Raw genomic sequence first — 144179 nt, 5'->3', positions numbered from 1 at the left:
TTGTCTTACATTTTAAATCCTCTGGCAGAAATGAAAGTATTGCAAATCTAGAAAGGAAATGGATATCTATTATGCACCTACATATTATTCATAATATTTCTCTTTTAATTTTAACATGAAGTGGATTTGCTTGTCTCTGATTCTTGATGGAAAAAATGAAATTCAGAGATAAACTTTGCAAGTTAGTAGTTAACAAGTAGTTAGCCAAGTTGTGAAACCAAGCCTGTCTTAAAACAAAGAATGTTCTTCAAATGTTTTTCTTGACTCACAGCCTGGGCAGGGTGGTCATCTATATCATAGAAACCTGGTCATTAGTGAGTCCTCTGTTTCATTTGATTAGATGTGGTCTAAGTCATGGCAGTTGGTTAAAGAGGAAAAACAAAAACAAAACAAAAACTAATAACGTACTATACGTTGGCTAATTGAACATAATTTAAAAAAAAAGATGACTTAAAGATAGAGATCATGATTTTGAGTCTTATTCTTCACGACTCCACAAGCTAATTGAGAGACGTTCAGCAATTCATTTAAACTCTGTTGTCAGAGTTTTATGTTACATGTGAAGTGTAATAATACTATCTGAAGGTAAAGAATGATAAGCCAAACATACCATGAACTCTAGAGTATCCATAAATATTTGTTAAAAATAATTACTAACTCAAATGGAAGAGTTACAGTGGAATATTAAAACATAAGCAATTGATTTAAATAAAAATAGAAAGGAGAAGGGCAAGAACAGAATATGTAAATAATTAAATATCATGATAGTAAAATTAACTATATTCATATAAATAATAATTATATAAAATGGAATGCATGCTCTTCTTAAAAATGGTGATTATTTTACTGGATTAAAAAAACAACATCCAACTATATGCTATTTACAAAAGATGCACATAAAATATAAAGTTGCAGACTTAAAAACTTGAAAAGTTATACTGTACAACCACTAATCATGAGAAAGCAAAAGTAGATCAATTTGATACTAGAGAAAGTTGATCTGAGAGAAAAGAATATGAACAGAGATAAATGATTTTATGACACTGAAGGTACCATTCATCAAGAAGTCATACAAATGTTAAATGTATATATTCTCATTAATGGAAAATCAAAATACAAGAAACAAAATAACTTCATGAATTATAGGCAGAAATAGCAAATCCATAATTATAATTAGAGATTTCAAGACTCTTCATCCAGTAATTGAAAGAAAAATAAGTGGAAAAATATTTACCAAGGATAAAAAGATCAAAACATACAATACTATTTCTGCCCTAACTCCTAAAAATACTATTTCTGCCCTAACTCCTATAAAAGAAGGTAATGCTTCCCAGTAAAAAGGTTGAGTTACATTTTTCCTGTATATACATTGAAATATATGTAACATTTTATTTTGCCATACTTAACAGTAAGCTCAGTCTTTATATGCCCTTAATGATTCAAAATATATTTTAAAAAAACACTTATGAATCTCATGTTTAGGTTACATTAAAAAATAATCTGTCTTAAAGTTATCCTTTTTATAAAATGCCTTTTATTCAGTGTGGAACATATGAAAAGCCTCTGATGAGTATATATATATATATATAATTTTTTGTGAAATTGACAAACTGAAGAACAATATATCAAGGCTCTATGGCCCAGATGTGTCTGCTGGATTAACTCAGCTCCTAGTATAGTACCTGATCCACACAAGTATTTTCTTTTTCTTTTTTTTTTAAATTTTATTTATTTATTTGAGAGAGAGAAATGACAAGTAGGCAGAGAGGCAGGCAGAGAGAGAGGGGGAAGCAGGCTCCCACTGAGCAGAGAGCCTGATGCGGGGCTCGATTCCAGAACCCTGAGATCATGACCTGAGCCGAAGGCAGAGGCTTAACCCACTGAGCCACCCAGGCGCCCCAGTATTTTAGTTTTCTATAAACAGTTTCAATGATTAGAAATTAGCACAATTGTTCCTTAAAGGTTTTAGTCAATAAACTAAGGGAAGAAGGAGTGAAAAAGATAGGTTGTCATGCCTCAATATGAAAAATAATTATTAGTATAGAATATAAGTTGAGTATTATTAAAGTTGAGTAAAGTAAGTTGAGAATTATTAAAAATAAAAGTTTCAAAGAGGTGGGATAAGGTGCAGGGATGAGATACAATTGTAACTCCACAAAGAACTGAAGAGAGATTTAAGAATTAAGAAGAAATGGATGCTTAATGTACTTATGCAGTGTTAGGTAAAGTTTATATAAACTTAGAGTAAGATTATAATGGAGGCCTGAAATTTCAAATGTGACCCCAAAGCTATAAGCTTTGAAGTATAACATTGAGTAATAAATAATTCATCAAAGTAAAGCATAAGTAAAATAGAAGGAAATGAACAATTTGGAAATTATTCACTTAGAAAGTAAATGTCAATATTTTCTTAAATAAAACTGAACTGTTAAATCAGTAAGATTAGTTCCCTGACAGAAAACTGAGTAAGAAACATAAACTGAGAAAAGAAGGATTATGTAAAAATATGAAAAACTCCTCAGTATCTGTGGAATCAAAACAATCCAAATTTAAATAGCAATGAGGTATTTTGATTTCTCAGATTATCAAGGATTAACGTGAATAACAATGTACATTTTGTTGAAGATGTGGGTGTCATTCTGTTCTAGTTACCATAACAAAAATGTCATAAAATGGGTGGTTTGTAAACAACAAATATTTATGTCTCACAGCTCTGGAATCTGGGAGGTTCCAGAGGGATGGCTACAGCAGATTCAGTGTGTGGTGACAGCCTGCTTAGTCACGGATGGCCACTCATTGTAACCTTGCCTAGTGCACATGGTGGGAGAGCTCTGTGGGATCTCTTATCTGAGAGCCCTAATACCATTCCTGAGAGCTCCACCCTCGTGATCTAGCCCCTCCCACAGGTCCCACCCCCGAATACAACCACATTGGGTATTAGGTTGCAACACATGAAGTGGGGTGGGCGGGAACACATTCAGTCCTTAGGAGTGGAAATTGAATACTGTCAAGCACTTACTTGTCATATGTTAGAAATGCAAATGTGGAAATACATGCCAATATTTATCTGCTTCCCAAAAGAAAGAGTGGCAAGGTACTGGAAAAAGAATATGATTTCCTTACAAAATCTACATAAACTTTGGCCCTGCAGTTTATCTTAAGGAAATTATCTGAGAAGTATGCACAGATTCAATTTTAAAATGAATTCACTAATCACAACCACTATGTTCTCTTTCATTTGTGGAATTCTATCTGCCCAGCAGTATTCTTGGTGCTGGTGTTACCTTGATAAAGATGTATGTAAAATAATATCTGTTGCTACATTATTTATAATATTGAAATAATGGGAGCAATCTAAATATTAACACAAGTACACTGATTATAATACATATAGGAATGTTATTCAACCACTAAATAATGATATATGTATGTACTTGAAAGAATAGAAAATTGTTCTATTTAATAAAATAAATGTATTTGAATATAAATGATGCAAATAGTGGGATTTCCTATTTTGTTAAAAATGTGCATTTATGGTGTATGTACAGAAAGTTACTTTCCATTTTTTTTCTCATCAGTCATTTTATTTATGAAATAATGACCAAGATTTGCTTACACAATTAAGAGAGACCTTTTCAAATAATGTAAAATGCAACTCTTGACTCACAGCATACTTGAATTTCTTATATTAGAATGGCTTTCAAAATGACTCATAATTTTGTTTTTAATTAAGGGGTTCAGATTCAGTCTCAAACTGAATTATAATTTTATTCTGAGAACATTGCACATATATTTTTGAAAGTCTATACCTGTGATTCTAATATACACTTCCAAATAAGGAACACATTGTAATGGATGTAGGCAAAAATACTGTTTACTACTGTCTACTGTTGGGCATTTTGGGACTCTTGTTCTCAAGGAGTTTACTTCTTAATGGAGGAATGGGGGACGACAGAGATAAATTTGCGTAAATCAGGACAGACACGATACAAGACAAAGTTAAATTTGTAGAAATTGTCTTCCAAGTGGAAGTTTTAGAAGACTTCATGGAAATCATGTGGTGGAAGCAATATAATGTTTTAATTGAAGGGGATGTGTCGTATGTGAAAAGCCTAAATGAGAAACAGTGGGGAAAATAGTGGGACCAAGCAATTCAGTTTACATGAAGCACAGGACTCATAACCGTGAAAGCTGAGATCAAAGCTTAGAAAAACTGTCTAGAGGAAAACATGGAGGCCTGGAATATCCAGTTTATTAATTCAAATTTCAGTCTATAGGCAGTGAAGGTTTTATTGACAATTTGGAAGGGAAAATTGACATGAAGTGAGATTGATTTTTTTTAATTATGAAAAGAGACCATTAAATAATTAGAGCAGAAAGAATTAAAGACACAAAACACTACTGGTTTTGGCCAGGCTTTTCATATGCAGTTCAAGAAGCATTCTGCCTTTCAGATCAGTCTATTAGCATTTAATTCTCCAGAACAGCCCACATCAGACATCCAAAAATATAATCAACCCCCTGATCTTTAGATAAAGATAAATTATAATGAAAAAAGCATTTAAATATCTGAATTAACTCTATTGGGTTTGAACATTTGTATTCACAGGGATTTCAGAATTTCCCTGTGTGTGACATAGAAGAGTGTGACAAGAAAATAGTGCCACACAATCAGTCTAGAACCAGGATTATGAGAGAGAACATCAACTCTGAGAATTTCAAGAAGAGATGAGCAAGTTTACATTTCAGCATTTAAAAACAATTCCAAAAAACATTAATTAATGTCAGAAATCCAGAGAAAGTAATAGTTTAAAATAATAGATGTGTGTGTATTTTTGTACAACCTGAGACTCAGAATCTAAACCGAAACAATGAAATGTATCCGAGTATTTAAGCCAGACTTGGTTTAAAAGCTCTTTCTTTCTAGCCTTTGTTTTATTATCAATAAAATAAAAATAAATGAGTTAATGTAAGTAAGAAACTTTGAACAATGCTCAGATTATGGTAATGTTCAGTAAGTGTTCAGTATATATCATTTTATAATGGGGTTCATACAAGCCACATTTGTTTCCAGAATGTTACCTGCAGGTATTTTATAAGAGCAATATAAAGTGGATAAGAGAATGACAAACACCACAATCTAATATAAGATACCACACATACAGACACACATACACACACACACTAAAGAGGCACAACAAATCCTATCAATTTCTACCCACCTTTTCCCAGATAGAGATAGTAATCTATAACAAGTGTATATATAACAATTTGATCATAAAATCATACTAATAATTTTTTTAAAGATTTTATATATTTATTTGACAGACAGAGATCACAAGTAGGCAGAGAGGCAGGCAGAGAGAGGGGAGGAAGCAGGCTCCCCGCTGAGCAGAGAGCCTGATGCGGAGCTTGATCCCAGGACCCTGGGATCAGGACCTGAGCCGAAGGCAGAGGCTTTAACCCACTGAGCCACCCAGGTGCCCCTTAATAAATGTTTTTATTTGTAAAAACTATTTCTTTCATTTTATAAGTATGTACTAATCAGAATCTCTGAGCGCTGTGTGTTTTCTCTTATTAGTGACCTAGAGAAACAGGAACTGATTCTCCTTCTAGTGGCTAAAAATAGAGTTGATTTCCCAAGAGATACACATTTCTAAATACAAATAACCGCAGAGACCTAATATAGTATTGGATATAAAATAAACAGTAAAAACTGTGAACAAAATAATATATACTCTGAGTTAAATAAGGGAAAAATCAGTGTCCTAAAGCAGTGCAAAAATGAGTCATGAAAAAGTTGAATTGTATTATGCATGTTTGAAAGATGGATCCAGTAGAACCCTGGCCCCTGGATTTTCCAACCTAAGCAGGAGATGCTCTGTAAAATTACAATAATCTCTGAAACTTAAAAAAACACACACTTTAAGACTTGTGGAACCTGATGAACCATATCTTAAGGTAAGTCATTATTTTACCAAACCACGTGGAAAATACTGGATTAAACAAAGGTACCACAGGGGTTTTAGCTTAAGGATTTTTCTTTCCATAGATCCTGAGCTATGTTTTTCCTGAACTGAAAGTCACATTGAGTTGTATTCAAAGTTTCTACACAAGAGACAAACGTTTTCACTTTTTTGATCAGTTCCTTAGAGCAAATGAGTATTCCTTCAACAGTTATTAAACTGGATTATAAAATGAAACTAATTTTTTAACTACAATCTGGATACCTGAAACTTAGTATCTCTACCCTCCTTCCCCCTTAACTCCCATTGAAAGAGTTGAAATATTTGGATTCTGTACATTTCATTATATTTGGAATCAGAATCAGGCACATCCTTTGCTTTTACCTCTCATGTAAATCACTTGAGTGTAATCAGATTTAGGTAGCCACACATGAGATGATTTCTTTTCCAGTCAAATTTTTTGCCACACTGATAGATGATGAACTTTATAACACTGGAAATAGTAATTCAAAGAAATGGGGATTTTGCAACACCATTCCAATGGTCTAATTTCAGTACCCGGTGTTTGGAGCAGGTGGGGTTGGGCTTGTAGGGTCACTTTTTGATAGTACAGAAGCTGAATATTTTTAATTCCTCATACAGTTGAACGGTGACAAAGGAAAAACTAAAGTGGGAGGGTAGAAAGTTGAGTTCATGAAGTATAAGACATCTCCCAACCCCAAATCTTCAGGAAAATTTAAGTTTACAAAATGTTCGCAGAGATACCATATCTGAAGTAAGGACTAGAGTGTCCCAAAGCAAGAAAGCTCTAGCTGCCATCTGCCTTAGGTAAGACTTTCAGTGCTGGGGATACACATGCAAAACATGAAGGCCTGAATGACTCAGTCTGGACAATTTCTCAATTTAGGTGAGCAGTTGTATTCTTTGAGCCCCAACTTGAGCCTTGACAACTCTAGTATCTTTCTATTTCTACTAGAAAACCATCTTTGGTTTGGTCCCAACTGTTTTTAAGGTGCTAAGGAGAGCCAGAGATGAATAAAAATGTCTAATTTTGAATAATAAAATCTGCCATGGAGTCATCAGTACATACTGGAAAGAAGACTAATCTGTATGTCAATTGTAGTTTCTAACTTGAAGGAATCCTTATTGACAAATTATGCAAGGGGAAAAGAGTAAGATTTAGATATTAAGAAAAAGGAAATAAAAATGCATGTGTAGCCAAAATACATATTTTTGCAGTGCAGGCCTAAGACAAAGTTGAGGCAAGGTATTGGTCATCAAGATATTTAGGTTGCTTTCTTCTTAACAGAATAGGGAACATGGGGTGCCTGGGTGGCTGAGCAGGTTAAGCCTCTGCCTTCCACTCAGGTCATGATCCCAGGATCCTGGAGGCTTCTTCTACCTCTCCCTCTCCTGCTTTGCCTGCTTGTGCCCTTTCTCTCTCTTTATTTTATTAAAATAAAATAAAAATTGGGAACATAAATGTGTGTGGGGGAGGGGATTAGGTTGTGGAGGAGGCAATACACTGAGTTTCCTTATGATGTTTTTGTTAGGCTCTGTCAGGAATTGAATGCTTATGTCTCCCTAAAATTTATAAGTCAAAACCCGACCCCTAAATGTGATGGTATTAGGAGGTGGGATCTTTGGCAGGTGATTAGAGTCCTATTACCTCGTGAGGGTGGAGCCCTAATGAGTGGCACTGATGCCTGCAGAAGAGGCTGCAGAGCCCGGCTCCCAGTCTCTTGTTCGTGAAGTCTTCAGAGGTAGGCCATCTGAAACCCGGAAGCTGAAGAGGGCTCTCACTGCAACTCTATGGTGTTGACACCCTAATTTTGGGCTCCTCATCCTCCAACACTGTGAGAAATAGTTACTATTGTTTTTAAACCCATTCAGTCTACGGTATTTTTGTTTTACAAACCTGAAGGGACTGAGGCCCTGTTTGGCTTTGACTTAGAGGTACTGTGGATTAGAAGTGAACATTGTATTGTCCCGTGTTTTAGCGGAAGCTCCATAGAGTGTCTGCATTAGCAATGCTAAATTAAGAAGGTTGAGAAAAATTACCAAATTCATTTTCTTTTAGAAATACCAGAGTTGTTGGGATCGTTCTTGCCGTAGGCTTTACCCAGGAATTTGGTGTTAGTATCTGTATATGCCAGCGCCAGGAGCTCAGCTGAGCTGGGAGAGAGCGAGCTCCGTGGCCAGGAGCAGGCAATTAAAGCAACAAACAAAAATGAAAGAGGCCTTTAATCGCTCACTGAAATGATATAAGCAAGAATCTACACCAGGAGGAATGGCCAACTTCTGGCATTTCATTTTCCTCCAAGAAAGGAAATACCCGTGGAGGGTTAGTTGGGTGATCCGTACACATGCGCAGGTCCGTTGAGGAGGTCCGGGACAAGAGGCTCAGGCAGTTTTATGGGCTCTGAAGTGCTAAACCCTGGGGTGGGGGTGAAAGAGTAAGGGTTGAAGGCACGGGGTTCTGAGTCAGAGCAATGAAAACTGTGCTCCAACTTTCCCTCCTCACCCCAAAATAGTAAGTCTTGGCAGAGGCATCTGAAGAAGCGCTCGGCCAAAGCCTTCAGATAGAGACCTAGCAATGAAAGGACCTGAGCTAAGAAAGTAAGCGTGTAAGGATCACGACCAGCCAGAGGGGCATGAGACCCTGGCTGCCACTGCCCTCCTCGGGGACAGCAAAGAGCTCCTTGTGTTGGAGTTTAGTGTGGGGAGGCAGCTGTCCTTCGAAGGCCTGCCAGATAAAGCCAGATAGAGCCGGTCTGAAAAATAGGGTGTAGGTTTTTAGCCAGGAGCTGAACACCTCAGCCTGTGTTTTTCATTTGAAAAATAAGGAGATTAATTGCAATTGCTTTTACCTATTTCATAAGAGTATTGAAAGATTTCTGGGCGATACTGCATATTCAGCTGTAAGATCAAATGATGAGTAAATATTACTGTTTATGGAAAGACATTCTTACGATGAAAGAGTCCCAAGAAAATGAAAAGCTGGTAAAAATACATTTGGTTTCATCAATAGATTAACATGACTCATTTTTTGGGTAAATTTTAGAAGAGTAGGAGTCCCCGAGAGAATAAAATGTAAATTGATCTGCAGTTACGTTAAAAGTCAAACGAATCCTGATGTAGTGAGTCCTATAAAAGTGAAAAAGATAATCAATAAAATAGAAAGCAACATACTAGAACTATTTTAACTTTTCAGTACCCACCCCGAAACCAGAGAAACATTTACTTGTTGGAGTAGTCTTCATTGAGACTGTGACTGTAAGATGGATTTATTTTCCGAGTATATAGAATTTGAAGTCTATAGAATTGAAAATAGTATGACAAGCTTTCAGCAAAACACAACAGATCGCAATTGCTGGTTTCATTCCTGTCTTCCTGGAAAGCTTAAAAAACAGATGAGAGGAAGCACACTGGTAAAAAGATAATCTAAATATAGTGTGTATATAGGTTTATGTATATAATTTTATTGATCTTCTAATACATAAGAGAAAGAATCCTTTCTTTGCATTTCCCTGCTATAACTACCTGATCATGTATTTACCTGGGGCTAAAGGCAAAGTCTTGGCAGATATATGTCTTAGCACATAGCTTAGGTTTGAAGCCAGTGAACAGAAAATCTGTTGAGGGGGCACCTGGGTGGCTCAGAGGGTTAAGTCTCTGCCTTCAGGTCATGGTCTCGGGAGCCCCACATCAGGCTCTCTGTTCAGCAGAGAGCTGCTTCTCTCTCTCTCTCTCTGCCTGACTCTCTGCCTACTTGTGCTCTCTCTGTATCAAATTAAAAAAAAAAATCTTAAAAAAAAAGAAAGAAAATCTGTTGAGAAAATTTTATACATATATAATATACACATATTTTTATATATATGTGTATATATATATATATATATTAGACTATATCAGACTATATCATGCTCAGAAAATAGACTGGACCTGACTCAACTATTTTACAGAGGAAATAATTTATCTAAAATTTCTGAGTAAAAGTTAAATGAACCCAGTTCCAAACAAAAGACAAATAGCCATTCCTTCCTGCCATAGCTTCATAAATGCCTCCTCCATTTTCTTAAATACTTAAATTGAATCTTACATATTATAATGTTAGATTTTACATTTTAATGAATATAGCATAATTTTAAGAAAAGGAAATAATAGTATAAAGAGTAATGTTTTGGGTCAAATGTAGAGGAAATAATAAAGCAGAAGAAAAGTAGTGTCATACTTTATTTGAGATAATTATTGTTTAGTTGAAAGTGAAAGAGAGGTTTTATGCTGTGGTAGCAAATGTGATAATATTTGGCAGGACTTTGTATTTTAGGAACAAATTCATTAAGTTCTGGAAGCCAAGATTATGTTACGTGTCCATGGGTAGAAACCAAATTTAATTTGTATTAAATGAATAAATTCCTAAGTTTACATGATATGATGGAACCACTGCTTATTAGAAATGGAGATTTAGAGGGGTGCCTGGGTGGCTCAGTTTGTTAAGCATCAGACTCTTGTTGTTGCCTCAGGTGGTGATCTCAGGGTCAGTCCCATGTCAGGCTCCCTGCTCAGCGGGGAGCCTGCTTCTCTCTTTGCCTGCTTCTCTCTTTGCCTGCTTCTCTGCCTGCCTGTACATGCTCTCTCTCAGACAAATAAATAAAAACCTTAAAAAAAGGTGTAATTGTTTAAAAAACATTTATTATAAATCTATTATGATATATAAGTGCTTTTTTTTTAAATTTAACTCAATCTTAACTCTTCTCTTGGTTACAAACAAATAAAAGTGCCTATTAGCATTGATATCTGGATACCTTTAAATATTATGCTCAGGGGATATTTACTACTTAAGCTAAATAAGAAAATATTCAGATGTCAACCCAACAGTGACAGGAGTACTACTAAGGGAGTTTCTATTAAACTTCTCTTTTCTTCACCAACTGATGATTTCTGCAGGCAGCATTTTTGTTATCTGTAGTGTGGTCCTGCAACTGATGATTAAAGTCCACTTTGGTTGCTGAATTTTGAAAATAATCAGGTAAAAATTGCTTTACTCTTTATTGTGGACCCTCAGGTCATTCCCTCTGTCAGTCTCTCAGTCCCTCTGAGTGTGTGTGTGTGGGGGGGTGGGGGGGTGGGTGTATACACAAATATGAAGATGAAATACAGACTAAGGGGTACCTGGGTGGCTCAGTGGGTTGAAGCCTCTGCCTTCGGTTCAAGACATGATCCCAGGGTCCTGGGATTGAGTCCCTTATCAGGCTCTCTGCTCAGCGGGGAACCTGCTTCTCCCCACCCCCTCCCCTCTCCCTGCCTGCCTCTTTGCCTACTTGTGATCTCTCTGTCAAATAAATAAATAAAATTAAAAAAAAAATACAGACTAATTTTTGTCACTCCACCCTCATGCCCATTGGTCCAGTCAAGACACCAAAAGGTACATGTAAGTACATATAAAGAGATACCCTACAGGAGGATACTGTGAATTAGCCAGATTAAAAACTAATATAACATTTTTATTGAATGTCATACATTTGACTCTATTAGGTTCAGGAATTTCTAGTATTTTATAAAGCAACAGAGCTCTCCAAAGTGTGTACGACTTAATACATATATGTTCTTGATTCATATCCCTTCTAAACTTTTCCTCTCTTAAATTGTCTCTGGTCCTTTTAAAAATCCATTTATTCTTTCAATAAATACTTATCTTCACCTACCTAGTACATGACATTCAGAATACAGGCATGGCCAGGCTGTGATTCCTATTCTTTAAGAATATTTATATTGTTTTTAACTCTACCACATAATGCCTTGGTCTCTTTCTTCTTAATCCTCCAAATTCATCTTGCTCTACTGAACACTTAAATATTTGCCCAATATTTCCCTTCTTTTTCTGTAGTATTTTCTTTTTATAAATATTATCTGTTCCTTTTCACTCATCTACCTGACTTTAATCATAACTTATAATGCTGATAGACAAGTGTGAAATATTTAACTCCAGGGTCAACATCCTGAATTCTAGATTGACTTATCCAGTCAAACCTTAAGTAAAATAACCATCTCTGGTCCCATACCCCTACAGAATTAACTACCTTTAACATTTCAATGTTAGAAGTATATAATTGTGGGGGCACCTGGGTGGCTCAGTGGGTTAAAGCCTCTGCCTTCAGTTCAGGTCATGATCCCAGGGTCCTGGAATCGAGCCCCACATCGGGCTCTCTGCTCAGTGGGGAGCCTGCTACCTCCTCTCTTTCTGCTTGCCTCTCTGCCTACTTGTGATCTCTCTCTGTCAAATAAATAAAATCTTAAAAAAAAAAAAAGAAGTATGTAATTGTGTGTGTGGTATGTGTAGGATGTGTTTACACTCAAAGAGAAATGGAAAATATATTTAAGATATATAGAAAATACATTGCATAAATGTCATTTTTAATAAGTTTTTTAATATAAATGTTATACTACTTGTGCAACAGGCTCATTTCACTTAATATTTTATGTTATACCCTGGGTGACAACCAAACCAGAACACTTTTGAGAAAATAAGAAAATGTAAAAGTCATTAATATTTTGTAATTTAAATATTTAGTGGCTCAAAATTATTTTATCAATGGGTCTATAAAGCAGCTTTATTCAAACTATATTTTCAAAAACATAAGTATTTTCTTAAACATTGAATAATTCTGGAGCAATATTAAAATGAGTGTGTACATTAATTTTCTGAACAAGCAAAAATCTCTAACCAGAGTATTCTTGATGCATTTTTATACAATTTAACCATTTCCTTCCATACATATTTTGAATACTATATCACTGATAGTTCAATGAAAAGTTATTTTTCTATTAAAATTTATGAAAAATGATTTAAAATATGATCTAATTACTACTATTTTTATTAAAATATAATAACCATACAGTGTTACATTAGATTCAGATGTGCAATATGAGTCAACATTTCTATACTTTTCTCAATCCTCATCAAGATAAGTGCATTCTTTTTTTTTTTTTTAAAGATTTTATTTATTTGACACACAGAGATCACAAGTAGGCAGAGTGGCAGGCAAAGAGAGAGTAAGGGAAGGAGCCCCGCTGAGCAGAGAGCCTGATGCGGGGCTCGATCCCAGGACCCTGGGATCATGACCTGAGCGGAAGGCAGAGGCTTTAACCCACTGAGCCACCCAGGTGCCCCAAGATAAATGTATTCTTAATCCCTTTTGTTTTTTTCACCCATCCCCTCTCCTGCCTCCCTTCTGGTCAACACCAGTTTTTTGCTCTGTATTTAAGGATCTGTTTTTTTGTTTCTCTTTTTTTCCCTCTTGTTTTGTTTCTTAAATTCTACATGTAGCAAATGGAAAGATTGCATTCTTTTTTATAGCCAAATAATATTCCATTGTCTATGGATGTATACAGGTGTGTGTATGTGCGTGTATACACTGCGTTTTCTTTATCCATTCATTTATGGATGGACACTTGTGTTGCTTCCATATCTTAGCTTGTAAAGCTGCAAAAGACACAAGAGGTACATATAACTTTTTGAATTTGTGTTTTTATATTCTTTGGGCAAATACCCAGTAGTGGGATTATTTGATTATTGGATATTTATAATTTTGATTTTCAAGGAAACTCCCTATTATTTTCCACACTGGCTGTACTAATTTGCATTTCCACCAACAGTGCATTAGAGTTTTCTTTTTCCTTTTTCCCCAGATCTCCACCATCACTTTTTATTCTCTTTATAAATTTAGCTATTCTGACAGGTGTAAGGTAATACCTCATTGTGACTGATTTTTTTTACATTTTCTTCTTTTTTTTTTAACGATTTTATTTATTTATTTGACAGACAGAGATCACAAGTAGGCAGAGAGGCAGGCAGAGAGAGAAGGGGAAGCAGGCTCCCCACTGAGCAGAGAGCCCAATGTGGGGCTTAATCCCAGGACCCTGGGATCACGACCTGAGCCGAAGGCAGAGGCTTTAACTCACTGAGCCACCCAGGCACCCCGATTTACATTTTCTTAATGGCTGGTGATGTTTAGCATCTTTGCATGTATCTGTTGCCCATATGTATATCTTAGAAAATTTCTATCCAGATCCTCTGCCAATTTTTTAATTGGATTATTCTTTGGTGTTGAGTTGTAGACATTCTTTATAGATTTTTGATATTAATCCCCTAAAGGATATATCATTTGCAAATTTCTTCTCCTATTCAGTAGGTTGCCTTTTTGTTGAGTATTTCCTTTCCTGTGCAAACCCATTTATTTTGATGTAGTCCCAGAAGTTTATTTTTGCTTTTGTTTCCCTTGCTTGAGGAGATATATCTAGAAAAATCTTTCTACAACTTCTGTTATAGAAATTACTGCTTATGTTGTCTTCTAGGAGTTTTACAGTTTCGGGTCTTATACTCAAGTCTTTAATCCTTTTGAGTTTATTTTTGTACATGGTGTAAGAAAGTGGTCCGGTTTCATTCTTTTGCATATCACATCACTGCACAGTTTTCCCAGCACCATTTATCGAACAGACTGTTTTTTCCCTACTATAAATTCTTGCCTCCTTTGTTGTAGATTAATTGACCATATAAATGTAGGTTTATTTCTGGGTTCTTTATTCTGTTTTATATATCTATGTGTTTATTTCTGTGCCAGTGTCATACTATTTTGATTAATACAGATTTGTATTATATCTTGAAATCTGGAATTTTAGTACCTCCAACTTTGTTCTTTTTTCTCAAGGTTGCTTTGGCTATTCAGAGTTCTATACAGATTTTAGTATTATTTGTTCTAGTTCTGTGAAAAATGCTGTTGGTATTTTGATAGAGATTGCATTAAATCTATAGTTTGCTTTGGGTAGCATGGACACTTTAACAATATTTGTTCTTCCAATCCCTGAGCATAAAATATCTTTGAATTTGTTTGTATCTTCAATTTTTCAACATTTCATCATTTTCAGAGTACAGGTCTTTTACCTCCTTCATTAAGTTTATTCCTGAGTAGTTTATTCTTTTTGGTGAAATTGTAAATGGGACGGATTCCTTAATTTCTCTTTCTGCTTCTTCATTATTAGTGTATCAAATGCAACAACTTTATGTGTATTGATATTGTATCCTACAACTTGACTGAATTCATTTGTTGGTTCTAGTAGTTTTTGGTGGAGTCTTAAGGGTTTGCTCCATATACATATCATCTGCAAACAGTGAAAGTTTTATTTCTTCCTTATGTATGTGGATGCCTGATACTTCTTTTTCTTGTCTGATTGTTGTGGCTAGATATTCTAGTACTATGTTGCATTACATTGGTGAGAGTGGACCTCCTTGTCTTGTTCCTGATCTTAAAGAAAAAGCTGTGTTTCTCACCACTGAGTATGATGTTAGCTGTGAACTTTTTTTCCACATAGCCTACATTATGTTGATGTATGTTCCCTCTAAATCTACTTTGTTGAGAGTTATCATGAATGAATGTTGTACTTTGTCAAGTGCTTTTCTACATCTATTGAGATTATATAATTTTTATTCTTGTTGACATGTATCACATTGATGGACTTGTAAATATTGACCCGGTCTTGCATCCCAAGAATAAATCCCACATGATTGTGGTAAATTATTTATTTCAATGTATCATTGAGTTTGGTTTACTAATATTCTATTGAGGATTATTGCATTTATGTTTATCAGAGATATTGACATGGAGTGGTTCTTTTTTTTTTTTTTTTTTAAATAGTGTCTTGGGTTTTGGCATCAGGATAATGCTGGCCCCATAGAATGAATGGAGGCTTTTATTCCTCTCATATTTTTTGGAATGGTTGAGAAAAACAAAAGACGAGTACCAGATACTTCACAGGTGACTTCTACCAAACATTTAATGAAGAGCTATTCCTATGATATAATTATTTTTATTCTTTGAAATGCCTATAATTTTTACATTGCTATTTTATGATTAATAAATTTGAAATTGCCAACATCTTTATTAAACTATTCTTTGCAGATTATATTATTTTTTACTAAGAAATTATTCTGTAGCTGTTGACATACCTCATATATTCAGAGCAAGTTTAGTTAAATACAAGGTTTTTTCATATATGTCTTTAACATACAGATGTGTAAATACATCAGCCCAACTATTTTCTTGGGTTTTGTCTTTTGCCACCTTTCTTCAACAAATTCTTTTATAGATAAAACTTGTCAAGTAAGTCCTATCAGCTTTGATTCCTTTAATATTTCACCAAATTTTGATGCTGTAAAACATAGGTCTTCTTAAATCATTCCATGGAAAATAAAAATTAAAAAAAAAATTAAGTTGCATGTTTTTGAGCAAGCTCTGTGTTCATCATCAACTTTTTTTTTTAAAAGATTTTATTTATTTATTTGACAGAGATCACAAGGCAGAGAGGCAGGCAGAGAGAGGTGGGGGAAAGCAGGCTCCCTGCTGAGCAGAGAGCCCAATGAGGGGCTGGATCCCAGGACCCTGAAATCATGACCTAAGCCGAAGACAGAGGCTTAACCCACTGAGCTACCCAGGTGCCCCTACCATCAACTTTCTTAAAATTAAAAAAAAAAAAAATTGAATGCATATTGTTCATTTAATATGCACAGTTTTGAGCTCTCTGATGATGAAAAGGTTTATTGCAAAATAAAGTAAAATTACAAAAACACTATAATAAATATTTGTGGATTACCACTGTGCAATAAGTGATGCAACCAATTGAGTGTTCATCTGTCTTCATTGCCTCTATGAGAGGACTGACTGCTCAGCTTTTAGTTCTTATACTTTCTCTTACACTTAAAAATTATATTTTGCTGTATTTCCCACCATATCAGCTTGTGGTCTGATGGCTTTCTGCATCTTCCTGATTTTAACCTTCAAGAAAACAAAGTGGGCTGATAAACACTATATCTGACAAAGGCAGTAACATCAAATATTTCTTCCACCACCATCTGAAAGCACACGAAACTGTAGCTATCTCCATCATCTTCTTGGCAAGCAATCTGTTTTTCAGTTCCATATACTTACCTGAAATATTGCTGGTCATTTAAATTATATTTGATCTCATGTTAAGGTAAAATGCTATTCACTGAACATATTTTTTTACACATTAGTAAATGAGACAATAGTGTAAGATGGAAGTATGGGGCAGAGATCTACCAAATCCATATTAGCTTATTTTCACACAGCTCTTAATGATATGTTAACAATGAAATATTTGGAAAAGATTCTACACTGGACAGGCTACCAAGACAATAGATATAAGGCAATAATATCTCAGGTAAGTTAAACTGAATGGTCAAACATCTTACATGGATATTTATTTCTCACAATTCCTATCAAGATCTACATCATGCTTCTAAAATATATTTCAGTATTTTATTGAATAGATGTATACAAGTTTTTTAAAACTATTTTATCATTGGTATTTAGAATCCAAACTTAAGCAATTAAAAGCAATGATTTTACATGTCTCCTTGCAAATATGTATTTGTGCATTGTGGGTTTTAATTGATATAGAAGCAATAAATGGCCCTCAAAAGTGGCTATGGGCCAGTTAATAGTATCAGCAGAGCATGAGAATCCTCTTTTCATCATTGATAATATCAAAGGTAATATTTCCAATATAATAATTAGGGAAGCTCATTATTAGGTATAATTAAGATATAAAATATTAGCTTAAGGTGTCAATACAGTTATTTCCTATTTGTATATATTGTGAAATGGTCAGCACAATAACTCTAGTTAACATTGATCACCATACACAGTTGTAAATTTTTTGTGTGTGTGATGAGAACTTCAACATTTAGTCTCTTAACAACTTTCGAGTATGCAGTACTATAATAACTATAGTCACAATGCCATAAATTACATCCCCATGACTTATTTTATAATTGGAAATATTTACCTTTTGACCGCATCCCCTCTACCTTGGGTGGTGAACCAATCTGTTCTTTATATCCATGAGCTTGGTTGTTGTATGTTTTTTTACTTAGCATTATACCATAAGGATCCACCACCTGTTGGGAAGGATTTCATTCTTTTTTGTGTGGTGGAATGATACTCCATTTTACCTATGTGCCACATTTTCTTTTATGTTCATCAGTTTTCAGTCAAAGTTTGTTCACATTTGTGGTGACACAGGCTATTGTAAACAATGATGTGGTGAACATGGGGATGCATATATCTTTTCAAATTAGTGTTTTTGTTTCCTTCAGATAAACACCCAGAAGTAGAATTTAGATCAAATGGTAGTTCTATTAATTTTCTCAGGGACTTCCATACTGTTCTCATAGTGGCTGCACCTATTCACATTCTCACCAACAGTGCACAATTGACCCCTTTTCTCCACATCCATGTCAACACTTGTGATTTCTGGTCTTCTTGAAAATAGCTATTCTAAGAGGTGTAAAGCGGTATCTTGTACTTTTGATTTGCATTTTCTTGATGACTAGTGATGTTGACATCTTTTCATGTACTTTTTGGCCATCTGTATATACTCTTTGAAAAGATAGCTATTCAATCCTCTGCTCATTTTAAAATCAGATTGTGTTGTATGGCTTCTGTTGCTGTTATTGAACTGTGTGAGTTCTTTATATATTTTGGACATTAACCCCTTATCTGATATGACTTGCAAATATTTTCTCCATTTAGTAAGTTGCCTTTTCATTTTGTTGATGGCTTCCTTTGGTGTGCACAAACTTTTTAATTTGATGTAGCCTAACTTGTTTGTTTTTGCTTTTGTTGCTTTAATGTCAGATCCAAATAGTCCTATCCAAGATTGGCCTCCAGAAGCTTACCATCTGTTTTTATCTAGGAGTTTTATGGCTTCAGGTCATACATTCAAGTCTTTGTTTTTAGTTAATTTTTGTGTATGATATAAGAAAGCAATCAGGTCTCATTCTGTTGTATGTGGCTCTCTAATTTTCTCAACACCACCATTTGTTGAAAAGACCGTTTTTCTGTCATTGCATATTCTTGGCTCTTCTGTTGTAATTAATTGACCATATATGTGTGGGTTTATTTCTGGATTCTCTATTCTGTTTTTTGTTTGTTTGTTTGTTTGTTTTATCTATGTGTATGTTTGTATGTCAGTACCACACTGTTTTGATTATTATTGCTTTGTAATATAGTTTGAAGTCTGGGATTGTGATGCCTCCAGGCTTGTTCTTTCTCAAGATTTATTTGGGCCTTCTGTATCTTTTATGATTTTAAACAAATTTTAAAAATATTTGTTCTATTTCTGTGAAAAATACCATTGGCATTTTGAGATTGCACTGAATCCGTAGATTGATTTGGGCAGTATGGACATTTTGACATTATTAACTCTTCCAACTGATGAGCATGAAACATCTTAGAGTTTTAGTGTACAAGTCTTTTATCTCTTTCTATGAATTCCTAGGTATTTTATTCTTTTTATATAATTATAAATACAATTGTTTTATTTCTGTTCCTGATAGTCCACTATTAGTAAAAAGAAATGCAACAGATTTTTATATATTGATTTTTGTATCCTGCAACCTTACTGAATCATTTGGTTCTAATTTTTTGTGGTTGGGGTTTTCTATATATAATGTCATAGGCAAACAGTGACAATTTTACTTATCCCTTACTGGTATGGATACCTTTTATTTTTCTTGCCTAATTTCTCTAGCTAGAACTTCCAGAACTATGTTAAGCTGAAGTGCTGAGAATGGACATTCTCGTCAGATTTTTGAATTTAGTGAAAAGCTAAGAGTTTTTCATACTGAGCATGAATTTACTATCGGCTTGACACATACGACCTTTATTATGTTGAGGAGTGCTCCCATTATACACACTTTGTTGAGAATTTTTAAAATCATAAATGGTTGTTGAATTTTGTCATATGCTTTTTTGCCTTTATTTAGTTGATCATATGGTATTTATCATTTTTTTTTAATCTGGTGTATCCCATTGATTAATTTGTGGATGTTCATCCATCCTTGCATCTCTGGATTAAATTGCACTTGATCATGAAGCACGATCCTTTTAAAGTACTGTTGAATTTGTTTTGCTAATATTTTGTTAACAGTTTTTGCATCTATCTTCATCAGGGAGATTGGCCTGTAATTTTCTTTTCTTGTGGAGTCATTGTTTTGGTATCAGAGTAATGTTGGCCTCTTAAAATGTATTTCCCCCTTGTTTATTTGTTTATTTAGACTTTGAGAAGGATTGGTATTAATTATTTTGAATGTTTCATAGAATTTATCAGTGAAGCCATCTGGTCCTGGGCTTTCTTGTTTGTTTGGGAAAGTTTTGATAACTGGTCAATGTTCTAACTAGTAATTTTTCTCTTCAGATTTGTTTATTTCTTCATGATTCAGTCTTGGTAGGTTACATGTTTTTAGGAGTTCCTGCTTTTTTTGTTTGTTTCAAATTTGTAGGGATATATTTGTTCTTAGTAGTCTCTTATGATACTTTGCATTTCTATGGCATTAGTTGTAACCTATTTTTTGTTTCGTATTTTGAGTTCTCTTTTTTTCTTTGTAAGTCTAAGTAAAGGTTTGTTAATTTTATCTTTTCAAATAATCAGCTCTTAATTTTGACCTTTTTCAGTCTCTATTTCATATATTTTCATTCTGATTTTTGTATTACTCTCCTTTTGCTAATGTTGGGTTTTGTTTGTTCTTGTTTTTCTAGTTCTTTATGGTATAAAACTTGATTGTTTATTTGAATTTGTTTTTGTTTCTGTTTTTTGAGGTAGGCATTTATCACTATGAACTTCCCTTTTAGAACTGCTTTTTCTTTTCTTTTCTTTTGATATATATATATATATATATATATACACACACACACACACACACACACACACATACACACACACATATATATATATTTTTGTTTGTTTGTTTGTTTGTTTGTTTTTGTTTTGATAGACAGAGATCACAAGTAGGCAGAGAGGCAGGCAGAGAGAGGGGGAAGCAGGATCCCCACAGAGCAGAGTCTGATGTTGGGCTAGATCCCAGGACCCAGGGATCATGACCTGAGCCGAAGGCAGAAGCTTTAACCCACTGAGCCACCCAGGAACTCCAGAACTGCTTTTTCTGCATAAGTTTTGGGATGTTGTATTTCTATTTTCATTTACCTCAAGCTATTTTTATTTCTTTTAATTTCCTCATTGACTCATTGGTTGTTCACTATCATGTTGTTTAATTTTTGTGAATTTTCCAGTCTTTTTCTTGTAATTGATTTCTAGTTTCATACCACAGGGGTCAGAAAAGATACTTGACATTATTTCTCTTTTCAAATTTATTAAGACATGTTTTGTGGACTAACATATGATCTGTCTTGCTGAATATTCCGTGTGCACTTGAGAAGAAAATACATACTGTAGTTTTTGGATGCAATATTCTGTATATGTCTATTAAGTTCATCTGGTCTAATGTATTTAGAACCTCTGTTTTCTTCTTGATATTTCTGTTTGGATGACCTTTCCATTTATGTAAATCTCTTAAGATAATTGTATTGTTATTTCTCTATTTAGGTCTTTTAATATTAAAATATTAGTGGAGGTCTTTTAAGTTAGGGGTGCCCAATGTGGAGAAGCTCCAGGTTTTAAGTTCCTTCTTGACTATGAGTCACTGCACTAGGGGTGGGTTTTATGGTAAGACTGTATCCCCCTCTTCTACTCAGATGTGGGCCTTCTCTCATTCTTCCAATGAGTAAGAGCAGTCAGCCAATTTTTAGTTTAGTTTTTTTTTTCTTTTTTTTCTCTAGATGAAATTATTCCATATGAAGCTGTAGATTCACTGCTTCATAGAAGAAGTAAATTCAGGATCTTTTATTGCCATCTTGAATTGAATTCTCTCTCTTTTCAGGTGCATTTCCCATTTCTTTTTAGTGAGTTTGAGCATGTTTTCTGTGTTTATAATTTTTGCATTGTGTATGCAGTGACCATTTTACTCTATTAAAATCTTTCTTCCTTGTATTCTTTATGGTCTTTTGATAGTAAAGGTGCCTTTGTGAACGAACTGCAGATTCTTAGACCTTCACACATCTTTATTCTCAGTCAGTGCACATGTATAACCTACTTTCATTTCTTTTTATGTAATTTCTTCTTCTTAAGTTCCAGTTAAATATTCAAATGTAGACTCTCATATTTCATTGGCAATTTTTCTTGTAACTTATACTCCCCTGTCTTATTCATTACCCAATCTGTCCTCTTTGAAGAAACCATCTCCTTGCTTGACTACCAGGGAATTCCCCATGAGTTGTCTGAACTCCACCCTTTGCTAAGCCGGGTCCAAATGAGCATTGGTTCTAACTGGTAATATGACAAGAGCCAGAGCATATATTAAACCAAAGGACACAGGTATTTTAAATTGGCTGTCAGGGAATACAGCAAAGGCCAAGATCAAAGACAAGGTAAATAAGAAAAAGCTTAGTTGATGAAGGTTGCTAGCTAGTAGTTGGTTGGTTAGCTTAGATAGATAGATATATGAATGAGAGGGAGACGGGGACTGGTGGGAGAGAAGCAGAGAGAGAGAGAGATTATTACATGAGATAGGACACAGATACTATCAGGAAAACAAAAAACAAAAAACAACAAAACAAACAAACAACAACAACAACAACAAAAAACCCTAGAGATTTGAGAAGACATTCAGTCAACTGTCAGTGGCTAGCAAAAATATTTTGAGCATGGGCTGGTTCAGAACTCGGGTACCTGATTAATACAAAATATTAGTCAGCCACCAAGGAAATGAATCGAATCCTGGTTTAAGTTATAAATTTGTTGGTAATATTTATGGATGTTTCTTACCAAGGACCATATCTAAAGTAAGAAAGCCATCTGCCAGTGATTAGTAATGGCTTAAAATAAAGAATATTTTACTACCCATTTATAAATATTTATCCTAACTTTAAGTTAAACGTAAAATAGAAGGTGATTTTTTAATAAATATTGAATAGCATTAGTGTTATTTGTGAATTCACACATTTATTGATCATTTTCTATGTTACATGTTCTATATTAACAACTGGAAAATATAACATTTAAAATTAATATAGACACTGATGGGAAAGAAAACATTGATTTAGAGTGAAAAAATACAGCATGATTTGAAGGAATGTAACCAAGATTCTACTGAAATCTGAGAAGTAGAGAAGGCTTCTTCTGTGGTGAGGTTTAAGCATGAGCTAAGAAATTAATTTCCTACATAGCCAAGTGAGAAGATAATGGGAAAGTTCTACTGTAGAAAGAAATGATTTGTGAAGTCCTAAGACAGGAAGTTTACTACCCATAAGAACAGATTGTAACTGAAAGTTCACTAACCCTAAGAACAGATTACAAATGTGGTGAGGAATAAGACTGGGCTTAGACCATCAGGGATTTACCAGCCACATTAAGAATTTTGGAATTTATCCCAAGAGAAAAGACAAGCCATTGAATGATTTTAAGCAGGAGAGTGGCATCATTAAATTTGCACTAAAAATTAGTGCACACATTGATTTTAAAGGACAAGAATAGGTTTTAGAGAATCAGTTAGGAGGTGGTTGCTATAGCCTAGGGGAGATCTAATGATATCTTATGATCACATTAGTTTATTTTTGTCTTCTAACATCATATTTTAAAAAGATTTTTTTATTCTCTTGTTTCATTCTTTTAGTTTGTCTCCTTTCAGGTACTTAATCTTTTAGATATTTACCTTAAGTAGACTTAAAATGAAAAGATAAGCTGTCAATCTTTAATTAATCTGCTTTAAGCCTCATGTTGCCCAAATTTGAATTTATGGAGAAAATTATTTAATTTCAACTCTGGTCTAGGAAAGTGAGTGACTTTGAAGGATACATTAAAATAAAATGAGGACCTTAATTAATGTATAAGCTACTGGTGAACGTCCGCCAGCAGTATGATTTGAAAAAGAATGATGACTCCATTTAACAATCAATCCAGTAACATAAATCTGAATTCAGTACCTAGAATGGGAAATAAGTAGTTAAGATATTTTAGACATAAAACAGATAAATGCCAGGGACATTACATTTATTTTTATGTTCCAGCTCATGTATAAAGTCAAAATTTCTATTTTAAAATCTATCTTTCCCTGCTAAATTCTATTTATTCAACTTTTTTCTTTACTCTGAAGGCATAGTTATTGTTACCTTTTATAAATTAATGACAAATGAATAAATGTGTCAGATACTTTCACAGGACTGTATAATTGATTATACACATAAGGCTGTCTGAGACCATGTGTTTCTTATTCTCAGTCTTTCAATATATGATTCTATCAGAATGTAGAAATGTGTTTAAATCTGTTTGTAAAGAAAGAAGACTTGGTTGTATTAATAAGAAATCTATTAAAGGGTACTAAATTCTTTCATTAACCTTTAGAATTTAAGTTTATAAATACATTTTTTAAAGACAATATAAAATTGATTTCCATTTTACTTTGGACTGGAATGTCTACTTTTTCACCATTCTTTGCTTACAGAAAGTTATATATCTAATAGCAAATAAAACAGTAAAACTCAAGTTTTAAATTAATTTTTAAACAATACTATTAGTCCTACATGTTTGTATAGTAAAATTTCATGAAGTCTTTCAAAAGAATTAGAGCAAATATAATGTGTTTTTCTTCAAGTTTTATTTTTGCACTGTGATTGCAGGACCAACCCTCACTCTTCCCCATCCTGGATTCTGATGTGTGACATTTCCTATATGACTATTTTCACATTTTTATAGTATTCTGGATTAGAAAATGGATTTTTTTCTAAAGTAGAGATGTACATTTTGTGCATTAATACTTAAAAGAGATTAGTTGACTTCACACTATGTGTCTAATGGTGTTACAGAAATAATTATAAAAGTGTTTTTTTTCCCCCCAATCTGTCAACCACATTTGGAAGGTAGAGGAACTATATAGATTAGTGTGTAGTCAAATCTCAGTTCAAAGGAATATCAGGTTTATTATATAGAAAAATAAAACCAGGGGTGCCTCAGTGGCTCAGTCAGTTAAGTGTCTGCTTTTGGCTCAGATCATGATCCTGGAGTCCCTGGATAGAGCCTCTCATCTGTATCCAGAGAGTCTGCTTCTCCCTCTCTTTCTGCCCCTCTCCTTGCTCATGCACACACAATGCTATCTCTCAAAAAAAAAAAAAAAAAAGTCATTGTAGTTCTAACAGTTTCAAAGAGAATGTTTGAATTGTTTTTATTTCAAGTTTTTATTTAAATTCTAATTAGTCAACATACAATGTAATACTGGTTTCAGGAGTAAACTTTAGTGATTCATCATTTGCATATAATACCCAGTGCTTACCATAAGTGCTCTCCCTCCCTAACACCCACCTCCCCTCTAGCAACCCACGTTTTGTTCTTTAGTTAAGAGTCTTATAATTCGCATCTCTCTCTCTCTCTCTCTCTCTCTCTCTTTCTCTCTGTTTTTTCCTGAACTGTTCTTTTAAAGATAAAGTAAATTCCTTCACTTGAAGGGGAATGAGTTGATTCCCTATAAACAGACCGATCTGTAAGCAGCAAGGTTGTAAAAATAATTTGAATGTGATGAATTTAGAGTATCATTTATAGCCTGGTATCACTGGAGCAGACCAGGTATTTAAAGTGATAATATGCAGTAGTTCGGTGTATCTTTTTAGCATTCAGTCAGAGAAACCAAACCACTAGGATTTGACCCTAATTTGGATAATGGTTAAACGGTCTCTATCAGGATACTCTTTCCATCTGGTGCTAGAACTAGCAGACATTTGAGAAGGGAAGATACAAAGGAACCAGAGAAAGCAAGGATAACCTGGACCCTGCAAGCCTGATTCTGAACCCATGAAGATGGATTGTAAACTGATCTTTCAATACCCCAATCCTCTGACTTAAATGAAAGAAAGCCTACCAATGATTTATGAAGGTGATAGATACAGGCAGAAGCTAAGTTCATAAGCTTACTTATTACTTTAAATTTTGATTATATCTAATAGTTGGCTCAGTGTCTACTTCATGTATATTAGACCAAGAACATCCTTTAATAATGCTGTAAACTAAAATTAGTTTCAAAAAAAAATCCTACTTGGTTTTGGCAAAATGAAATATAAATATTACTAAAAAGTTAATAAGCATGATTTTCAAGTGAATCAATACAAAGAATAAAAATGTGAGCCAACATCTGTATAGACAATTATGTACTAAACTAAAGGACATTGCAAGAAAATGAACCTTGTAATGTCTATATAAATATATTGTTGAGGGCCAACTCCTCAACCCAAAAAGATTACCAGAATAACCAAATGATCAAGTGAATCCATATTTATGGGATCTAGTGTAATAGAGACCAAAATAATCCAAATCTCAGTGGGAGAAAATCACTGGAGAGTACCAGCTGGGCTCATGTGGCTTAAAGTGGATCACTGAGGGTGTTAAAATAATTGATCAGTCAATGTTCATGAAAAAATAATTTAGCTTTGGTGGACTCATCAAAGATAAGGTCTTGAGATGAATTTCAATAACGAAATTTTTTGACGTCACACATATTATTGTGAACTATTTGTTTAGATGAATGAATAATTTAGATAAATTCATTTACAGAAGTTTCCTATAGCAAAAAGTGATTTATTGGTTTATACTATCTATTTGGTCAAGAATTTTCTGGAATTAAGAGATGTTATGTTGACACAGATGATCTCAATTTTCACCCCTGATATTTAAGTATGTGAATACATGGCTAAACATATAATTTATATATATTTATAATAAATTATATAATTTTTCAGGTTGTTTATATATCTCAGTATATTCCAGAATATTATATATTGTATAGTATTCATTGTATGCATATATATTATATAGTTGAATTTTTAGAGTTCTTTGTATATTCTCAATAAGTCCTTTATCAGATGTCTCTTGCAAGTAATTTCTGTAGTCACTGGCTTGTTTCTAGTTCTCTTGATGTTGTCTTTTGCAGAGCGGAAGTTTTAATAAAGTCCAATTTATCAACTATTTTTTCTCATAGATCATGCCCTTGGTGTTGTATCTAGAATTATCATCACCATATCCAAAGTCATCTGAGTTTTCTCCTAGGTTACCTCCTAGGAGTTTTATAGTTTTATATTTTACATTTAGGTCTGTGATCTGTCTTGATCTAACTTTTGTGAAGGGTAATAGGTCTTTGTCTTGATTCAACATTTTGCATGTGGGTGTCCAGTTCCAGAACCATTTGTTGGAAAGATAGTCTTTACTCCATTATATTGCCTTGGCTTCTTTGCCATAGATCAATTAACGGTATTTGTGTAGGCATATTTCTGGGCTCTTTGTTTTGTTCCATTGATCTATTTGTCTATTCTTTTGCTAATACCAAACTATCTTGATTACTATAGCTTTATAGTAAGTCTTGACATTAGTGTCAGTCCTTTAACTTTGTTCTTCAGTATTTTGTTGGCTATTCTGTGTCTTTTGCCTTTCCATATAAACTTTAGAATTTTTTTTTTTTTATTAACAGAAAATTACTTGACTGGATTTTGATTGGGATTATTTTGAATTTATACATAAAGTTGGGAAGAATAGACATCTTAACAATATTGAGTCTTCATATTTGTGAATATGAAATCTCTCCATTTATTTAGGACTTTGATTTTATTCATCATAGTTTTATAGAGTTCTTCATACAAAATATTATATATACTTTGTTAAATTTATACTTAAGTATTAATTTTGGGTCAAATAATTTTCAAAGCATTAAATTTTATAAGTCCTGAAATAAAATCTGGGGATTCATGAGGAAAATTTATGCCCTTGCCTTTTTTATCTTCTAGAGACTGCCTGCATTCCTTGGCTTTTTGGCCAACTCTTTTATCTCCAAATCTGGAATTATAACATATTCCAATTTCTATCTCTCTTTCTCAGTTTTTTTGTTTTGTTTTGTTTTGTTTTTGTTTCTATTTTTGACAGAGACACAGCAAGAGAGGGAACACAAGCAGGGGGGCAGTGAGAGAAGGAGAAGCAGGCTTCCCACCAAGCAAGGAGCCTGATGTGGGACTGATGACCTGAGCTGAAGGCAGCTGCTTAATGACTGAGACACCCAGGCACCTCTGTCTTTCTCAGCTCTCTTTCTTGCTCACTCTTGATTCTTACACTCTCATCTTCCTTATATAATCTCTATATAACATTGGATTATTATTGTTATTACTGGATAATCCATGATAATCTCTCTCTGTAATGATCTTTAACCTAATCACCTTTACAAAGACTTGTCATATTTAGGGCCATTGTTCAACAATATACTAAGTCTTCTAGTTTACTAATCATCTGCATTATCTAATGTTCTATTTATCCCATTCAATATATTTGTCATTGTATAAATTGTAGCTTACATCTCTAGAAATTGATTTCATGTATTTTTATATACTTTTGATGTATCTAGTTAACGTACTCTAGTTTCTTAAACATGAAATAGTCATAAATCATTTTATATCCTTGTCTACTAATTCTACTAATTTTAGCATCTATGCTATTTCTAGGCTTGTATCAATTTTTTTATCAGTAGAGTCTGTGTTTTGCTATTTCTTTTCATGCCTAATGATTTTTGAAAGAATGCCAGACATTGTGCATTTTACCTTGTTGTGTGATACATATATGTATGTCCCTATAATGAGCTTTACTATGGGATGCAGTTAATTTACGTATAAACAGCTTGATATTTTCAGGCCTTGATTTTAACATTTTTATGCAGGACCAGAGCAGCATTTACTACAGGACTAATTTTGCTACAATACTGAGTTAAATTCTGTTTAAATACTCTTCAGTGTTCCCTGTGAATTATGAGGTTTTCAGTCTGGCTAAGGGAAATAGGAACAATTCTCTCCTCTGTTTGAGCTTTGGATATTTTATTCTCCAAATCTTCCTGATAGTCTTTTTCTTGGCTTTAGGTTTCTTCACACAAACAGGTTGATCAGTCCCCAGCTGAAGTGGGAGAACTATCTTGAGGTCTCCGGAGTTCTCCCTTAATAGCTTTCTCTTTTCTGTTTTATCTGCTTTGTAAACTCCAGCTACTTTAGCCTTTCTTGACTTCCAGTTCCATCTTCAAATCAGGAGATTCAACAACTCTTATTTTGTCATCCCTGTCATCATGTTATAGTCTAGATACTCCTTCTAGGCAGTCATCTCTAACATTGTAGGTCTCTTCTCATTTGTTGCTATTGTTCAAATTACTGTCCTTTGTTGGTGGATAATATTAAAAACAATAAACTTGTTCTATATTTTCAAAGTGACTAATTTTTTCTCTTTTCAGATGGAAGGATAAATATTGCCAGCATTACTCCATCTTGGCTAGAAGTAGATTTTTTTTTTTTTTTTAAACAATGCCTTTGAATACCATAGCATCATAGACTGTTGGGAGCTGGAAAGGACCTTCCAGATGTTAACAGATCTGTATTCTAATGGCTCTATTTAAGTCATCAAGGGAACTTTTTCAAAGTCTATGTGTCTGAAACTTATCCAGTCTAAATTAAAATAACCTCTGAGTATAGGGGGAGGGATGAAAAGCTTTTCAGAATGTTTTTATTAGTGATTTGTTCCTCATTCCTGGTTAAACATCAAAATTTAGTCCAAATCCCTAATTTCAGAAAAAGAAAATTTGAGATGCTTGTCTAAAGATAAAATTACCTGTCATTAAAACCCAACACATCAGTTAGTGGCTAAGTAGAGAGTAGGAACCAGGCTGAAGTTCTTTTTTTTTTTTTTTTTAAATGAAAGTTTTTGTATATACCAATACTATTTTATAAAACATCCAATTATTTTTAATTTGCTCTTGTTGTTTTAGTCCTACTGAAGTCTGAAACTAGGGAGGTTTAAGAGAAATGAGGAAATATAAACAAAGAGATTAATATTTATCCCACATTTCTAGGGATATATATAATCCAAGCACACACACTCCAATTTCAGTGCCCTTTCTCCTAGAATTTCTCATTTCACATTAAGACAATTTATGGGGGGGGGGGAAACTAGGGATCAACAATGAATCCAAGCATTTTATCCATAATTCTTGACTGTGAAAGTGTACACGAGCTGAACTTTATGACCTATTCAGAGATGCCTTTATGACTAATTCATTTCCTTTCACTTATAAGGATTTCAGTGGCTATTTGTAGAGGACCAATTAATTTCCTAATTGAAAAACATTTTCATGTCTCTTTTTTCCTCCATATTTTCAGCTGCTTTTTTGGGGCGTTCTTCCTTATGAGATGCTAAACTTTAGTCCCTTTCTCTCAAGTTTATATACAGTGTTCAAGTGGTACTTCTAGAGTCCTTTCTTCTTCCTCACATCTTTGATTACTTACCATTGGACAAATTGCTAGCATGAGGTGAATTATGATTTCAGTTGTGAATATTGTTTGCATTTTCCAAAAGAAACATGCAATTTTGTTCTTTTGTGTATTTAAATGGTGACTCGGCATTTCCCAAGTAATTTTTTTCACCATAAAAACTGTCTTAATTCTAAACTGAAAACCAATTGGCACAGATAAAAGAACATTGCTAACAAAGAGCACATCCTCATACACAAAGAATTGCTTTCACCAAAAAAAAAAAAAAAAAAAGGCAAAAAACACTGAAAAAAGTCTACCTGAGTAACATTGTTAGGTTTTCTCATGAAAGTGTTTAAACATACTTCATCTGTATTATAAACCAACTTTTGTTAAATGAAGAGGCAGGAAAATGTGAACAAAGTTGGTATCTCTTTGTAAGTCAAGGAAACCTACAATAAAGTTGATTTATATAGTAATTAAAATAGATTTTTTAAAAAAGAAACATGTACCTTTAAGGCAAATTTCAAGCTTTTTCAAGAGCTCTAAGCCTTTTATTCTCCTGTAAAGATCTTAAATTTCCAGAGAACTGTAGGAGTGATTAATTTTATTATCCTAAGCAGAAATTCTTGTGAAAATTGCGGGTTTTTTTTTTGCTTGTTTTTGTTTTGTTTTTTGAGAGAGAGATAGGAGGGGCAGAAGGAGAGGGAGAGAGGGAACAAATCTCAAGTAGGCTCTATGCCCAGCCGACATAAGGCTTGATCTCATGACCCTGAGATCATGACCTGAGCTGAAATCAAGAGTTAGATGTTTAACCAAATGAGCCACCCAGGAGACCCTGAAAATTGCATTTAAAGTAAAACAAGATAGCTATTCTTTCACTAGCAAAGTCCACTTTTATTTCTTTAATGTTAATCAGCCTGAAAAAAGTAAATAAATATTTATGAAAGGAAAGCCTGATGTTTTCTCCAAAATAAAATTTAAATAAGAGAAACATATACTTCATAATCTAACAAATTTATTTAGATCAGAATTAACATCTACTTTTCAGTCATTAATATGAGTACTTTCTTGATATTTGCACTTTGAAATAATTGAGTATAGAGCACAAAATTTCTATAATATCTCACCCAGTTATACTTCTAGATTTCATGCATGGTATTTAAGCATGAGTTCAGGGAAGGGATATAAGTAAGCATTCCATATTCTAAAAAAAGTATGTGCTCTATAGTCAGAGGGGTGGAGATCTGATTCCATTTCTGGTATGTAGAAATTTAATGGCTGAGGTCATGAAATCTAGAGTCAGAAACACATAGGCTTATAATGCTGTTTTGTTATTTTGTGTTTTTATTAACATTAGTAGAAAAAAGTACAAGTAGATAAGTTTAACACAATTCCTAGAATATACAAATTTTTCAGCACATTAACCGCTTTTGGATTAGTTGTAGAATCACGTTAGCTATATGATCATGTGTATCAAGATGCTATGGGTTTGCATGAATAAGTATATTTTAATGAATAAGGGGTACAGTGCCTGTATTAGCAGATTTTGAGAACTCTTAATGGGATAATGTCTGATGCATAGTTTGTGGTTTTTCTACATGGGGGATAGCTCATATCTATTTAATTTGTGGCAATTCATAATTTTCAAAATCCATAATTTGGGGGACACCTAGGTAGCTTAGTCAGTTAAGTGTCCAACTCTTTTTTTTTTTTTTTAAGACGTGAGTCACGTTTGCAACTCTGCTCCTTCTCTACGTCTTTTTTTTTTTTTAATTTATTTATTTATTGGACAGACAGAGATCACAAGTAGGCAGAGAGGCAGGCAGAGAGAGAGGAGGAAGCAGGCTCCCCGCAGAGCAGAGAGCCCGATGTGGGGCTCGATCCCAGGACCCTGGGATCATAACCTGAGTCGAAGGCAGAGGCTTTAACCCACTGAGCCACCCAGGTGCCCCCCAACTCTTGATTTCAGCTCAGATCATGATCTCCGCTCAAGTCATCATCTCAGTGTCCTGAGATCCAGCCCTATGTGGGACTCCAGGCTCAGCAGGGAGTCTGCTTCTCTATCCCCTCTCTCTCTTTCCCTTTCTCTCTCACTTCCCCTCTCTCTCCCTCTGCCTCTTTCCCTGCTCATATAAACAAAAAGTAAATCTTTTTTACTATGTCTCGAATAAATAGTAAATCTTTCTTACTCTCTCTGTCTCAAATAGTAAATCTTTTTTAAAAAATCCATAATTTTCACAATCACAAGGTAAATAAAATGATAAAGGTATCTGAAAGTAATTAAGATAAAATGCTTTAACCTTAATGGTTAAAGCTGATATCTATTTACTCATATCTATATCCTCATATCTATATCTGTATATCTATCTAATCTTCATGCCAGTTAAGGACAATTTCACAGATTTATTTATGAAAGGTCCTTCCTTTCAAAGTAGTACAGACCATCAAATCTCGCATCTGCTGGCTCTGTGAATGGCATTCCGTTTCAGTTTGGTTACATAAAACAGGAGTCTTATAAGACTAAGACTTCTCAGAAAAACAAAATAAACAAAAGGAAAAAAATATAAGAATAGATACTATTTTCTATTTTATTAATACACATAATGATATTTTCATATTTATTTTATATATTTGTGGTACTTTTTTATTTAGATATAATTGACATATAACATTTTCAGGTTTCTATGATAATGATTCAATGTTTGTGTGTATTATTAAATGATTACCACAATAACTTGTTAATATCCATATATTACATTACAAACTTGCCATACATTACAAACTACTTCTTGTGACAAAAACTTAAGATGTACTCTTAGCAACTTTCAAATATAAAATACATATATGTGCGTATATGTACACACAGATACACAAATTTACATATATATACACATTTATGTGTATGTATGTATCTATATAGATAATGAATTGATGGACATTTAGTTTGTTGTTATATCTTGGCTTTTGTGACTAATGCTGAGATAAACATAAGAGTGCATATATTTCTTCAAACTCCTATTTTCATTTCCTTTGGGTGTATACCCAAAAGTGGAATTGCTAGATCATATAATCAATCTAATTTATATTTTGAAGGACCCCCATATGTTTTTCCATAGTGGTTATAGCAATTTACATTCCCACCAACAGTGTGTAAGTGTTTGCTTTTCATTACATTCTTGTCATCTCCTGTTGACACTTATCTTCTTGATGATTGCCATACTAACAGGTGTGAGGTGATGTTTCATTTTGGTTTTGATTTGTATTTCCCTGTTGAGTATCATTTCACTTGTCTGTTAGACATTTTTCCAAATAGGACATCAAGGTAACTCTTTAGTACTTCTGCAGTCTTAATCAGATTCATTATCTTTTGTTAAGTTGTATGAATTCTTTACATATTTTAGATTTTTCTTTATATATTTTAACCCGTTTCCCAATATACAGTTTGCAAAAATTTTCTCTCATTTCTCTCATAGGCTATATATATATATATATATATATATATTTTAATTTTGCTGTGAAGAAGCTTTTGAGTCTGGTATAGTCCCACTTACTCATTTTTGCTTTTGTTGATGTTTTAGTGTTATCCAAAATAACGCTACAAAGACCAATGTCGAGGCACTTCTTCCCTAGATTTTATTCTAGGAGTTTTGTGATATCAGTCTTAATGTTTAAGTGTTCAATCCATTTTGAGTTAATTTTTGGGAGTGTTGTGGGACAGTGGTCCAATTTCATTGTTCTGCATGTGTTTTTTCAGCTTGTCCCAGCACCATCAGTTGCAGAGGCTATACTTCCCTCTTCGGTGTCTTGGTTCTTTTGTCAAGTATCAGTTGACCATATATGCCAAAATTTTATCTGAGCTCTCTGTTTTGTTCCATGGGTTTATGCCCCTACCATATTATTCATGCCCCTACCATATTGTTTTTATTACCATGGTTTCATAGTATAGTCTGAAATTAGGCAAAATGGTAGTTTTGGCTTGTTTTGTTTTTGTTGCTTTTGTTGGTGTTTTTCAGGATTAGTTTGGCATATGTAAAATGCCGGAGTAAAAACAAAAACTGGCTGCATAGTGGATGTAGGTGTGGACTGAATGCCTGGGACTTGAGTGTGCCCATGGCCCAATAGGCAGATCTTCAACTGAGAGAGTTCCAGAAGCCCTCCTTGAGTGTACATCTTGTCTTCAGTTTTCTTCATCTCTCTTCTGCCCTTTCTGTTCCCTCTTCCCAGTTACGGAGGCCCCCTCTCAGAAAAAGAAATAGGTCCTTTCTGGCTGTAGCCCATATGACCTGAAATGCTTTTGCTCACTACTTTCACTGTGCACTTCCTTTGTTAGAGTGGTCACTACTGCTGCTCTAGCTCACAACTCCCTTGACACTATAGGCTCCTCTGTGGTCCAAGCTACCCACTTACAGATGTACAGATGGATGGATCTCTGCTGTCCTAGTGCACTGTGGAGAGGTACTTTTGTTCTGTTATGGATGTCCAATTGCTTGTAAATCAAAAGGGAAAGAAAGGAATGACTCACACTACTATCATGGTGATGTCACCAAGAGATTTATGATTTATAATTCAGTCTCTTTGGTAATAATTGGTATGTTTAGATTTTCTGTTTCATGATTCAATCTTGATAGTTTGTATGTCCAGGAATTCATTCGTTCTAGGTTGTCAAAATTTTTTGGCATATAACTGTTCATAATAGTCTCATGATCCTTTGTGTTTCTTTCATATCATTTATAAACTCCCATTTTTATTTTGAGGTTTCTTTTTCTTAAATCTAACTGATGGTGGTTTGCCAATTTGAAATTATAAACAAAAGAATCAGCTTTTAGTTTCATTTATCTTTTCATTTTTTCTTTTAGGTCTACCACTGTTTTCTGCATTTCTTTCCTCCCACTAATTTGGGGCTTTGTTATTTCTTTTTGTTATGTAAATGAAGACTTATAAAGACAAAATATACAACCCCTATTATGTTGCCCAGGAATAATGCCTAATTTTATAAAGTACTGTTTAGTGCTAAACTGTGTTGCAAGCCAGGCACATCCAGTAGTATCAACAGTTGTATAGTTGCCATTATTGTGAGTTAGAGATATTGAACAATTTATAAATATTCAGAATTAATAGGTGGCAGAACTGATTCTTAACAAGTTGACTACACAGCCACATTTAAAATCACTGTGCTGTATGCTCATTTGTTATTATTTTTATATAAACTGATTTATTTCTAAAAATTTATATCTTTTGTGATTTTTTTATAGTTAATCTGTTCTGCAATGATTTTAGTATATCATAGTTTTTGATGTTTTACTTTCAAATACATCTGTTAGGATTTGGTGATTTCATCCACTTTGGATGTTCTGTTTAAAATATTCTACAGATGCCTCCATTGCGGTCTGTCATTTAATGTTATAAAAGATATGCATGCATGTTTCTATTTTTTTTCTATTTTACTTAATTTCTTAGTTATTGTTTCCATACTTTTTCACGTTTCCTTTAACTTATTATTGTTTTGGGTTTTTGTTTGGTTGGTTGGTTGCCTGGTTTTGTGTTTTTGGCCAAATTGTCACTTTATGGATTCTTACTAGAAATAGACTATCACTTTCTGGAATTCTCAAATTCTCTTGGGAGAGAGAAATTTGCAATTCAATAAATATACAGCCTCCTTTGTTCAATAGTGTTGAGTGCCTAAATGTTGTAGCTGTAATTTAAGAGTATCTGATCTTAGATTATGGAGAAGCCTTGAACTTGTAAGGAGTGTAAGAAAATGATATCAACTTTTAGAATAAGTGAATATGTATAACTAAGTCCTAATTATGTCTCATAAATAAAAATATAGCCATTAGGACTTCAGTAAAATTTATTTGCTTAGTTCTTTAAATAACTGACATGGAACAGGAAAAATTTACAAAAAATATATATTAGTAACTTTTTATACTGTTGCCATTAAAAATGTCCCTTAAATTATGCTGAGTGAAATAAGTCTAGCAGAGAAAATCAATTATCATATGGTTTCACTTACTTGTGGAACATATGGAATAACATGAAGGACATTAGGAGAACAAAAGGAAAAGTGAAAGGGGAAGAAATAGGAGGGGGAGATGAACCATGAAGACTGTGGACTCCGGGAAACAAACTGAGGGTTTTAGAGGGGAAGGCTGTGGAGGGATAGGTGAGCCTGGTGTGGGTATTAAGGTATTAAGGAGGGCACATATTGCATGGAGAACTGGGTGTTATACATAAACAATGAATCTTGGAACACTGCATCAAAAACTAATGATGTATTGTATCATGACTAACATAATACCATTAAAAAAATTCTCTCAAAAAGTGCTTTCTGAATCCAAATGTTCCTTTCGATTTTTGATCAATTTAATCTTTTGAATATATGGAGGATAGTAGCTTATATTTATTCATTGATTCATTCAATAGATAATCACTGCCATCTTATTATAAGCCTACCATGGTACTAAATAATGGGAATGCAGCCATAACTAAAGCAAAGAAAGCACCTTGTCCTCATGGAGCTTATGTTCATTGTGTTTGATTATTTTTTTATGTGCCATAAATTACTTTAGGCAACTGGAATATATTAGAATCAGCTTGTATAGTGCCCATGAATTCTCTATGTATATTTATTCAATATTATTATCATCAAAATAAAACCATCTTTGAGTATGTCAGTATTCCATTTTGGTGTGCCTAAATTTTCTCTGAATTAAATGATGTGATCTCTAACAGAGTACTGATCAAGTTGTTTTACTATCTACAGATTAGTTCCTATCACATGTAAAACATAAGTACCCAATATAATATAAATCGTATTAGAAGGACACTTCTGTATTTTATAAGTATTCATTAGTCAATTGGTTAACTCCAGTTTCTCATGTTGTCATGTAAAAGCAAAAATAGATAAAATGTAAGTATCTGCAAATACATTTTAATAAGACTGTTATAGCTTTATTCGCTTATGTTAGCAGTGGATCCCAAAATTTAAATACATAGTGATCATTAATAAACCACAGTATACATTCAAATAATACAAATATCACTGCCTCAAACAATCAGATGAACTAATCTAAAAGTTACTATAATAAAAATAATTTACAATTATAGGGTGTATATACATATATATATAAAGATTTTATTTATTTATTTGACAGAGAAAGGCAGTGAGAGAGGGAACACAAGCAGGGGAAGTGGGAGAGGGAGAAGCCAGCTTCCCACTGAGCAGCTGAGCAGAGAGCCCGATGCAGGACTCGATCCCAGGACCCCGGGATCATGACCTGAGCTGAAGACAGACACTTAACTACATGAGCCACCCAGGTGCCCCTGTAGATATATTATTAAAAATTATTTAAGTGCCAAAAGAATTTTAAAAAGGCAAATAATATTAGAAATTCAACAAATTATTTTGAGATAAACGCATTTGTTTTTCTGAAATTATAACAATTTTTAGGACATAGCATTTTATAAAAATACCAAGAATCTTGTTGCCTTGTTTTAAAAAGAACATAAAATGAAACAGATTAATTAAACTTAGCCAAAGACACACAGTGCTAACAGAAACATTGTAAAACTACAGATAGACCAATTTTATTAATACTTCTTGATTCTGTAAAATGTCTGTATTCCTAAACAAAAAGTACCTCGTAGGAAGAAATTAATCATATTACAAAGTATAAACTTATTTGGAAAAATGTATCAATCACATCTAATTTTAAACATGTATAATTATATAAATAGAAATTTCTCTGATAAAAATGCTTCTGAAAAATAGGAAATCTTATTTAAATATAGGACAAATTAAAATTCATTTAAAGTCAGGAACACAGAAATGCCTACTACTACCATTTTTGGAAAATGTCTTTAAGAAACAAGTATAAGATTTTATTTTTCTAATTTTTAAATTTTTAGTTTCAGTATAGTTAACATACAATGTAATGAGTCAGCAGTTTTATACTTTTTTTTCATTTTATTTTATTTTATTTCTTTCCACTGTTCCAAAAATTCATTCTTTATGCACCACACCCACTGCTCCATGCAATACATGCCCTCCATAATACCTACCACCAGGCTCACTCAACACCCCAGCTCCTTCCCCTCCCAAACCCTCAGTTTGTTTTTCAGAGGCCACAGTCTCTCATGGTTTGTCTCCCCCTCTGATTTCCCCTAACTCACTTCTCCTCTCCATCTCCCAATGTCATCCGTGTTACACCTATGCTCCACAAGTAAGTTAAACCTTTTGATACTTGACACTCTCTGCTTGACTTATTTCACTCAGCACAATCTCTTCCAGTCCCGTCCATGTTGATGTAAAAGTTGGGAATTCATCCTTTCTGATGGGGGCATAATACTCCATTGTATATATGGACCATATCTTCTTTATCCATTCATCTGGTGAAGGGCATCTTGGTTCTTTCCACAGTTTGACGACTGTGGCCATTGCTTTTATGACCATTGGGGTACAGATGGCCCTTCTTTTCACTACATCTGTATCTTTGGGGTAAATACCCAGTAGTGCAATTGCAAGGTCATAGGGTAGCTCTATTTTTAATTTCTTAAGGAATCTCCACACTGTTTTCCAAAGTGGCTGCACCAACTTGCATTCCCACCAACAGCGTAAGAGGGTGTCCCCTTTCTCCACATCCTCTCCAACACTTGTTTATTGTCTTGTTAAGTTTGGCCAATCTAACTGGTGTAAGGTGGTATCTCAATGTAGTTTTGATTTGAATCTCCCTGATGGCTAATGATGATGAACATTAATTCATGTGCCCGTTAGCCATTTGTATGTCTTCTTTGGAGAAGTGTCTGTTCATGTCTTCTGCCCATTTTTTGACATGGTTATCTGTTTTATGCATGTTGACTTTGAGGAGTTCTTTTTAGATCTTGGATATCAGCTCTTTGTCTGTATTATCATTTGCAAATATCTTCTCCCATTCCGTGGGTTGCCTCTTTGTTTGGTTGACTGTTTCCTTTGCTGTGCAGAAGCTTTTGATCTTGAAAAAGTCCCAAAAGTTCTTTTTCACTTTTGTTTCCTTTGCCTTTGGAGACATATCATGAAAGAAGTTGCTGTGGCCGATGTCGAAGAAGTTACTGCCTTTGTCCTCCTCTAGGATTTTGATAGATTCCTGCCTCACAGTGAGGTCTTTTATCCATTTTGAGTTTATGTTTGTGTATAGTGTAAGAGAATGGTCAAGTTTCATTCTTCTAAACATAGCTGTCCAATTTTCCCAGATGATTTATGGAAGAGACTGCCTTTTTTCCAATGTATACTTTTTCCTGCTTTGTCAAAGAATATTTGACCATAGAGTTGAGGTTCCATATCTGGGCTCTCTACTCTGTTCCTCTGGTCTTTGTGTCTGCTTTTGTGCCAGTAACATGCTATCTTGTTGAACACAGCTTTGTAGTAAACTTGAAATCAGGCAACATGATGCCCCCAGTTTTGTTTTTCTTTTTTAACATTTCCTTAGCAATTCGGGGTCTCTTTTGGTTCCATACAAATTTTAGGATTGTTTGTTCCAGCTCTTTGAAAAATGCTGGTGGAATTTTGGTAGCAATGGCATTGAAAGTATAGATTGATCTAGGTAGCATAGACATTTTAACAATATTTATTCTTGATTCTTCTGATCTTGATTCTTCTGATCCATCAGCGTGGAATGGTATTCCATCTTTTTGTGTCTTCTTCAATTTCTTTCATGAGTGTTCTCTAGTTCCTTGAGTACAGATCCTTTGCCTCTTTGTTTAGGTTTATTCCCAGGTATCTTGTGGTTCTTGGTGCTATAGTAAATGGAATCAATTCTCTAATTTCCCTTTCTATATTTTCATCATTTTCGTATAAGAAAGCAACTGATTTCTGTACATTGATCTTGTATCCTGCCTCATTACTAAATTGCTGTATGAGTTCTAGTAGTTTGAGGGTGAATTCTTTTGGGTTTTCCATAGAAAGTATCATGTCATCTGTGAAGAGAGAGAGTTTGACTTCTTCATTCCCAATTTCAATACCTTTTATTTCTTTTTGTTGTCTGATTGCTGTTGCTAGGACTTCTAGTATTATGTTGAACAAGAGTGGCGAGAGTGAACATCCTTGTCATGTTCCTGGTCTCAAAGGGAAGGCTGTCAGCTTTTCCCCACTGAGGATGATATTCACTTTGGGTATTTCATAGAAAGTTTTTATGAAGTTGAGCAATGTTCCCTCTATCTCTATACATTGAATCGTTTTAATCAGGAATAGATGCTGTATTTTGTCAAATGCTTTTTCTGCATCAATTGAAAGGACCATGTGTTTCTTCTCTCTTCTCTTATTGATTTGTTCTATCACATTGATTGAACCACCCTTGCATCCCATGGAAAAATCCCACCTGGTCAAGGTGGATAATCATTTTAATATACCATTGGATCCTATTAGCTAGGATCTTGTTGAGAATCTTAGCATCCATATTCATCAGTAATATTGGTCTGAATTCTCCTTTTTAGTGGGGTCTTTGCCTGGTTTGGGGATCAGGATAATGCTGGGTTTATAAAAAGAGTCTGGAAGTTTTCCTTCTGTTTCTATTTTTTGAAAAAGCTTCAGGAGAATAGGTATTATTTCTTCTTTGAAATTTTAGTAGATTTCTCCAAGGAATCCATCAGTTCCTGGGCCCTTGTTTCTTGGGAGGTTTTTGATCACTGCTTGATTCTTGTTACTAGTTATTGGCCTATTCATGTTGTCAATTCCTTCCTGATTCAGTTTTGGAAGTTTATAGATTTCCAGGAATTCATGCATTTCATCTAGGTTGCTTAACTTATTGCCATATATCTCTTAATAATTTCTGATGATTATTTCTATTTCCTTGGTGTTAGTCGTGATCTCTCCCTTTTCATTCATAATTTTATTAATTTGGGTCCTCTCTCTTTTCTTGTGGATTAGTTTGGCCAGTGGTTTATTGATCTTATTGATTCTTTAAAAAAAAAAAGTTTCTAGTTTTGTTGATGTGTTCTACTTTGTCTCTAGTTTCTATCTCATTAATCTCTGCTCTAGCCATGATTATTTCCCTTCTTGTGTGTGGGGTTGGCTTAATTTGTTGTTGATTGTCTATAAGGTGTAAAGAGAGCTGATGTATTCTGGATTTTTCAATTTTTTTGAGGGAGGCTTGGATAGCTATATTTCCCCCTTAGGACTGCCTTTGCTGTAACCCATAGGTTTTGAACCAAAGGGTCTTCATTCTTATTGGTCTCCATGTATTGTTTAAGTTCTTTGATTTCCTGGTTGATCCAAACATTGTTAGGCAGGGTGGTCTTTAGCTTCCAAGTGTTTGAATTCCTTCCAAACTTTTTCTTGTGGTTGAGTTCCAGTTTCAAAGCATCATGTCCTGAGAATATGCAGGTAATAATCCCAATATTTTGGTATAGGTTGAACCCTGATATGTGACCTAGTATGTGGTCTATGCTGGAAAAAGTTCCATGTGCACTTGAGAAGAATGAGTGTTCTGTTGGTTTAGAGTGAAATGTTCTGTACATATTTATGAAGTCCATCTGGTCCAATGTGTCATTCAATGCTCTTGTTTCTTTATTGATTTTCTACTTGGGTGATCTGTCTATTACTGAGTGGCATGTTAAGATCCCTGTACTATTAATGTATTCATATCGATATGACTCTTTATCTTGATTAACAGTTGTCTTATGTAGTTGGCTGCTCCTGTATTGGGGGGTATAAATATTTATAATTGTTAGATCTTCTTGGTGGATAGACCCTTTAAGAATGATGTAGTGTCCTTCTTTATCTCTGACTACAGTCTTTAGTTTAAAATCTAATTTATATGATATGAGAATCACTACCCCGGCTTTCTTTTGGGGCCCATTGACATGAAAGATGCTTCTCCATCCCTTCACTCTCAGTCTGGATGTATCCTTAAGTTCAAAATGGATCTCTTGTAGACAACATATGGATGGTTCCTGTCATTTTATCAATATGCAATGCTGTGCTGTTTTATGCAATCTGTTACCCTGTGCCATTTTATGGAGCCTTTAGGCCGTTCACATTGAGAGTGATTATTGAAAGATACTTTTTTATTGACATCATATTGCCTGTGAAGTCCTTGTTTCTATAGATTGTCTCTGTAAATTTCTGTTCTATGACACTCTTGAGTTCTTCTTTTATAGAACCCCCCCTTAGTATTTCTTGTAGGGCCAGCTTGGTGGTCAAATACTTTTTTAAACCTTGCTGGTCTTGGAAGCTCTTTATCTTTACATCCATTTTAAATGTCAGCCTTGTTGGACAAAGTATTTTTGGCTGCATGTCCTTCTCATTTAGTGCCCAGGATATGTCTAGCCAGCCCTTTCTGGCTTGCCAGGTTCCTGTGGACACGTCTGACATTATTCTGATGGACCTTCCTCTGTATGTAAGTAATCTCTTTCTCCTAACTGCCCTCAGGAGCTCTTGTCTAAAATTATGATTCATCAGTCTCACAAACAAGTGTCTCGAGGTCTCTCTAGTTTCGTTGGTCTTAGGAGGTGATCTTTCTGCCTCTAGGACATGAGTGCTGGTTCCATTCCCCAGATTGGGAAAATTTTCATTGAGAATTTGTTCAACTCTATCTTCTAGTCTTCTTTCTTTCTCCTCCCCCTCAGGGATCTCAATAATTCTGATATTGGAACATTTTATGGTGTCATTTATTTCCCTAATTCAGTTTTCATGGCTTCTAAGCTGTTTCTTCCAGGCCTCCTTCTGATCCTTTTTCTCTATCAGTTTTTCCTCTAGAACACTAATTCTGTCTTCTGCCTCAGTTACCCTAGCTGTTAGACAATTTAGGTTAGATTGGATCTTATTGAAAGCAGCTTTAACTTTCTTTCTGGGCGACTTTGACTTCTGCCCTAATTGATTCCATGTTGTCATTAGTGGTTTTCTCCAACCTAGCCATTGCCTGGATAATTGTTACCCCAAATTCCCTTTCTGACATACCGCTTATATCCATATCCAATAGCTCTGATGGAGAGGGCACAGTCTCTGAATTTTTCTTCTGTTGGTTGTTCCTCCTCCTAGTCATTTTGGTGAGAGGTGGTTGAGGGGATGTGTAACTGAATATATCAACCATGATCCAGGCAAGGTGCACCCAGGGATGCTAATGATCAATCAGAAGTTACCTCCAAAAATACAGAAAAAAAAAAAAAAAAAAGAAGACCCAGGCAGAATGGGCCCCAAAGTTAAAATTTATAAGGTATATGAAGAAAAACGGACAAAGAAAAAGATATACAGACGTAAAAGAAAAAAATAAAAAACCCAACCAAAATGAGCCCCAAATATAAGATTTATATAATACCAGAACAGAAACAAATACACAGAAAGACTGACAGAAGAAAAAGATGGGAAGCGGTTATAAATCCTCAATGTGGTCTAGGTAGGTTATTTTGATTCTTCCTGGGTGTATCTTCATATCTTTGTTAAAGGACTCAACTTTCCAGAGATAAAGGGAGATTAAAACTGGTTTATATATAGAGGTAGTATTGATTAAGGAAAGAGGATTACCTTGAAGCTTATATCTATATGTGTATTTTTAAAAAATCAAAAAGCAAAAGAAAAACACAGGTATATGTTTGAAAAAAATTCAAGTTAAATTCAAGTTAAAAATTAAATTCAAGTTAAAATGTTATTAAGGAATTAGGTTATTATGGAAAAGGTTATTAAGGAAAAGGTTATTATGGAATAGTTGTAATTGTAAGTAGTAATTGTAATTGTAAGTACGTTGAAAGAATTAAACAGAACAAGAATACTGAGAATGAGTTAAAAATAAAAGTTGTATTTATGAAATATACAGGTTTTAGGGTAATACCCTAAATATTACTTAATTAATTAGCTTAATATATTGTTTTCCCCCTGATATTGGGGTTTTACATTTTTATGGAATCCCTGTGGTTGCTGTCCTCTCATTCTTCTGGTTGGCTTTCTGGGGAGGGGCCTGCCACATTGTTTTTCAGTCAGTCTTGCTTGGGTTGAGTCCTCCTGCCCCCTATCAAGGGGCTGGGCTCTGTGGAAACCGGTTTTTCAGGCTTTTCTGTGGAGGTTTTATTCATTGGCAGCTTTATGTGGCTTTTTGGAGGTTTAGAGGAAAGCAAACTGCACCCAGACCTCCATCTCAGAGAGAAGCTTCAGTCTGCTTGCCTCAGTGGTCCAGAACACACAGACTCCCCCTCTGCAAATCTGCTGAGCTGTGCAACCTCTAACAGGCAGAGCACATCACCAGCCACCATCTCAGGGGTCACCGAAGCTCTCACTTGTCTCTGCATCCTGAAGCTCTCACTTGTCTCTGCATCCCCATGCCAAAACCACGAGGGATATTAGTCCAGGGAGCCCACTTCTGGTGGTTGCCCTTGCTGGGACTGTGGACCTCAGGTTGCTAACTCAGGTGATCACACTGAAGCTGTGAGAGTCCAGACCCTCAGCCAGTCCTAGAGACCTCTAGCTAGCTCCAGGAAGGATCTTTCTCAGTGCTGATGGGGAGTAAGTCAGACCCCAGTTGTGCAGTGCGTAAAAGTTCTAGGGAGTACAGGCTGGCACCGTCATTAGACCCCCTCATGTAGGGGTGGGATGTGCCCCGCTGAGCTGTGATGCAAGCAGTGAAACCCTGGGGGCTCAGCCACACTTCTCTGGCACAGGTGGTCACCAGTGGTGGCTGTCCTGCTTCCATGGGCAGTAGGCCGGTGCCAGTGACCACCTGATTCTACCAGTTGCCCCTTAAGATCTTTTGCTTTTCTTTACTGCTTTTAACTAGACTCCAGGATAATGCTGTTCCCCAATCATAGGGCACTCTCATATTGGGGTATTCCTTTCCATAGTGTTGCTTCTGGTGGCTCCCTCTCCCTCCTGATTATCCTCCAATATCAGTCAGATCATTCCCACTCTGGTTTACCTCTTCACTGGAGACTTTTGCCCCCGTAGAGATCCAGAAGTGTATAATCCTACATCTCAGGCTGATTTCATGGGTGGTCAGAGTGTTCTGGTAGCTAATTAGCTCACTTTAGGCAACCAGTTGAAACAGGTTCTCCTACTTCTCTGCCATCTTGCCCTTCCCCCCCAAGTATAAGATGTTTTGCTGGTAGTTTAATTTTTACAATATAGTGGCTGAATATAAGATAAGCATAATTTTTTAAAATCACAATTATAAGAAAACTTAAAGAATATCCAACAATTAAGTTTATGAAAAATTTATCACCATTATGGGTCATACTTGAATCTTAATAGACAAAAAAATCTGGAAAAAAGGCAACTGTGCATTACATACACAAATGGTTATAAACAGTGTTGTAAAAGCAGGCCACAAACATGTAGCTTACAATTGTGAAATTTGATCAAAGCAAGCAAATAAGTGGATATATTTGTATAGATTTCTGTATAAATATAAATCAATAAACAGAATGATATAGTAATATGTTATAGAATACACAGCTGACCAAAATGTGTCATATTGTGGGTGGCAGGTGGTGATGAGGAATAGTTTTGCCTTTATTTTTATATTAGAATTTTTTACTTCTATTAACAAGAATGTTTTACTGTTATAATCTGAAAATTTGCAGATTTATTGAAGGCAAAATTATTTTAGATAATCTTGCTGAAACTATAAACAAATGCATTATAAAACATATTTAAAGTAATTTTGTAATGACCTTTCAAGGCATGCATCCTGATTATAATATATATAAATTTTTATCTATCTAGATAGATAGAGAGGCAGTGCTAAAGAGAATCCACAATTTCTTCTGAGCTCTCTTTGCCTTTTTTTTTTTTTTAAGATTTTATTTATTTATTTGACAGACAGAGGCAGAGAGGCAGGCAGAGAGAGAGGAGGAAGCAGGCTCCCTGATGAGCAGAGAGCCGGATGCGGGACTTGATCCCAGGACCCTGGGATCACAACCCGAGCAGAAGGCAGAGATTTTAACCCACTGAGCCACCCAGGTGCCCCTGAGCTCTCTTCTCCTTAGGGTGCTTTGTCATGAGGGGAAAGGAAATCTTGAAAGAATAAAGATTTGCTTTTATCTCAAACTGACGAGTGATACACATAGTGGGGAAAAGGAACAAACAGTTGCTAGTGATGAAAAAGCAAGAAATGAAGGACCCTTTTACCTATTTCCATTTTTTTTTAAGAATTATAATATTCTACATTTTGCAAGTTAGAGTAGAATAACTGAATAGATATTCTGAGAATAAGTACTACCAATAAGTTAAAATTTTATGATGTATCTGCACAGTAATAATACAAAATGTAATGTACTGTTCACCTGTTTCTATGTAATTAGTCATTTACTTTTTAAAATCTTGTAAGTTTCACATTATTGTTTCCAATACTTATTGCATACAATGAATAACACTAACAGTTACTGAGATTAAATGCTTGTTAAATGCATACATTTAAAAAATTACACAATTTGGATTTGAAATTAGCAAGTTTTGAGGCTCACAGACCTAATGTTTTGAGGTCTATTAATTGTGTTATTTTTTAAAAAGCTCAAAATTAAGCCCCGGTTTTAGAAAACAGAGTAGTTAAATTATTTTTAGGAAAGAAAACACTTGGACTATTGTTCAAATTAAAACATTTCCTCAATTACAAGCTTAATCATTATTTTGAGATCTCACAAGCTTAACAGAGTATAATCAATTCTGGAACATTTTCACCATTGGTACAGTATCCTACCCAATTTAGGCTCCTGATAATATAGGATATGTATATATAATATACAAAACAATTACTGCATCACTTGGAAAAATCACACAATTTTTATAATACATATTTCAAATAAGGTTAAAGTATCTAAAAATGTTAGTTTTCTAAATTTGTAATATGCCCAATAATTAAGAATGAACACAATTATAATAAATAGAAGTCACATCTTAAATTATATTTAATCCCATTTGTGTGTATATCTATATCCACTATCATGTTGTGGATGATTATTTGCTTGCTCTATTTAAATATGAATAATTTCTTTGGAAAACAAAGTTAGTTTGTCTTAAAAGTATCTAATTATTTCCTTCAAAATTATTGCCATACCGAGATGTATATAAAATATATTTTTTCCCAAACTAGAAAAATATGAGAGAATATAAAGGGATTCCAAAGAATGTATTTAATATTCTTCCCATGAATATAATTCTACTGATACTTTCACTTCTCTTTCTGTATGAATATATATGTTTGTATGTTTTTATATGTACATACATATTTATACATACTTGCATAAATACATATTCTTTATATTCATGTGTAATATTTATTATCATACTGTGAACTAATGGAAAATTATTTGGAGTACACAAATTACATAGGCCAGGTATACTCTTTTAAAAAATTGAAATCATTAATGAAAAAAATCAAATTTCAAATGTAATTTTTGCACTGGTGAGTAATTAATCTACAAAATTCACTGGAGCATTTGAGAGTAAAATCTGATATTGAACTGAATGAGAATCACATGAATAAAAAAAGACTCATACTTGCAAAATAGTGTCAGCTAGGTAATTTTACATGACTTCAAATTGGTTTTGTCATAAACTGTCAAATACTTCTGAATGAGTAAAGAAGGAATTCAGTGAAAACGTGACAAAATATGATTATTCCAGAATAAAATTCCATATTAACATTTTTCATAGAAAATTCTCAATTCTTATGTGTATATTTTAATCTTTTGTTGAAATGAGTTAGCAATTTGACTAAATCTTGTCTTTATCAGTTTACTGTCAGATTAATCAATTATTTTATTAATGTCTCAAAAATCAAGCCTTAAAATGCACATTTTGTGCTTTGCTTATGAGGAACCCTTAGGTTCCTTTAATACCTTTCAGTAATTTGTTGAATTTGCCTATTCTTTAATTATATAACATAACTTTGCTTTCTTTTTATGTTAATATTCTACATTTAAAAGATGGACGAGTTAACCAGAGTGAAGAAAAAAGTGTTTACTTCCTAGAGAACAGATTTTGATAAGAATTTATATGAGTTCTGATGTTTCTTCCCTTTTTATGTGTGTTTTTATATTCCCTTAATCATTTGACTTGGCAGGCCACTTGAAAAAATTAAAGCATGACCATCTTCCCTAATACCTAGGAATACAGTATGTGGCTTAGCGTTTTCTTCTCTTTTAAAGTGTCATTAAGCTTACAAGTTTTCTAGACCTAAAAGTCATAACATCCAAGAAAATTTCAACGTATTTTACATCTTCTTTAAGCGAATTAAATGACAAAACACAAGAATTCTCTCATAACAATAATAATAATAAAAAAAAAAGATGAAAACGCTGAAGCAAAAAAAGAGACTTGGAATATAGATCCAATTGGCTCTACATGTAAATGTAGAAGTTTGAGAGGAGAGAGTGTTAATGACAAAGTAAATAATGGAAGATATTTTTATAAGCTAGCAGATAATTGATTCTCTCTTGAAAAGTTTGAAGATAAAAAAATGTCTGCACATATTCTTGTAAAATTCTTGAATCCTAAGGATAAAAAGAATACCAGTATGACAAGATAAAAAAAATAAAAATAAAAATAAAAACACCTGAGACAGAAAGAAATGAGACTGTCATCTTAGTTCCTAAAGAAATACTAAAACATGGAGGGTAAAACAAGACAAATAATAGCTTATTAAAAACAAAAAGCGTTAAAACGCCAATGACAAGATTCAGCTAGGAAGAATAATTTGAATATGAAGTAGAAAATTAAAGATACAACCAGAAAAGTATAAAATTATATATGACAGAAATTATATTACTAAGCTAAATATAATATTATATAAATAATAGAAATGATAACTTGCTAGACTTGTGTTTATGGTTGGAGAATTAACTTTCATTCTGAAGTGGACCAATTTAACAGAAAACAAATAGGCATTATACAATTTTCCAATACACTTACCATTCTGTCTTATTTATCTGGGTATATTTGATGAAAAAAATCACTAAGTCAGTTGTGTAATGGCAGGGAGAAAGAAAAGTAACTAAATATTCCAAAAAGGTAGATATTTCATAGGTTGCATTCTCTGATCCAAATCTAATTAGAACCAAAATAATGATACATCTGATGAAATTAATATATATCCAGATAATATTTGTATACTGAAATGAAGATAATGTGAAACTTATTTAAAAAGCAATAAAAAGAATAATTCATCAAAGAAAAAAGTCCAGTAAAAACCAGATTCAAGGGGAAATATTTTTATATGCCTTTATCATTTGATGTTTTGTATAGAAAAAATTAAAAAATAAATAAACATAAACTAAAAATTGAAATTGATGATACAGGCAGCAAAGTCAAGGATGGTAAAATAGCCCTGGGTATATTTTGAGTAAGAAAGAATAAGATGAACAAAGTTATGAGTAATTATAAGAAAGAAATATCTTTAGAAGTACAGTTAAAAATAATGAAGAGATTACTACATATAATGCTATGGTAAATTACTGAAAGCCTATAGAAAACAGATAATTACTTAGAATTTTAAGAACCTTAAATTGACCCCCAAATAGCAGAGATTTCAACTAGCACAATTAGAAAACATGACGATTACTTAAAATCTTGCCTCGTAAAAAGAACCCAAACTAGAATGTTCCATCTGATTTTTAGAATATTTGAAAAAAACAATTTCCAGTTTACTTAGGTTAGTCAAGACAAAAGGAATATAACAATTCTTTGAATCATTCTAGTAAGCCGAAACAATTTTCATCATAAAAGTTTTAAAAAATAGTATAAAAATGACAATTTTTCTAATAGAAAAATATTTTCACATAAAACACTCAGATGATCTAGCAAAATAACAAGATCACAAGATGCTTGATAAAGCATGCTTTATTCATATTCTAGAAACCTAAATAATTAAAATTATCAGCATAATTCATTAAATCAATAAAATCAGATTTCTTTAGATAAAAGTTATACTTCATTCACAAATAAATGGAGAAAAAAGATTACTTTTCTTTATAATCTAGCAATAAGTGCCATTTAGTGGAGTTAGATAAAACATTACTTGCACCTTGGGGAAAATTGCAAAATAATTAAGAATAAATTAAATGTGAAACTGGAAAAAGAAAACTACAAAATCTTAGTAACATGAGAATATGATAATAGATATGCTGCCTTTGTAATAGGAAGATGTAATATCATAAAATCAGTTATCTCAAAATTGATGCAGTACTAATTTATAATTAGAATCCCAATGGAAATTTTTCATTTAAATCAAATAAACAACCTCAAATCTTATGAGGGGATAAAGTTGTCCCTTGCTTCTAAATTATGCGTATCATTTTCTACACTTACTTAGCTGAAGAATTGTCAGAGCAAGTATGAAAAATAGTGAAAGATGTGTCACAAAACATAATATAAAGATATTAGAAAGCCACCAGTAGTGTTATAAAAACTGATGAATCAATTCTTCAATCAATCTGATGAATCAATCAGAAATAAATCTCAATACAAATTAAATACTATCATTTAAAATGGAAAGGGTAAAATTCAATGAAGAAAAGAGATTATTTAATAATGGTGCTCAAATTAATAGCTATATATCTGAAAGGAAATAAAAAATGTTTCTATTTTTATCATATGCAAAAATATATTTCTGATGGTCTAAAAACATATATTTGAATAAGTAATTAATGTTTTGTCAGAAAATGTAGAAAAAGCAGAGGAGAAATTCTTAACCAAGACTAGTAACTTAGATACTCTGTGTGTGTGTGTGTGTGTGTGTGTGTGTGTGTGTGTGTGTGGTGTGTGGTGCCTTATAGTTTAGCATTAAATAGTATACTTTAGAGTGAGTTTAATTACAGTTTGATATAAAGTATAAGATACTGTATATAATACCAATATGCAGCCAATAGATTTTGAAAAATTTAGTAATGTGTAAAATAAAGTATTTATATCTATAATATGCAGTGAGCTTTTATAAAATCATAAGAAAATATCCAATATAAATATGTAAGTTAAAAAAGCAGGTGATTTTTTTTTAAAGATTAAGTCCAAGTAACAAATCATATTTAAAACTGCCCATATTGATAGTAGCCAGGGAAACACAACTCAAGTTAAGAAAAAAATCATTAAACTATAAGGGAAAAACAAACTCTTAGTATCTACTACAAGCTTGGAATATGAGCAAGTACTAGAGTCATAGATTGCTGGTAAAAGCAAACTGATAACTTCTCTATAGATTAAAACTTCCCATATATTTTAACCCATTAAGTCCACTCCTTGAAAATCTATACTGTAAGCATTTTTTTAAATTAGTAAGATATGTGTACAAGAATATTATTGTGTTTTCTATGGTGTCAGAAAACTAATCTGAGTGAATACCATAAAAAAGGTGGATGATATCATAGTCCTCCATACCATAATATGTTACAGAAAAAAGTAAATATCATTTTACCTGTTTAGCATGGTTTTCAGAGATATTGTGCTGTGAGAGGAAAACCAAAATGCAGAAAACAAATATGTATGCATGTCTTTAAAATTTTCTAATATGAATATGTGAACTTACAAATAGGAGTATTTATAAAAAGCTATCCACAACCAGAGATACAAGGCAGTGCCTAGTAGGATTCAGAAAAAGAAGCAAGGGAAAACTCTAAGAATAAAGCAAAACCAAACAATTGTCTAAAAATATGTCTTTCCATCTGGCCAGTTTGCTCAGTTGGTTAGAGCATGGTGCTTATAAAAATATGTATTTCTTATTACATACACATATGAACGCATGTGTACATATGTATATATGCATGATATCTATAACATTGTTCTTTGTTTAAATTAGGGAACTGTTCTTATATATCATGAAATTGTGAAATAGATACTGGAAAAAGGCAAAATTTTTAAAGTCTTTTAGTCTAGCTTTTTAAATTTAATTAAATCCAATATAGTTCTATATTTGGAAACATAATTTTATTTTGTCTTTATTCTGTCCTTTGTTATTATCAAAAACCTCTTCTTAGCTCATAAATCATATGCCCATGTTCTCTCAGGTTGGAAAGGTGATTTCAATTTCTATGCATTCATACATTTGTTTCTATCTCCATAATTCTAAAGATTTTTGCCTGTTGTTCATAAGTTCATACATAATTTTGTACACTCTGATGATTTTTCCAGAAAAGTACTGCCTAGGCTATGAAATAATTAGCTAATGTAAATGTGAATACTGTCCAATAGATGAGCATGGATACAATATCTTTATTGGAATTAAAAACCTTACTATAGGCATGTATAAATTTGTTTACAGTAAATAATGACTGCTTTACTGTGCTAGGAAAATTGTCAAAATTTAAAAAGTATCTGGATTCAACCCAGAGCCAATAATAATTTTATTTAATTTCTGATGATAAATATTTGAGTTGGATTATTAATTAGGTTATTGCATTTCCTTTCTCTTTACCTTTATGATTGATATGTTGGTTCCTTTATTAATTCATTCATTTACTGAAATTGACTTAAGTATTCTGAGATGCACCTTTATGGTCCTTCATTTTATGGATGTAATAACTTGGTGACCTTGAGCTGCTGTACTTGTGTGCAAGGTAAATTCAAGTTGTGCTTAGACAAATTCTGTAAAGCAAACTGAAAATTCTTTAAGGTATTTATAATGGATAACATGATGTAGCATAAATTATAGTTATATTTTATTGATTTTATTAAAATAGTTTAGACTCATGGATACTGTAATCCTTTTAGTTTTTTAAATTTTGATTCCCCTATAGTTAACATCCTGTGTTATGTTAGTTTCAGGTATACAATATAGTGATGCAACAATTCCATACATCACCAAGCACTCATCACAAGTGCACTTCTAAATCCCCATCACCTACTTGATCCATCCCCACCCCTAAATCCCCTCTGGTAACCATCAGTTTGTTCTCTACAGTTTTAGAGTCTGTTCATTGGTTTCTCTCTCTTTCTCTCTCTCTCTTTTTTCCCTTTGGTCGTTTCTTTATTTCCACATATGAGTGAAATCATATGGTGTTTGTCTTTTTCTGAACTGAACTCACTTAGCATTATACTCTCTAGCTCCATTCTTGCTATTGCAACTGGCAAGATTTTATTTTTTTATGGCTGAATATTATTCCATTGTATACCACCTCTTCTTTATCCATTCAGCTATTGCAGACTGCTTCCATAGTACAGCTATTGTAAATAATGCTGCTGTAAATATTGGGATACATATACCCCTTTGAATTAGTGTTTTTGTATTTTGGGAGTAATACCCAGTAGTGCCATTGCTGGGTCATAGGGTAGTTATATTTTTAACTTTTTGAGGAAACTCCATACTGTTTTCCAGAGTGGCTGCACCAGTGTGCGTTCCCCTCAACAGTGCCAGAGAGTTCCTTTTTCTCCACATCCTTGCCCAAACTTGTTTCTTGTGTTTATAATTTTAGCCATTCTAACAGGTGTGAGGGATACCTCATTGTAGTTTTGATTTGCATATCCCTGGTGAGAAGAGATTTTGAGCATCTTTTTATGTGTCTGTTAGCCATCTGTATGATGTCTTTGGTAAAACGCTCATGTCTTCTACCGACTTTTAGTTGAATTATTTTGGTTTTGGGTGCTGAGTTTTATAAGTCATACTAACCTTTATCAGGTATGTAGTTTGCAAATACCTTCTCCCATTCTCTAGGTTACCTTTTAGTTTTGACAATTAATTTCTTCACTGTGCAGAAGCTGCTGCAGTTTCTTTTCTTTTTTTCTTTCTTTCTGTCTTTCTTCTTCTTCTTCTTCTTCTTCTTCTTCTTCTTCTTCTTCTTCTTCTTCTTCTTCTTCTTCTTCTTCTTCTTCTTCTTCTTTTTTTAATATAGTCCAAATAGTTTATTTTGGGCTTTTATTTCCCTTGCCTCAGGAGACCTATCTAGAAAAATTTTGCAATGTCAGAGACATTACTGCTTGTGCTCTCTTCTAGGGTTTTTATTGTTGTATGTGTCATATTTATGTATTTAATTCATTTTGAATTTATTTTTGTGTATGGTTTAAGAAAGTGGTCTGGTATCATTCTTCTGCATATAGCTGATCAATTTTCCTAACACCATTTGTTGAAGAAACTGTCTTTTGCCCATTGTATATTTTACAACTTTGTAAAAGATAATTGACCCTATAATCATGGGTTTATTTTGGGGTTTTCTATTCTGTTTCATTGATTTATGTGTCTGTTTTTGTGCCAGTACCATACTGTTTTGATCAATACAACTTTGTAATGTATCTTGAGGTCTGGCTTTTAATATTTTTTTAAAAATCTAAATTACAGCTTGAAAATCATCTGAAAATATTGGGCCACTTAAATGAAGCAACCTATGCCCAGGTGGCTCAGTTGGTTAAGTTTTCAGACTCTTGGTCCTGGCTCAGGTCTTGATCTTGGTGTTGTAATTTCAGCCCCACACAGAGCTCTGCACACAGCACAGAGTCTGCTGGAGATCATCTCCCTCTTCCACCTCTGCCCCCGCTCTGCTCTTCCCCTATTCATGATTTACCTCTCTTTTTCTCTCTCTCTCTCAAAAATAAATAAAATCTTAAAAAAAAAGGAGAAGCAGCAAAATCTTTAATTGGAAAAAGTACAGGTATTTTTATACACATGGTGAAGTAGTCTCCCAAGATATTGGTCAGCTGTTAGCACATTGTTGATATCAACATGAATTTTAGTTTCCTCTCCCCCCGCCACCAGATAGAATTTGTAGGTATTTTAAAATTTGAGCTGAAGTCTGTAAGAATTTAGCTTCTTTAACACTTAATCTTAGGTTCAACTCTACATATATTTGAAGTGCGTATAACTTTATACATGTGGAATCTAATATAAATAGACATTTATATAAATTAGCCATAACTAATATTGATTAAAGGGAGAAAAAAAAGAGTTAGTCAGCTAAATGGAAATTGCTGTCTTTCTTCATTTTAGCAACATTCTAACTAGAGAATAAAATGACACACAAAAAAATTCTTTTTTTTTTACTACCATTCAGTGCAGACATCAAGACCTGAGATTGGTGATGGGTCCATTTATATTGATTTCTGATTTATATTGTTCGAACATACTTTAAATAGAGCAGACATCAGTATATGCATTAATAGTCAGGTAGAATGCTAATTCTTAATAACTCTCTGTGATGAGACCAGTCTCTCCTTGCCAGTTAAAATAGCTTTCCTTTTACCTGAGTCATTTAGTTCTAAAGAAGTGTGTGTAGGGGTGCCTGGGTGGCTCAGTGGGTTAAGCCTCTGCCTTCAGCTCAGGTCATGATCTCAGAGTCCTGGGATGGAGCCCTGCTTTGGAGTCCCGGTTCAGTGGGGAACCTGCTTCCCCCATCTCCAACTGCCTCTCTGCTTACTTGTGATCTCTCTCTCCCTCTGCCAAATAAATAAACAAAATCTTAAAAAAAAAAAAAATTTGTGTAGAAAAACTAACTTTGTCAGCTCCCAGGAACTAGGAATAACCTCTACATTTAAAAAAAATATATATATATCCCCTCTAACCCTAGAAGATGAGAGAGATAAAACACTGGTCTGTGAAGCATTGGATCACTGCTTTCCTCAAATTACGAATTTAGCAATGTTGGAAAGTGGAGGTAGGAAACTTGAAGCTCATTTACATACCTTTTTTCCACAAAGGGTCAGAAAATATCATTTGCTCATACTAGAAATTAGTGTTTGTTGGAAGGTTTAAATGTCTTCCTCTGCAGCCTCTATCAAGTCACTCCCATGTCACTGACACAAGGCTTTGGGTTTTCATTTTCTCAGATATGAAGGTTCAATGCTGTTAGGTTTCAAGAATTGATTCATGTTACCCAAAATGACAAGATTCTAGTTGACATGTTAAAAGGAAAATTCACAACCTGAAGAATGGATTCTCATATTTTCTATATTTTAAATACTAGTTATATTCCTTAGTATACTCCTTTCTCAGTATTTGGGTATTGGAAAATCACGTTTTTATCAGAATGTTGCTTAATGGGCAAGAAATTGAGAAAAAGATATAGTGGTTTTTTAAAATATTTTCCTGTGCTGAGGCACATTGGATGACCTCTGATTATTCTAAAAAATATATATATTAAGTACCTTATGTGTTTAACAGATTACATTACACTCCCTTATTCAAAGCTAGTTTATTATGGTGAGATAATGTTTTGTCTACCTACTAAAAAAAGCATTTTAAAATGCAACAGAGGCAGCTCAACCCTGAAAAGATTTATATACTGTTTATTGGCAAGTTTAATTTTCTCTGTTACACAACAGAGGAAGAAGGTGTGATCAGTTATTAAAAGTTTAAAGAGCTATATTTTCTTGGTTGATTCAAGTGAAGTGTGTAACTGTGACTCTAACACTATATGCATAATTCAAGTCATAAAAATGTTTAAAATATTACTCCTATTTGAATCTAAAGTGTTACATAAATGCATAGACTATCAGCTTGCTAATGAAAAGCATAGGCAAAAGCAAGTAGTGTAACATTTTTTTTAAATGTATAAACTCTTTACCATGTGCTTCATATGTGCTTTTACGTGCATTATAGCACTCCACTGTGCTTCAGACTTTTTCCTTCTTTTGTGCTTACAAAAATCCTGTTAGGTTTTTGAATAGGTAAAGACACTAAAGTTCAAAGAAATAAAATAACTACAGTTTTTGAAATTATTATCCATAAATACCCTTCTTCCCACATGCATATATACACATGAAGTGTCATTCACAAACATTACTGTTTCCCAATTGTTTTTTTTTATATTTATTTTTCTGATTTCTTTTCAGTGTTCCAGAATTCATTTTTTATGCACCACACCCAGTGCTCCATGCAAAACGTGCCCTCCATAATACCCACCATCAGGCTCACCCAACTTGCCACCCCCCACCCCTGCAAAACCCTCAGATTGTTTTTCAGAGTCCACAGTCTCTCATGGTTTGTCTCCACCTCCAGTTTTCCCCAACTCCCTTCTCCTCTCCATCTGCCCATGTCTTCTTTGTTATTTCTTATGCTCCACAAATAAGCAAAACCATAAAATAATTGACTCTCTCTGCTTGACTTATCTCACTCAACATAATCTCTTTCAGTCCCATCCATGTTGATACAAAAGTTGGGTATTCATCCTTTCTGATGGAAGGATAATTCTCCATAGTATATATGGACCACATCTTCCTTATCCATTTGTCCGTTGAAGGACATCTTGGTTCTTTCCACAGTTTGATGACTGTAGCCATTGCTGCTGTGAACATTGGGGTACAGATGGCCCTTATTTTCACTACATGTGTACCTTTGGGGTAAATACCCAGTAGTGCAATTGCAGGGTCATAGGGTAGCTCAATTTTTAATTTCTTAAGGAATCTTCACATTGCTTTCCAAAGTGGCTGCACCAACTTGCATTCCCACCAACAGCATAAGAGTGTTCCCCTTTCTCCACATCCTCTCCAACACTTGTTGTTTACCAATTTGACCAATCTAACTGGTGTAAGGTGGTATCTCAATGTGGTTTTGATTTGAATCTCCCTTATGGATAATGATGATGATCATTTTTTCATGTGTCTGTTAGCCATTTATACGTCTTCATTGTAGAAGTGTCTGTTCATGTCTTCTGCCCATTTTTTGACTTGACTATTTGTAGTGTGTGTGTGTTGAGTTTGAGGAGTTCTTTATAGATCCTGTATATCAGCCCTTTGTCTGTATTGTCATTTGCAAATATCTTCTTCCATTCCGTGGGTTGCCTCCTTGTTTGGTTGACTATTTCCTTTGCTCTGCAGAAGCTTTTGATCTTGATGAAGTCCTAAAAGTTCATTTTTGCTTTTGTTTCCTTTGCCTTTGGAGACATATCTTGAGAGAAGTTTCTATGGCCAATGTTGAAGAAGTTACTGCCTATGTTTTCCTCTAGGATTCTGATGAATTCCTGCCTTACATTGAGGTCTTTTATCTATTTCAAGTTTATCTTTGTGTATGGTGTAAGAGAATAGTCGAGTTTCATTCTTTTTTTTTTTTTAATTTTTTATTTCTTTTCAGTGTAACAGTATTCATTGTTTTTTCACCACACCCAGTGCTCCATGCAATCCATGCCCTCCCTAATACCCACCACCTGGTTCCCCCAACCTCCCACCCCCTGTCCCTTCAAAACCCTCAGGTTGTTTTTCAGAGTCCATAGTCTCTCATGGTTCACCTCCCCTTCCAATTTCCCTCAACTCCCTTCTCCTCTCCATCTACCCTTGTCCTCCATATTATTTGTTTTGCTCCACAAATAAGTGAAACCGTATGATACTTGACTCTCTCTGCTTGACTTATTTCACTCAGCATAACTCTTCCAGTCCCGTCCATGTTGCTACAAAAGTTGGATATTCGTCCTTTCTGATGGAGGCATAATACTCCATAGTGTATATGGACCACATCTTCCTTATCCATTCATCCGTTGAAGGGCATCTTGGTTTGTTCCACAGTTTGGCGACTGTGGCCATTGCTGCTCTAAACATTGGGGTACAGATGGCCCTTCTTTTCACTACATCTCTATCTTTGGGGTAAATACCCAGTAGTGCAATTGCAGGGTCATAGTGAAGCTCTATTTTTAATTTCTTGAGGAATCTCCACACTGCTCTCCAAAGTGGCTGCACCAACTTGCATTCCCACCAACAGTGTAAGAGGGTTCCCCTTTCTCCACATCCTCTCCACACATAGCTGTCCAATTTTCCCAGCACCATTTATTGAAGAGACTTTTTTCCACTGTATATTTTTTCTTGCCAATTGTTTTTGTAATTCATTTTTTAAATATTTCATTTACTTTGAGAGAGCAAGAGAGCAAGCGAGCATGAGTTGGGGGAGGGACAGAGGGTAAGAAGAAGCAGACCCGTGCTAAGCAGGGTCCTTGGACCCTGAAATCAATATCTCAAAGACAGATGTTTAACCAACTGAGCCACCCAGGCACCCTTGTTACTCATTTTTCACTAGGTGCACATATTTCTATCAAAGGACCTAATAATTTATAATTTGAGAATGTTTATAGTATGAGAATTATCACAATACTGTTTATAGTACATGTAATAGTATTTTTTTTTTAAGAGACTGTGCATTAGTAGATGGAGTGGGGAGAGGCAGAAGAAAAGAGAGAGAGAACCTTAAATAGGCTCCACACCAAGCACAGAACCAGATGTGGAGCTCAAGCTCATGACCCTGACATTATTGATTTGAGCTGAAATGAAGAGTTGGTTGCTTAACTGACTGAGGCACCCAGGTGCCCCAGTACTTACTTCTCTAATAGATTCTACTACCTCTCTTTAATAGGTTCCCAAAGATGTGAAGACTGAGTTAAAGGATGTGAACATATTTTTACCTTATAATGCCAACACTTTTTGAAAGTAGTAGAATAATCAATGTTGATGAAGACTTATTGAACTAAGTTTTCAAATGTGATTGATTTAGTAGGCAACAGGAGGCTATATCTCAGTTTGTTTACTTTTATGAGTGCATATTTTTGCTTATGTTACTGATTTTTAAAAATGAATGAGTTTATAAGAAATGCATTAAATATATTTCCTCAGTCATTGATACATTTTTGATACACTAAGGAGAAATTATGTATTATAATTATGTATAATTCTGTATAATAATTCTGTATAATAATTTTTCTCAGACTATTTATCTCTACAGAATTAAACAATATTGTTATTTTCCAATGTTTATAATCTATTCCTTAGATAAAAAGAATAGTGTGGCAAGGTGTTCAGCTAAATATTTTATTCAAAGTTCCTATTCTTCAAATATGCTTTTCTGAGTTTTCTCCGATATTATAGTTTGTTTATGCTTTTCTAAATTATACTCAAAAATAATGGATACCATTATTCTGCATGTATTTGTATTGTGTTTATTCATGTCTTAGTACTACATTTTTATTTTAGTTGAATTTAAATATATCTGATAGAAATACTCTAAAAGCAAGTTAATTTAAGTGTTGATTTATTTTCTTTTCTAGATGAGCTTTGGAATGATTTTGGAGAATCTTAAGATAAAATCTTCTAGGGTTTGGATTAAAATGGACTAACCCTAGCAGTTAGCCATCTCTGCATTATCCAGTTTTCAACCCAACAATATAATGTATCTCTCCATTTATTCAGATCTTTTTATATTACTTAATAAAATTTTATAGCATTCTTTATAGAGGTTATGCTTCTTGGTCCTATTCCTTGTTAAATATAGCCTGTGGTATTTTATAGTTCCTGTAGCCAAACTCTTTATTGTTTACTGTTGGGATCCTTCCTGGTAGATTGTTATATGTTATCACTGGAATCACCTTTCATTTGTCTTTGGGGCTGTTCCCCACCACACACACACACATTTAATGAGTCCTAATACTGACGAATCTTGAGATTTCTATTTTTAAAGGTCTGGAATTCTCAATTAAAAAAAATTTAAAGAGCAGTGGAATGTTTTGAGGAGACTATAAAGGAGAGATGGTATCAGCTATAGCTTAAAACTAAAACTTTCAAAGCTATTATAGCTTTGAGAATCTGTTCAGCAAATTTTCAGTGGTGTAACTCTTTCACTTGGAATGCTGTTCTATCCCATTTTAATTTATGAAACCTGACCCTTCAAACCACGCCTCAAGTAGCCTCTGCATTAAGTCTTCTCTGTTAACCCTTCCCAAGACCTCCTACACATCCTTAAATTCTCTCTGCTGAATTTATCCATATCTTTCATTTTAGGAATTTCTATGCATTTTCTCTTCTAGGTGGCAAAATACTAGATTATTCAATATATAAATGAATAGCTGAGGGAATATGTCAATAATGAGCAAGTTACCTACATAAAATGATCTCTGACCAAACTACAAATATTTTCTTAGACAGTGGATGCTATAGAGTAGCAAAGAAGAATGCTCGCTGGGACACGTGGGTGGTTTAGTTGGTTGAGCATCTGCCTTTGGCTCAGGTCATGATCTCAGGGCCCTGGGGTAGATCCCAGCACTGGGCTCCCTCCTCAGAGAGAAACTGCTTTTCTGCTGTTCCCTGCTCATGTTCTCTCTTGCTCTTTGTCTCTCAAATAAATAAATAAAATCTTTAAAAAAAAAATGCTTGCTATGGTGGAGGCTTCAGGTGAGCTCTATAAAACTTCCATTGAAGAAAATATTCAAGTTACACAAATTTAATAACTTACCAGTATGATCTATACCATACATATTTTTTTCTAAACAATTTACATATATGTATTTGCGTAACTCTATTTGGGGCTTTTTTTTTTATTGCAACCATTTTACAGGTTTGAGAACTGAAGGAAGAGGGTTTAAGTAACTTGCCTATGAGCACAGAGCTTCCAGAACAAAACAAAACAAAACAAAACAAAAAGATTAGAACCTAGATGGTTTAATTCCATAACTTGCTTTTAGACAACAACTTCTAATATATGGCTTTAGCACATCTTGTCAACAAAAAGTGATAGGTGTTTTCTTTTGTATAGCATCATCTATTATAATTGGTGTATTAAATATTATTTGGTTAACTCCTTTTCAAAAGCCTTTGATTGGTTCTTTGCTAATCTGTGATTGCTTTATTTGCAATAAATTGTATAGGCAGACTTGTTACTACTTTGAACAAAAAAAGATAAAAATATGAGGATTAAAGGATTACATGAAACTGCTTGCATTATATATATATATATTTTTTTAATTAACATATAATGTATTATTTGCTTCAAGGGTACAGGTGTGTGAATCATCAGTCTCACACAATTCACAGCATTTACCATAGTACATACCCTCCCAATGTCCATAACCCGGACACCCTATCCTTCCCCTAAACCCCAGCAGCCCTCAGTTTTTTTCCTAAGATTAAGAGTCTCATGGTTTGTCTTCCTCCCAATCCCATCTTGTTTCATTTATTCCCTCCTTTCCCCCCACGATCCTCCACCTGCCTCTCAATTCCTCATACTAGAGAGACATGATAGTTGTCTCTGATTGACTTATTTTACTTAGAATAATACTCTCTAGTTCCATCCATGGCCTTGAAAATGCCAAGATTTCAATTTTTTGATGGTTCCATAGTATTCCACTGTGTATATATACCATATCTTCTTTATCCATTCATCCGTTGATGGACATCAAGGTTCTTTCCATTGTTTGGCTATTGTGGACATTGCTGCTATAAACATTCAGGTGCACATGCCCCTTTAGATCACTACATTTTTATCTTTAGGGTAAATGCCCAGTAGTGCAATTTCTGGGTCATAGAGTGGCTCTATTTTCAACTTTTTGAGGAACCTCCATACTGTTTTCCAGAGTGGCTGCACCAGCTTGCATTCCCACCAACACTGTAGGAGGGTTCCCTTTTCTCTGCATCCTCGCCAACATCTATCATTTCCTGACTTAATTTTAGCCATTCTGACTGGTGTGAGTTGGTATCTAACTGTAGTTTTGATTTGTTTTTCTCTGACAGGTTATGTTAAACACTTTTTCATGTGTCTGTTGGCCACCTGGATGTCTTCTTTGCAGAAATGTCTGTTCACATCTTCTGCCCATTTCTTGATTGGATTACTTGTTCTTTGGGTGTTGAGTTTGAGAAGTTCTTTATAGATTTTGGATACTAGCCCTTTATCTAATAGGTCATTTGTGAATATCTTCCATTCTGTCAGTTGTCTTTTGGTTTTGTTGACTGTTTCCTTTGCTGTGAAAAAGCTTTTGATCTTGATGGAGTCCCAATAGTTCATTTTTGCCTTTGTTTCCCTTGCCTTTGGTGATATTTCTAGGAAGATGTTGCTGAGGCTGAGGTCGATGAAGTTGCTGCCTGTGTTCTTCTCAAGGATTTTGAGGATTCCTGTCTCATATTGAGGCCTTTCATCCATTTTGAGTCTATTTCATGTGTGTGGTATAAGGAAATGGTCCAGTTTCATTCTTCTGCATGTGGCTGTCCAATTTTCCCAACACCATTTGTTGAAGAGACTGTCTTTTTTTTTTTTTTTTTCCATTGGACATTCTTTCCTACTTTATCAAAGATTAGTTGACCATAGAGTTCAGGGTCCATTTCTGGGCCCTCCATTCTGTTCCATGGATCTATGTGTCTGTTTCTGTGCCAGTACCATACTGTCTTGATGATTACAGTTTTGTAATAGAGCTTGAAGTCTGGAATCGTGATGCCACCAAATTTGGTTTTCTTTTTCAACATTCTTTTGGATATTCAGGGTCTTTTCTGGTTCCAAATAAATTTTAGGATTATTTGTTCCATTTTTTTTTGAAAAAAAAATTGAAGTTATTTTGATAGGGATTGCACTAAATATGTAGATTGCTCTAGGTAGACATTTTCACAGTATTTTCTTCCAATCCATGAGCATGGAAAGTTTTCCTATTTCTTTGTGTCTTCCTCAATTTCTTTCATGAGTACTCTATAGTTTTCTGCGTACAGGTTCTTTCCCTCTTTGGTTGGGTTTGGTATCTTATGGTTTTGAGTGCAGTTATAAATGGGATCAACTCCTTAATTTCTCTTTCTTCTGTCTTGCTGTTGGTGTATAGAAATGTACCTGACTTCTGTGCATTGATTTTATATCCTGACACTTTAGTGAGTTCCTGTATGAGTTATAGCAGTTTTGGAGTGGAGTCTTTTGGATTTTCCACAAAAAGTATCATATCATCCGCAGAGTGATAGTTTGACTTCTTCTTTGCCTATTTGGATGTCTTTAATTTCTTTTTGTTGTCTTATTGATGAGGTTAGGAATTCTAGTATTATGTTGAATAGCTGTATTGATAGTGGACATCCCTGCCATGTTCCTGACCTGAGGGGAAAAGCTCTCAGTTTCTCCCCTTTGAGAATGATAGTTGCTTTGGGTTTTTCATAGATGGCTTTGATGATATTGAGGTATATACCCTCTACCCTTACACTTTGGAGAGTTTTGATCAATAAAGGATGCTTACTTTGTCAAATGCTTTTTCTGCATCTATTCAGAGTATCATATGGTTCTTGTTCTTTCTTTTATTAATATACTGTATCACATTGATTGATTTTCAGATGTTGAACCAACCTTGCAGACCAGGAATAAGTCCCACTTTGTTGTGAATGATCCTTTTAATGTACTGTTGGATCCTATTGGCTAGTATTTTGGTGAGAATTCTTCCATCTGTGTTCATCAAGGATATTGGTCTATAATTCTCCTTTTTGATGGGGTCTTTGTCTGGTTTTGGGATCAAGGCCATGCTGGCCTCAATAAATGGGTTGGAAACTTTTCTTCCATTTCTCCTTTTTTGGAACAATTTCAGGAGAATAGGTATTAATTCTTTTTTAAATGTTTGGTAGAATTCCCCTGGGAAGCCGTCTGGCCCTTGGCTCTTGTTTGTTGGGAGATTTTTGGTGACTGCTTCAATGTCCTTACTGGTTATAGGCCTGTTCATGTTCTCTGATTCTTCCTGGTTCAGTTTTGGTCATTTATATGTCTCTAGGAATGGATCCATTTCTTCCAGATTGTCAAACCTGCTTGTGTATATTATCTCATAATATGTTCTTATACTGGTTTGTATTTCTTCGGTGTTGGTTGTGATCTGTCCACTTTCATTCATGATTTTATTTATTTGGATCCTTTCTCTTTTCTTTTTGATAAGTCTGGCCAGGTGGTTATCAATCCTATTAATTGTTTTAAAGAGCCAGCTGCTAGTTTCATTGATTTGTTCTACTGTTCTTTTGGTTTCTATTTCATTGATTTCTGCTCATATCTTTATTATTTCTCTTCTCCGGCTTGGGTTAGGCTTTCTTTGCTGCTCTTTCTTGAGCTCCTCTAGGGGTAGGGGTAGGTTATGTACTTGAGACCTTTCTTGTTTCTTGAGAAAAGTTTGTATTGCTATATGCTGTCCTCTCAGGACCACCTTTGCAGTGTCCCAAAGATTTTGAGAGTTGTGTTTTCATTTTCATTTGTTTCCATGATTTTTTTTTTCAATTCTTCTTTAATTTCCTGGTTGACCCATTCATTCTTTAGTTGGATACTCTTTAGTCTCCATAGATTTGGGTTCTTTCCAAATTTCCTGTTGTGACTGAGTTCTTGCTTCAGAGCATTGTGGTCTGAAAGTAGTAAGGAAATGATCCCAATCTTTTGGTACTGGTTGAGACCTGATTTGTGACCCAGGATGTGATCTATACTGGGGAATGTTCCATGTGCACTAGAGAAGAATGTATATTCTGTTCCTTTGGGATGGAATGTTCCAAATATATCTGTGATGTCCAACTGGTCCAGTGTGTAATTTAAACCCTTTATTTCCTTGTTGATCTTTTGCTTAGATGATCTATCCATTTCAGTGAGGGGGGGTGTTAAAGCCCCCTACTATTATTGCATTATTGCCAATGTGTTTCTTTGATTTTGTTATTAATTGGTTTATAAAGTTGGCTGCTCTCATATTAGGGGCATAGATATTTAAAATTGTTAGATCTTCTTGTTCGACAGACCCTTTAAGTACGATATAGTGTCCTTCCTCATCTCTTATCATAGTCTTTGGCTTAAAATCTAATTTATCTGATATAAGGATTGCCACCCAGCTTTCTTTTGATGTCCAATGGCCTGGTAAATTATTTCCTACTCTCTCACTTTAAATCTGAAAGTGACTTTGCATCTAAAATGAGCTTCATGCAGACAGCAGATTGATAAGTCTTATTTTTATCCATTCGGATACTCTTTGTCTTTTGATTAGGGCATTTAGCCTATTTCCATTCAGGGTAACTATTAAAAGATATGAATTTAGTGCCATTGTATTGCCTGTAAGGTGACTGTTATTGTATATTGTCTCTGGTCCTTTCTGGCCTACTACTCTTAGTCTCTCTCTTTGCTTAGAGCACCCTTTTCAATATTTCCTGTAGTGCTGCTTTGGTGTTTACAAATTCTCTTAATTTTTGTTTGTACTGGAAGCTTTTTATTTTTCCTTCTATTTTCAATAACAACCTAGCTGGGTATAGTATTCTTGGCTGCATATTTTTTCTTGTTTATTGCTCTGAATATTTCATGCCAGTCCTTTCTGGTCTGCCAGATCTCTGTGGATATGTCTGCTGCTAATCTTTCTACCATTGTATGTTATAAGGCCTCTTGTCTTGAGCTGCTTTCAGGATTTTCTCTTTGTCAGTGAGACTTATAAGTTTTACTATTAGATGACGGGATGTGGACCTGTTTTTCTTGATTTTGAGGAGAATTCTCTGTGCCTCCCAGATTTTAATGCTTGTTTCCTTCGCCATGTTAGGGAAATTCTCTACCATAATTTATTACAATATACCTTCTGCCCCTCTCTCTTCTTCTTCTTGGATCCCAATTATTCTAACATTGTTTTGTCTTATGGTATACTTATCTCTTGGATTCTCCCCTCATAGTCCAGTAGTTGTCTTTTTCTCAGCTCCTTTATTCCCGATCATTTGGTCTTCTACATCGCTTCTACATCACTAATTCTCTCATCTCATTTATCGTAGCAGTAAGGGCCTCCTCTTTTTATTGTACCCCATTAATAGCTTTTTTTATTTTAAACTGGTTATATTTTAGTTCTTTTATTTCTCCAGAAATTGATTTTATTTCTCTAGAAAGGGTTTCTCTAGTATCTTCCATGCTTTCTTTGAGCCCACCTAGCACTTTGATAATTGTCATTCTGAACTCTAGTTCTGACATATTACTAATGTCCCTATAGATTAGAACTCTAGCCATCAATACTTTTTTGGGTTTTTTTTTTGGTTTTTTTTTTGGTGGTGAGTTTTTCCACCTTGTCATTTTATCCAGGTAAGAATACATGAATGAGAGAACAAAATACTAAAAGGGTAGCAATGACTCCAGAAAAATATACACTAACCAAATCAGAAGAGACCCGAAGTTGGAGGGAGAAGAAAGGAGGAAAAAAAGAAAGAAAAAAATGCATATATATATTAAACTGTGAATAGAATGTAGCCACCCATTTGATTTTGGGTGTATTTTTGTCTGTTGGAAGAAACTTTCTCCCAAAATTTTAAAGAAAAAAAAAAAACTATATATATATATATATATATATACACAAAAATAAAGGTAAACACAATGAAGGGATGGAATATGACTGTAAAGATGAAAGTTAAAAAGGATTATAAAAAAGTAATTAAGAAATTGGTTGAAAAAGAAAAAAGGAAATAATGTAATCAGGCTGGAGACTAGAACAAAGCCATGCAGTAGATTTAGGGTATATTTTGATCTATTAGAAGAAACCATATCCCAAAATTAAAAAAAAAAAGAAAATGTATATGTATACAAAAAATAAGTTTAAATACAATGAAAAGATAGAATATGACTATAACAATGAAAATTTTAAAAGATGTTGATAAGAAAGGATAGTTAAAAAACAGTAAAATAGGAAAGAGAACAATTTTTAAAAATAGAATAAGAATTTTTTTTTTTTAAATTTAACTTTGAAAGACAAAAGGATCATGGGAAGAACACAATGAATTCTATGTGTTGCTTTCTCCTAGCTCTGGAGTTATGCAGTTCTCATTGATAGATAAGCTTCGTCTTGGCTTGATGTTCTTGCTGATCTTCTGGGGGAGGGGCCTGTTGCAGTGATTCTCAAATGCTTTTGCCTGAGGCAGAATTGCACCACCCTTGCCAGGGACCATGCTCTGTAATCTGCTCAGTTTTTCTTTTGGTAGCTTTTGTTCCCTGAATGGTTTTTGTACAGCATTTTCAGTTGGGAATGAAAATGGTGGCCTTCTAATCTCTGCCCTAGTGTGCCTCAGAGAAAAGCAGTCAATCCCTCCCATCTCCCTGGTCTCTGGCTACACCCCGAGCTCACCCAACCTGTGGCCAAGCATTTCTCTCTCTGGTGCATGGCCCCATTTGGAGTCTCTAATCCCAGCAGATTCCTGCAGCACACTGCCGTGCTGCTCCTCCCAGAGGAGGAAGGAGGCGTTCTCCTGGATCTACCACTTATGGGGTCCTTGCCCAAAAAGCACTGGTCTGACAGTGCCTTGGATCATTGTTTAAGGTAACCCTGAGCTGAAAGTCTACTCCTTGACTCCGTTTCTGCAGTTGGTTTCCCCACTCTGATACCTGGAAACTCTGCCACAGTGAGACACCCTTGGTCTTTTTGTGACCCTGCAGTTCCTGAGGCCACACTGTCCCCGTAAGGGCTCCACCCTCCTCTGTAGTGACGTCCATCAGTGGCACAGACTTCTAAAATTTCTGATTTTGTTATCCACTGCTCTACCACTTTCCAGGAGCCAGCCCCTTCTCCCATGGTCTCTCTTCCCATATATCACCTTGGTTTCACTTCTCTGCATGTCCTACCTTCCAGAAAGTAACTGGTTTTCTGTTCCTAGAATTGCTGCTCTTCTTCTCTTTGATCTCCTCTTGAGTTTGTACATGTTCAGAATGGTTTGACAACTATCTAGCTGAACTCCTAGGACCTGATGTTATTTAGGTCTCCTATTCTTCCTGCATCTTGCTCCTGCTTGCATTATATCTTCACTGGAAAAGGCACTCAACCTGGATTAAAAGCTATTTCTTTTAAAGTCTAACTAAAATTTTAACACTTTTTTTTTCCCCTGGCTCTTTTGAACAAAGTATATTTTCAAGAATAATAAAATACTTTAACAAAATGCTGCGTATGCATTTTCTAGTTTCAAAATTATTTGCATTTTTTTTTCCAGTTGCTTAATGTGAGTAATCAATTACAATACCAGGTTTATATATCCTTAAATATTTCAATGTGTATGTCTTATTGCCCAGGCTATTGCCTAGGCTAAAACACTTTTGGTTGAGTGAAAGTTTAACTTGGATGACAAAGATCCTAGAGTTACTTGCATATGTAATTAATTGGGAGGTAAGACATAGCAAAATAGTTAAAGACTTAAAGTAGTTCAGTTATGCACATTTATACTTATAAAGCTTCTTTGATATCAAATAAACATAAGAACAAATTGAGTCCAAGAGAATAGTAGGTTATAGAACATCACACAAAAAATCATATGAATTAACAATTTGGTGAAGTATAAGGGAAGTAAATTATTTTTATAATTACATGTTCTTTATTATTAATTATGAACAAACTGTAATATAAAATACTAACACTCTGGGTGCCTGAGTGGCATAATCAGTTGAGCCTATGACTTGGTTTTGGCTAAAGTTATGATCTCAGGTTCATGAGATCTAGCCCAATGTCAGGCTCCTCACTCAGCATGGAATCTGCTTAAGACTCTTTCTCCCTCTGCCCCCCCATTCTGTGCACTCTCTCACACAAGCTAACTCACTCTAAAATAAAATACTAACACTCTTTAAGCCTATGTGGTTATTACAAAAGTTGTTACATGCAACATTTGTACAGAAAATATGGAAAAGGGAATCTTTATTTTTTGCTTTAAAAAGCTACTCATATTTGACTATATATACTAGAATAAATATTTACTAAGATATTTTAGTGTATTTTTGACTTTTGAAACTTCAAGATTATATCTGAAAAAAGTTCAAAAGGTTTAAAATAGTTTTCACTGCATTGATACAGACACTCTTTAATTTAGAATCTGTGTAGTTAGTTATTGGGACATATTCTTCAATGTATCATGTTTGGTAATATTAGAAAATTAGAAGTTTAAACTTCAATGTAAAAACTTTATCCTCAGTTCCAACATAGTTTTTGAAATGATTCAGCTCTGTAAATGTTTTACAAAAGGTTGGTCTCACCTTTTTACACATATGCCTAAAACTACAAAATATTTAGTGTAGTTCACTATAATGTGAATATGTTTTCAAACATTTTTTGTTGAAAGAATGTTTTTTTTTAAACTATAAAAGACAGTTCTGCAGTCCCTGTCAAAGTTGCCTGATTCTGTAGCCAAGCTCTTTTCTGGAAGCATAGATAGCAACATGTAGACACAGGTATTATAGCTATATGGTATTGGGTAATTTTGACCTTACACTTTTTTTAGTCTGTCTTCCAAATTATCCACAGTAAGTATAATTATATACACTATAACAAAAATCATTAGAAATTAATTTCTTAAATAATAGGCAAAGGGTGTCTATCTTTCATCTCAGTGATATAGGAAATTTTAAAAGATGACCACAAAGAGAACAAGGCTAGAAGCAAAAATTACCATGATTATCTACATGAAATAACTATGACAGGTAAGTAGCTAATGCCAGCCTGTGCTTTCTAACATGCAGAACCTCAAATTATAATACAATTATGTGTTTATTTTAATTATCTAACTTCAATAGTAAATATTGCTTAAAATGCTTACAAATGTACAGATTTACATACAAATATTGGTGCTGTAGTTTGCTTATTTGTGTGGAATTTATAATGTAAATTTTTATAATCCCTAGGTATCAGCTTTTAGAGGACGTAAGATACCTTCAAATGTTGTAATAATAATTAAATAAACTATTAGATATGATAGAAATACAAATAAAAATTAGGGAGTAGATAAAGCCTAGGATATTAGTGTTCAAAAAATTGCATATATATGTGTGTGTGTGTGTGTGTGTGTGTGTATAATTTTTTTTTTAATTTTATTTGTTTGTCAGAAAAAGAGAAAGCCAGTGCACAAGCAGGGAGAGGAGCAGGTAGAGCAAGAAGCATATTCTCCTGCTGAACAGGGAACCCGTGGGGCTCCATCCCAGGACCCTGGGGTCATGACCTGAGCCAAAGTTAGATGCTTAACTGACTGAGCCACCCAGGTGCCCCTGAAGTAATTTTTTATATTCTTTTGATAAGATATGAGTTATGAGTATATGAGACTGTACCAAATATATATGTTAGTAGAATTATGGCCTCCAACGTTGTTAAATAGTAATTCATAGGTTTTGGAAAATGTTTATTTTGTTTAGATGCAGTAGTTCTCAAGTATGATATCACTCTCTTAAAGGGCATTTGGGAAAGAATGGTAACATTTTGGTTCTATACTTCCAAGTATATGTAATAAGTGTGAGGGCAGGGTCAGGAACAGTAATATTTTTATAAAAAGAGGGGCATTCCTATATAATGAATAATCATCTCACACAAAATGCCAAAAACTTTCCTATGAGAAACACTAATATGCAGTGTGTGTGTGTGTGTATATACACATACACACACACATATATATATGATATATATATATATAATATATATACACGTGTGTGTGTGTGTGTATACACACACACACACACACACACACATACATTTAGGAGTGCTGTGTCAAGCAAATGACAGGAGTTAGAATAAAATATGAAATATCTCCATGGAGCTATAATACATGAGAAACTGTCAAGAAGAGAGAACAGGGAAGAATTGCAAGCTCTAAGTAGAGACAGTATGATGTGGAACTGCCTGGAAAGTGAAATGAAAGAAAGTTGTTTTAAAATGACTTGTTTTAAAATGCAACCTTTTCTTTTCTGTAATGAGGGAAAGTCAAATGACTCTGTAAACTGTAATACTTAACACATAGTAATTCCTTAATCATTGTGCATTAATGATAATAATGGTTATGGTTGAAATTGAAGGTAAATTTTAAAATCAACAAGGAAATGTGAATAATATAGTCTACCTTTAAATGTCATATGGAAAAGTCTTCTTAGACGTTTTTACAATAGGATTGTGCCTTGAAAAGGCTTTATTTAAGGAGTTGATGCATCCCTTGGGTTAATAGAATTTATCTAACTATTGAGATTGTTTGAAAAAGAAATTAGCCTTGCTTTATTTTACCTACACCAAGATTTTTATTAGCTTTAACAACTATGGAGAATAAGTAGAGCAAGAATACCAATGTAATTAATCAAGGACTTTTGGTTGGTTGGTTATCTTAGTTTTTTCTTTCCCCATACTTTCCTTATCTGCCCTTACTGCAGAGTCACTCATGGGTTCCCATTTTTCCCATCTCCCAGAGAACAACCTGATAATGATATTAAAACAAATCTCAGCTTGTTGGAAACATGATCTATTTTCCAAACTTCATGACGTTTTATTAGGAACAGCTTTAAAGTTTTGTAGAACTGGATACTTATATTTTATAAGTCAGTGTTCCTCAGCCACCAAACTTCTTTAACTACTGTGCAATGCTTGCTTTCCCAAATACTGGATAGCAGGTCAAGGCTGACTAAGTCTAATGACTTACCTCTTAGAAAACATCAGAAAATGATGATATCCTTTATAATCTTGAAGTTGAGAAATATATGCATAATCTTTTGAGAATGTTTTTTCTATCATAATCAAGCTGTGGAATGTTCAACTAGTTAGGGTAGTGCAGAAATAAAAGGTTATATGTAACATGTCTTTAACATACACAGGAAATGTTCATTTATCTATGGGGCTGGCATTCCATGGAAGATAGATTTACTAGTGAAAAAATTTAAGAGGGGCAATAAATAAAAAATATTTTTTTACTTGTCTTTTTGAGAAAAAAAAACAGGTATTAACAGCTCTTATTTTGGTATTAAAGGAGAAATATATTTTTAAAACTAATGTCGATTTTCTGGGCAAAATCTATTTCTAGGAAAAGAGCCTTGGTCTTTAAAGTGAAGGACTTAAACTTTGGGGTTGAAACATTTTTATTTTTTTAATCTTGAGCCCTAAAGACAGCATAATCTATTTAAAGTAAATGATATATCATAAAGTTAATGGCTTTTCTAGTGGGAAAACCTTCCAGTGTCCCTCTGATGTAGCAGTGGTCACAAGTAGAGTTTAGTGGGCTAAGGGTAAGCACATAATTCTAAAATTTTTCTACCATTTCTTCCCTAATTTTAGATTAAAATACTCTATATAGGAACAAAATTCCAAGTACTTGTTCTAATAGTGCCTATTTTTGCCTGGCACAGAACATACAATAATGTTCCATAGGCTGAAATCAAACTAGAAATCCTGTACTAATGAATAAAATTCTGTTGCCCTAATTTCTATAAAATTTATATATAGTCCCAGACATTTGGGGAGGTAAATTTTAACTAATGTTTTATTTCTCCTTTAATATAATCTTTACCTCAACTATAGTTATTTATTTAAAAGACATATTCATGGATAATATCAAACTATTGAGGCCTACCTGGACTTGTACTTTCTAAGCCCACACATTTGATCTACAGTAGTGAAAATCCAGTCTCAATATAGTTACAACTCACTGAAATAAAAATACAAGATCCAAATTTATAAAAGCACTAAAAATTTAAGCCATCTCCTTAGTTATGCAGTACATGCTAGTTTACACAGGAAATGCAACTCAATTTATTTCTCAGTTCTTTTTTTCAGGTTCATTATTAAGCATCCATCCATCTTTACCTTCTAAGTTTAAAGCAGATTGAGACAAAGACAGTTACCAATAAAATTAAGAGTTTTAGTATTGATGTATTAATAAATGAAGATTGAGTACTTAGCATGCTTAAATTGGTGGCCACAATATTTCAACCCAAATACATATGATCATTCTGTGAAGAGCGAGTTTGACTTTTTCTTTGCCAATTTGAATACATTTTATTTCTTTTTGTTGTCTGTTGCTAAGACTTCTAGTACTATGTTGAACAACAGTGGCAAGAGTGGGCATCCTTGTATCCTTATATACTGTATGTGGAAAACCCAAAAGTCTCCACCCCCAAATTACTAGAACTCATATAGCAATTCAGTAAGGTGGCAGGATATAAAATCAATGCACAGAAATCAGTTGCTTTCTTATACACTAACAATGAAACTTATACACTAACAATGAAACTGTAGAAAGAGAAATTAGAGAATCAATTCCATTTACAATTGCACCAAAAACCATAAGATACCTTGGAATAAACCTAACCAAAGGGGTAAAGGATCTGTACTCTAGGAACTACAAAACACTCATGAAAGAAACTGAAGAAGACACAAAAAGATTAAAAAAAACAAAAACAAAAACTCCATGCTCATGCATTGGGAGAATAAACATCATTAAAATGACTATGCTGCTGAAAGCAATCTATATTTTCAATGCCATCTTGATCAAAATACCAATAGCATTTTTCAAAATTCTGGAACAAACAATCCTAAAATTTGTATGGAACCAGAAAAGACCCTGAATTGCCAAGGAAATGTTGAAAAAGAAAAACAAAGCTGAGGATATCACTTTGCCTAATTTTAAGCTGTATTACAAAGCTGTGATCATCAAGACAGCATGGTACTCACACATAAACAGACACACAGACCAATGGAACAAAATAGCCCATATATGGACTTTCAACTCTATGATCAACTAATCTTGACAAAGCAGGAAAAAAATTTCAATGGATGAAAGACAGTCTCTTCAATAAATGGTTCTGGGAAAATTAGACAATGAAGAATGAAATTGGACCATTCTCTTATACAACACACAGAGAAAAGTCAACATGGATGAAATACCTCAATGTGAGATAGGAATCCATCAAAATCCTAGGGGAGAACATAGGCAGTAACCTCTTCGACATCAGCCACAAGTTCTTTCAAGACACATCTCCAAAGGCAAGGGAAATGAAAGTGAAAATGAACTTTTGGGACTTCATCAAAGGAAACAAACAAAAAAAAAAAAAAAAGAGAAAAAAGAGGCAACTCACAAAAATGGATAAGATATTTGCAAATGATACTACAGACAAAGGGCTGATACCCAAGATCTACAAAGAACTTCTCAAACTCAACACCCAAGAAAACCACATAATCAAGTCAAAAAATGGGCAGAAGACATGAGCAGACACTTCTCCAAAGAAGAAGTACAAATGGCTAACAGATACATGAAAAAGTTTTTGTCATCATTAGCCATCAGGGAAATTCAAATCAAAACCACACTGAGATACCTCCTTACACCAGTTAGAATGGCAAAAATCGACAAGGCAAAAAACAACAAATGTTGTAGAAGTTGTGGAGAAAGGGGAACCCTCTTACACTGTTGGTGAGAATGTAAATTGGTGCAGCCACTTTGGAAAACAGTGTGGAGTTTCCTCAAAAAGTTAAAAACAGAATGACCCTATTACCCAGCACTTACACTGCTGGGTATTTGCCCCAAAGATATACATGTAGTGGAAAGAAGGGCCATATACATCCCAATGTTCATAGCAGCAATGTATCCAATAGCCAAAATGTGGAAAGAGCAAGATGCCCTTCAACAGATGAATGGATAAAGAAGATGTGGTCCATATACACAATGGACTATTACTCAGCCATCAGAAAGGATGAACACTCATCTTTTGCATCAACACGGGGACTGGAAGAGATTATGCTAAGTGAAATAAGTCAAACAGAAAAAGTCAATTATATGGTTTCACTTATTTGTGGAACATAAGGAATAGCATAGAGGACATTAGGGGAAGGGAAAAATGAAGGGGGAGAAATCAGAGTGGGAAATGAACCATGAGAGACTGTGGACTCCAGGAAACAATCAGAGGGTTTTAGAAGGGAGGGGATTGGGGGGATGGGTGAGCCTGGTGATGGGTATTAAGCAGGACATTTTTGCATGGAGCACTGGGTGTTATATGCAAACAATGAATCATGGAACACTACATCAAAAACTAATGATGTATGCAAATATTGAATCATAGAACACTACCTCAGAAACCAATGATGTACTGTACGGTGACTAACATAACACATAAAAAATATATATATATATATATGATCACTCAAAACATCAAGCCCGTTATTTGCAAGGAGCAGAGTATACCACTGTTAATCTTCTGATGCAAAAGCACACTTGATCTCCTTATTTCTCTGGTAATGTGAAGAATATAAAGTGCCCACATTGAATGTCTAAGTGGAAAAGACCTATATTATGGTTATAAAGAAGACCTTAATCATGAAGTATTGAAAATGCTATTTAGGGCTACAGAATAAAATGTATTAATTCATCTAGATAATAGTAGGGCACAACTATGTACCAACTGCTCTTTTTCATGTTTGTTTTTTGTTTTTTGTTTTTTTTTTAATTAAGATGTAGCAGTAAACTGGGCAAAGATCCCTACACTCATTCAGTTTATATTCTAGTGACAGAAAGATATATATTGTATACATAAAATAGAAAGCTTGTGTATGCCAAGTGTCAAGGAGGAAAAAAATGAAGTTTTGTATGATGTTATGTGATATCTCCAAGGAGAGGTGAAATTACTGTCATCATGGCCATGGAAACTCTCACTGATAAAATGATCTTTGAGTGTAAGCATTTAAGATAGTGGGGGGAATAAGCACTATTGATATCTGGGAATAGCAAGTGTAAAGACTCCAGAGAAGTAGCTTGTATGTTGCCAGAAATTGGGAGGAAACAAGTATAGAAGGATAAAGTGTTAGTTCTGTTGTTTTAGGATCTACCTCCTTATTCACGTAGTGCCTTAGAGGATGACAGAAGAACTGATATTCTCTGAAAAAGAAAGAAAATGAATTGTAAGCAGGGAAATAACATGGCTTGACTTACTGCTATGTTAATAGACTAAAGAAGCATAAGGATGGATACATAGAGACATATTGGTAGCCTGAAACAGAGTGGTAGCAATAGAGATGTTAAGTAGAGATGTTGATACAGTCTTTATATAAGTCCAACAGCATTAACTGGAAGATATTTGTTTTTGAGAAAAAGGGAAGAGCAATGTATCTTTCTTTTTTATTTGAATGAGGGAGTAGCCATGGGGAAAAATGCAAAAAGAAAGAGTTGATTGAAGATTAATGGAAGGTAAAATAATCATTTTTTTTTTTCCTTTAGAAAAGTTTTAGAAGCTTACTAGACACTTATGAAAAGTTTTCAAGTAGTCAGTTGGGTATATAATTTTAGAGAGTCTAAGATGCCTTGTTTAGAAATACAAATTTAGGAATCATCAATAAAAAGATGCATGTAAGAACATGCTACTAGATGGCATCTTTTAGGGAATTAGAATAGATATCAAGATTGAAAGACCAAAAAACAAGTCTGGAGATACCCAGTGTTAATAGAATGTGCAAATAAAAGTGATTCCACAAAGTAGTCTGAGGAAAAGCAACCCAAAGAAATGATGCAAATTTGGAGTCCTGGAAGCCATGTGCAGAATGTTTTGATAAGAACATTATACTATATTCAAACAAGATAAAGATTGAAATTGACTGCTACATTCAACAAATGAAGACATTTGTTAAGAGCCATTTTGGGGTATGGTTGTGGTTGCAAAAGTTATTTAAGTAAGTTCAAAGAGAAAAAGGCAAGATAAATTTGAAGCATAATCAAAACAAGAGAAACTTCTTCCCATAACCCCAACTGCCGAGCTAAATATGTTATAAATAACAAGAAAGAACACTTCTGGAGGTTAAATAACTGTACACTGAAAACTACATCACTGATGAAAAAATAGATGATGATACAAAGAAATGGAAAGATATTCTGTGCACATGGACTAGAAGAATTAATATTGTAAAAATGTCCATATTACACAAAGCAATATACAGATTCAATGCAATCCCCACCAAAATTCACAGAAATAGAAGAAACAAGCCTAAAATTTGTGTGGAACCAGAGAAGATTCTGAAGAGCCAAACCAATATAAAAAAAGAACAAATCTGAAGGCATTATTCATTAATTTCAAACTATACTACAAAGCTATAGTAATAAACACCATATGGAACTAGTATATAAAAACAGATCAATGGAACAGAATAGAGATACCAGAAATAAACATGCATATATGTCAATATATGTCAACTACGACCAAAAAAGCCAAGGATATAGATGGGGGAAAGGTTGGTCTCTTCAATAAATGGTATGGAGAAAACAGTCACATACTAAAGAATGAAACTGGACTGCTTACACCATACACAAAAATTAATCCAAAATGAATTAAAGACTTGAATATAAGAACGGAAACCATAAAACTTTTAAAAGAAATCATGTCAAAAAATGGGCAGAAGACATGAACAGACACTTCTCCAAAGAAGACATACAAATGGCTAACACACATGAAAAAATATTCATCATCATTAGCTGTCAGGGAGATTCAAATCAAAACCACATTGAGATACCAACTTACACCAGTTAGAATGGCCAAAATTAACAAGACAATAAACAAAAAAGTGTTGGAGAGGATTAGAAAGGGGAACCCTCTTACACTGTTGGAGGGAATGCAAGTTGGTGTAGCCACTTTGGAAAACAGTGTGGAGATTCCTTAAGAAATTAAAAATAGAGCTATCCTATGACCCTGCAATTGCACTACTGGGTATTTACCCCAAAGGTACAGATGTAGTGAAAAGAAGGGCCTTCTGTACCCCAATGTTCATAGCAGCAAAGGCCACAGTCACCAAACTGTGGAAAGAGCCAAGATGCCTTTCAGCAGACAAATGGATAAAGAGGATATGGTCCATACACACAGTGGAATATTATGTCTCTATCAGAAAGGATGAATATCCAACTTTTGTATCAACATGGATGGGACTGGAGAAGATTATGCTGAGTGAAATAAGTCAAGCAGAGAGAGTCAATTATTATATGTTTTCACTTGCTTGTCAAGCATAAGGAATAAAATGGAGGACATTAGAAGAAGGAAAGGAAAATTGAATTGGAGGAAATCAGAGGGGGAGATGAGCCATGAGAGACTCTGGACTCTGAGAAACAAACTGAGGGTTTTGGAGGGGAAAGGGTGAGGGGTTAGGTGAGCCTGGAAAAAAAAATACAAAATAAAGGAGTATAAATTTGAGGGAATGTATATATTCTCAAGCAAATGAAGTTCTTCATTAGATGTGCTATGGAAGATGGAATCTTACAAAAGCTCTTAGTTTATGAGTTTGCTCATTATTCATATTTTGCAGTTTCCTTTTGCTTTTATAACCTAACTTTACCATATCAATTTTACAAAAACTAGCTAGATGGACACATTAACAAATTCAGCTGTTTACAATGGCTAATAACTTATGAAGTGGACAAGTATGAAAACTTTATGCAACTGACAGGATTCATAATGGGTTGTTATAGTCTTAACCAATTAAAAAATCTCTCTTGGTTTTTTGAATATCAACTAAATAGAATAAATAAGCAGTTGCAGAGAATAACACAAAATGATAGAATAGCAAACAGAAACAATAGAATCCATAAGAAAACAGAAGGCTTAAGTGTAAGTGTGCTATAGGGATTAATAGAATACAAAGAAGAAAAAAATATGGCTATAGTAATAAACAGTGAAAGAACTAGGTCATGAATAGAACAACCTGCTACTGATGGGGCATTAGACTGGCTTTCATATTCAAAAATCCTCCATAGTATGCCAAACACTATATAAAATTCAGGTTCATGAGAAGTCTAGCTTGAAGTTTCTTAAACATTTCTCTGCACAGTCATTCAGTGAATCCCCTTTAACACAGTAGGTAATTTGCTTTTTCTAATTCAATAGAATACAACTAAATATAAATTAAACTGTGGGCGAAAAGGGCAAACTAGATGATTAAGCAATTAACACAAGCAGAAACACAGATCATAAGTTAATACATGGAATCCAATCTTTTGTAAAAAAAGCAAATTTAAGCAAGCATGAGAGCATTTTAAAGTTTCAAATTAGCAAAGATGTGAAAATAATACAGTATTAAAGTTTAGTAGTGTGTGATTAGGTGGTCACCTTTATAATTTTGGGGGTTATAAATTATCAAAATAATCATTCCACATTTGGCCTAGAAATTCAAAAGACATGAATTGATACAAAGGGCTGCATACTCAAAGTCTTCATACACAGGTCAAAGAGTATGAATAGACTGTTAGGCATATGGAAATAGGAAATAGTGGAAATTTCATTAATGAATCCTGACTAAAGGGATTTAAATTTAATTATAATGATATTTTGGGAATGATGTCAGTGAATGGCAAAGTAAAGATCTCAAAAATTTTTGTCATCTGTAAAAACAGCAAGAACACTGGAAAGAAATTTGTTAGAGTCACCTTTTTAGGACTCTGGAAATTAACCAAAGACTTATCAGAATCTGAGGCTTATTTATTCAAGGAAAACTGCTGAACCTAATTTTCAAAAGGAAATTATATCATTGAAAGAAACAGGATATGATTTCCCATATATGGCAAAAAAAAAAAAAAAAAAAAAAAAAACCACAGAAAAAAAGAAAAGAAAAGAAAAGAAAGGAGTCAATATAAACTGTCCCTGATCATATCCCAAAGAACATATCCAAAGAACAGAAGGAAATAGCCTACAAACTTAAAGCAGATATGGGAGTAATACTTCACCAAATAGAGAATATTACAGAAAACAAAAACTACAAAACAGAACCAAAAGAAATTCTAAAGTTGAAAACTACAATAAATAAAATTTAAAATTTCATTTGACATCATAGTAGCAGTGCTACATAGGTAGAGGGAATAGTAAGCCAACCTGAAGTGTCAGTTGAGATTATTCAGTCTGTGGAAGTTTTTTTTTTTTTTTATGAAAATTAATAAAGTCCCAGAGTTCTATGAAAATTAAGTGTACCAATATGCTAGTACAATGGGAGTTCCAGAAGGAGAAGAAAGAAAGGGATGGACAAAAAAATACTTGAAAAAATTCTGAAAATTTACAAAATTTAGTGACAAATATTAATCTATACATCTATGATATTCAGTGACCTGTGATTAGGATACATTCAAAGAGATCCATAACTAGACGCTTTATAATCAAACATCAAAAGAGAGGACATAGAATCCTGAAAGCACGGAGAAATGACTCCTCCCATTCAGGAGCTCCTCAATAAGATTTACAACTGATTTCTCATCAGAAATTATGGAAACCAGAAACACTGAGATGACATATTCAAAATTTTGATAGAAAAAAACAAAACAAAACAAAACACCTGTTATCAAATTCTATGTTCAAATAAATATTTTTTTAAAAATGAGGGAGCAATTAAGACCCACCAAAACAAAAACTAAGAAAAATAGTCCCTAAATCTTCTATATAAGATATCATATAGGGGCTCCTTTTGGTTGAAACAAAAAGACACTAACAGTATCTCAAATTTGCTTAATAAAGAAACTAATAAAGGTAAATAAACAGGTAAATAAATGAGAGTGTAATTGATTTTTGTAACTGCTCTTTCTTCCTATCTGATTTCAAAGACATCTGCATAAAACTATAATCAGAGGGGCGCCTGGGTGGCTCAGTGGGTTAAGCCTCTGCCTTCGGCTCAGGTCATGATCTCAGGTCCTAGGATCGAGTCCCGCGTCTGGCTCTCTGCTCAGCGGAGAGCCGGCTTCCTCCTCTCTCTCTCTCTCTCTCTCTGCCTGCCTCTCTCTGCCTACTTGTGATCTCTTTGTCAAATAAATAAATAAAATCTTAAAAAAAAAACTATAATCAGAGATATGTTTATAGAAATATGGGGTATAAAGATGTAATATATGTTTATAGAAATATGGGGTATAAAGATGTAATATATATTAACATGAAAGTACAAAGGAAAGAAGAGGGAATGAAGCTGTATTGGAATAGATTTTTCTGTCCCATTGAAATTTAGTTGCTATTAATCTAAACTAGATTGTAATCTTTTTAAGCACTCACTGAGCATACACAAAATATATAGTAAAAGAAATGACAATTGTGTTAAATTGGTATACTAGAAAATATCAATTTATCAAAAAGGACAGTAATGGAGGAATAAAGAAATAGAAATATACATAAGATATATAAAAGTCAATAACAAAATGACAGACATAAATTCCACCTGTGTCCTGTGAATGGATTAAACAATGCAATTAAAAGACAGATTGGCACACCATTCCACAGCAGCAGAATACATACTCATTTTAAGTGCACTTGGAATGTTCACCAAAATAGACATTGTGAGTCCATAAAACAAATTTCAATACATTTAAAAGGGTATAAATTATACAAAATATGTTCTCTTGCCACCAGTGAATGAAGTTGGGAGAAAATTTAAGAAAGTCAAAATAATGTGAAATTTAAGCTATAATGTAACCAATGAATCAAAGAATAAATCACAAGGAAAATTAGAAAATAAGTGTAAATGAATGAAAACAAAAATGTATCAAAATTTATAAGATGCAGTTAAATTTATGGTTGCAGAAAAAATTATAATTGTAAACACATAAGACTGTTTTCAAATAATGTAGTTTCCACATAAAGAAACTAGAAAAATAAGTATTGGAACAGAAATAAATATATAGAACAGAAATAATACAGAATAGCAACAAAACCAGTCAGCTTTCAGAAATTTAAAACATCAACAAATTGCCAAGGCAAGCAAAGATGTGAGAAGACACATTTTCCGAAACTCACAAATCAAATAAAGGAGGTTATGGAAATAAAAAGTATTGTTAGAGATATGATGAACAATTTTATGCTAAAAATTTATTACTTAGATAAAATGGATAGATTCTTAGAGGCAAAAACTATAGAAATCAACTAAAAAAATAGAAAATCTGAACAGAACTACAGGAAATACAGAAGTTGAATTAATACAATAATTTCTGCCAAGAAAATCTCATGACTAGATTTCTTCTCTAGTGAATCCTACCAACTCTTTAAGAATAATAATAATCCTTCACAAATGTTTACAAAAAATAAAGAGAAGAAAACTCATAACATGGTATAAATATTACTGTTAACTAAAACCAGATAAAGATATTAGAAAGAAAACTACAGATTATCTCTTATGAATATAAACACAAAAATCCTCAAAATAATAAACCAAATTAAGTTATACATAAAGGGGTTATGCAACATGACTTACTAGGATTTATCTAAGTAATACTAGGGTAGTTAAACAAACAAAAATAATCATTGTACTATACATATTAATATACTAAAAGATAAAGCATTTAACAAAGTCTAACACTCGATGATTAAATGCACATGCACACACACACTCTCTCACTGAACTAGGAATATAAAGGAACATTCTCAACCTAATGGAGGTCATCTACAAAAAACAAACAACAGAGTCATAACGATAAAAGACTGTAAGCTTTCCCTCTATAATTTGAAACAAGCAAAGATATCTGCTATCACTACCGTACTCAAGATTGTGCTGAAGATTCTACCCAGGGCAACTGGGAAGGAAAAGAAAAAAAAAAAAAAAAGAAAAGTCATTCAGGTTGAAAAGGAAGAAGTAGAAATATGTCTTTTTGCAGATTACATGATATTATATATTGAAATTGTCAAGAAATTCACATAAATACACATAATTAGAACTAATGAATACTGCAAGTTTGAAAGATACAAGATATGAAAGTTAACTATATTCTGGAGCACCTGGATAGCTCAGTTGGTTAAGCGTCTGACTGTTGGTTTTGGCTAATGTCATGATCTTGGGATCCTGTGCTCAGTGGGGAGTTTTCTTGAGATTCTCTCCTCTCCCTCACCTTCTGCCCCTCTCCCTCACCCATGCGTGCTCTCTAATAAATAAGTAAATCTTTCTTTAAAAAAAGTTAATTGTATTTCTATACACTGGCTATGAATAACCCACTGAAAATAAAATTAGAATAATTTAATTTAAAATAACATCAAAACCAATAAATTACTTAGGAATATACTTATTAAAGAATAAGATTTCTATGCTGAAAATTACAAAAATTAGGCAAAAAATTAAGATCTAAGTAAGTGTAAAGATATCCCACGTGGGGCGCCTGGGTGGCTCAGTGGGTTAAAGCCTCTGCCTTCAGCTCCAGTCATGATCCCAGAGTCCTGGGATCGAGCCCTGCATCGGCCTCTCTGCTCAGCAGGGAGCCTGCTTCCTCCTCTCTCTCTGCCTGCTTCTCTGCCTACTTGTGATCTCCATCTGTCAAATAAATAAACAAAATCTTTAAAAAAAAATAAGGATATCCCATGTTCATGTTCATGGAGTTGCTATTGTCAAAAAGGTAATACTCCCAAACTGATCTATAGATTCATTGCCATCTCCATCAGAATTCCACTTTGTCTCTTTGTAAAAATTGGCAGGGTGATCCAGAAATTCATATGAAAATAATACAGAATAGCTAAAGAAACTTGAACAACCACATTTGAGGACTAATACTTCCTTATTTCAAAACACTACAAAGCCATAGTAATGAAAATTTTGTTCTCCTAGAATAAAGATAAACACATTATTCAATGAAATAGAATTGAGAATCTAGAAATGAAGCTGTATACATCTATGGCCAGTTGATTTTCAACAGAAGTGCTGAGATGATTCACTAAATCAAGTATACACACACACACACACACACACACACACATATAGATACAAATAAATATATATACATATATATTTTTTTAACAAATGGTATTGGGAGAACTGGCTTTTCAACTGTAATTTGGGTGCCTACTTTATACTATACACAAATTTTAATATTAATGAACAGCCTAAATCTAAGAGCTAAAATTATAAAACTCTTAGAAGAAAAAATAGTTGTAAATCTTTGTGACTTTGCATTAAGCAGTGATTTCTCAAACATGAGACAAAAAGCTCAAGCCAACAAAAGCTGATAAATATGATTTGCATTTCAAAGGACACTATCAAGGAAGTTTTTGAAAAGACATTCCACAAGATGGGACAAAATTTTGCAAATTATGTATTGGATGAGAGTTTGGTATCTAGAATACTTAAAGAATTCTTATAATTCAACAATTAAAAGACAACTTAATTTAAAATGCAGAATGTATTTTTTCCTTTACCCAAGAAAGATATACAAATGACCAAGGAGCAGATGAAAACATGCTAAACATCATCAGTTATTAAAGAAATGTAAGTCAAACCATAAAGAGATACCACTTCATCCCACTCTAATGGCTATAGTGATAATTTAAAAGAAACAATAATAAGTGCTAGCTAGAACATAAAGTGAATGGAAATCTCATACACTCCTTATTGAAATATGAAATGGACCAGCCACTTGGAAAACTTTTTGGCTTTTCCTCAAAAATTTTAAGCACAGAATTTATTTGATCCAACAATTCTGGTCTTATGTATATGTCCAAGGGATTTAAAACATGTCCGTTGAAAATAACTTCTGCAAAACTGTTTATAGCAGCATTATTCATAATATACAAAAGTGAAGATAACCTAAATGTCTATCAAATGACAAATGGGTAAATGAAATTTGATCTGTCTATACAGTGAGATATTGTTCATTACATAGCCATAAAAAGGAATTGAGTACCAAGACCTGCTATAACATGGATGAACATTAAAAAACATTATGCTTAAATGAAGGGAGACAGACAAAAAAATATGTCTATTAATCCTTAATAAAGAATAGATCCTTCATTGTGTATGGACTGAATAATGTCTTATGCAAAGAGAGGGGAGGATGATAAGTCTTTCTTTGAAGATTTTCCTTTCGATGCCCAAATATATGTCTCCCTTTTAAATGGTCATATGCTTCTATAATGGAGATTTGGCATGGACTGACACTGGGTAGATTCTTACTCTGTGTGCATTTAAAACAATGTTTATGGTGCACCCTCTATTTACAAGGCACTATGCAGTCCTTCAAGGAACTTATAGATTTTTGGGGATCCCAGAAAATATTGTATATAATGATATGTATATGATATATACAAATATTATCTATATATGAATGATATATGATACATTGATATATATGAATTAGTAAAATGTGTCAAGTGGCAAATAATACTTTCAGAAGAATATATATTACAGTAAGTTAAGAGTGGAGAGAAGCTGTTAGTTGAGATATTTAGTCAAGTAAAAGGCAGTGATAATGGGACAGAGAGCAATTTGAGTCAAGGGAGTAAGCAGTGACTATAGATGCAACACTGGGAAAAATACCTTATGTGTTATAAAAACACTGAGGATGAATGATGGGTCTTATGAAATGTTCTAGTGGGGAGAAAATTTTAGATAGATTGGCTCTACTTCTTGAACTTGGGGCTTCATTAATGATTAATATACATATACTCTTTATACACTCAGCATTTCTATTACAGCAGTGTTTCTCAAACCTGAATAATATGTGAACAACCAGTGTTGACTATTTTCTTATAATGTTACTTGAATATGCATAAATGCAACATTTAATGCTTCTAGCTTTTGAAGAATAGTGAATCAAATCAAGTGTATATATCAAATATGAGTAAAAATCTTAGCATTCAAATTAACAGCATTAATATGATGAATGACATTTGAAAATCACTGCTGCTGACATAACTGATAATAGGTATTTCATCATGAGCTCTCAATTCTGGAGGTTTCTATAGTTGTGTGACACAGTATACTTCAATTCTCCCATTTATTTTCTACACCTGAAATATAGTTTTCTGAACAGGACATCCTTTTTTTCCTTTACTGTGACTGAATGTATTACAAAGGTAGAATATTTAACTCAATGTTTTTATTATTAGTTCAGGAAAATTAAAGTAGCATGACTTAATGGCCACACAGACACATGTGATCATCGAGATTTTTTTTCGGTATTTATTAAAAGGTGATAATACAGATAATTCTGCTCCACTTAATTTTTTCTTCTGGTTTATTATATTAAAAGCCACAATTTTTAATCCTAGAGATCTTGCAGAATTTTACAAATGTGCATATGGACCTCCATTTTAATAAATAAAGCTTTATAGTTATATATTTTTAGATATATATTTAATCAGTTATTTGCACAAAATTGCTGAGAAGATTTAATATTTTCCTACCAAGGAAGATTCTAATCCTGTTCTAATTTTGGAAATAAGAAAAAATGAAAAGAGAAAAATTGATAAATTTAGTGCTAAGTATTTTGAGTTTTAAATATTAATAAAATATTAAAATGGAGATGTTCTATATATAGGAAATATAAGGAGCCAATTGCTGCAATGACCATATATTTTTCTTTGCCAGGTTTACTCTATTTCTAAGACATATGTGAATATCTTCATTTTAATATAACAGCCACATGTTATTCCAACATAATTCCCTATGCTTTTCTCATCTCCTTATAACAAACCCTAGAGAATCATTTATTTCCATTGATTCTACTCATCCTGTACTTGACTCTTCTCCACAAGCCTGAAATTTACATATAGTTTTGTCAATTTTCTTTTTTTCCTTCCCCAAAATTACTAAAATAAAATATTGGTGCTATAAAGAATTCCCAAAAGGTATAAGGGCAACAGATAAATGAAAGTACCATTCTAGAAACTACTAAAAATCTAAATTGACAGCCCTTAACTAGCATGCTGTAATGAAAATCACTTGCCCTAATTTACTTATACCCTTAGTTGTATTCCTGGTTTTGAGACTCGGCAAATTCTCACCATGAAAAGGTCATCACACTCAGCCCTTCCTTAATAAATTCTCCGTGGGGGCCTGAGGAGATCTTTAGCATAGACCAGTAAGATTCTGCTCTATTCTAATGGTTAGAAGCCCTGAAATAAATCTCACCCAGTAACCAGGGCACATTTAAATTCTGTACTATGTAGCACATTTTACAGTATTGAACTATGCTAAAATTCATGTAAAATGTAGTTTAGTGCCCACAAAATATGAAAAATCACATTCAACAACACATTAAAAGGATCATTCACCATGATGAGTATAATTATTCTAGAAATGCAACAAGGGTTCAATATCTGTAAATCAATATGATATATCACACTAAAAATGAAGAGGGGCACCTGGATGGCTCAGTTGGTTAAGCAACTGCCTTTGGCTCAGGTAATGATCCCAGAGTCCCAGGATCAAGTCCCGCATCAGGCTCCCAGCTCTACGGGAGTCTGCTTCTCCCCCTGACCTTCTCCTCTCTCATGCTCTCTCTCACTGTCTCTCTCTCAAATAAATAAATAAAATCTTTAAAAAAAAATTAAAAAAATAAAAATAAAGAATAAAAATCATATCATCTCAATATTGTAGAAAAAGCACCAGGCAAAATTCAACATCCATTCAACATCCTGATAAAAATTCTCAGTGAAGTGGGTTTAGAGGGAACATACCTCCACCTAATGAAGACCACATAGGAAAACCCATAGCAACATCATGTTCAGTGGTGAAAAACTGAGAGCTTTTCCTTTAGGACCAGGAACAAGATGAGAATGTCCACTCTCATCATTTTTATTCAACATAATACTGGAAGTCCTAGTCATAGCTGTAAGACAAAAAAGAAAGATAAATAGCATCTACATTGATAAGAAACTGTCACTATTTGTAGATGACATGCTACTATACATAAAAGTCCTAAAGACTCCACCAAAAAGCTATTACAAGTAATAAATGAATTTAGTAAAGTTATAGGTACAAAATTAATATACAGAAATGTGTTGTACTTCAATACATAAATAATGAAATATCAGAAATTAAGAAAATAATTCCATTTAGAATTATACCAAAAATAATAAAATACCTAGAAATAAACTTAACCAAGGAGGTAAAAGACCTGTACTCTGAAAAATAGAAAACACTGATGAAAGAAATTAATGATAACACAAACAGATGGAAAGATAGTCCATGCTCATGGGTTAGAAGAATTAAAGTAATTAAAAGCTTCATACTACCCATGCAATCTACAGATTCAGTGTCATCCCTATCAAAATACCAATAGCATTTTTCACAGAACTAAAATAATGTTAAAATTTATATGGGAATACAAAAGATCCAAAATAGCCTAAACAATATTGAGAAAGAAAACAAAACTAAAGGTATCACAATCTCAGATTTCAAGATACAAGAGCACCTGGGTGACTCAGTCGGTTGAGCAGTCAGTTTTTGATTTTGGCTCAGGTCATGTTTTCTGGGTTGTGAGATTAAGCCCCAAGTAGGACTTCATGCTCAGCAGGGAGTCTTAGACTCTCTCCCTCTCCCTCTGCCTCTCCTCTCTCTCTCTTCCCACCCTCTCAAATAAGTATTTTTTTTAAAAGATATACCACAAAGATATGGTAATCAAGCAGAATGGTACTGGCACAAAAAGACAAATAGATCAACAAAACAGAAGTAAACTCATGCTTACATGGTCAATTAATCTATAATTAAGGAGGCAAGATTATACAATGGGAAAAAGAAGGTCTCTTTAATAAATGATGCTAGGAAAACTGGACCAGTCTCTTATACATAAAAATAACTGAAAATGGATCAAAGATTTAAATATGAGAGCTGAAACCATAAAAGTCCTAGAATAAAACGTAAGTGGTATTCACTTTGACACTGAACTTAGCAACACTTTTTTCAGATATGTCTGAAGGGGCAAGGGAAACAAGAGTTAAAAATAAACTATTGGTACTATAACAAAATAAAAAGTTTTTTTTTTTATTTTAATAAAAAGCTTTTGCACAGCAAAGGAAACTATCAACAATACAAAAAGGCAACCTACTGAATAGAAGATTCAGTAGAATCTTGTAAATGATGTATTTGATAAGGAGTTAATTCCAAAATATGTGAAGAACTCATACAATTCAACATTATAAAATCTGACTTAAAAATAGAGGAGCTAAACAGACATTTTTTCAAAGAAGACATACAAATGGCCAACAGACAAGTAAAAAGATACTCAACATCTCTCCTAATCAGGTAAATATAAATCAAAGCCACAATGAGATATCCTCTTACACCAGTCAGAATGGCTTGTATCAAAAAGACAAGAAGCAAGTATTGGAGAGAATGTGAAGAAAAAGGACCCTTATGTACTGTTGGTGGAAACTGGTGTAACCACTATGGAAAACAGTATGGAGGTTCCTCAAAAAATTAAAAATAGAACTACCATAAAATCCAGTAATTCCGGTACTATGTATTTACCCGAAGCAAATAAAAACAAAAAAGATATATTTACCCTTTGTTTATTGCAGCATTATTTACAATAATCAAGATATAGAAGTAACTGAGTGTCCACTGAGAAATAAAAGGATCAGGAAGATGTGAATATATATATCTATATATACATATTCTATATATGTATATATGGAATATTACTCAGCCATAAGAAAGAAAAAAAGAAAAAAAAGTGTGACATTTACAACAACATGAGTTGACCTAGAGGTATTATGCTGAGTGAAATAAGCCAGTCAGAGAAAGACCAATACCATATGAATTCACTTAAATGTGGAATCTAAAATAGAAAACAAAACAAACAAACAAACAAAAAAACAAAACAAAAAGAAAAGCAGAACAAAGTCCCATAAATACAAAGAACTAGTGGTTGCTACAGGAGAGGGAGCTGGAGGGATGGGGATATGGGACAAAGGGGAGTAGGAGGTACAGGCTTCCAGATACAGAATAAAGAGTCAGAGATGAAAAGTACAGCACAGGGAATATAGTCAATGGTATCATAATAGCACTGTATTGTGACAGATGGTATCTACACTTGTGAACATGACATAATGTTAATTGTCAAGTCACTATGTTGTACACTTGAAACAAATGTAACATTGCGTAACAACTGTACTTCAATAAAAATGTGGAAAACTAAAAAAATTAATGTATCTATAATATCACTTCCAAATAAGAATATAAAGCAAGCACTCCAGAGCCTTTTTAAACAATTATTTTTTCCTGTGTTATCCATGTAATATAAATACATTGAGAGGAAATGCAGTTTTTTTTTTATTTTAATAAACATATAATGTATTTTTATCCCCAGGGGTACAGGTCTGTGAATCGTCAGGTTTACACATTTCACAGCACTCATCATAGCTCATACCCTCCCCAATGTCCATTTCCCCAATGTCCATTTCCTGTCCCCCCTCCCCCCGCAACCCTCAGTCTGTTTCTTGAGATTGAGTCTTTTATGGTTTATCTCCCTCCCAATCCCATCTTTTCATTCTTTCTTTTCCTACCTCCCCCCAACCCCCCCCCCGCCTTGCATCTCCACTTCCACATATCAAAGAGATCATATGATAGTTGTCTTTCTCCGATTGACTTATTTCACTAAGCATGATACCCTCTAGTTCCATCCACGTCGTCGCAAATGGCAAGATTTCATGTCTTTTGATGGCTGCATAGTATTCCATTGTGTATATATACCACTTCTTCTTTATCCATTCATCTGTTGATGGACATCCAGGCTCTTTCCACAGTTTGGCTATTGTGGACATTGCTGCTATAAACATTCGGATGCACGTGCCCCTTCGGAGCACCACATTTGTATCTTTAGGATATATACCCAGGAGTGCAATTGCTGGGTCGTAGGGTAGCTCTATTTTCAGTTTTTTGAGGAACCTCCACACTGTTTTCCAGAGTGGTTGCACCAGCTTGCATTCCCACCAGCAGTGTAGGAGGGTTCCCCTCTCTCCGCATCCTCGCCAGCATCTGTCATTTCTTGACTTGTTAATTTTAGCCATTCTGACTGGTGTGAGGTGGTATCTCATTGTGGTTTTGATTTGTATTTCCCTGATGCCGAGCGATGTGGAGCATTTTTTCATGTGTCTGTTGGCCATCTGGATGTCTTCTTTGCAGAAATGTCTGTTCATGTCCTCTGCCCATTTCTTGACTGGATTATTTGTTCTTTGGGTATTGAGTTTGATAAGCTCTTTATAGATTTTGGACACTAGCCCTTTATCTGATATGTCGTTTGCAAATATCTTCTCCCATTCTGTCAGTTGTCTTTTGGTTTTGTTCACTGTTTCCTTTCCTGTGCAAAAGCTTTTGATCTTGATGAAATCCCAATAGTTCATTTTTGCCCTTGCTTCTGTTGCCTTTGGCGATGTTCCTAGGAAGAAGTTGCTGCGGTTGAGGTCAAAGAGGTTGCTGCCTGCATTGTCCTCAAGGATTTTGATAGATTCCTTTCGCACATTGAGGTCCTTCATCCATTTTGAGTCTATTTTCGTGTGTGGTGTAAGGAAATAGTCCAATTTCATTTTTCTGCATGTGGCTGTCCAATTTTCCCAGCACCATTTGTTGAAGAGGCTGTCTTTTTTCCATTGGATATTCTTTCCTGCTTTGTCGAAGATTAGTTGACCATAGAGTTGAGGGTCTATTTCTGGGCTCTCTATTCTGTTCCATTGGTCTATATGTCTGTTTTTGTGCCAGTACCATACTGTCTTAATGATGACAGCTTTGTAATAGAGCTTGAAGTCTGGAATTGTGATGCCACCAACTTTGGCTTTCTTTTTCAATATTCCTTTGGCTATTCGAGGTCTTTTCTGGTTCCATATAAATTTTAGGATTATTTGTTCTATTTCTTTTAAAAAAATGGATGGGATTTTGATAGGGATTGCATTAAATGTGTAGATTGCTTTAGGTAGAATAGACATTTTCACAATATTTGTTCTTCCAATCCATGAGCATGGAATATTTTTCCATTTGTTTGTGTCTTCCTCAATTTCTTTCATGAGTACTTTATAGTTTTCTGAGTATAGATTCTTTGCCTCTTTGGTTAGATTTATTCCTAGGTATCTTACGGTTTTGGGTACAATTGTAAATGGGACTGACTCCTAAATTTCTCTTTCTTCTGTCTTGTTGTTAGTGTAAAGAAATGCGACTGATTTCTGTGCATTGACTTTATATCCTGACACTTTACTGAATTCCTGTATAAGTTCTAGCAGTTTTGGAGTGGAGCCTTTTGGGTTTTCCACATATAGTATCATATCATCTGCAAAGAGTGATAGTTTGACTTCTTCTTTGCCGATTTGGATGCCTTTAATTTCTCTTTGTTGTCTTATTGCTGAGGCTAGGACTTCTAGTACTATATTGAACAGCAGTGGTGATAACGGATATCCCTGCCATGTTCCTGACCTTAGCGGAAAATCTTTCAGTTTTTCTCCATTGAGAATGATATTTGCGGTGGGTTTTTCATAGATGGCTTTGATAATATTGAAGTATGTGCCTTCTATCCCTACACTTTGAAGAGTTTTAATCAGGAAGGGATGCTGCACTTTGTCAAACGCTTTTTCAGCATCTATTGAGAGTATCATATGGTTCTTACTCTTTCTTTTATTAATGTATTGTATCACATTGATGGATTTGCGGATGTTGAACCAACGTTGCAGCCCTGGAATAAATCCCACTTGGTCGTGGTGAATAATCCTTTTAATGTACTGTTGGATCCTATTGGCCAGTATTTTGGTGAGAATTTTCGCATCTGTGTTCATCAAGGATATTGGTCTGTAATTCTCTTTTTTGGTGGGATCCTTGTCTGGTTTTGGGATCAAGGTGATGCTGGCCTCATAGAATGAGTTTGGAAGTTTTCCTTCCATTTCTATTTTTTGGAACAGTTTCAGGAGAATAGGAATTAATTCTTCTTTAAATGTTTGGTAGAATTCCCCTGGGAAGCCGTCTGGTCCTGGACTTTTGTTTGTTTGGAGATTTTTGATGACTGTTTCAATCTCTTTACTGGTTATGGGTCTGTTCAGGTTATCTATTTCTTCCTGGTTCAGTTGTGGTAGTTTATACATCTCTAGAAATGTATCCATTTCTTCCAGATTGTAAAATTTGTTGCCATAGAGTTGCTCGTAGTATGTTCTTATAACTGTTTGTATTTCTTTGGTGTTGGTTGTGATCTCTCCTCTTTCATTCATGATTTTATTTACTTGCGTCCTTTCTCTTTTCTTTTTGATAAGTCTGGCCAGGGGCTTATCAATCTTATTAATTCTTTCAAAGAACCAGCTCCTAGTTTTGTTGATTTGTTCTATTGTTTTTTTAGTTTCTATTTCATTGATTTCTGCTCTGATCTTTATGATTTCTCTTCTCCTGCTGGGTTTAGGCTTTCTTTGTTGTTCTCTCTCCAGCTCCTTGAGGTGTAGGGTTAGGTTGTGTATTTGAGACCTTTCTTGTTTCTTGAGAAAGGCTTGCACCGCTATATATTTTCCTCTCAGGACTGCCTTTGTTGTGTCCCACAGATTTTGAACTGTTGTGTTTTCATTATCATTTGTTTCCATGAATTTTTTCAATTCTTCTTTAATTTCCTGGTTGACCCATTCATTTTTTAGAAGGATGCTGTTTAGTCTCCATGTATTTGCGTTCTTTCCAAATTTCCTCTTGTGATTGAGTTCGAGCTTCAGAGCATTGTGGTCTGAAAATATGCAGGGAATGATCTCAATCTTTTGGTACCGATTGAGACCTGATTTATGACCCAGGATGTGGTCTATTCTGGAGAATGTTCCATGTGCACTAGAGAAGAATGTATATTCTGTTGCTTTGGGATGGAATGTTCTGAATATATCTGTGATGTCCATCTGGTCAAGTGTGTCATTTAAGGCCTTTATTTCCTTGTTGATCTTTTGCTTAGATGATCTGTCCATTTCAGTGAGGGGAGTGTTGTGTTAAAGTCCCCTGCTATTATTGTATTACGGTCGATGTATTTCTTTGATTTTGTTATTAATTGGTTTATATAGTTGGCTGCTCCCATGTTAGGGGCATAGATATTTAAGATTGTTAGGTCTTCTTGTGGACAGACCCTTTGAGTATGATATAGTGTCCTTCCTCATCTCTTATTATAGTCTTTGGCTTAAAATCTAATTGATCTGATATAAAGATTGCCACCCCAGCTTTCTTCTGATGTCCATTAACATGGTACATTGTTTTCCACCCCCTCACTTTAAATCTGGAGGTGTCTTCGGGTCTAAAATGAGTTTCTTGTAGGCAGCATATTGATGGGTTTTGTTTTTTTATCCATTCTGATACCCTGTGTCTTTTGATTGGGGCATTGAGCCCATTAACATTCAGGGTAACTATTGAGAGATATGAATTTAGTGCCATTGTATTGCCTGGAAGGTGACTGTTACTGTATATTGTCTCCGTTTCTTTCTGATCTACTACTTTTAGGGTCTCTCTTTGCTTAGAGGACCCCTTTCAATATTTCCTGTAGAGCTGGTTTGGTGTTTGCAAATTCTTTCAGCTTTTGTTTGTCCTGGAAGCTCTTTATCTCTCCTATTTTCAATGATAGCCTAGCCAGATATAGTATTCTTGGCTGCATGTTTTTCTCGTTTAGTGCTCTGAATATATCATGCCAGTTCTTTCTGCCCTGTCAGGTCTCTGTGGATAGGTCCGCTGCCAATCTAATGTTTTTACCCTTGTATGTTACAGACTTCTTTTCCCGGGCTGCTTTCAAGATTTTCTCTTTGTCGCTAAGACTTGTGAATTTTACTATCAGGTGACGAGGTGTGGACCTATTTTTATTGATTTTGAGGGGCGTTCTTAGCATCTCCTGGATTTTGATGTTTGTTCCCTTTGCCATATTAGGGAAATTCTCTCCAATAATTGTCTCCAATATACCTTCTGCTCCCCTCTCTCTTTCTTCTTCTTCTGGAATCCCAATTATTCTCATGTTGTGTCGTCTTATGGTGTCACTTATCTCTCGAATTCTCTCCTCATGGTCCAGTATTTGTTTGTCTCTCTTTTGCTCAGCTTCTTTATTCTCTATCATTTGGTCTTCTATGTCACTAATTCTTTCTTCTGCCTCATTTATCCTGGCAGTGAGAGCTTCCATTTTTGATTGCACCTCATGAATAGCTTTTTTGATTTCAACTTGGTTAGATTTTAGTTCTTTTATTTCTCCAGAAAGGGCTTTTATCTCTCCGGAGAGGGTTTCTCTAATATCTTCTATGCCTTTTTCGAGCCCGGCTAGAACCTTGAGAATTGTCATTCTGAACTCTAGATCTGTCATGTTACCTATGTCCGTATTGATTAGGTCTCCAGCCTTCGGTATGGCCTCTTGTTCTTTTTTTTGAGGTGAGTTTTTCCGCCTTGTCATTTTGTCCAGATAAGATTTGCTTTCTCCTGCTGTGGAATTCCGCTGTTCTTGGTGAGCGAAGTTGGTTTTGGATGGGTTTCTTGTTGATTTTCTGGGGGAGGGGCCTGTTGTAGTGATTCTCAAGTGTCTTTGCCGCAGGCGGAATTGCACCGCCCTTGCCAGGGTCCGGGCTAAGTAATCCGCTCGGGTTTGCTTTCGGGAGCTTTTGTTCCCTGAGCGCTTTCCGTAGAGTTCCGGAGGACGGGAATGAAGATGGTGGCCTCCCAGTCTCCGGCCCGGAGGAGCCGAGAGCTTGGGGTTCTGCTCCTCAGTGCGCTCTCAGAGCAAAGCGCCCACTGCCCCGCCTCCCTGGCCTGCGGTCGCGGCTCGAAGAAAGCAGTCAATTGCTGGAGCTGGAGAAAAGCGCCGGGTCACTTTTGTCTCTGTGGCCTCCGGCCGCGCTCCGAGCCCACCCAGCCTGCGACCAGCACAAGGTAACCCTGGGCTTAGAGCTCGCTCCTCGGCTTTGTTGCTGTAGCCGGCTTCCCTGCTCTAATACCTGCGAGCTCTGCGGCACTCAGACACCCCAGTCCTTCTGTGACCCCGCAGGATCTGGGGTTATGCTGACCCCGCCTGGGTTTCCCCCCAGTTTAGCCTCTGGAGCGATGTCTCCCAGTGGAGCCGACTTTTAAAAGTCCCGATTTTGTGCTCCGTCGCTCCGCCGCGTGCCGGGAGCCGGCCCCTCCAGAAATGCAGTTTTTATATATTCTCATGTCTCCTAAATTATGGATAAATATTGAATTTTAAGTAATAATAGCAATGAGCATAGTTAATATTTACAAAGTTAAAAATGAAATATCATCCTGATGGTGTTTCCAATTGTCCTTTTGTAAAAACACGGGAATTTTTTAATTCAACAGACTGAATAAAATTAGCTCTATGTTGCTATCCATACAACACACTTTCCCTATTGGGATTTTCAATTTCATTTTTCATGTGAATGGCATTAATAGAGGTTTTCAAACATTTTTGACAACTACAATTGGTCCTTAAACTCTTTTCATCAAAGTGTCACCAACACTCAAATTTGCATATAAATTCCTGTTCTCCATCATATAACATGTGAATGAATAAAATAACTGTTTGCTTTTCAGTTGGATAAAAGCATTTCAGGTGAACTGGATGTGTTATGTTGATAGCAAGAGACAGAGGACAGCTGCTGGAGAGGATCACCGTAAAAGCACCTCTGGGAAGGATTTGAAGATATGTTTTCAAGGGTGACTGTTCCACACAGCTGAGATACCAGCAGCCATGGGGAGATCCACACATTCCAGTAAACAAATTTTCTAAATTACCTCTTTACTGCATGCCTCGTCCATTAGCACAGCCACCTCCTTGTCATTCACACGGATGTAATGATCACTTCTGCAGCATTTACACCCTGAGCCTGACTGGCTGGTTGCCTCTTACTCTGTGGCAAGATTATTGATTGCAGATGCTTATTAAGCAAGTATGAGGCAATAAGCCATGAGAGCTGTTGATAATTCAAGAGGCAAAGCTAGTAATTATATAGGGATCAGGAGGATTATTACATATGTGGCCTTGGTAAATATGACTGATTGCGATTGCAGTGCTGTGATGACTCTTTGAATTTAAATGTATTATTATTGATTTTTTTGTTTTTATTGCATTTTAAATTGACAGATTTTTAATGCAAATAGCCCCTTCTATCCAATTGCCAGATCCTGCTACTGTAACTTGAAGATTAATGGACATGTGCAGCAGTTAGGGTTTCTACTGCTCAGTCCAAGACAAAGCCATTATCTTTTTCTTCCAGATGTACTTTTCCTTTCATTGCTTCTGAATGTAACACATGTTGTGCATCAGAATTTTGGGTCATTTTACTTTTTATCTATTGGACTGTTATGCTGCTTATAAAGATGCCAGTTAAAATCACTAAATAACATTAAAGTGTCTTACAGTTTGCACTCATATATAACTAGGTCTTCCTGCCCTTTTCTTTTGTAAGTTAAGTTTGTCAAGGAGACAAAATTTTCAAAAGGTAAAATGTGATAAAATTTTATGGAAAACTGAATAATGCCAATAGTCTGAAATTTGTACTTAGCAAAGCAAACCTAGATAGTAATTGATTATTTTAAATGGTCGATATTGTGATTCCTTGAGGTATTTTAATTTTTAATTTTTTTTTAAAGATTTTATTTTATTTATTTGACAGAGAGAGAGATAGAATCACAAGTAGGCAGAGCAGCAGGCAGAGAGAGAAGGAGAAGCAGGCTCCCCGCTGAGCAGAGAGCCCGATGTGGGGCTCGATCCCAGGACCCTGAGATCACGACCCGAGCCGAAGGCAGAGGCCTAACCCACTGAGCCACCCAGGTGCCCCCCTTGAGGTATTTTAAACCGAAGAGGTAAAGAAATGTCAGTTTTCTAACATAATAATCAAAGATACTGAATGGGGGAAGAAAACTATGTATTTTACTGTATGTTCATATTTAGCACAATTTCAGTTCACTTGAAATATGCACAAGATAATGAATTCATATTCAGAATTCTGGAGGTTTGCTAGTTTTAAAAACAGAGATTGTAACGTCCAACTCCTCCATGGAACAGATGAATAAGCAGATCCCAGAAAACATAAGAAACTTGGCTGAAGATATCCATTACATCAAAGTCAAAACTAAAATAATTATTATTATATAATAATTATTTATATAAATAAATAAAATATTACCACCATTCTATTGATGGTCATCATTTATCAACTATATTCCATACACAAGCTTTATATTATCCCAGTACTAAAATAACTTAATAAAGTAGATATTTTTATAATCTATTTGTACATAGAAGGAAACTGAGGTTAAATCAGTAATTTTCCTGAGGATAGATTACTTATAAAAGGAAGATCCAATACAATTAATATTTAGCTAAAACTTGTCTTTAATCTCAGCACTGTTAATCTCTGACTTTAGTATTGTGATTTTTCTCTTTAAGTGCATGTTATTAATTCATTCACACATTCAGGACATATTGAGGGATTACTATATGATAACACAGTTGTAGACTATAATGTAAGGAACATGAAGAAGGGATCTTATCCATCTATATCACCACCCTATCCATAATCAAGGAAACAGCAAGAATACATAAGCCACTAGAGTTTAAAACAGTTATAGAGCTATCAAACTTTAATGATCTAAAGAGATAAAGAATAGTAATGACAGATTTTATATAGGAAAATGAAAGGGATGTGAGTTAGTAAATTGGCCTGAAAAATGAAGAGCACTGAGTCCAGTGGATATTAAGTTTCTTGCAGCATATCTAAAAGGAGATAGAAATTAGATAATTGACTACATATGCCTAGAGCTGTACTGTCCAATATGGTCGCCACGAGTCACATATGGCTATTTAAATTTAATTAATTTAAATTAAATATAATTAAAATTCAGTTCATCATTTAAACTTGCTAGATTTCAAGAGCTAAATAGGTACATGGGACTTCTGCCTACATTACTGGACAGTACAGATATAGAACATGTCAGCCATTGCAGAAGTTTCAGTTGGACAATACTGGTTTAGAGTTCAGAGAAAAGGTCATATGTAAAGATACGAATTTGGGAATAAAAAAATGACTAATGTTTCCTTTTACTTGAGCAACTGATTAGATAGTGGTACCTATTTATGAGACGGGTAAGTTAGAGAAAAAAAAGAGGTAGAATGTAGATTGTGGATTAAAAAGTTTCCATCTAAAGAATATAAAATTGAATAATATACTCAAATATTTAAAATAAGATAAAATATAATGGAAAATAGAAGGAAATTTGCAAGTAAGAATGTCAATATCAAACTTTAAATACTATTTATTCTACTTTGCAAAGAAAATAAATCCCTATAATCTCCTGAATAGATATTATAATTTTTGAAAATCCATTGAAGATTTTTTTTAGTATTGTCATTCCAATTCATATAGTTCTATTCCTACAGATCCAAAATATCCTATGGCTATTAAACCATACCCATAAAAATCTTATTCCCATTCCTAGGATACTTGTAGAGTCACCCATTCCATTTCCACATATGCACAAGAATCAACATTTCTGCTGATAATTAAGATTAGAAAAATTTAGTTCAATCACCTAAACCACCCAAGTAATTTCATTTTAGGAGAAAATTGACTGCTTATACAAAATACATATATATCATATACATAGATTCTTTCTTTGATCTTACGCATCCTTCAAGATTTCTCTTATTCTTCCACCCAAATCTCAAATCTCTATTATTAGCAAGTGCAAGATTCAGAGTCCCAGACCTTAGGGTGCTATACATATGCTTTTATATTTAAATTACATTATTAAAAATGTTAAAAAGTCAAAACTATCATAAGATTAGTTTTAGCTTTCTATTTTTAGTTCCTTCTTATTTCTATTTTTTTCTAATTAATTTTATTTTGGATAGTACATCTTGCTGTTATAATACTGAAAATGTCTTAAAATGGGGAAGGCTTATTTTTTTTGAAGATCCTCTGAAGGTGATAGCTGTTGTGTGTGTAAGTGTGTGTAATCACTAAATCACTAAAGCCAGTGCAAACAACACATGGCAAGAAAGCAAAGGTTGTATGAATGGGTTAGAAAAGGACTTGACAGACTCCTAAAGAAAATGAAATAAGCATGAGCAAAATCTACTTGTAAATAAAATATTTGGTAAATATTCTTCTTTCAGCTAATGAAAGTATTTTAATAATTGGATATTTCTTTCCCAGAACATTCCATTCTTTGTAAATATTGAGATATTATAATTTAATTCATTGCTGTGATTTATATAAGCCACATAGCCCCTTCCATGCTAGAGCATCCAGTAAGTACCACTCATTTACAGATAGATTAAAGTTCTGAGTAACTATTATATATTCTTTGGGCTTATCAAATTCAAGGCAATTTCAGTTCAACACTGAATGCAGACATTTGTATTTAGAGCAGATCAACACTGTTAATTATTTATGAATTTTGCAATTATTCTTCCTGAATATTAGCAAGAAAGACATAAAGCAAATAAATTCAACTTTAATTGTTTTCATATTTATTTGTGAACAATTATTTTGATCAAATCCAAGATGCTTTTCAAAGTCACCTGCTGTAAACTGCATAATTTCTAACTAAGTGACAGAACAATTATACCTGTTCTTAAGCCTTTGATACCTTTGAAAGAAATCACGTTGCCAGTGCATGCTTCACTTCACCTTTGATTTAAGATCTAACAGGACACGCATATCTTGCCTTTATGAGTTTTGGGTATGCTGTAATATTTTTCCATTAAGCATGGAAGGATTCAGGGTTTTCATATATTTTCATGTTTAGTCACTTCCACTTTCCCATTATGAATAAATCAGCCTGATAACCAAAATTATATAGATCTGATGTATCAGCAGAGAAGAGGTGCTGTCTTAGGACAAAGGAGTGGAGGTTTTACTAAGATGGCACGCTTTTAGGGGTGCCTGTGTGGCTCAGTCAGTTAAGCATCTGACTCTTAATTTCTGTTCCAATCATCATCTTAGGATCCTGAGATTTAGCCCCACCTCCAGCTCTGTGCACTCAGTGGGGAGTCTGCCTGGGATTTTCTCTCTGCTCCTCCCCTCTGCTCTCTCACTTTCTTTCTCTGTCTCTCTCTCTCTCAAAAAAAAAAAAAAAAAAAAGAGAGAAAGAGAGAGAGAGAGAGGGAGAGAGAAAAGAAGAGAAGAGAAGAGAAAAGAAAAAAGGAAAGAAGAAAGATGTCACACTTTTAGAAGGGAGCCAAATACATATTCTGGCCAAATGCTAAGTGTTTGAGAATTAAGGTCGATATCTACCATTGTCATTATATTGTTAGTGTAGACTGAATTGGTGGGATACAAGAATAAATCTAAAATTGAAGATAATTATTTTCATAATAGACAGATTTTTTAAAAATTTGAACTATTTGCATGGGCACAGTAGTTTTTCAGCAGAAGAATCACCTAGATGCTTTCAAAGGTCATTATACTTCACAGTTGTGCTATAAACAGGTGTTGTTCGTGTTCATTTGCTATTGGTAAAAGAGCACAAGGTTTACTTTTGGCTTACTTTTTCACGTAAACGAAATTGTTAAATGCTGGTGACAAGTTATTACATTTATCTTTAATAGCAGGTAATACAGACTATTTTTGTCCTCAGTCTTTGAATTTGAAGACTTGATGATGGTAGTCATGATAATTTGATGATATTTAAGTTCAATGAACACAAACTGAAGAATTATGCCCAAAGAAGAGAAATTTTACCAAAATTGTTATCCTATTTTTACACACAACCATTTCTTTACATAATTACTTGAAAAAGATGCTGCTATACCACAATCTAGAAATGTGGCATTAGAGTAATTAATACTCAAAAATACAAAATAATTTCTGAAGTTTTATCTGTATTATCTTCCAGTAGAAGAATAAAAGGAATTTTTTAAAAAGATTTATTTTAGAGGGGGAGGTGTAGAGAGGAGGGGCAGAGGGAGAGGGAGGGAGAATCACAAGCAGACTCCACACTGAGTGTATAGCCCAGTGCCAGTCTCGAATTCATGACCCTGAGACCACAACCTGACAAAAACCAAGAGTTAGAGGCTTAACTGACTACATGCCACCCACATGCCCAGAATAAAGGGGATTTTTATAGCAAGTAGCAAGTCAGAGTTATTTTTTCTAAGAGGCTCAGCACTTCAACTATTTCATTCAAGTTTCTGGCAAACTAATTGGGTTAATCTAAAAAATTCCTTTAACTACTGAAAATGTTGATATTCATTAAAAAAAATTTAGAGAGTTGGTTATTGGTGTAATCTTGCTATTTAGTATTGATCTCGTCACCTTACACTAAAAAAATTATTGATTCAAGCATCCTTTTACAAATTTTCAGTTACTTCTCTATTTTTTTAAAATACCTTTAACGTGGTAGAAAATTTCAAAATTAGTTGAAAAATGACAGAAATGGCCCACTAGTTTTTGCATATGGTCAACAATTCTCATATTCACTTCTATAATTCCATTCTGAACATTCAATTAAGGTATGTTGGGGAATTATCCTTCCTATTTTAATAAATTTTAACTACAACTTTTTGTCCCACTGCTATTGAAATTTACATGCATATTTTCTTCACAGATTTTCCTTCCTATAAATATTTATTCAATCAGATTCACCATGATTTTGGTGTGTTATGCCTATATATATCTTGTACCAGCAAGTAAAGGAAAAACAATGATTCATCATGGTGTTGGACTTAAGATAGAATTCTGATGGTTTCCCTATGTCTAGATATATGATGAATAAAACAAAAAGTAAGACATTTAATGGTTTGAATAACCCTTTGGAGCATAGTAACATGTAATTAAAGGAAATGTTCTAGTATTTTTTTTTCTTAAATTTCCTAGGACCCATAATTTTAAACCAATATTGAAAATTCTTCTTCTGCAAGTGCTGAAAATTGTGGTAGTTTCTCACAAATTATTTGACAATTTTTATTTAAATTTTGAACTTCCAAAATGACAAATTATACAGAAATGTCTTTTTGAGCAGTTTTTAAAAATTTGTTTGAAATCCAATTAGTGAGAATAAAGTTTGTGTTGGAAAACATACTTTTTTTCATATATATATGATTGATATTATTGACATTAGGGATTTATCAACTTACGATGTCAAAAAGTTAGTCTTCTTATAAGATGTGAAGTTTCAAAATATAATTTTTTTGAAATACTTATAGACTATGTAGAAATATGTAATTTAAAGAATTGTTCAAGAGCTATTTTGATATTACAAAAGCTAATATCCCAAACAACTATACAAAATTAGTTGTACTATATTATAATCACTGTAATCTTGCCTGATATTAATAGTTAAAAATCAGAGAGATTTATGGACTCAAGGATATTTTTCTAATAGAAATAGTACTGTTTTAATAATAATTTTATCAATCTATTTCTGTATTAAAATATTTAGTATTAATATTAACATTATGTCCAATTATATACATATATGCATAGTTAAACACATATATACAAACTGAGAGATATATTGAATATGTAGGGAATACAGTGGGATTTTTCAATACAAGTTATGTCTAGAATATAAATATGTTTTAAAGTTAATATTAAGGTAATCACTCTAATAAAATATCTTTTCATAGTACTGGGATTACACTGCTTAAATAGGATATACCTTATGAGGTCACTTTATAATTGATCACATACAATATTTTCATTAATGTGACTGACATACACATTTATTTAGAACTTTAAAGGGCAAAAAAAATCTGACACTGAGTGATAGATTGTATCTGAATACCAAGAATGAAGCTCATCTCTGGTGTACTAATAAATAATCGGGTACCAATAATCAAACACAGGATGAAAACTCTTATTTTACTTAAACCTAGAACTATCTGATGCTTAAGTCAGAAATCCAGTTTACTACTCTATTGAGGATATAAACACACACACACACACACACACACACACACACACTCTTTATTGAGAGCATTACTGATTAAACACTAAGTTAGAAATTGTATATGCTTATTATATAAACTTTTCATAACAGCCTTAAAACTTGAGTATTATTATGTGAATTTTAGGTAGGAGGTAAATTGATTGCAAGACTAATCAGTAGCCAACTCAAATTGGTAAATAAATCAATATGGCTGCAATATCCCTGTTATATCTTATTTTATAACACCTGTATTATAATTTATATGGTGAATAAACATATGGGTAGTTCAATTTATTTATATGATAAATTCACAGGAGTAATAATTTCTTCACTAGTGATCTATATATGATCACTAATGCAGACAATCTTGAAGAAGAAAATAGATAAGGAACATATAATATCACTTATTTAAAAAGATTTTGTTTATTTGTTTGACAGAGATCACAAGTACGCAGATAGGAAGGCAGAGGTGTGGGGGGGAAACAGGTTCCATCCCAGGACCCCGAGATCATGACCTGAGCCAAAGGCAGAGGCTTAACCCACTGAGCCACCCAGGTGCCCTATAATATCACTTTCATATGAGTGGCCAAATTGCATCCCACCTAAGTAGAAACACCATCCTGCATGGGAGACATGACTTGGTCTCCTGTCTGTAAACTGTCAATTAATGAATCACTTTAATATGCCTACAAATAGTCTTTTGTGTATAACCAACAGAAGACTTAACAGGAGACATAAATTTTGATATACCTAATCAAACCAAGCATAAGAATAGAAAACATGAAAATTTTAAAAATAGATTATAAATTTAGTGGAATAATATATCAAATAGAGTCACATTTGCAAATCTGTCTCTGAAGGTAACCTTGACAGACCATAGTGAACACACAAAAATCCAGGCTATGGAAATCAGTGGATTTCCCTAGACAGCACAGACCATGCTCAGTATATTCTAAATATGACAATGAAGTTTGTGTTTGGAATGTGGTTTTGTGAACAAAATCTGACTTGGCTTCTAACTTTCTTTTAAAAATACTGCTTCTAACCTAGTGATTTAACATATTCAAAGATTTCGCAAGGGCGCTAGCCAGAGAAAGCTACTTTGTGAGAAATCTAAAATTCCTAGAGGTCAAGTCTGAAGTATGTGTGTTTTTTCATGGTCTTGTTCTTATCCTAGGTTACAGAATTTGCTTGGATTATGTTAGAGACATCAGTACCCAATCTGATATCTACTACACCATTTTTTTTTTCAATTTAGAAAAATCCAGAGGGATTTGTACATACCTTTGATGTGTAGGTGACTCAGAAGCAAGTCAAACTGATGGCAATTCCAACTCTGATATCTTGGTTCAACTCTAACTGATGAGCTTTATGTTAGCAGATTCCATCTGTTAATATAATTAATGGATCCTTTTATTAGTTCTGAATCTGAATCTAAATCATAGTGATAATTTGTCCAATATTCATTCAATTCAGTCATCACTGACTCCTATTCTTAAAACCTTATTCTCTACTCTTCCTCCTCTTCTTATTCTGATAGTAAGTCTTCAATAATATATTTCCTAGGCATAGCTTTGATATTTTACTTTGATATTTTACTTTTCATGTTACTATGAAGTATTTTATGTTATTTTGTAGCTAAAAAAATTAACTTACTCAGAGTCACACTGACATTCCATGCACATAGGAAAAAAAAAAAAAAAAAAACTGGTGTAGCTATATCCCTATCCAAAGTAGACTTGAAAACAAACACTGTAACAAAAGACAAACAAGGGCAATACCTAATGATAAAGGGGTCAATCCAACAAGAAGATCAAACATGTGTAAATATATATGCACTTGGGGCACTTGAGTGGCTCAGTGAGTTAAAGCCTCTGCCTTCAGCTCAGGTCATAATCTCAGGGTCCTGGGATCAAACCCCGCATTGTGCTCTCTGCTCAGCGGGGAGACTGCTTCCCTTCCTCTCTCTCTGCCTGCCTCTCTGCCTACTTGTGATCTCCGTCTGTCAAATAAATAATAAAATCTTTAAATATATATATATCTTAATATATATATACTTAACGTAGGAGTACCTAAATATATAAAGAAAATATTAAAAACCAAAAGGGGAAAATAGATAAACACAATAATAGTAGAAGACTTTAATACTCCATTTACATTAATGGATAGATCATTCAGACAGAAAATCAGTAAGGAAACATTGGTCTTAAAAAAATTAGACTAGATGGAATTAGCATATATACAAAACATTCCATCCAAAATCAATAGAATACATGTTCTTCAAGTGCACATGGAACATTCCGCAGGGTAGATCATATGTTAGGCCACAAAGTTAGTCTTAATAAATTTAAGGAGATAGAATTTATAGCAAGCATTTTTCTGAATACTAGAGTATAAAGCCAGAAAACAATTATAAGAAGGAAACTGTAAAATTCAGAAATGTGTGAAAATTAAACAACATACTACTAAGTAATGGATGGGTCAGAAAGATATCAAAAGAGAAACACCTTGAGACAAATAAAGATGGAAATACAAAGTACCAAAACTTATGGGATGCAGCAAAAAAGAGTTCTAAAAGGGATGTTCATAGAGATAAATGCCTAGCTCAAGATACAGGAAAAATCTCAACCTAACTTTATACTTTAAGGAACTAAAGAAGCCCAACAAAGCAGAAAAACGAAATTAAAAAACAAAAAAAAACAAAAAAATGAATCCAAAGTTATTCCATGGTAAGAGATAAAGATCAGAATGGAAATAAATGACTAACAAGACAATATAAAATACCAATAAAACTAAGAGCTGTTTCTTTGAAAAGGTAAAATTGTCAAATCTTCAGCTAGACACACCAAGAACTAAAATAAAAGGACTCAAAATCAGAAATGAAAGAGGAGACTCTACAACTGATACCACAAAAATACAAACTTATAATTATGAAATTAATGGATACAAAGTTGATTTTTGAGCTGTAAAAAGGTAAGTAGAATGTTTCATATTTTAGGAGTCTATGACAACTAATTGTATGTTTGCATATTCCTTTAGCCTCGCAGTAGCCCATGTTCCGAAGGTGTAGTGATCTGATTTTTTTATTATAATTTATAAAATTTAGGATTGAAAATGTACTCCGACAATGTAGATAACTTCATCTACCACAAGAACAAGGGTCGGCATATGAAATCTAATGCACTTATTACTGTCTCTTTGAAAATTTTTTTTAAATCCCCAAAAATGCAAATATGGCCAGAAATGCTTTCTCTTCTTTATATTTGTTGTGATATGTCAACTTATCACAAATTTAAAGAGAAATGTACTTACTAAACATAATAGTTTCCAGAAATTTATTTCAGTGGGTGTTTATATTTCTGACACTTCCTGCTTCTTCTATTCTAATAAAAACTATTTTTCACACTCTACCCTCAGGGGGAAAATATTTCAAACCCAAGCATTGCTTGGCTTTGTCTCATCATTAGTCTGCTCCAATATCTGGCATATAAAACCAATACACTTAATTATAGCATTGGAATCTTGTTCCCTCTTGGCTTAAACCCATTAATCCACTTTTTTTTTCTTACAGAAATTGATCATAGGTGATTTTAGCTTTATCACCCAGAACAAAATGTATTCTAGATACCAAACTCCACTCCCTTAAATACCTAACTGGAGTATTTCTAATAGCAAACACATTTAGGAAAAGGTAGACAGAATGAACTCTTTTTCTTTTCTATTTTTATTGATGGGTCCTGGACTTCAAAACACTCAAGGTGAAGTTCTGTCTTAGAAGCCTAAGTTTCCCAATTCACCAAAAATTTCCCCTCTGAAAGACCTAAACAATAAAACTAAACAAAATCCAACTATTACCCTACCGTAAAATGGATCCGGTCCCCTTACTCAGCAATTTCAAATGACTCCAGCATTCTACATAGTCACTGTTAAATAAAACGCTGACTCCTTACACCAAGAAACTGAAACTGCATGTCATTCATACTTGAAGGTTTGGGACTTAAAAATCTATTACCAAGTATTATGTTTCTACTTCCTAACAATGATTTTCTCTGGTCAAATTACTGATCTGTTTAAAGATCTCCTAGACTTTGACAGCCACAATTCTAACATAAAATGATAACCTGTGTGACCTTTGATTAATAGGTACATAATAAGCATGAGGATGAGACCTTTCCATTAAATCTTGCAGATAAACAATGAATGCAGATTGTGCCAAATGTCTGCTGTGGCAAAACCAGGAGAGACACACACACACACAGAAATAATAAATAAATAAAAATAAAGAAATATGTGGTTCACAGAACTGATCACTTTCCTTGATATGTGGCTTTGCTCTATTATCTCCTGAGATAATTGGCTTTATGCCTTCTTCTTGATGCCCGCTTCACCTCATTCCTGATTACAGCTTGCTTTTTCCCTTGGTTCACATTTTTTTTTCACTCTTTGCAATTCCATTCCTTTCATGACTACGTTTCACTTTGCCCTTCTTGGCATCTCCCTTCATATGAATATAAGCTGGCTTCTTTCAGTTCTTTACTTGGCAAAATATTATCACATGGCTTTTATCCTTTTTGTCCTAAGTACTTAAATATTCCAAGTGTCAATTAATTTGAGTCAAAGTCCTACTGGTAAATGCTTTCGGTAGCAACAATGCCAGATTTCTTATTTTATTTTTGCAAATTTAAAAATTATCAGAGAAAGTCTGCTTTACTTCTTAGCTGTTAAATATTTAAGAACATACATTTACCTTTTTAATGCAACAGAGTGATGCTAAAATCACATGCACATTGTGATTAAGAGATTGTTGATGTGATGTCTAGACTCAATAATACAAGTTTGAATTAGTTTAACCAGATAGTTCCTGAAATATTCTAGGGAGGACATGCTGAACTTCCATAAGAAAATGAACCATGAACATTAGTATTTAAAAGTTCATAATATGAACAATTATTAACCCTTTTGTTTTAGCTAAATAAATAAAAAATACTTAATGAAAAATAATTCTAAAGTTAAAAGTATTTACTAGCATGCTTTTGAATTTGAATGCAAAGTATTAACATTTTCAGAAAAAGAGTTTACATAAGTAATAATTTTATTTTACTAATATTTATCAAAATTTCTCTTAATACTTCAAAAAGCACTAATAAGTATTTAGTTGCTAAAATTAATCTTTTAATTTATGGGATTATTATTGTTGGGAATATTTTTATGATGGGGTTTGATTTATAAACATGCTATAAAAATGCACTATTTGGTATCCATTCTTATTTTTGTAAACATAGTTGTCTCTCATTCAATTTGACTTATAGCCTCTCTGGGATCTTTCTCAATACTAAAGATACTAGTGACTGCTATAAAATAACAAAAGATGTAAATTATCTGCTTTGCACCTCTAATTAAAGCCCTGAGAGTTAGCAGTTCAAGGTAGTCCCAAATGATATATAAATATAAATCTCTGTTTTAGCACTTTAAATGTGCTTTGTGTATGATGTATATATTTTATGTCATGTTCTCAAATGCAAAAAGACTGATGCTATTTGTTGCACTAATAGACAATCTGTGAGGGTTCAATTATAATTTACCTCGTAACTATTTGTCAAGTTCAATTGTTATTCTAGATTGTTTTAATTAAGGATACAGTTTTCCATTTAAATAAATCAAATTTGGCTTTTTTTTTTTTTTTCTTAAACATTCCAGTTAGTAAAAACTAGCAGAGACCTAATAGGAAAGAAATCTTTTTTATGCATTCATGTTGTCACTGACATAGAGAAATAGCTGCGAATACAAGAAACTCATTAGATTATTTTGGCCAGCCATCTGTCTTAATAGCCCTCTTTTATAGGTGCACAAATGCAACTCCATGACTGAATGGTGAAACCGAGTACATGGGAATACAGGCCCAAACCTTCCTTAGTAAGAACAGTTTTGGTTTTTATCTGTTTGGTAGAGGCATAATTACACAGCTTTATTCAATTGAAAAGGATCTTTCCAGTTCTAAACTAACAAATTTCCAGTCTACCCCAAATACTAACACAATGAGTATTTTCTTATATAACATGCAGCACTCAATTTTCATAAAGGAAAAAGTTTTATTTCAGCTATTTCATGCTACTTCTTTGATTAATTTATCATCACCTTGAGCTTATTATGTCTAAATTCTATTTCATATCACACCCTCTCCATCATCCAAACCCACTGTTTTCAAAGCCATTCTTCTATTTATTTATTTATTTTTAAAGATTTTATTTATTTATTTGACAGACAGAGATCACAAGTAGGCAGAGAGGCAGGCAGAGAGAGAGAGGAAGAAGAGGGCCCCCTGTGGAGCAGAGAGCCCCATGCGGTACTCGATCCCAGGACCCTGGGATCATGACCGGAGCTGAAGGCAGAGGCTTAACCCACTGAGCCACCCAGGCACCCCTCATTCTTCTATTTAATGCATTTATATGTTTTAAGACTGAGAGACATGATTCAAAATCATTATTTGTATTCTTTTTTTGTCATCTCTTAAATGAACACTACTAAGGAATGTTGTTTTATTTCTGGAACCTAAAATTCATATTAAGATTATAAATTTTGGTGATCAGGTGGCACTTTTTTTCTTCTCAAAAATTATATAGTAAAATCTTAGATAATATTTCAATGCAGGGTCTGCTCAGGACATAGCTGTTAAATGAACAAATACTAAAATAGGAAAACAAGACAAAAAACAATTCAGCTTGTTACTAAGACCTGACCATTACTGGAAATAAATCTTGAGACTTCTTAGAAATCGCATTCAAAAGTGTAATGGTCCTGGAATAGGGACGTTTGTTTATTTTGTATTTATTTAAGATTTATTTATTTACATTAGCGAGAGAGAAAGAGAGCATACATGAACGCGAGTGAGCAGGGGGGAGGCAAAGGCAGAGGGGAATAGAAACCTTAGCAGACTCCCCACTGAGTGCAGAGCCTGATGTGTGGCTAGATCTCATAACCCTGATCGTGACCTGATCATGACCTGAGCTGAAACCGAGAGTCAGAGGCTTAACTGACTTAACTGCCCAGGAGTCCTGGCCTTAAGGATATTTAAAAATATTCTGAATTATGTTATTCTGATAGTATGATACAAATTTGGGATTACTCTCCAATTTAATTGAGCATTTATCCTATTTTTCTTGTTTTTTACGTTTTGGATAACTAAGAACTGCCATTTTTCAATTTAATTTAAAATTATTTTATATTTTTTTCTTAAATTCTATATTTTACTTATCTATTCAATCTATCTCGATATGAGGTAGACATAAATGCATCAAGCACAGGAAATTTATTCTACTATACTTAGTGATCAAGCATGACCAAGGAATAATACGAATCAGTTTTTAGTAAGCAACTAAATTGAAGGGCAAGCTGATTCATCTATTCATTTGAACAGTGTACTTGCTTAATATAAATACTGCCAATGAACTTTCTATGATTTTTATCCTACTCAATAATTATTTAAGAATTTTTAAATGACACATCTTTGATCATATCAATTTAATGCTGAAACAAAATGAAAAATTTCTAGCTAAAATTCAGTAAGTTATAAACATATATATTTATGAACACATGAAACATTTTTATAACTCTATTCATTTCTTGATTTGTTGTTATATAACTATATTTTCTGCTCTTAGGATATTTGTAGAACATGTAGCCAGATGGTTTATTTTAAAGGCAACATCTAAACAGCTAATGCTTGTGGTATAACTATTGATCATAATCATAGCTTATGTAAAGCTTTACCACATTATTAATGAAGAGGTCATAGTTCAAATATTAAATATAAATTTGCCTCTAAGTTCTATAAACATAAATGTGACCATAATAATATCTTCTTGCATTATATCTATCCAGAAAATTTTAGTTTTTATTTGATAATGTGTAAACTGAAGTGCTACAGTGAAAATTATTGATTGGCAAAGAAAACCCAAATAAAAACAAGTCAAAGTGGAATGCTGGAAGGCATGGGATGTCCTACACAACTCATTTATCAAGCTTGCACATAACTATCAGTGATAGTATATTATATTAAAATACCGTTAGTGTAATGTGAAATGCAACTATTTGCCTTCCATCAAACTTGACAATTATATCTGTCATATGTTTCTATCTTCAAGTCATGGCAGTATGATTTTGATAGTGAAACTTGAGAAAAAGAACATAAAAGTTAAAAAGGAAAGGGAGATATACACTGAAATATTCTTAGAATAAAAGAAACAGTTTTTTCAACTTTGCAAATCATTATAGGCATACATATGGAATCCAAAACATCTTAATTCACATTTCATCCTTATTTTTAAATGAAGACAAAAGCATGGAAGATTTAAAAGTTTCAAGCTGTTACAAAAACTGGAATATCAAGCCATAAACCCTAATCCCTTTTCATAAATGCGTCCACCACAGTTTCTTGAGTATGGTATATATAGGTATATTTATTTAAATGATTTTACTATGTTACTTAAATAATTTTTATCTATCACATATATTACAAATAGCACCTCCCCATGAATAATGACACACATACACAATAATTTCTTTTAAGTGTTTGCTTTTTTAGTATTTTAGGGACTTTAAAGAGTATCCAAGTATGAAAGTTTCATTTAGTTAATAGTATTATTCTTTTTTTAAATTTTTTATTATTTTTATTATTTTTTAAGATTTTATTTATTTACTTATTTGACACAGAGAGATCACAAGTAGGCTGACAGGCAGGCAGAGAGAGAGTGGGGAAGCAGGCTCCCCACCGAGGAGAGAGCCCGATGCGGGACTCAATCCCAGGACCCTGAAATCATGACCTGAGCCAAAGGCAGAGGCTTAACCCAATGAGCCACCCAGGCGCCCCAATTATTCTTGATATTTTGACTAATGAGAATTAGTTCAAACCCTAAGTATATGTAACTCTCTCAAAATATAAGACTAGACTGTCAGAAATTTTTAAAGTAGAATAAAAATGTTCAGCTCATTAAAATTTTTTTTGTTAATAATTACATTAATCCTTCATTCCCCTAGAAATAAACTGTCTAGCATAGGTCTCAAAATCTCACTACTTTAAAGTCTGTAGAAGAATCTATTTGTCCCTCTTGCACTATTTAAGCTCTAAAGGTTAATATTATGACTTGTTAATATTTCACCTGATAATTAGTACATTATCAGGAGAAGATAAAAATCTGAAAATTAAAATTAAATGAATCCATTGGAATGTTTCTAATTTATAATTTTTGTTTGTGTGTATGTGAATGTCCTTGTGTATCTGCTTTGCCCATCTTACGCAGTTCTCTACCACATATATGATGCAAGGTCTCAAAGTTTTTCTCATCAAATAGTTACTAAACTATTATTCGGGAAAATTGACTTTTGCTCCTTTTTAGCAAGATCCAGACTTAAATTTGCTAGTTTAGGGTCTAATCAATACTGTGCTAACTGCTCCATTAATCCTCCCTCACTGTTCTTCTCTCTCATCTTTCCAGAAAGCTGTTCACTATTGTTACCTCACAGTAGATCATTGATTTTCTAAGTAATAACTTCAGAAGCTTATCACTGATTTTTTCCTTTTCCTCAGCTTCAGAATCCAATCAAGTTTTGGGACCTAAAACTCATTTCTGATTATGTAAAATGGAATATTCGGTAGTCCAACTTAATGAACAAAGAAACACAACAAAACAAAAAAGAAGTAAATAAGAAAAAAGACTTAGTCACCACAGTTTCCAAATAGGAATAATTAATAGAGTTTATAATATTTGGTTCCATGGATTGAAACAATTTGGCAATTCCTGAACATGAGCACTCTGGAGAAATTTAAATAATTTCCTTGTTGTTCAACAAACATGGAACATGATAAAAATGTATGTGGACACCAAACAAGCCCAAAATTATAATTATAAAGAACACTTTTATAAGCTGAAACGGATAGATTTTAACATGACAATGTCAGAATTAAAACACTAGCTATCATCTAGTAGCCTAAGCCTTGCCTTTTGTTCTGACTTAAAATTCATATGTAGATGGGACACCTGGGTGGCTCAGTTGGTTAAGCAGCGGCCTTCGGCTCAGGTCATGATCCCAGCGTCCTGGGATCGAGTCCCGCGTTGGGCTCCTTGCTTGGCGGGGAGCCTGCTTCTCCCTCTGCCTCTGCCTACCACTCTGTCTGCCTGTGCTTGCTCGCTCTCTCTCTCTAACAAATAAATAAATTTAAAAAAAAATTAAAAAAAAATCATATGTAGAAAATGACAACTTATTTCTAATGCATTTCATATACATAGGAAGGGCATGCTGTTGATTGGCTTATTTTACCCATTTCTGATTTCTAAAAATGTTCTACAAATTAGCTCTTTGATATTTATCAGCTTAATTACACTCCTCTGTATTATTTTTAAGCTTAATACCCTTCATATTACCTGCCCAACATTGTAATAGTGACTATTGTGGCTTATGGATATAAAAGTTCCCTGTTATTTGACAGTTTTACCAATTATCAATTCTGTACTTGGTAGGAGAATAAAAGTATTGATTTAAGGAAAAAAAGTGTGAAAAGTCTGGATTCTATGCATAATTCACCTGCTCAAGTTTTATCCCAGTACAGCTCAGAGATTTGCAGGGTGCTTTCGGTCTACGTAGTAGGACAAGGCAAGAAGTAAATATAAACAGATGTCAGTTGCATTATGACCAACTGAGCAATTCCTCTTCATTATACCTTTAATAAAAGGTAGGGAAAGGACTTTTCAGTTAGTAGCCATCTGATTGTTTAACCTAAAAGGAAAAGAATGGTTATTAGTGTACTCCTTAGCCAGCATTCTGGAGGGAAAAGAGTCCTAGTTTATAGTGTTTGCTGAATTTTGTGGTGTAAATCCTCCCTACAATGGCAATTTCAAGCTACCAACAGTTTGATTACTGGCTTACAAATTCTTGAACATGTAACAATCAAATATTGTGAGCCAGTTAAAGCCAGTTCTAGCACACCGATCAATAGGGGATCACACACTGTCAACATTCTTTAAAATGCAGACATTAAATTTTACCTTATTTTAAACCTTAAAATAATGTTTTAATAATGTACTTTTCCATAGGACATTTTGGATATCTGCATGTGCATGGACAGATACACTCATGCACACACTCATACACATCAACGAGTTGCTCTGATTGATTCTCTTTAACTACATTGCTAAACCAGTAAGCTCTACAATTATGGAATACGCTTACTCTAGCCTAAGGAAAGATCAAATATATGATAACTGCCTTTACCAGTCCTTCGTCAAGCTACCAGCAATGTAATAAAAATATTACCATTTTTCTTTCTTGCTTATATGTCAAGCTTATTAGCTTCACGAAGTTCCTAATTATACAGATTATACTTTTCAATATAGATTATTAGTAATAAATGATCACATATTTTAAAATATTTAGGCGACTGGGTATATTCATGATTATACTTGTTATCAAAATATCACCAGTTAATATGATAAACAATTCAATCAATGACAAGCCATCTGAATAAATTTTAAAAATACATTTCTTATCCTTCAGTTAGTTTCAATTCTAATATTTTATTTCATGTGACTAGGTAATAATTGTTCTTTCATGCAGGATCCAGTCCTTAACTTCTCAGGAATGTTCAAGACAATGAGTTCCTATGGAGAGAGCTTTGTAGTGATTCTTAATCTTGACTAGGAAGCTATAGGTGCAAAAATACCTGAAACGTACTTCTCAATACAGACATGGATGCTTTTGGCACCAAAAATAAAGAGAAAATTGAAAAAAAAAATACCTGTCTAACCCAAAGAGATAAACAACAACAACAACAACAACAAAAACTCGCAGCTTTTATTCCAGTCTACACCATAATAGTGTCACCTTTGCTCCTCAACACTGCTGGGTACAAATGCAAAAATAAGTTGTGTCTTCCTCCTTACATTATAATTTTAAGTAGAACTAACATAAGTATGTTAAAATTTAAGGTGTGTAGAAGTGAAAAAAATAATGGGTTAAAATTTAACTTTTAAAATAGATTCACATGCATTTACACTATACACAAATATTATTGAAGTCAATTGGTTCCTGAAAGACTTACTAGCTAAATAGCAACAATCCTTAATCAACTCTAAACATGGATATTATGTGGGTTGCTTCTTTGTTTTCATTTTAATTTGCTGATTAGGCTTTCTTTCAACTAAATCAGCCAGCCCTTAAAAATTACTATATAATAAGAATAATAGCATTTTCAGTGTTGCAAATCTATTTCTCTTCCAGTTCATCAGCAATTATAATTCTTCTTTCACCATTATTTTCTAGTTCTAAGTAAGCTACCTTCTTTGTTTTGTGGATGGACACTATAACTTACTCTATAGAAAATAATTGAGCTGACTTCTGGTTTTATTTATGACACATAAAATCTTGGAATTTGTCATTCCTGGTCTTTAAAACAAGAAAAATGTATCATAACTGATATCAATGATATTTTTGAACCCATCAGAAAAAGAGAAATTTTGGGGCAACAGACACCCCCAAAATCTAGAGAGTCAGGCATATAGTCAAAGAAATAAAAAAAATTACAAGGCATATCAAAAGGCAAACAACACACACACACACACACACACACAGACCCCAAATAAATAAATACATAAATAAATAACAAAACAAAACAAAACACAAAGTAGTCAGTAGAAACAGACTTATTATATATGACCCAAATATTTGAAATCATTACCCTAGTAATTTAAAATAACTATAGACAATATGTTAAAGACTGTGTAGGAAAAAAAAAATCACAAAGTCTGAATTACTGAAACTGCACATTCCCAAGGTGTGGTTTAGAACTGGTCCTTGACTGGCTCCTGGGAAATGATCTCTGTGCCCTTGGAATACTCTGCCTGATAAGAATGTTTTTATACATCTGAGGGCCTGGGCTAAGTGGTACTAGTTTGATCAGATAGTTAGTATAGTAAGTGGCAATTTTTGCTTGGGAAGGCTAGAGGATGATTAGCTGAGGTTAGTTATATAGGTGCTATATGCTGATGTGACTGATCCCCAATAAACAGCTCTAAACACCAAGGCTTGGGTAAATTCCCTGGTTAACAATTTGGAAGACTTCATAGATTTTGTGGGTTCAGTTTCATACCACTATAATAAAGTGAATATTGAAATAAAGTAAATCAAATTAATTTCTTAGTTTCTCAGTGCAAATAGAAAGTATGTTTACATGATACTGTGGTCTGTTAAGTATGCAATAGTATTTTATCTAAAAAACAGTGTGCATACCTTAATTTTAAAATACTCTGCTGGACTGTGGGGAAGGTACAAGAGAAGGATCCTGAGTTCACCTCCTCCCATGGATACATCAAGGCTGAAACTACCTATAATGTAACTCTGAATGTGACTGGAAGACTAGAAGAACAGCTCTTCCACAAGTAGACATATAAAGGAAAAGATACTTGGAGAGGGGTAGGAGGGGCAGAGTCATTACTGGAAACCAAATTCTGGTGTGGCAACCCACAAGAGGAAGCGATAAAAGAGGCACAGAAATCTTCCTTGAGGAGAGTTTCAAACTCCATATTGGGCATCCCTTACACTGGGACCTGCGCTGGGAAAAAAGTAAGTGGGGCTTCATTCCAGGACAGCTGGAGGCCTGTAGGAAACAGATTATGCTCTTAATTGGCCAATGCACTATATCACTCAGCCCAAGACCCAGCATAAAAGCAGTTTGGAAAGTACCTGGTAGGCACCTGGGTGGTTCAGTCTTTGGGCGTCTGCCTTCATCCCAGGTCATGATCCCAGGGTCCTGGGATTGGGTCCCACATGGGGCTCCCTGGTTGGCAGGAAGCCTGCTTCTCCCTCTCCCATTTCCCTGCCTGTGTTCCCTCTCTACTTTCTCTCTCTGTGTCAAATAAATAAGTAATATCTTAAAAAGAGAGAGAGAGAGAGAAAGAAAGAAAAAAAGAAAGAAAGAAAGAAAGAGGAAAAGTACCCAAGAGAGATTTGTTGACTCATTTTAGGAAATGTGCCAGGAACCCAAGGATGTATAAGACCTTTCTCCAGGATCAAAATTATTGGAAGCACAACTTTTTTACCCTCCTTTAGCCTAGCTACCCAAACAGTGGTGGGAACCACTTTTGACAATCTCCACCTGCCTTGCAACCACTGCTTGCCTAGCCCCAGCATTCCATTGGAGACCTGTCCATCTAAAACTCCCACTCCAGCAGGAGTACCTCCATGGAAGCTCCCAAACTGTCATATCTGGTGGGCAGCTCTCGACAAGACTGGTGTCTCTTCAAAGCAACTCCAGCCTGGAAGAGGTGGGCATCCAGCCCGTCCACTAGCAGGCCTGCAGCAGCTACAGCTAGGCCTTTGAGCCAAGTACATCAGGGGCCAGTCCTGCTCACTAGTGTACGTGCAGTAGTCACAGCCTAGCCACAACAGTGGGGTGCATGCAGCCCACACAGAAGACACACCTAGAGCACCTGCTTCTGGTGAACAGGGGCAATTACACTACTGAGCTCCACAGGATGCCTTCTACATAAGGCCACTTACTTTCAAGACTGAGGAATAGCTGATCTACCTAATAGATAGAAACAAACACAGAAAGTTTGATAAAATGATGAGGCACAGGAATATGAAAGAACAAGAGGGGTACCTGGAGTGGCTCAGTAAGTTAAGTGTCTGGCTCTTGATTTTGGCTCAGGTCATGGTCTCAGGGTTTTGAGATTCAGCCCTGTGTCAGGATCTGTGATGGCCATGGAGCCTACTTAAGATTCTCTCTTATGGGGGAACCTGGGTGGCTCAGTGGGTTAAAGCCTCTGATTTCAGCTCAGGTCATGATCCCAGGGTCCTGGGATCGAGTCCTGCATCGGACTCTCTGCTCAGCAGGGAGCCTGCTTCCTCCTCTCTCTCTGCCTGTCTCTCTGCCTACTTGTGATCTCTGTCTGTCAAATAAATAAATAAAATCTTTAAAAAAAAAATTCTCTCTTATGCTCGCTCTCCTGCTGGCCCTCCCCTTTATCCCTCTCTAGATAGATAGATAGATAGATAAGACAAAACCTCAGAAAAAGAACTAAATAAAATGGATATTTAAAAATCTACTTGTTGGCAGCGCCTGGATGGCTCAGTGGGTTAAAGCCTGCCTTCGGCTCAGGTCATGATCCCAGGGTCCTGGGATCAAGCCCCGCATCGGGCTCTCTGCTCAGCAGGGAGCCTGCTTCCCTTCCTCTCTCTCTGCTGCCTCTCTGCCTACTTGTGATCTCTGTCTGTCAAATAAATAAATAAAATCTTTAAGAAAAAAAATCTTCCTGTAAAGAAGACATACAAATGGCTAACAGAGACATGAAAAAATGTTCATCACCAGCCATCAGGGAGATTCAAATAAAAACCACACTGAGATACTACCTTACACCAGTTAGAATTGCCAAAATTAACAAGACAGAAACAAAATATGTTGGAGAGGATGTGGAGAAAGGGGAAACCTCTTCCACTGTTGATGGGAATGCAAATTGGTGCAGCCACGTTGGAAAACAGTGTGGAGATTCTTTAAGAAATTAAGAATAGAGCTACCTTATAACCCTGCAATTGCACTACTGGGTATTTCCTGCAAAGATACAGATGTAGTGAAAAGAAGGGCCATCTGTACTCCAATGTTCATAGCAGCAATGGTCACAGTCGCCAAACTGTGGAAGGAATCAAGATGACCTTCAATGGATGAATGGATAAAGAAGATATGGTCCATATATACAATGGAGTATTATGCCTCCATCAGAAAGGATGAATTCCCAACTTTTGTATCAACATGAAAGGGACTGGAAGAGATTATGCTGAGTGAAATAAATCAAACAGAAAGAGTCAATTATCATATGGTTTCACTTATTTGTGGAGCATAAGGAATAACACAGAGGACATGGGGAGATGGAGAGAAGTGAGTTGGGGGAAATTGGAGGGGGAGATTAAGCTTGAGAGACTGTGGACTCTGAGACACAAACTGAGGGTTTTGGAGGGGGAGGGGTGGGAAGCTGGGTGGGCCTGGTGGTGGTATTATGGAGGGCACATATTGCATGGAGCACTGGGTGTGGTGCATAAACAATGAATTCTGAAACACTGAAAATCAATTAAAAAAATAATTTTTTAAAAAAAATTAAAAAAAAAATCTACCTGATAAACAGTTTTAAGTAAATGTCATAAAGATGCTCACTGGATTAAAAAAACGGGGGGGCGGAGATAAACTTATAAACAAGAAAGAGATAGAAAATAAAACAAGAACTCATCAGTGATGAAGAATTTAATAACTGAATGAAAAATATACCAGAGGGACTCAATAGCAGATTAGAGGATGCAGAATTAATTAGTGATTTGGAAGACAGGGTAAGGGAAACCACCCAAGTTGAATAGCAAGAAATGAAAAAGAATTTTAAAATGAAGTTAAGGGACCTCTGAAACAACTAACATTTGTATCAATGGGTCCCAGAAAGAGAAAAGAGGAAGAACAGGAAACAGACTTGAAAAACTAAGTTTAAAACTTTCCTAATCAGGGGTGGGAAACAGACAACCAAATTCAGGAAGCCCAGAGAGTCTCAAACAAGATGAACCCAGGAGATCCACACCAAGACACATAATAATTAAAATGTCAGAAATTAAATTTAAAGGCAAAATCTTAAAAGTAGCAAGAGAAAAGCAAATAGTTACATGCTAGGGAAACTCCATGAGGCTATTATCTGTCTTCTCATCAGAAATTTGGAGGCAGAAGAAAGCAGAATGATATATTAAAAGTGCTGCGGGAAAAAAGGAGTGGGGGCTTTACAACCAAGAATACACTGCCCAGTGAGATTAGCATTGAGAATTGAGAGACAAAGAGTTTTCCAGACAAACAAGTTAAAGAAGTTCATCACCACTAAACTGATTTTGTAAGTGATTTTAAAGGGACTTCTTTAAGAGGAAAAAAAAAAAGAAAAGAAAAGAAATGGCCATAACTACAGGTAATAAAATTATGAAAGAAAAATATTCACTCTTAAGAGCAAACATAATAATGGTAATAGCTCAATCACTAAGAAAAAGCAGGGTACACAAGTACATATAGAAGATTCTCCAGGATAGATCACATGATAGGCTACAAACCAAGTCTCAATGAATGTAAAAGATTAAAATCACATCAAGAATTTTTTCAAAACAATGAAAATAGAAATCAATCACAAGAAAAATAACTGGGAGAAAATAATCACATGAAGGCTACACAAAATGCTACTAAACCACCAATGAGTTGACAAAGAAATCAAAGGAGAAATAAAAAAATAACTGGAGACAAAAAAAAAAAAAAGAAAAAAAATAGAAACACAATAGTCCAATAACAAAAGCTTTCCTAAAGGGAAGTTTATAGAATTATAAGCCCACTTCAAAAATATAAAATATACAGAAATCTGTTGTATTTCTGTAAACTAATAACAAAACATAAAAAAGAGAAATTAAGAAAACAGTCCCACTTACTATTTCATCAAAAAGAGTGAAATGCCTGGGGATAAATTTAATAAAGGAGATAAAAGACCTGTACTAAGAGAACTATAAGAAACTGAAAACAAGAGGAAGAAGCAAGATGGTGGAGGAGTAGGAGACCGAAATATCATTAGGTCCCAGGAGTTCAGCTATCAAACCATTATCAAACCATTCTAAACACCTACAGACTCAATAGGAGATAGAAGAGAAAAGCAACAATTCTAAGAACAGAAAACTGACCACTTTCTGGAAGGCAAGATGTGCAGAGAAATGAATCTGAAGCAATGGGAACATAGACCACAGGGAGAGAGGCCAGCTCCTGGCAAGCACTGGAGCAGCGGGGTACAAAATCAGAACCTTTAGAAATCTTCTCTACTGAAGGACATCACTCCAGAGGATAAACCAGATGGAGCCCTCACAAGGACAGTGTGGTCTCAGGTCCCATGGGGTCACAGGAAGACTGGGATGTCTGAGTGTGGCCGAGACCCCAGGTATTAGAGTGGGGAAGCCAACTACAGAGATGGAGGCGAGGAGTGAGCTCTCAGATCGGGGTTATCTTAAACTGTGATCCAAGGCACAGTCAGACCACTGCTCTTCGAGCAGGGACCCTGCAAATGGCAGATCCAAAGAGACCCCCCTCCTTCCTCCTATGGGAGGAGCAGCACCGGAGTATGCAGCAGGAATCTTCTGGATTTGGAGACTCCAAACAGGGTGATTCACCAGAGATAGAAATGTTTGGTCACAGGCCAGGAGAGCTTGGAGCATGGCCAGAGACCAGGGAGCGAGGAGGGATTGACTGCTTTTCTCTGAAGGCACACTGAGGAGTGGGGCCCCAAGCTCTTGGCTCCTATGGGGCCGGAGATTGGGAGGCTACCATTTTCATTCCCATCCTCTGGAGATCTATGGAAAGCGTCAGGGAACAAAAGCTACCAAGAGTAAACCCAAGCAGATTATTTAACCTACACCCTGGCAGGGGCAGTACAATTCCACCCTGGGCAAAAATATTTGAGAATCACTACAACAGGCCCCTCTCCCAGAAGATCAGCAAGAACATCCAGCCAAGACCAAGTTGACTAATTAATGAGAACTGCAGAACTCCAGAGCTAGGGGAAAGCAATGCATAGAATTCATGGCTTTTTCCACATAATCCTTTAGTCTTGCAAAATTAATTTTTTTAATTTTATTTTTTTCTTATTCTATTTTTAAACTTTTCCTATTTTCTCTTTTGATGTTTGTTAACTATTTTATCTCATCAATGCCTTTTAAAAAAAATCTTTTCAAATTTTCATTGTTATAGTCATATTTTATCCCTTCATTGTATTTAACCTTATTTTTTTGTATAGATGTGGGATTTTTTCTTTAAAATTTTGGGATACAATTTCTTCTAGTAGATCAATAAATACCATAAGTCTAGCATATGGCTTCATTCTAGTCTCCAGCCTGATCACATTCTCTCCTTTTTTATTTTCTTTTTCCAACCAACTTATCAATTCCTTTTTTAGAATAATACTTAATTTTTATCTTTATAGTTAGATTCCATCCCTTCATCGTGTTTACCCTTATCTAAGTGTGTATATACACACACACTTATATATATATACACATAGATACATGAAGGCTAAAGAGCATCCTACTAAAGAATGAATGTGTCAAGCAGGAAATTAAAGAAGAATTGAAAAAAATCATGGAAACAAATGAAAATGAAACATAACTGTTCAAAATCAGTGGGACACAGCAAAGGTAGTCCTGAGAGGAAGGTATATAACCATACAAGCCTTTCTCAAGAAATAAGAATGATCTCAAGTACACAACCTAACCTTACCCCTAAAGGAGCTGGAGAAAGACAGCAAAGAAAGCCTAACCCCAGCAGGAAAAGAGAAATAATAAAGATATGAGCAGAAATCAATGAAATAGAAACCAAAAGAACAGTAGAACAAATCAATGAAACTAGCAGCTGGCTCTTTAAAAGAATTAATAGGATTGATAAACCCCTGGCCAGATTTATCAAAAAGAAAAGAGAAAGGATCCAAATAAATAAAATCATGAATGAAAGAGGACAGATCACAACCAACACCAAAGAAATACAAACCAGTATAAGAACATATTAGGAGATACTATACACAAGCAAATTTGACAATCTGGAAGAAATGGATCCATTCCTAGAGACATATAAATGACCAAAATGGAACCAGGAAGAATCGGAGAACCTGAACAGGCCCATAACCAGTAAGGACATTGAAACAGTAATCAAAAATCTCCCAACAAAGAAGAGCCAAGGGCCAGATGGCTTCCCAGGGGAATTCTACCAAACATTTAAAGAAGAATTAATTCCTATTCTCCTGAAACAGTTCCAAAAAAGTAGAAATGGAAGAAAAGTTTCCTGCTCATTTTTTGAGGCCAGCATGACCTTGATCCCAAAACCAGACAAAGACCCCATCAAAAAGGAGAATTACAGACTAATATCCTTGATGAACATGGATGCAAAAATTCTCACTAAAATACTAGCCAATAGGATCCAACAGTACATTTTTTTAAAGATCTTATTTATTTATTTGACTGACAGAGATCACAAGTAGGCAGAGAGACAGGCAGACAGAGAGGAAGGGAAGCAGTTTCCCTGCCAAGCAGAGAGCCCAATGCGGGGATCGATACCAGGACCCTGGGATCATGACCTGAGCCAAAGGCAGAGGCTTTAACCCACTGAGCCACCCAGATGCCCAAATCCAATAGTACACTAAAAAATTATTGACCACAACCAAGTGGGACTTATTCCTAGGCTGCAAGGTTGGTTCAACATACAAAAATCAATGTGATACAATACATTAATAAAAGGAACAACAAGAATCATACGATACTCTCAATAGATGCAGAAAAAGAATTTGACAAAGTAAGTACCCTTTCTTGATCAAAACTCTCCAAAGTGTAAGGGTAGAGGGTACATACCTCAATATCATCAAAGCCATCTAAGAAAAACCCAAAGCGACTATCATTCTCAATGGAGAAAAACTGAGAACTTTACCCCCCAGGACAAGAACACAGAAGGAATGTCCACTATCACTACTGTTATTCAACATAGTACTAGAAGTCCTAGCCTCAGGAATCAGACAACAAAAAGAAATTAAAGGCATACAAATTGGCAAAGAAGAAGTCAAACTATCACTCTTTGCAGATGATGTGATAATTTATGTGGAAAACCCAAAAGTCTCCACTCCAAAACTGCTAGAACTCATACAGGAATTCACTAAAGTGTCAGGAGGTAAAATCAATGCACAGAAATCAGGTGCATTTCTTTACACCAACAACAAGACAGAAGAAAGAGAAATTAAGGAGTCAATCCCATTTATAATTGCACCCAAAACCATAAGATACCAAATCTAACCAAAGAGGCAAAGAACCTGTACTCAGAAAACTATACAGTACTCATGAAAGAAATTGAGGAAGACACAAAGAAATAGGAAAACTTTCCATGCTCATGGATTGTGAAAATGTCTATGCTATCTAAAGCAATCTACACATTTAATGCAATCCCTATCAAAATAACATCATTTTTTTCAAATAAATAGAACAAATAATCCTAAAATTTATATGGAACCAGAAAAGACTGCAAATAGCCAGAGGAATGTGGAAAAAGAAAACCAAAGTTGGTGGCATCACAATTCCAGACTTCAAGCTCTATTACAAAACTATAATTATCAAGACAGTACGGTACTGGAATGAAAACAGACTATGGAACACAAAAATAGATCAATGGAACAGAATAGAGAGCCCAGAAATAGCCCATCAACTCTATGGTCAGCTGATCTTCAACAAAGCAAGAAAGAATGTCCAATGGAAAAAAGACAGTCTCTTCAACAAATGGTGTTGAGAAAATTGGACAGCCATATGCAGAAGAATGAAACTGTACCATTTCCTTATACCAAACACAAAAATAGACTCAAAATGATGAAAGACCTCAATGTGAGACGGGATGAGGAGAACACAGGCAGCAACCTCTTCAACCTCAGCTGCAGCAACTTCTCCCTAGAAACATCGCCAAAGGCAAGGGAAGCAAGGGCAAAAATGAACTATTGGGACTTCATCAAGATCAAAAGCTTTTGCAAAGCAAAGGAAACAGTCAACAAAACCAAAAGACAACTGGCAGAATGGGAGAAGATATTCACAAATGACATATCAGATAAAGGGCTAGTATCCAAAATCTATAAACAACTTAGCAAACTCAACACCCAAAGAACAAATAACCCAATCAAGAAATGGGCAGAAGACATGAACAGACTTTTCTGCAAAGAAGACATCCAGATGGCCAACAGACACATAAAAAAGTGTTCCATATCACTCGGTATCAGGGAAATACAAATCAAAACTACAATGAGATACCACCTCATGCCAGTCAGAATAGCTAAAATTAACAATTCAGGAAATGACAGATGCTGGTGAGGATGTGGAGAAAGGGAACCCTCCTACACTGTTGGTGGGAATGCAAGTTGGCACAGCCCCTCTGGAAAACAGCATGGAGATTCCTCAAAAAGTTGAAAATAGAGCTACCCTATGACCCAGCAATCGTACTACTGGGTATTTACCCTAAAGATAAAAATGTAGTGATCTGAAGGGCACGTGCACCTGAATGTTTATAGCAGCAATGTCCACAATAGCCAAACTATGGAAAGAACCTAGATGTCCATCAACAGATGAATGAATAAAGAAGATGTGGCCTATATACACAATGGAATACTATGCAGCCATCAAAAGAAATGAAATCTTGCCATTTGCAATGACATGGACAGAACTAGAGGGTATTATGCTGAGCGAAATAAGTCAATCAGAGAAAGACAATTATCATATGATCTCTCTGATATGAGGAATTTGAGATGTAGGGTGGGAGGTTGTAGGGGGTAGGGAATGAATAATTGAAACAAGATGGGATCAGGAAGGAGACAAACCATATGAGACTCTTAATCTCACAAAACAAACTGAGGTTTGATGGGGGTGGCGGGGTACGAATAGCGTGGCTGGGTTATGGACATTGGGGAGGATGTGTGCTATGGTAAGTGCTGTGAAATGTGTAAGCCTGATGATTCACAGACTTGTACCTTTGGGGCAAATAATACATTTTATGTTAATAAAAAAAAGTGAAAACAACACAAATAAATGGAAAGACATACCATGCTCATGTATTAGAAGAATTATTATTGTTTTAATGTCTATACTACCCAAGGCATTCTGCATTCAATGCAATACCTATTGGAATACCAATAGTATTTTTCACAGAACTAGAGCAAACAATTCTAAAACATGCATGGAAAATGTCCATAAAAGACCATGAATAGCCAAAGCAATCTTGAGGAAAAATCAAAGCTGGAGTTCTGATCCCAGATTTCAAATTATATTTCAATTCTGTAGAAATAAAAATGTTGTAGTAAAGAAAAAGACACTGATCAATAGAACAAAATAGCCCAGAAATAAATCCACAGTTGTATGATCAAAGGAAAAGGCAATTTCTTTAATAAAATTGTTGGAAAAACTGAACAGTACATGCAAAACAATAAAACTGGATTACTTTCAGATATCATATAAAAAATCATCTCAAAATGGATTAAAGACCTACTAAATGTAGGACCTGAAAACATAAAACTGCTAGAAGAAAATATATGAGCAGCTCTTGGACATATGCCTCAGCAGTGTGTGTGTGTGTGTGTGTGTGTGTACACACACACACACACACACACACACACACACATATATATATATATAGAGAGAGAGAGAGAGAGATTTTTTTTAGTCTCTCTCTTTAGCAAAGGGGGAAAAAGCAAAAATAACAATTAGAAGCACATTAAACTAAAAAGTTTTTGCACAGTGAAGAAAAGCATCAACAAAATGAAATGGCAGCCTAATGAATGGAAGAGGATATGTGCAAATATAAGGTGTTAACATCCAAAATATATAAATAACTCCTAGAAGGCAATACCAAAACAAATGTGATTAAACAATGAGAAGACCTGAATACACATTTTTCCAGTGACATACAGATGGCCAAAAGACACATGAAAATACATTCAACATAGCTAATCATCATGGAAATGGAAATTAAAACCACAACGAGATATCATCTTACAGCAGTCGGAATGGCTAGTTTCAAAAAGATAAGAAATAAGAGTTGTCAAAGACGTGTAGAAAAGAAGTCTTCATGAACTGTTGATGAGAAAGTAAACTGGTAGAACCACTATGGATTTCCTCAAAAAATTAAACATAGAGTTGCCATATGATCCAGTAATTCCAGTTCTGGGCATTTACCTTAAGAAGATGAAAACACTAATTGAAAAGATATATGTGCCCCTATGTTTACTGCAGCACTATTTACAATAGTCAAGATTTGGAAGCAACCTAAGTGTCCATTCATTGACAAATGGATAAAGAAGATGTGGTATAGGACAGGGAAGATGGCAGCAGAGTAGGAGGACCCTAGGCTCACCTCACCTTACAACTAGATAACTCTGAAATCATCATAAATACCCCAGAAATTGACCAGAAGACAGGCAGAACAAACTCCACAACTAAAGGTAGAGAAAGGGCCACATCAAAGAAACCTGGAAGTGCAGAGATAAAGTTTGGGAGGGAAACGGGTCATGGCTGCTGAGGTGGGGAAGGAGTCATGGTCACGGAAAAAGGTGAAAGATAGACTAACACACAGGGGAGCACATGCAGAAAACAAATTCCCATAACAATTAGCTTGGAAAGCAAAGAGGGATTGAATTTCATGAGCTCTTGAAATCAGCAGGGCTTAAAGCCTGGAGTTTTAAAGGTCAGCAGGCTTAGCCAGAATAGAGCCTGCAGGGCATTGTGCTGCTCTTGGAGAGAAGACAGGCAAACAACCCACAGACATAGTCTGGAAATAGCTATCTGAAGAGCACCTGGAGCTCACAGTGGGAGAGGTTAATCGCTCATCTCAAAGCATGTCCCAGAAAATCACCTCCAGGAACAAAGAACTGTCAGGTGACATTTCCCTCCTCAGCCCCTCAGCATAAGCACAGGGATATCTGTAGGAACCAACACGGTTCTGACACCTTACCTAACTTGGTTATGTCAACTCCCACCCTCAGTTCTCGTGTAATTGCCCCTCCCAGTCAAGCTTGCCTCAGTCCCAGCAATGGGCCTCCTACCCCAGACTAGCTCAAACCCCCACCAACACTGTATCTCTTGACCTGGGAGTTTTCCAAGGCTGCAGTTCCAGTGACAGTGATGACAGGTCTCATTGCGCAAGCCGATCAGAGTACACCGATTAAAACGCAGCACATTCAGGCCAAGGACCAAACACTGCCCACAAAGTGACAAAGAACTGACTAGCCTGAAGGATAAAGTAGCTAGGACACAACTGCAGAGCACATACAACATGCTCTGGAGACATTCCCATGAGCATCAGGTCCTGGGGAACAGGGGACACTACACTTCAGGGTACTATAGAATCTCTTCTTCATAAGGCCATTAACCTCAAGAACAAGAGACAAGCTGACTTTCCTAACACACAGAAACAGGCACAGAGACTTAGACAAAATGAAAACACAGAGTAACTTGTCCCAGATGAAATAACAGAATTAAGTCATACCCAGAGATCTAAGTGAAAGATATATAAATAGCATGCCTGGTAGACAATTTAAAGTACTAATCATAAAGATTCTCAGTGGACTTGAGAAAAGAATGGAAGACATCAGTGAGATGCTTAACACAGAGATAAGGAATAACATAGCAGAGATAAAGAATCAAAAAATGAAATGAGAAATACACTTCATGAAATGAACAGCAGGATGGAAGAAGCAGAAAATGAATTAATGACCTAGTAGACAGAAATAATGTAATCAAGATGAACAAAAGAGAGAACACAGAACAATGCGAAATGAGAACAGACTTAGGGAACTCACTGACTCCATCAAACAACATCCGTATCATGAGATCCCAGTAAGAAAAGAAAGAGAAAAGGGGGCAGAAAATTTATTTGAAGAGATAATAGCTGAAAATGTCCCTTGGCTAGGAGGCACAGAGAACCCCCAACAAAATCAACAAAAGCAAATCCATACCAAGACATTGTAATTAAAATAGCATAATGTAGTGATAAAGGAAAAAAAAATTAAAGCAGAAAGACAAAAGACACACTACAAGGGAAGCTCCATAAGGCTATCAATGGGGTTTCTAGCAGAAACTTTGCAAACCAGACGCAAGTGGCAGAATATATCTAGAGTAATTATTGGGAAAATCCTGCAGCCAAGAATACTCTATCCACCAAGGCTATCATTCAGAATAAAGGGAGAGATAAAGAGGGTGATGGGCATTAAGGAGGGCACTTGATAGAATGAGCACTTTGTGTTGTATGCAACTGATGAATTACTGAACTCTACCTCTGAAAATAATAATATAGTATATGATAATTAATTGAACTTAAATTTAAAAAGGACCCCACCCCCCCAAAAAAGAGTTTCCCAGAGAAACAAAAACTAAAGGAGTTCGTGACCACTAAAGACCTTGCAAGAAATATTAAAGGAGGACAACTGGGTAGATCAGTAAGTTAAGAGTCTGATTCTTGGTTTCAACTCATGTAGTGATCTCAGGGTCATGAGATCAAGCCACATGTCAGACTTTGTGCTTAAAGCAGAGTCTGCTTGAGATTCTCTCTGCCTCTCCCTCTGCCCCTCCTTCTCTCTCTCTCTCTCTCTCTAATAAGTAAATAAATATTTTTTTAAGGAAGTAGTAAAAGGGACTCTGAGTGGAAAGAAAAGACTAAAAGTGGCAATTTGGAAGTAGGAAACACAAAAAGAATAAAAATGAATATTTTCATAAAAAATAGTCATGGGTCTCATAAAATAAAAAAGATGTAAAATAGGACATTATATGCCTAAAACATTGAGGGGAGGGGAGTATAGAATAGATTCAAACTTAAATGACCATCTATTTAATATAGACTGCTATATGCAGAAGATGTTACATACAAACCTAATGGTAACCACAAATCAAAAACTACTAATAGATATGCAAAGAATAAAGAGAAAAAAATCCAAATATATCACTAAAGAAAACCAGTAAACCATGAAATAAAAAGAAGGCTCAGAGAAAAACTTTAAGAATAACCACAAGTAATAAAATGGCAATAAATATATATATATATCTATCAAGAATTACTTTGAAAGCAAATGAACACTCTAATTAAGACATAGGGTGATAAAATGAATAAAAAAATATATACATATGCTGCCTACAAGAGACTCATTTTAGACCTAAAGACACAGGCAGATTCAAAGTTATGGGACAGAGCCACATTTATCATGTAAATGGATATGAAAAAAAAAAGCTAGAGTAGCAACACTTATATTGGATAAAATTGATTTTAAAGAAAGTCTGTAACAAGAGACAAAGAAGGACACTATATAATAATAAAGGGGACAATTAAATAAGATATAACGATTGTAAACAGTTATGCACCCGACATGGAATAACCCAAATACATAGAACAGTTAATAACAAACATAAAGGAACTAATCAATAGTAATACAATAATAGCAGGTGAGGTTTTTTTTTAAAGGTTTTATTTTATTCTATGTTATTTATTTATTTATTTATTTGACACAGAGATAGAGAGTACAAGTAGGCAGAGCAGCAGGCAGAAGGAGAGGGACAAGCAGGCTCTCTGCTGAGCAGGGAGCCCGACGTGGGGCTCGATCCCTGACCTGAGCTGAAGGCAGCTGCTTAACCAACTGAGCCACCCAGGCGCCCCATAGCAGGTGAGTTTAACTCCCATTTACATCAATGGGCAGGTCAGGCAATCAGAAAATCAAGAAGGAAACAATGGCCTCGAATGATGCATTGGACCATTTAGATTTAACAGATATGTTTAGAACAGATATATTCCTAAAACAACTGAATACCATTCTTTTCAGGTTCATATGGAACATTCTCCAGAATAGAACACATATTAAGCCACAAAAGAAATCTCAAAATTCAAAAAGATTAAAGTCATAATATGCATTTTTTTTCCCAAACACAATGCTATGAAACTACAAATCAACCACAAGAAAAAAAAATCTGGGAAAAATCACAAATATATGGAAATTAAATAGCATGTTACTAAACAATGAATGGGTTAACCAAAGAATCAAAGAAGAAATCAAAAAGTACAGAAACAAATGAAAATGAAAACAATGGTCCAAAACCTTTGGCATACAGCAAAAGTGGTTTTATGAAGGAAGTTTATCACAGTACAGGTCTATCTCAAGAAGCAAGGAAAATCTCAAACAACCTAACCTTACACCTAAAGAAGCTAGGGAAAAAAAAAAAAAAAAAACTAACAGAAGAAAGGATATAACAAAGATTAAGACAGAAATAAATGATATACAAACTAAAACAAACAAACGAGCAAAAAAAACAAAAAAACAAAAAAAGAGTAGAACAGATAAATGAAACCAGGAGCTGGTTCTTTCAAATGATTAAATTCATAAACCTCTAGCCCGACTCCAAAATAGAAAGGGAAAGGAATCAAGTAATTAAAATTATAAATGAAAGAAGAGAAATACCAGACAATACCAAAGATATTCAAATAATTGTAAGAGGATATTATGAAAAACTGTATGCCAAAAGGTTGGACAGTCTAGAAGAAATGTATAAATTCCTTGAGACATATAACCTACCAAAACTGATGCAGAATGAAATAGAAAATTTGAACAGGCTAATTACCAGCAAGGAGAGTGAATTAGTAATCAAAATCCCAAGAGAAGTCCAGCACCAGAGAGGTTTATAGGCAAATTCTACCAAACATTTAAAGAAGAGTTAATACCTATTCTCAAACTATTCCAAAAAATAGAAGAGGAAGGAAAACTTCCAGATTCATTCTATGAAACCAGCATCACCTTAATACCAAAACCAGATAAAGACACCACTAAAGTAGAGAACTATAGTCCAGTATCTCCAATGAACACAGATGCAAAAACCCACAATAAAATGCTAGCTAGCAAACTGAATCTAAGAAAACATTAAAAAAATAATTCTTACCACAATCAAATGGGATTTATTCCAAGGATGCAAGAGTGGTTCAATATTTACAAGTCAATCAATGTGATATATTACATCAATAAGAAAAAGTATAAAAACCATATGATCATTTCAGTAAATGCAGAAAAAGCGTCTGACCAAGTACAACATCCACTCATGATAAAAGCCCTCAACAAAGTAAGTTTAGAGGGAACATACCTAAACATAATAAAGGCTATACATGAAAAATCCACAGCTAACATCATACTTAATAGGGAACAACTAAGAGCTTCCCCCCTAAGGTGAGGAGCTAGACAAGGATGTCCACTCTTACCACTATATTTTTGTTTTTAAGAGAGAGAAAAAGCATGAGTGGGGGCAGAGGGAGAAAAAGAGAGAGAATCTTAAGCAGGCACCACAACCAGCATGCAGAGCCTGATGTAGGGTTCTTGATATCATGACCCTGAGATCATGACCTGAGCTGAAATCAAGATTCAGACACTTAACCAACTGAGCCACCCTGGTGTCCCTTTTATTCAACATAGTATTGGAAGTCCTAGCAATTAGACAACAATAAAGAAACAAACAAATAGCATCCAAATTGGTAAAGAAAAAATAAAACTCTTTGTAGGTGACATGATAATTTACATAGAAAATCCTAAAGTCTCTGCCAAGAAGTTACTAGAACTGATAAATGAATTTAGTTAAGTTGCAGGATAAAATAAATCAATCTGCAAAAATCTGTTGCATTTTTATATATTAGTAATGTAGCATTAGATAGAGAAATTAAAAAAAAAAAAACAATAGTATTGACAATTGCACCAAAAATAGAATGTGTAGGAATAAACCAAACTAAAGAGGTTAAAGACCTGTACTCTGAAAACTATAAAAACACTGAGGAAAGAAACTGAAGAAAACACAAACAAAAAGATATTGCATGCTTAAGGAGTAGAAAAACAAATATTACTAAAATGTCTTAATTACCCAAAGCAATCTACACATTTAATGCAATTCCTATCAAAATATCAGCAGCACTTTTCACAGAACTAGAATAAATAATCCTAAAATTTATATGGAACCACAAAAGACCCTGGATAGCAAACTAATTTTGAAAAAGAAAAACAAAGCTGGAGGTATCATAATTCCAGACTTCAAGTTACATTGTACAGCTGTAGTAATCCAAACAGTATGACACCGGCACAAAAAAAGACACAAAGATCAATAGAACAGAACAAAAAACCCCGAAATAGACCCTTGATTATATGTTCAAGTAATCTTCAGCAAAGCATGAAAAAATATCCAATGGGAAAAGACCATTGCTTCAATGAATGGTATTGGGAAGACTGGTCAGCTATATGTAGAAGAATCAACCTGGACCACTTTCTTACATCATACACAAAAATAAACTCAAAAGACATTACAGATCTAATGGTGAGACCTGAAACCATAAAAATCCTGGAAAAGAACATAAGCAGCATTGTCTTGACAGTGACCATAACAACATTTTTTCTAGATACATTTCCTGAGACAAGGGAAATAAAAGCAAAAATAAACTACTTCGACTACATCAACATAAAAAAACTGCACAGTGAAGGAAACAATCAACAAATTTAAAAGGCAACCTACAGAATGGAAGAAGATACTTGCAAATGACATATCTGATAAAGGGTTAGTATCTCAAGTATATAAAGAACTTATATAAATCAACACTCAAAAAAAAAACAAAACAAAACCAAATAACCCAATTAAAAATGGGCAGAAGAAATGAACATACATTTCTCCAAGGAAGACATCCAGATGGACAACAGACACAGGAAATGATGCTCAACATCACTTATCAGAGAAATGGAAATCAAAACTACAGTAAGATTCCACCTCATACCTATCAGAATGACAAAAATAAAAACATAAAGAACAGGTGTTGGTGAGGATGTGGGGAAAAAGTAACTCTTTTGCACTATTGGTGGGAATGTAAACTGGTGCAGCCACTGTAGAAAACAGTACAGAGATTCTTCAGAAAGTTAAAAATAGAACTACCTTATGATCCAGCAATTACACTACTGGGTATTTGCCCAAAGAATACAAGGACTGTAAGTCAAAAATGTTCATGCTCCTTAGTGTTTATAGCAGTGTTATTTACAATAACCAAATTATAGGAGCAGCCTGTGTGTCCAATGATAAATGAATGGATAAAGAAGAAGTGATACAGATGGTAGAGGAGTGCCTGGGTGGCTCAGTGGGTTAAGCCTCTGCCTTCAGCTCAGGTCATGATCTCAGGGTCCTGGGATCGAGCCCCGCATCGGGCTCCCTACTCGGCAGGGAGCCTGCTTCCCTTCCTCTCTGCCTACTTGTGATCTCTGTCTGTCAAATAAATAAATGAAATCTTTAAAAAAAAAAGAAGTGATACAGATGGTAGATAGTAGATAGATAGATATATGATAGACTATTATTCAGTCATAAAAAATAATAAAATCTTGTCATTTGCAATGACATGGATGGATCTAGAGAATATAATGCTAAGTGAAGACAGAGAAAGACAAATACCATATGATTTCCCTAATGTGTGGAATTTAAGAAACAAAACAAGTAAGTACAGGAAAAGAACGAGAGAGAGAGAGAGGGAGAGAGAGAGAAAGAAGGAGAAAGAGAGAGGGAGAGAGGGCTAGAGGGAGACAAGCCAAGAAATAACCTCTTAACTATTGAGAATATACAGACGGCTACCAGAGGACAGTAAGTGGAGAGAATGGGTGAAACAGATAATGGGGATTAACGAGTACACTTGTGATGATGAACTCTGGGTGATTTATGGAACTGTTGAATCACAATATTGTATACCTGCAACTGATATAACACTGTATGTTAACTATACTGGAATTAAAATAAAAACTAAAAAAAAAGAAGAAGAAGAAGATTTGGGGCACCTGGGTAGTTCAGTCTGTTAAGCGTTTGCCTTTGGCTCAGATCATGATCCCAGAGTCCTGGGATTGAGCCCCACGTGGGGCTCCCTCATCAGTAGAGATCCAACTTCTCCCTCTCCCTGCTGCTCTGCCTACTGGTGCTCTGTATCTCTCTGTCAAATAAATACATAAAATCTTAAAAAAAAAAAAAAAGACATGGTATCTATATATGATGAAATGTTATTCAGCCATAAAAAGAATTAAAACTGCCATTGGGTACAAGATAAATGGACTGAGAGGTTATTTTGCTAACTGAAATAAGTCAGACAAATATAAATACCATATGATTATACTTATAAGTGGAATTTAAAAAGAAAAAAAAAACTAGTCAACAAACAAACAGAAGCTGACTTATAAATACAGAGAACAAACTGGTAATTGTCAGCAGAGAAGGGGACACAGGAATAGGCAAAAGATGTGGGAATTATGATCTACACAATTCCAGTTATAAACTAAGTCATGAGGACGAGAGGTACAGCATACAGAATATAATCAATAATATTGTAATAACTTTGAATGGTGACACATGGTAGCTATACTTATCCTGGTGAGCACTTTGTAATGTACATCATTGTCAAATCACTGTATTATACACATGAAATTAGTATTGTATGTCAGCTATCTTATTTTTAAGAAGTCAGTACAGCCAGAAAGTTACTTTTCCAAATTATTCAGAGTAACACCTAAATAATATCGTGGTCTTTACAAAAAAAAAAAAAAAAAGTAGATCTTTTAATATGAAAATTACTTCATAAATAAAGTTGACATGATGACCAAAAAAAATGCTTTACTGATTAAAAAAGTCCTAACCCTCATCTAAGCTTTCAGCTTAGTTGTAATCTTTTGGCTGGTGAAGTCTTGCCTTGATGGTAGGCTGACTGATCAGGGTCATGGCTGTTGAAGGTGGGTTGGCTACATAGTAATTTCTTAAAATGAATCAACAGTGAAGTTTGTTGCATTGACTTTCTTTCATGAAAATTTTCTCCGTAGCATGTGATGCTGTTTGATTGCATTTTACCCAGAGTAGAACTTCTTTCAAAAATCAGTCAATCCCATCAAATCCTGCCACTGTTTATCAGCTAAGTTGATGTAATATTTTAAATTATTTCCTGTTATTTCAACAATTTTCACAACAATGTCAGAAGATTTCATCTCAAGAAACCACTTTCTTTGCTCATCCATAACAAGCCACTGCTTATCCTTTCAAGTTTTATCATGAGCTTGCAGCAATTCAGTGATATCTTCAAGCTCCACTTCTAATTCTCTTGTTATTTCCACCACACCTGCAGTGATTCTTCCACTGAAGTCTTGAACTCCTCAAAATCATCCATAAGGATTGAAACTGTCTTCTTGCAAGCTCTTGTTCATTTTGATATTTTGACCTCTTCCCATGATTCACAAATGTTCCTGATGGCATCTAGAATGGTGAATCCTTTCGGGAGGTTTTCAACTCACTTTGCCCAGATACATTAGAAGAATCGCTATGATGGCAACTATAGCCTTAATTATGTATGTCTTAAATAATAAGATTTAAAAGTCAAAATTACTCCTTGATCCATGGGCTATAAAATAAATGCTGTTATAGCAGACAATGTTGAAAACAATATAAGTCTCCATGTAAATTCCCAGCAGAGCTCTTGGGTGACTTGGTACATCATCAATGAGCAGTCATATTTCAATAAGAATTCTTTTTTTTTTTTTTTCCCCCGAGCACTAAATTCAACAGTGGGCTTAAAATATTCAGTAAACCATGTTGTAAACGGATGTGCTGTCATTGAGGCTCTGTTGTTCCATTGCAGGGCACAGGCAGAGTAGATTTAAAATAATTCTTAAGGGTCCTAGGATTTTGGGAATAGCAAATGAACATTGGCTTCAACTGAAAGTCACCAATGCATTAGACCCTAATAAGAGAGTGACCCTTCCTGTTGAAGCCAAACATTGACTTCTCCTCTGGAGCTATGAAAATCCTAATGGCATTTTCTTCCAATAGAAAACTATTCCAGCTATACTGAAAATATGTGTGTAGTGTAGCCATTTGCATTAATTATCTTAGCTGGATCTTCTGGATAACTTACTACTTCACCTAGCATTTTGAAGTTGGAAAGATGGCTTATTTCCTTAAACCACATAGACTAATCTCTGCTAGCTTCATACTTTTCTTACACAGCTTCCTCACCTCTCTCAGCCTTCACAGAATTGAAGAGACTTAGAATCTTGCTCTGGATATAGCTTTAGCTGAACTGAATGCTGTGGCTGATTTGATCGTTTATCCATACCACTTACACTTTCTCCCTAACAGCAAGAAGGTTATTTCACTTTCAGCATTCACGTGTAAACCAGAGTATTACTTTTAGTTTCCTTTAACAACTTTTCCTTTGCATTCACAACTTAGCTAATTGTTTGGCACAGGAGGCCTAGCTTTCAGCTTACTGCAGCTTTGACATGCCTTTTTCACTAAGCTTAATCATTTCTGCCTTTTATTTATTTATTTATTTATTTATTTATTTATTTATTTATTTTACAAAAGGAAATTTTATTAAATGAAAGAGAAATCCATTTGATGGATCAAATACAAAAACAGATACACAAAAACTTTACATCCCATCTCTTAGAGGAGGGAGTGCCTTGTGCTGGGATAGGTCACCTGTGGCCTCCAGAGGCTTTTCTGAGCTCTACACATGTGCCATGTGCCTTCTGGAACCCTTCCCCACTCACGAAGCTCTGGCAGCCGTCACGTTATAAAACTTACTAATCATAGATAACCCTGACAGATACAATAATGAAAGTTTGAAACATTGTGAGAATTACCCAAATGTGAGACAGGGACACAAAAATGATCAAATGCTGTTGGAAAAATGCTGCCAATAGACTCACTCCATACAGAATTGCCGCAGACCTCCAATTTTTTTTTTTTTTAATGTAGTATCTTCAAAGTTTGATAAAGTGAAGTGCAATACAACAAGGAATGCCTGTACTCTGTGTTGTCATACATCATTGCAAAAGCATTAAACATGTTTGTGCCACTCTACTGGGAGATGACACCTGAGAAAGCAGGTTCCTGTGTCTCCTGGACTTCTTTCCATGGATCCTTTCCCTTAAATTCTCACCTGTATTCTTTGAATGTAACATGCCATACATAAATAAGTTTTTCCAGCTTTTCTAAGTCCTCTAGTGAATCACCAAGTGTGAGGTAGTCTGAGGGATCTCAACAGAGACTCTAATGGAAATAAGTAAGAAACATGCAAAATCCGATGGGTATAATGTCAGCATAGAGATGAAAACCACAAGAATCGAAAAGAAGAATGGCTAAAAGTAGGAAACCAAGTAAGATAAATGAGTATATTTGACAGGTTCATTAGTAGACCTGACACAAATAAGGGAAAATGTTAGGGAACTGTACAATAGGTCGATAGCAATGTCCCAAATTGAAACAGAGGAAAAAGTTAATTTAAATACAGAACATTTTGGTCAAGAAATCCAGGACAATATAAAAAGTAGTAAGATTTGCATAATCAGAATACCGGGAGAAGAGAGAAATATTTGAAGAAATAAATGAATAGGGTGCAATTGATTTGTCAAAGATGGAACAGACATGAAATGCCTCTAAGTTACTTATATTTTAGAAATAACGTGAAGAAAAAAACAGTAAGAGACATGGGAAAGACAGATAATTGGATGTGGCTACTTTAGATATGTGATAAGGAATTCACGTCAACATGCACAGTATATTTTTAATGAATATAGACTTTCCCTCATGTGTCTTCATACATATAATCCTCAATGCTAATTATCCTGCAATTTGAAAACTTAGCAAATTCAGCTCATATTAGAATTAGGACATACACTATCTTGGGAATACAAAACAAAAACAGAGATTAAGTTTTTCCAACCAGACACGGTTTCTTGATCTGTATCTTATATACCTTTACGTTTTGAGTGCCTAGTGCACAGTTCACCGAGTAACTGATAACTCCACATATATTAAGAAAGGTAGTGAAAGGTCTTTTTAAGCCAAAGTCTTCAGAGAAAATAGGTGTTAGGTGTCAGGAGCATGTTTCCTGTTCATCTAATTTTCCAATCACTCTTATCCATAAGTGTGCAGATAAACTTTAGGTGTAAGTATACTGACATATTGTGCCTAATTGGTTTCATATGAGAATTTGGTGACCAGCAAAAATTTGATTAGATGTTGGTATTTTGCTTCAAACAAAAATGTCCTTCTCAAGTAATATTTCCATGTATATTAGTTCAATAGAACTCAAAGGTCAAGAAAGGTAACATAAACATGGCATTAGATAAGCTTTTTATCCTATCAGGTCCAAATGTTATCAATATATAGGTCACATGACAATATAATGATTCTTATTTCTTATGGTTTGTTTTATATCCTTTTGATAGATGGAATTCCTGAATCTACCTCTACAGTTCTAAGCCATCACACAGTTTAAGAATAAAATGTACAGTAGAGTGACTACATTTACGACTGTAGCACGTATTTGAAAGTTAAGAGTAGATCTTAAAAGTTCTCATCCCAAGAAAATAAACCATAACTATGTATGGTGGTGGATGTTAACTAGACTTATTGTGGTGATTGCTTTGCACTATATACAAATATTGAATCATGAGACTGTATATGGAAAACTAATATGATATACCTCAATAAAAACATTTTACTGGGAGAGTATAATAGTACATATAGAAAAGAGAATATGTTTGAGATAACTGAAGAAAAAAGAAGTATTCATAATGGAAAAGAGAAGCATGCATGGAACAAAAATGAAAGAATATAAAGTAGAGTAATATAAAGTTTTAATGTTGACTTACATAGGCATGGAAACTAGGATAAGGAGGTCTATACTATTTCATAATAATACAATACAAGAATAAAGCATCAACAGTCTACAATAACTTTCTAGGTATTATGTCCTAAAATATAGCTAAGCAGGCTGGGAACAGCATTAGCTTAATCTGTAGAACTCAAAAACCATTACAATATTTAGTAGATTAGTATCCAAATTCACTGTGTGTGAGTGTGTGTGTGTGTGTGTGTGTGTGATATATACAAATGGGTGTGTCTAGAGATGTACTGGATTTTAAAAATAGCATATACATTTATAAATTAAGATGATAACATACAGCTTTTATATTGTTTTTTAACTTAACACTAAATTTTATTAAAATTATTTTAAATCTTTATTTTTCAAAATTACCTTATGGTCCATCACATGGATGCATACTACCATATTAAATGACTCCTTACTTTGGAATACTGATTTAATTTCCCTTTATTTTTTAGTTGTAACCATGCAACAAACATCACTGCACATGCTGATAAAACATTTCCTTTACTCTCTTTTAGGAAAGATTCTTAGAAATAGAAATACTGGGTCAAGCATACAACTACTATAAAGAACCATCACATATAATGAAAAGTTGCTTTCTAAATGTTATTGCTATTTATAGGATGGTACTTTGAGACCAAAATGATATGAGTTCTTAAGAAAGAGCACTGTGCAATTTTTTTTAATAATAGATATAGCATAAAGATAATGTCATGTTGGAAATTCAGCGCTTCTTTTCAGTCCGTCTCATATGTGCATAAGTAGAGAAGCATCCTAGAGCCTGCTATTTGGGTAACAAAAACAAGAGAATGATTCTTCCCATTTTACAAAATTTTGAGGTCTTGAGCTTTCTTTATAAAACGTCTCCTTCATTTGCACACATCATTACAAATATGCATTGAGTCATTTCTTGGCTCCTTACAGTGATTATAGTGTATGCTATTTTCTTCTTTTTCCCCCCTACGTATTATCTTGAACTTTTCTGCTGCTTCTTGGTAAATGCTGTTATAATGTGAATTCCTTTCTGAATGGTATAGGAGAATAGTTTCACTTGTTGAAGAGAATTCAAAAGAAATCTCTATTTTGGAATCAGAGTATCTGCATACGACAATTATATACGGCAAACTTCAAATTCAGCATGAAAAAGTGCTTTCTGAATATTCAAGTTGCCCTTCATTTTATTTAAGTATTTGTATTATCCATCCTTGAATAGCATTTAGTAATATCAAGTGAATATGAACTTTTTGTTATTGCATATACATAAAAAGGAGCTTTACCAGAAATATGCTTTGTTCAAGAAATACTTTTTATGGGGTGCTGCAACATTTATTTGAATGTGTCCTCTGTTGATAAGATACTTTCAACTGGAAGACTCAAGAAAGATAGCTGAATCTAAACATCTATACACTTTGTGTTAATTTTATCATTTTTCAATAAATTCCCCACATTGCAGCATGAGAAATCATTTACATTATATTTGATTATGTGATACTTCTGATTAAAACTTTCCTGTGGCTTTACAAAGCACTTGGACAAAAGACAATCATGTTAATACAGCTTACAAGCCCTGGGAAATCAAGACTTTTCCTATTATCCAAGCTTCTTTTCTCTTGTATTATCCTGTACCTCTGCTCACATAACTCACTCTACCACCATTACATACCACATACTATGTACAATTTTTCATCCAGGCATAATTATCCATTCTTATGAGGCACTAATTTTCCAGATTTCTGGTTATTTGTTTATAGAACAGTTTTCTCTGAGTTATTTATGTCAGTATTACCCTTTTATCTTCATTTGGCTAAATCCTACTCAACTTTTAGGATTTAGCTTACATTTCAATCTATTAGAAAGAAAATTTGATTATACACATTTGAAATAAAACATTTTCCTGGGGCACCTGGGTGGCTCAGTTGGTAAGTGTCTGCCTTCAGCTCAGGTCATAATCCCAGGGTCCTGGGATAGAGCTTCACATCGGGCTCCCTGCTCAGCAGGAAGCCTGCCTCTCCCTCTCCCATTCCCTCAGCTTGTGTTCCCTCTCTTGCTATCTATCTTGCTAAATAAAATCTTTAAAAAAATAAAAAATAAATAAAATGCTTTCCTATGAAGGCATCATTCTATATCCATTCCATCACAGTATTGATATTATTTTAAAATTGCACCTTATAATATATAAACTGTTAGACCAAAAAGCCCATTGGTGGTAGAGGAAGCATCTACAACTACCCATTAGTTTACCATATATCCTAACACTATCTGGCATATATTAGCACTCTACAAATACTTGTTTAATGGACAAGTATAGCAATGAGAAAATGAATGGTTTGGATTCTATAATTTGCAAAATTTATAAGAATAAGTTATTTAGACTAGAAAATTTGCTTTATGATCGGAGGAAAAATAGTCATTTTGCTATATAGTTAACATTAAGATATAAGAAGTGAAATGCTGATATAAATGATCTATTATCTTATAGGGAGAATGAATACAACTCTGAACTTCTGCCAAGAGAACTCTATTTTTCTCAGCTCACATCTTGATTCTGCTTTTATTTCCCTAAATTCTACTGATTTTCTTATGTCTTCCAGCTTATTCTTGAGATCTCTATATACACATGTCTTTCTTATATCTAAGTACTGCCAGATTATTATAGGAGACACAAATGGACATCAGGTTGGGCACAAACATGGAAACTATTTCTCTTACGGCTTCAAAAGTTAAAAGTTATTCTTACTTGCTCATTTGAAATTGCTTTTGATAGCAATGGAGCAGAATAACAAAACTTACTATAAGTATTTCCTGGCCCCCTTACTATTTTCTTCTTTCCCTGTGTATTTTTAGGTTAATGTGGAATTCTCAACGTAGGGTATAAAGAAAATGTTGGGGTCATATTGACCAAAAATATGATCAACACATAGCTACAAAATTCCTTCTGGGGAAGCTCAATGTTCTGTTTCAATCCACTACTATTATGTCAATTCATTCATTCATAAACAAATTTATTCAATAAATGTATATTGAGCTTGTCGGAGTTAAATATCATAATGGGTGCTAATTTCCTTGATTTTGTCCATTGTTTTTAGAGAAACATCCAAAATATTTCTCTTATATAATGCTGAGTGCTGTGATATCCTCAAATCTCTCCAAAATTTTCATTTAACCATTCTTCCCCTTGCTCAATGTGCTCTAGCAATTATGCCTTCTTTTCTGTTTCTCAAAACGGGCCAAGATTTTGGCCCCTTCTTGATGATAACTCATGTTATTTATTTAGAATAATTTGCTCCATTTAAAAAAAAATGGTTGGCCACTTTTATCCTTCACTTTTCTATCAAAATTGTACATTTAAACTATCCTTGACCACTCAAACTAGAAATTTTCAACCAAATTTATTATTTAATTACCCATGCATTATCTTCATAGTACTTACCTATACTCTGTTTCTTTATAGGACTATGATCTTTTATTCCGTCTCTGAATTATGTAAGTTCTACAATGTCAAGTTACTTTGTTCTCCATATCTCCAGAGACTAAAACAGTAATAAAAAATAAATAAATAAATGAATAAGTAGATAATGAAAGAATTCTACCAATCTGCAATATTCTTCTTCCCCAGAGATCTCCCCAGAAATGCTTACTCTGAGATACTTCAAATTAAAACAGATCATCATCAACCTCATTTCAAGGATGTAATGTAGACCAACAGCATGTTGCCTTCCAGAGTGATGCTATTAAAGTCAAGGGTCTAGGTATTTATTCTAATGAATATCACTGCCTACACATTCCCAAGCATCATTTGCACATCTTATTTAATATCCTTCCTTCATATATGTCTTTAAATATCCTAAG

The sequence above is a fragment of the Martes martes genome, assembly GCF_963455335.1.
Source record: "Martes martes genome assembly, chromosome: 2".
In the NCBI taxonomy this organism is placed as follows: Eukaryota; Metazoa; Chordata; class Mammalia; order Carnivora; family Mustelidae; genus Martes; species Martes martes.
This window is presented reverse-complemented; position numbering follows the sequence as displayed.